The sequence below is a fragment of the Anopheles merus genome, chromosome 2R (genome assembly GCF_017562075.2).
Source record: "Anopheles merus strain MAF chromosome 2R, AmerM5.1, whole genome shotgun sequence".
NCBI classification, from domain to species: Eukaryota; Metazoa; Arthropoda; class Insecta; order Diptera; family Culicidae; genus Anopheles; species Anopheles merus.
The window spans coordinates 44,173,586-44,317,764 of NC_054082.1; the positions used below are offsets into that span (position 1 = coordinate 44,173,586).

Sequence of the window (144,179 nt, forward strand, 5' to 3'; positions counted from 1 at the left end):
GATTCAATTGCCTTGCTTTCTTCAAAAAAAATTGTATACAAATATCATATCTTTAAAAATATATCATGTAAAACTTCCACGCATCCCAGTGACACTGGTTTAAGCTTATTTTCGAAGTGGCCAAAATTACATCAATATGCTACTATATCTTATTTTGTATTCTTCTTGGTTATTTGTGTTGTAAGGGTTATGAAACTAACATGGTATTCGTAGAACACTCTAATGAATACATTTTGAGCATTGGAAATTATCTTTGTAGTGAAATAATGCTTAAATAGAAGGTGCCCATTTTGCCCCACATGCCCATTTTGCCCCGCTTTCCTATATTAGTAATTTAAGGATAGAAGGTAACGTGAGCGATAACTTGGCATGGTTGTGAGACCTCTGAGTTCTAAAAATAAGCATTTTAAATCAAGTCTTGTAAACTTCGGTTGTATTGCCTCTATTGTGTTAACCATCGTAGTGCAATTAGGGAACCAAAGTACTGAGCAGTACTTCACCCACGATCGCAAAAGACAAGTTAACAACGACATAAGACTTAAGACATGATTAAATAATCGGTATTGTCCAAAGATAAAACCTAGCATCTTGTATGCCTTGTTAACAGTGTTGTCAACGTGTAAACGGAAATTTAAACTAGAGTCCAGTGTAACCCCTAGATCACAAACTTCTTTATGACGATGTAACACACTGACTAACAACGAATTACGAATTATACTTTATCGTTTTTTCAAGTCTATGAAACGATATAATAAAAAAACCAATGGCTAGCTCGATATCATTTTTAGACACCAAGTATCCAAGTACACCAAGTACCAAACACCAAGTATGTGTCTCTTCGTCCATGGGGCCCCTATTGGGCATAGAAGTTCTCGATGAGACTACTGTACACATTGTTGTACATGCTGGAATTACCATCCACGGGGCCCCTCGCGGCCGCTCAGTCCGCGTACCGTTAAATCCGCCACTGGCTATGGTAATAAATAAATAACTGAAAGCCGTGCCCACTTTACTAGTGGATACAGGCAGGCCTTGACCGACAACGGTTGTTGTGCCAAAGAAAAAGTAGAAGAAGAAGAAGATATGTCTTTTTTACCAGCACATTTTTAATCATTCAACAATTGTTTTACTTTTTATATAAATTATATGGAAAGTGCCTCCCGAATAACGCGTTTTTCGCATAACGATTGAGAATATGCCTTGTTGGAAATACTTTTTCTTCTTTTTGCTACAACAACCGCTGTTGGTCAGGTTGTCTGCCTATACCACTAGTGGGCTTTGCTGTCAGTGACTTATTAATTATTCATAGCAGAATAGTTAGTACCATATATGGGGGCACGGTCCATTCGGGGCATGAACCCATGATGGTTAAGTCGAACGAGTTGACGATTGTACCACGAGACCGGCCGCTTCCTAAATGTAAAATTTTAAGGCGTTCATAAGACCTGTTTGGCTGAATCAGTAGCACATTTTAAAAGTTAAGGAAGTCTAAATAGCAAGTGTTTATTACAATTAAATAATGTCCTTATATTCTATTTGATATGTTGCATGAACTCGATTTTCTGGGATTTTCCCTATCATTCCTGCATCGCTTGTCTCTTTTTTTACGCAATGACCGATATGTAAACAGTCCACCTGGCTTGTCCTTCGCAATAAATCTTTTTTGCGTGATCCTTTGAGTTCGCTTGAGTTTGAGCGCTTATCCAACCATTTCGAACTATCATTTCCAACTATGATTCTATCTTGTTTCTGCTCGCTAGAGATTGATTCATCTCCGAAATGGTTTAATTCTCCTATGCTAAAGTGTATTATAAAATAAATTCTGATTAATATTTGAACAGCTGCATGAATGGTCTGAATTTGTGTAAGTTAGAGTTTATTCTAACTTGTAATTGTTTTATCCTTACCAGCTGCGCTATTATTTTTCTTGACTAAATCCTAATTGCTACGGTTGTACGATTAAAAAAGTTTCAAGATTTTGGCGGATTGTTCGATAAAGAAAATCGGTTTGAATTTAATTTTGATTTTTAATCTCGCCGTTGACGTTTCAAGATTTCAAAAATGTTTGTCAAAATACATCAATTAAAGTAAAATCGTCACAATTTACATCAAACTAATCCATTTACAATTTACAACAACGTTTACAAAAAAATTATTAAAGTACTTTGTAACTTTATTGAAACAAAAAAAAAAACAAATATCAACTGAGTGGATAAAAACCATGAATGGTGGCATCCCAAATAGCCGAAATTGCTTAAGTAGCCAATTTTGTGGATAAACATCCGCAAGGTTGTAAAGAGTACCGAGTGCTTGTTAAAAAACTTTATGGTTCCACCAAGTACCGTTTCATCTCTTAATCACCCACAAAGTACGACATCGGAAAGACTTCAAACGACTTTCAGAAAAACGTTAAACAGTCCCAAATCAGTTATGAAGTTCGAGCTGGCTATTTGTGTTAATACATTCACATTCCAGTATAACTGAACGAGCACGTGATTGTTGTTTGTCTATTTGAATTTGACAGTTAATAGAGGGGTAGGACAGTATAGTTTGGTGTACCGTAGGGTTCAAAATGAACCAGCTAAAAAACATTTGTATTTATATTTTCCATCAGTTTAATTTGTAACTAATTTTTTAAATGCTCAGTCATAGCGTGAATAGAGTTTGTTTTAAAATGTAAAAATCAACAAATGTGTAAATTATGCGTGTATTTTGTCCACCTGGGGGCTTGTAATTGAACGAATAACATTGGACAGCAAACGTCAAAACCATATTTCAACGAAACAAATGTCAAACCCCTTTCGCTCGCTTTGACGAAACAATTGTTAAAACGTCCATAATGCATAAAATAGTTCGTAATGCTGCTAATGTTAGTCATCTCTAATAATTTGTGGCACCGCGCGTAAAACAGCATACTTTCCGCTTCCTAGGCGAGAGTGTTCGTGTGCACCCACAGCCACAGTAATCATCGCGTTCGTGTCGCGTTCGTTCCGCGAGTGCTGGTGCCAAACAAGAAGAAAGTAGATCAGCTCACCAACTCCAGCGAGCGCGTTACAGCACACATACAGCGCCGTCCCGAATTGCATTCTCCTCCAGCGACGGAAATTCTTCGCTTGGCTGGGGGCCACAGCACGATCCGTGATCCACGTGAAAAGCAACACTACTACGCCCCCTCCTCTTCCCCTCAGCCCTCCGCACTCCGCCACTGTGATCCGGGAGTGGCGGAATTGTCGGAAATGGTCGGTTCGGTGCAGTAAGGGAAACTGTGTCGGTGGCAAACGCATCAAGTGTGTGTGCATCATGACGGTGGGTGCCTCCGAAGAAAGTGGCAATTGAAGGAAAGTGGATTGAGCGTTTGGTGCGGAAGCGTTTGCCAGGAGGTGTTACTGGTGTTGCACGCCATTGAGCCGTGCCAGAAGCGAAGAAAAGTGAGGAAAACGAGTCGCGTGCGCTCACATACCCGCGCGCCTGTGCATCCGTGTGCGGTAGTGAGTGTGTGTGTTTAGAATAGCAGTGAAAATAATAATAAGTGCAGGTGTGCGAAGAAGAAGAAGAGTTTGTTTTTAATGTAACAACGAAGTGCCACTACTGCCAGAGGCCAAATTAGAAGGGAAGAGATAGAGTGGAGTCCGTACGCTGCGTTGTGGGTCCGCGGTGGCTCGCTTGTGTGTTTTGCTTGCTCTCCTTGCGACTGAACCAGCACCAGGGCTGCTCAACGAATGCGGATGGTCCTCGCTTCGCCATCCTCAAGCGCATCCGGTCGTTTGCCTCAGCACGGCACTACACTGCCACGGGCCAGCGACGACGAACGGTGGCACCCGAGGAGCAGCAGCATGAAATGAATCGACAGCAATGGGCTCGCAAACGTTAAAAATCCTGCGGCAGGGTGTGCTGGCCAGCTTGACCGGCGGCTGGTACTATGACGTGCATCAGAATGTCTTCTGCAATGCCGTCCATCTGTATATTTGGCTGTTTTTGTTGTTTCTTCCGTTCATCATTTATATGGTAAGTGTGGCAGTGGTAACGGGGGGTGGGAGAGCTATCCATTAGTTGTATGATTCATTGACACCGACGTTTTCCTGAGTCAGCTATTCGCAGCGGAAAACAAAACAAACTCAGCAGAATCAGTATCTTTCATGGACGATTCGGTTGATAAACAATACAACAACAGAAGCATGTCAGCAACAACCCATAGTGAACAATCATGACCAGAGCAGAAGCAGAATTATTTCACAACACGCATAAATGTCTGCTCCCGAAAGGAATATCAATTTCAACAGACGGCGACAGACGGTCCCGGTTATTGGTTGCACCGTTGACCTAATTAATCCACATGGCCAAGCGTGAAGCGATGTTTCCGTGTGTAGCCGAGAACGGATTACAGAACACTTTCTCGATACGCATCCGATACACACACCCAGTGTCGCGTCAGTGAGGAAAGGGCACGCTAGAAGTAGGTGCACTGTTTTCGCAACATGCATCAACAACGACAGCAACGACACTGCGCCACCCTCTATAATGCTCACGTAATCCTAACCTCCCCCTCGGATCGGATGGTGGTGGGACGGTAGGTTGTACCGTACGCGGTACGCGAGCAATGCAGGGAGGCATAAGACAAAGCCCTCAGCCGTTGTTTTGCTGTCGATTGATTCAAGTAGATCTCTCTGTCTTACCGTGCACGCAGCGGCGCGGTGTGCGGCTGCTTGTTTTTTTTTTTGTCTGCTCAGCCCCAAGCGGCCTTTATCCGGGCCCGTGCTGTGCGATGGCAAACGCTATTACACTCTTGACCATGGCCTTGTTTCATAATAATGTTTTAGAGACGCGCGCGCGAATCGCACGAATCATCATCCCGTGAGTGAGGTGATAAGCAAGGGTCGACGCGGGCACGTGTCTAGCGGGAGGGCAGCTCTTTGCATACTTTCTTCTCGCGTGTAGCAGGTTAGTGAGAGCGCTAGCGAAGATCATTCAAAGGTAAAGGCCATTGGGAAAAGTTTGCGGCATGGCGGTTGATGAAGTTACGGGTCAATCAAACTTTAAAGTATATTATTTTACGAACCACCGAGCGCTTGCCGGCCTTGCCCAGAATGGAGAGAATATCTGTAGCTGAAATCGTCTTGCACTAGTTTCACTTGCCCGACGCGTTTGTTGCTAAATCCATTGCCCTAACGTGCGCCAACAGCGGCGGGCCCTTGGCAGTCGTGTGACTTTCCCACTGGCTCGGGCTTTGCGTTGCTTGCTGCGCCGGCTGCCTAATGCCGTTACGCGGGCGCACGAATTTACCGCACCGAATAACAGCAGTTTCTAACAGTTTTTAATTCGCCTCTCGAGCATTTCGTTTAATTTTTGTCTTTCCCAATTTCCTCCGCCGAAGCTTGAGCGCGTGTGTCACTGACTCCGGCATGGCAATGGGGGAAAAACTAGTCCTAATTTATTAGCGAGTCGCCACAAAGATACAAACACACACGCGCACTCTGAAAGGCCGGTGTAACCTGTCTAACATCTATCTTCTGTGGCTACGACCAGTTTTCCGGTAGTTGGAGGTTGGTGGGCGAGCCTTTCATTTGCCGTGCCCCGGTGCATTTCATTGGAGGAGGAGAAGGAGGAGGGACCAAGAAGGTGAAGGATGCCCACAACGAACGACTACGGCCGACAGAGCCGTTCGGACCTGTTCGCACTTTCATTTCTTGTGCGAATAGTGGTGTTGGTGAAGGCATGGTCTCTAGCATGCGAGGGGGAGAGAGACTGCACGTTGGAGACATTTATTGTGCGGTGTAATGCAAGTGGCCGAAGTATGGCGCTTACATCCTTGTTATTTGTTGGATGTGTGTGGCACCGTTACGGACGAACTTTTTTTTGTTTGGTGGAGTGAAAAAGAGATGCAATACTACCACCAGCTTTTAGTGTTTAGTAGCTTACAATCCATTGTTTGGCTGGTCATGTACTGGTACGGATAATGTATTGTTCCTTTACAATGCAACAAAAAGCCTGTTTTAGAAGGCGAAAAGAAAAGCACAATAATAAGTTCTACATCCAAAACCTTCCAAAACATTATTCATTGCGTCAGCAAAGTGTCGTAGAATGCTGGAGAACTAGCTGTCAAACCTAGGATACACATGTTTGTCACCCATTTTGGCAATGGTGTGTTTATGTGACCTTTTGCCTGTCACTGCATGAGTCATACTTTCCTTAGATTGTCTGTGTAGATCCGTGGCGGCCGATGATGGGCGAAGAAAGCAACGCGAAGAAAGAGAGATAAGCATTGACGCCGGTGCCCAATGTGCTGTGTGTTGACCGTGCAATGGTTCGGTCCCGGGCTGGACTTGATCCAACAAGCATCAACGGCTGGACGAATATTTAATTGGCATTCTGATGAGCGCACCATTGTTGTAAGCGTTGATAATAATCCCACACATACACACATGGACATGGACACGTACACACCCACACACATCGTCTTTCATCACGTGCAGCTAAACGGTTGGGGTTCTATTTTGGGCAGGGGTTTTTAAGGCTTTTGTTTTATAGGAAAAAAACATTCAATAATCATCCCCATGCCAATTCGCTAACGTTTGTTTGTTTTCGTTTGCTTCACGCCTATTCCAGTACTTCCCGACCACCGTAGCGGTGTGGAGCGTTTACTGCGTGCTGATCGCGATCATCATCACGTTCTTCAAGATGGTGAACGTGGCGCTGCACCGCATGTACGACCGGGCACGTACACTGTCCGAGACGAACCTGAAGAAGCCCGGAAGCGCGAGCTCGAAAGTGCCGCGCGAAGCGGGCGCCGGCATCGGTATCGGCGGCTCGGGCGACGACGAGCCCGGCATCGAGATGCAAATCCTCGGCACGGGGGAGGTGGCCGGCAGCACGCCGCCGGCGAACGTGTCGTCGCGCACGTCGGTGGAGCATCACAGCGACGAGAACAGCTACGCCAACAGTGCGATCTCGATCGACTACCAGGAGCAGGTGACGAGTACGATCGATCTGAAGGTGGATGTGCATCGGAAGAACAGCTCCGAGTCGAGCGACAGCGGTCTGAGCGGCGGCGGCGGTGCGGCTGGCAGTGGGCCCACTGGTGCCGGCACCGGTGGCGTGGCCGGCGGCGCAACCGGTGGCGGTCTGGTCGGAGCGGTCGTGCCGTCGGCCGCCTGCAGCGATGCCTGCTTTCGCAGCGACCGCATTGCGGAGGCGAACAACGAGACGCCGTTCGGTGCGCCGGTCGTCCGGTACGGCGGGCCGGTGAAAACGCACACGGCGGAAGTGTGCAGCACGGGCACGCACAAGCGTTCGCTTTCCACGCCCAGCCAGGACCGGTTTTCCGAGCTGGTGCTCGAGACGGTGATGCGCGAGATGACGCGCGAGTTTGGCGATTTGCCGCTGGCCGCCAACGGTGCGACCGGCGCTGGCGGTGGTGGCAGCGAGAAGAGCGGTGAGGCTGTGACGGGCTCGCGGCTGCTGGGCGCGCAGTCGAACGCCTCCCTGCGGCGGCATCAGTACAAGTCGAAGCGGAAACAGCGCTTCATGAACAGTCAGCTGCAGCGCCAAATATCGCTCGATTCGGAAAAGCTGAACGGTAGCAACGTGTTTGCGGACGAGCTGGCCGGATGCGATCAGGGAAAGTTGGGTGCCGAGATGCCCGACGGTGGGGCGCGTAATCGGCGACGGGCGACGGGCGGCGCCGGCGGCGGCAGTACGGATGCGGGCGGGGTCCGCCCCGAGGGAGGGTTGCAGCTGCAGCGGCACCTTAGCTCGGACGATCAGAACAACAAATCGGTCGGTTCGTTGTTCCACCATCAGCTGCACCATCACCACCACCACCATCACCATCACATGCTGGCGCTGCAGAATCTCGACCCCGATCTGTACATGGATCACAACTACACGAAATCGGCGGTCCAGCTGGCGATAGCGGACACGAGCAGCGGGAACGATGCGTCCGGCAAGATCACGTACCTGCTGCACCAGACCACCCCGATCCGGCGGGACTCGAGCAGCACCATGTCGGCGCTGCAGCTGCCGACGATCGCGAGCAGCAGCAGCGGTCCGGTCGGCGCATCCAGCGTTGGGGGAGGCGTGTCGGGGGACGGTGTCAGTACGGCGGGCCTGGGGGCGGGCGGTGATCGGGCTGTTAGCAGGGGCGGCAACAATGCGTCCGGCAAGCGGCGCAGACACTCGAACACGGCCGCCAACACGGTCGGCGGTAATGGCGCGGGCAGACCGCTGCCCCGGTCGCTGACGTCGGTCCGGCGGATTAAGAGTGCCGCGCTGGAAACGTGCAGCCCCGCCTCGATACCCAACCTGACGCCGACGCACCCGAACAGCGTGGAGGTGATCGGTGGGCAGACGCTGCGCAACCCGCGCCACACGGTGCTGCCGCCGCCCAGCAAGTGCTTATCGCGCAATCCGTACCTGAACTTGTTTACGAAATCGAACGAAGGAAGCAGTGGAACCGGGCTGGTGGACGTGTGCGGCGGCGGTGGCGTTGCGGGAGGGTCGTCCAGCTTCGCGGGCGCTGGTTGTGATAGTGCTGCTGCCTTCGAATCGGTGCTACCCGGTGCGACCAATGCCGGCAGCGACCCGGTCTACCCGATCGCGGAACAGTCGGACGAAAGTACGCCGGTAAAGAGTGCGGCCGGGACGGGCAGGGTGATGGCGCGGGACGAAAGTACGCCTCCAGTGCAACGGTTCGATCTGCACTCCGACTCCGAGGATGGGCTGGAGGATGACGACGAGGACGAGGAGGACGAAGGGGACGGCGAGGAAGAGGAGGACGACGACGATGATGATGTTGATGAGGAGGAGGGGAACATCGAGCAGGAGGCGCCGGGTCGGGAAGAGCGATCGCGGCAGGAAGGAGAGGCGCTGCGGAGGGAGAGCTATTATGCCGCGGAAGAACTGAAGAAACCCGACAGGATAGGTGATAGTGAAGAGGATCTCACACTGCACGACCAGCTACGACGATTGCACCACCAACAGCAGCAGCAGCAGCAACATCAACCAAGGATGTCCGAGGGGGTGGATGATTCGCTGGAGGACGCGGCTGGCGTTGAATCGGACATGGAGCAGCCGGACAGTGGGCCACAGTCGACCGATTCCGACACGGAAACGAATGCCGGATCGCGCTCGCCGCTGCTAGAGCCGCGAACGCATCGAACCAACTCCGAGCAGCAGGTCGGGGCGGCCACCATTGTGGAGGCGAAAAATGCGGCCTGCTGCGCCATAGTGCCTCCGAAGCTGATTGGCAGCGAGGTGAAGAAGACGTCCTCGAGTCCAACGATCAGCTGCAGCGACAGTAGCGCACTGCACCTGCACCATCACCACATGCTGCGTTCGCCAATGAAGGCGTTCGAGGAGACGGGCTGTCTGTCGTCGAGCGACTGGGAGCAGGCAAGCGCAAGCTCCAAAGATCTGCTCATCGCGAAGGACGGTGCGGTGGCGATGGAGGGACACGGTGCGAGTGGAGCACTGAAGAAGGCTGTGGCGACTAGTGAATCTGACCCACAAATTCCTGGCTCGAGTGGTGCAGCTAGCAAGACGAAAACGAACGACGAAGCGACCGCTGGCTGCTCGGCTGTAACGGACACAGCAAACGGCTCCACCCTGTCGGTCGCCCAACTGCAGCAGCAGCAGCAGCAGCCGCGCAACTTGGGTGCGATACCGAAAACATCTCCACCCGGCCGCAGTGCCAGCGTGCGGCGGTTGAGCGTGGAGGAAAACTATCCCAGCACGAGTAGCAAGATCTACAACCGGTCCCTTTCCCAGCGACTGCTCGCCGAGCGCATACCGGAAAACTCCACTGCCGCGCCGCTAATAACGTTTCTCAACTACCGGTCCGATGTGCCAATCCCGCCGATCTATCTGCCCGGGAACAGTGCTCTGTCGGAGCAGCAGACGGCTAGCTTTACCTTTCGTCGACCTGCACCACTGCCAGCGCGTCCCTACCGCCAGCTGAACTGCCGCTTGCGCATGCTTAAATCGGATGGTGGCAGTGAGGGCGGGGCCGGCTCGTCGTCGCTCGCTCAGCCGGGTGTATCGTCGACCGCTGGAGCGGCAGCATCGGGCACGGTCGCCGCCGTTGGAGAGTATTGGCGGGACGATGATAATAACAACTGCAACTACTGCCTGGACGCACTGGAAAGTCCGCAGACGCGGTTACAATCCCTGGCCACGGCCGGTACTGCTGCCGGTGGAGCTGGCTTTGCTGGCTATCCTGCCGGGGCACGCAGCATCTGTCACGATGCGCTGATGCCGGGAACCGTCGGAGAGGTGCCTTTGAATTTCTACGTCACGGATGATTCCGATCGGTGGCTGCGCTGCGCAGCCAACGTGCTAAAGGAACGGTTCGGTGCGTTCAACAATCATCTGCACTCGCACCACCATCTGCACCACCACCATCATCACCATCGGACGATCAGCATTAGCGGTCCGTCGACGAGCGGCACATCGGGCGTGATCGGCGGGCTGGGCAGTGGCGGTGTTGGCGGCAGCAGCGGGTTGGCATCGGGCGGCCCAACGGGCGGCACGATCTCGTCCGCGGGCGATGACTTCAACACGGCGTCCATCAATTCGGGCAGCGGCATCGCGGACAAAACGATCGTTGCCTCGACCGATTGCAGTCTGTCGCGGGCGCAAAGCACGATCGACGTGGTGCCCCACTCGATGTTTGGCGAATCGGGACCGAAGGTGCGCCCGAAGCGGTACTACAAGCTGTCGCTGCGGTTTCTGTGCTTCCGGGAGCACCTGAACATATCGATGAACCGGCTGCAGCTGCTGGCGCTGTTCGATCGCGACACGAGCTGGGTGCAGGTGGTGCTGGCGATCGCGCTCTGCACGCTGGTCTCGCTGCTCGGCTCGCTGGTGCTGTTTCTGAAGTTTTACGAAGATCTGTACGCGTTCATCTTTTGCTTCGTGATTGCGGGGAGCCAGTACTCGCTGCTCAAGAGCGTGCAGCCGGATGCGGCGTCGCCGATTCATGGCTTCAACAAAACCGTCACCTACTCGCGGCCGATCTACTTCTGCCTGTGCTGTGGGCTGCTGCTGGGCATTCACCAGCTGCTGCGCGAGTATCAGCACGACATGGGACGCGACACGGTGTCGATCGTGCTGTTCGGCTCGCCGATCTCGATCGTAGCGTTTCTGCAGTCGGCTCAAACCGTACTGAAGTATGTGATACTGTTCTTTCCGTTGCTGTTCTGTCTGGGCCTGTTTCCGCAGATCAACACCTTCACCATGTACTTCCTGGAGCAGGTCGACATGCATCTGTTCGGGAGCAATGCGTCCTGCAGCCTGCTGGCGTCCTTTCTGTCGGTGGTGCGATCGATCGTCGCTTGCACGCTGCTGTTTGGGCTCGTGTACGGCGCACTGTCCGAAACGGGAACGCAGCACGTGCTGTTCTCCATGTACTGCGCGTTTCTGGTGACGGTGTCGTACCATCTGTCGCGCTGCGCCAGCGACTACACCTACATCTGGGCAGTGATCAAGTCGAGCCTGCTGACGCACTCCGACTACGATGACGCGTCGAGCAAGGAGGATTCGAAAATATCATCCGACTCGGGTGACGATGGCAAGGAGGATGGGCAGCGCCATTCGAGCGGTGACGGTGGGGCCGGCGGCTCGGCCCGCTCCACCGACGAGATGAACCGAGACTTCGACGAGGAGGCGGGACGGGACGCAGTCGCCAAGGAGCTGGACGATCCGCTGCCCCGCAAGCTGCAGGATACGGTGACGGCTCGCCTCAAGAACGATGCGGTCGTGTGCGTGGTGCTATCGGTGGCCATGTTCAGCCTGCACTGCAGCACCGTGTTTACCGTGCTGCAACCCGAAATCAATCACGTGCTGCACTCTGGTGCCTGCATTCTTGGCTTCCTGATGCATTACATCGTGCCACAGCTGCGCAAACATCTGCCCTGGCTGTGCATTGCGAAGCCGATCCTGAAGCCGGAAGAGTTTGGCCTGTTCGAGGTGCACAAGCTGTCGAAGATAATGTGGTTCGAGACGATGTACGTGGTGCTGTGCTTCTTCGAGCGTAACATCCTTTACCCGCTGATCTTCATCAGCGCACTGACCGCCGACTGCGGACAGATTGCGGACAAGTTTGGTCTCACGTTCGGTTCGATCCTGATCGTAATGTGCAGCTTGAAATGTAAGTTTATGAAGACACTCACGAGGAGGAGTTATTCAAAAATGTATTTATTTTATTACAGGCGTTCGAAATGCGTACTCCGACACTGGCAGCCAGTACGTTATACTCATCTTTACGGTGCTCTTCTTTCGATCGGACTACAAAATGTCGAGCGAAACGTTTCTTTTGGACTATTTCCTCATTTCGATCCTCTATCGTAAGATTACAGAATTCTTGCTAAAGGTAAAGATTATCACTAACATCCCTCTCAAATGGCTCAATTTTTAATTGATGTTGTGTGTACGTTGTTCTCGGGTGGTTTCAGCTTCAATTTGTGGTCACATACATCGCACCGTGGCAAATAACGTGGGGCTCCGCGTTCCACGCCTTTGCCCAACCGTTCAGCGTACCGCACTCGGCGATGCTGTTTCTGCAGACGGCGATCAGTGCAATCCTGTCAACTCCTCTCAATCCATTCCTTGGTAAGAAGCGGATCATCTAGCCCTTTTTTCCCATCTGCCCTAACATTTGTTTCCCCTTCTCTTTTCTTATAGGAAGTGCCATATTTCTCACCTCGTACGTACGCCCGATTAAGTTCTGGGAGCGTGACTACAACACACGGCGCATCGATCACTCGAACACCCGGCTGAGTTCGCAGCTCGAGCGCGACCTCGGTGCGGATGATAATAATCTGAACAGCATATTCTACGAGCACCTGACGCGATCGTTACAGCATTCCCTGTGCGGCGATCTGCTGATGGGCCGCTGGGGAAACGTCAGCCAGGGAGATTGCTTCGGTAAGAGACGAGCTGCAGGAGAATGCCATTGCCTGCGCAGTGTTTGCTGATTGTGCTTTTCTCTTTCCCTAGTGCTTGCCTCTGATTATTTAAACTGCCTTGTACACATCATCGAACTCGGCAACGGGCTGTGTACGTTTCAAATGCGTGGTCTCGAATTTCGAGGCACCTACTGTCAGCAGCGCGAAGTCGAAGCAATCTCCGAAGAGGTGGAAGATAATATCGGTAGGTAGACGGTTTGGCGCTAGCGCTAGCGCTTTCTTTTCAAAGGCGGAATCTAAAACACTGCGTTTCACCATTTAACAGGATGCTGTTGCTGTACGATCGGTCATTTGCCGCGTATGTTAAGTGCCAATGCAATGTTCACGACGCGCTGGTTAGCCTGGCAAGTGATGGCCTCCAAGTACGTGCTGGAGGGCTACTCCATCTCAGATAACTCGGCCACTGCCACCATGCAGGTATTTGAGTTCCGCAAGGTACTCATATCGTATTACGTAAAGGTAAGTCGGGGGCAATACGATTACGACAGGCTGTTCGCGCAGTGTCTCACTTGTTCGTTGTCCTATCCAGAGCATCATCTACTACACGCTCCGATCGCCGAAGCTGATGAGCTGGCTGCAGTCGCAAGCGATAGAGGAAGCGCTCGAACACACCACCGACCGGCAGTTTGTGGATTTGGACCCAGTGTTCAACATCAACCTGGACGACGACTACGACTCACGGGCTGCCGGCATTACGCGCAGCAGCTTCTGGTGCGTTTACGGCGACTGGATACAGTTTTGCAGCGACAAAAAGCGCCAGCAGCTTCAGGCGGCCCTGAACGAGCGAACGCCAAGGAAAACTACCGGAGCGGCAACGGCTACTGCTACGACTGCTGCTCCATCCACCGCCACTCCTGGCGATAGTGGTGCTGGCAACTGTTTCCTTTCGTCCTCATCGAATGCAAATGTTATGAAAGCAGATAGTGCCGGCGGTGCGACAAAGGACGGGAAAGGATCGACGGGTGGTGCTGTCGGCACGAACACCGGATCGACGGTACTAGATGGCTGGATGGAAGCAGGATCGGCAGACAGCAAGGCAGAATGTGGCGAATCTAGTGGAACCAATGGTAATACTGTACCAGCGGCCATGTCCTCGACCAGAGCATCGGCCGGATCGCAAGCGAATGGTGCGGCATCAACGAACAATGCATCGAATGGGTCTGCCAATGGGACATCGTTTTTCAAATCGGTATGTAAGGCATCTGATAAAACCGGAACAAATACTGAAATGGTAGGGCTTTTAAATTAACACATATAGTTTATTCTCTTTTACAGAACCGTGACTCCCTGGTGACCTCGTTGTGTATGTCCTTGGCACTGTTGGCGCGGCGCACACTTGCCACCGCCAGCCACAGTTCCTCGTGCGGCGTAGAGTTCTTTCTGCACGGGTTGCACGCGCTGTTCAAAGGCGACTTTCGTATCACCTGCCCGAGGGATGAGTGGGTGTTTGCGGACATGGAGCTGCTGCACGGTGTGGTTGCGCCGGCAGTGCGAATGTCGCTGAAGCTTCACCAGGACCACTTTCTCTGCCCGGACGAGTACGACGATTACAGCAACCTGTACAATGCGATCGACTTCCACACGAAGGAGCTGGTGATTTCGCACGAAGCCGATCCGCTGTGGCGCAATGCGGTGTTGCGCGGGACGCCCAACTTGCTCGCCTTGCGTCACGTCATGGACGATGGGTCGGACGAATATCGCGTGATCCGGCTGACGAAGCGATTTCTTACCTTCCGGGTGATCAAGCTGAATCGCGAGTGTGTGCGTGGCCTGTGGGCTGGGCAGCAGCAGGAGCTGATCTATCTGCGTAATCGCAATCCCGAGCGGGGCAGCATACAGAACGCAAAGCAGGCGCTACGGAACATCATCAACTCGTCGTGCGATCAGCCCATCGGCTATCCGATCTACGTGTCGCCGCTCACGACCTCCTATGCCGAAACAAACGCACAGCTCTGCCGAATAATCGGTGGCGAGATAACGCTGGAGAAAATTCAGTCCATGCTGATCCGCACCTGGAAGCGCATACGCCAGCGATGCCGGGAAGGGTGCAGCAGCGGTAGTGCCATCATCGAGGGCGAAATGACGGAAATGCAGGGCGTGTACTGCAACACACCGACGCCGAACAACACGCTGTCGGGCACAGCGGGCACGCTCTCGTACGGCAGCCAGAACATGTCCATCTCGGGCGCAGCGGCGACCCGCGGCAGTATGGCGAGCATTAACAAACCGACCAGCTCCACGCTGCTGGCAGGATTTTTGATACGCGAGAGGGACGCCGAGCGGGAGGCAATGGCGATGGGGACGACGGGTGTGCGCGAACGGAGCACTATTGCCAAGCGGAACGTGGGCAGCACGAGCAAGGACCGCATCGATTGGGCCGCACTGCAGATAAACAAGCGCGACTCGTTCCGCGAGGTGCTGGCGGAAGCGGTCGCTGCAGCGGCCGGCGGTGCTAGTGGCAGCGGAAACGACAGCTCTGTCGGAGCCGACGATGAAAGCCAGAGCACTGCTGGCGGCAGTCCTAACTCGACGTTGAAGCAGCAGGGAAGCGTTGAATCCACGTCCGGTCTGGCTAGTGGGTACGTCCACAAAGCGAACGTTCCTTCGTCGATGCTTTCGGGTGGTGGATCGGGGTTTAGCGCAGCCCTAGCGAGCGGAGGTAATGGGGTCGCTGCCGGTAGTCGCATTCCCGGGGTGCCGGGAACGTTGACCTTTACCCTCTCACCACCGGACGATGCTCCGTACTCGCTGTTTGTGATGGCGGAGGCGCAGTCGGACGAACCAAAGACCAGTGTGCAGTGGATCCATTCGCCGCCAACAATCGGACTGAACAAGAAGGTGATCATTGTGGATGCATCCCAGGTAGGTAGTAGGATCTAATCGGAAGACCTCGGTCAGCTCCTTTAAGCTAGTGAATACATAGATTAAAATTTTCAATTGGTTTTTATTTTAAGATATATGACTGCCTCGATCTGGGGCGTCGTATCGACGTGACTTGGCCGAATGAACAGTTTCGGTCAAGTGGAGGACGCTCGTCGTGGAAAGAATGGATCCCACAGGAGGGTATGGTGGGAAACGTTGTACACTACTGGCAGCCGAACCATCCCGACCATCACTACCGATCAAACGTAAATCGTACCATCCTGCTAGTTAAGATCGGCGAACGGCATGTGCCGATCGGTGAAAAGGGTATAAAAGAGTACAACACGATCGGCTTGGTTGCAGCGGAAACTCTCCAAACTACCGTGCAGGGTGAGGAATCTAGCAGGAGTGGCGTTGCGCCGGGACGACAGCATTCCCTAGAGGCGGTGAGTGAGGATACAACATCTGCCATTCCCGTAGACTCATCGACGATAGTGTCCAGCGATCGTGCGTCAACCGAAGCGAATGACATGCAGTCCTCCCCACAGAGTGAAACACAGATAACTTCCACGACCGGCAATCTAGCGAGCCAGGGTGGCACTGAATCCGAACCAAAGGGTGTACCAGATAGCATGGAGGAGCCTGCCGAGTCGTCGGTGGACGCAGCGCAAACGAAATAGTACCCGACTGGGGGCAGCACACGAAAAGCATCTGCTGCATCTCGAAGCACTCGAAAGACATCACATACGTTAAATGTGTTGCTTTAATTACCTATGGAGGTTTTTGTGTGAAGGTTGGTAAGTTGCAGAATGAACTGCACTACGACTGTAAATAGCTATTTTCATCATCGCCTTATTCATGTTATAGTTTAATTGTAGCGAAGCGTGGTTTGTTGTACGTGTTCGTTTTTTGTAGTTTTCGTTGGCATCTCTAGCATCAACTAGGGCATCAACTTTTTCACTTGATCGCACTAAGCTGCTAGATATGCGTAACGTAAACTTCACGAAATGAAACACGGTATGCGTTCAGGTACCAAACAGAGGGGCGTAAAAGAGAGTGATAAGGTGCAAGCATGAAGAATTTGGTAAGCGTAATGATAGAGAGGGGTTAGGTATTAGGGACAACGTTTCCTACCTACAAAGTAACACGTAACATATGCAAAAAACCGATATCGAGTGAGTCAAAATTGTATCAAACAATGTTCCACTGTTGTAGAACAGTTTACAGTATTCGTACGATTTAGCTTCAATTTGCTCCGTTGTGTTGATTATTCTCTTCTTCTTTAATCTCAAAGATTCACAAGACAAGTCACTTGTTTTTAATGCAATATCAATGTTTTTTTTTTATGTTTCTCTACATAACTGTTTCGTGTATTATGTTATCTGTTTTGCTTTTAACACTCAGCAATAGTTTAAAACGAGATTGTGCTTCATCTGTTTTCATGTTATTGTACGCATCCCACATATTCCATGCGTCCCGATAGTTGTTTTCACAAGTCCTTTAGGCTTCAGAACGTAATATTTTCCGCACTTTCTATTACACAAGCTCTACTTGCGTACAAAATTTTAAAACTGTTTTACTAGCTAGAAAAAATAAAACAAACGCCGGAGAGCGCAGGGAGCGTATATCGTTGAGCTAGGCCACCTCCTCTTCCCCATCATCATCACTTTTAGTATGAAACCGATTGATCTGTTGTGTATGCGTGAGTCATGTAGCGAGAGCGTAAGCGAAATGCTCGCAAAAAATTGCAAAAAAAAAATGGAATCGAAGGAAACAAACGCGATGAAATGTGATAATTAACGTTTAAGTGAAAACAAAAAAAATCATATATAGATATGGTGTAAAGTAGATAACAGATTGAAAGGCTTGCCTCTAATGTTTGCTTTAGGAATGGTTTTAAGGATTGTAATGAAAAAAAAACATAGATAGGACCAGAAATAGTTGAAGAAAAAAGTCATACGAAGAATTAAAATAGAGAAATCATGGAACTAACCAACAATGCTATATTCGGCACTCGTTTACTCGTTATATCGAAAGTTCGTTAAATTATTATGTAGAGATCAAGAAATGACGTTTGCAACCAAACAAAGCAGTAAGACAACACGATACGATTTCGCATTCCGCGGACGATACGAGTGGAAAAGGGACACAGAAAGGGAGGGGGGAGGGGGTGAGAGAGAGAGAGAGAGAGAGAGAGAGAGAGAGAGAGAGAGAGAGAGTAGAAAAACACGATCCTTGAAGGAGGAATTAAGACTTGAGCCGGAGGAAAGAAGCGGGAGGAAAACCTGTACATTCTCCAGTCGGACTACACTGAAGAATGCTTATACCTTACTTTACGATATCCGCGTTCGTTCGATGAATTGATGAAGATTATTTTTTAGAGTAGTTAGCCTAGTTAGTTAATTACTTTACACCGATCATCAGAGATACGAAGAAGGTGGAGGTGGGTACGAAGGTCACGGTAGTTTGTTATCAAGTATCACAGGAGAACGGAGTACTGGAGTTCCCAGTCCCCCAGAAGCGCCGTGGTTATAGAATTGAACGCTTAGAGAGGAGAGTTACTGCTGTTTTTACTACTGTCTACTAGAACATGTTGATTTGTTCCATACTATCTCGCTTGTGTAACGTTTGTATGTATATATCGGTTAAACTAGAAACGAAACGAAAGGAGGCGGTAAACGACAAATGGCGAGCGGAAGGTGCGCGAAGACGCTAGATAATCGAGCAAGAGCATAGTTGCGCAAAGACACGTGAGCATGCCCTTGCATCATTACACAGCTAACTATCAAGCAACTATGAATAGGGATCCAAACCAAACAAACAAAACAATTGAACGAATAATGGTGACGAACCGTGAGGAGCCTGAATCTTTGGCGAGAGGTGGCTAGTATTTTTTTTCTGTTATCATATAATCAAACTCGCTCATGGACATCTTTGAACGGATTCACAAGTTATGCCTTTTTTAACAAAACAAGAATAAAAACCAGAAACTTTTCAAACGTACCGAATTAAAATGAGATACTTGTCCGCGCGACTCACGGCCACTGTAAAACTGATCCGAAAAGTGTCATAATTCGAAGGTTTCTTTCTTTCGTACTCTGTTTACAATACATCAACTAGGTACACGGTACTCAAGTGTTATCTACTTGAGCGAACGAAATTTATTGCGCACCAAGCTTACACTCCGGCATTCGATTAGTTTTACCTTACTGGCTATCGATCGTTCGTTTAAGTAACTTTTCCTCAAAACATGTTCGGCATGATTTGAACACTGTCGTTTTATAGAATAAAATTATGCATCGCTACGGTTCTACTTTACAAAAATATTCATCCTTCGCGTTTTTTGGATGGGGTTGATTTAGCAGCTTTCCTGTTTGAACGCACGAAACCTGTTGAGTTTAATAAAAACGAGTTGTTTGCAACTCTAGCAGCAGTTTGCTGTGTTTTGAGGAAACGCGCACAATATCCCGATTTGTAAAGTGTTGTCCGTCGCTTTTCTCTTCTCTCGCACGGCGGACATTTGCATTCTTGGTTGCTAAAGATTCATAGTATCATATAGTAGTGTTAAGCTGTATCGCCTACAAAAACCATACGTGTTTCATTAACCATATCTGTAATGTGATTCTATCTGCACTTTTGGTCGCATAAGTATAGGACATTAAAAGATTAACACTAATTTCACCTGCACAGACAACCTTGTCCTGAGCGTTGTTTGAGTGGGAGGAAATTGGAGCATGCTGAGTTCACCTACGTCACCGTTCGGGCATAGATCATAAAATTTTGTAGGCACATTCGATGTCAGCCAGGAATGTTTAACCCATCCCTTTGCGAATAATCCTCATGCCACAGTCGAGGAATCACATCGGAACACGATAAGTGTGTGTGTGTGTCTATGATTGTCGTTGGATCTAGTAAAAATGCTTCAATCTTGTTCAACGAAGGTGTTGTAAGTGGTATAAAATGTCCCATTGCTCCTGTTTTACGCTACCTATCGCACACCCACGGGCTGGAAAATCGAACGTTTTTCGCGGTGCACCACTGTTGTTAGCCGAGCAGTTGATGAATATCACAATGTTATCAGCTGAGGCGTTTAAAACCAGAAAACAGACGTTAAAATGAATACAAGTAAAGTGAGGCAAAACCACCCCAAGTCGTGTGCAGTGGCGCGGTACCCCGGTGTGAGTGTGTGCTGATAGGACGCTTTTGTATGCCTAATTGGAAAGTTGTTGCTAATTTTTGTTTTCTCAATCAACTACATCGACGCTTACGCTAACTTTTTACAATTAGAATCCCCATTTTGGTTGGGATTCGGGCTTAAGGGTGTGTATATTTTTCCCTAAGGTTTCGGTACCCCAATATCCTCTTTTGCGGGTTTTTGCCCAAGACAGAAGGAAGGACGGCAAATGGAGAATTAATCCTAACCCTTCTTTGTCTGGCGAAAATGATAATCGCTTTTGGACGGCAATGAACAATGTTTTTAGTTTATGAAAGGAACGGGAAGGAACGGGAAGACACAGGGGGACATGAATGGAACAAAATGGGACTACACATAATAAAAGGGACTACAATAACAGAGAACTAACCACCGAGCACCACTACCCTATATCAGTCGCTCCTCCGGCGGTGGCTTAAGCACGTTGTCCATCTCCAGTCTTGGGTTGCAGTACTCCTGGGCGCTCGGGCTGTAGGTGCCGCGTGTCGCGCGCTTATTGCGCGCCATCACCAGGAACGTACCGATCAGCGCACCGGCTATCGTTAGGATGCCGATCACGACCGGCACGACGATGAGTGCGATGTCCGCACCGGATGCTTCTTCGGCCTCTAGTGTCGCCTGTAGGGTGGAAGATGCATTTGGACACACAGTGAAACATTATTGAAATTGTTGTACCATTTGTTTACGGGTTTTTTTCACTACATCATGCTTCTCTCTATGTGACAGGCAGTTTGATGCAGCATGCGATGTAAATGAGATCAATTTAAAATGATACACTGTTAAAGAGTGTGCAAAGCAGGAGATACATAGAAAAAGTACGTGCCCGTAAATGGCATCAAGGAGGGTTAGTAATCACTTATTACATTGGACGTTGAACCATTAAACGCGATCTACAGAGAATTAATGCGATCTTTGTAAGTAACCAAAATAAATGCCAAATTATACATAAAACTATCACAAATATTGTGGTTAGTTGTGTGAGAAAGTACATTCTACCCAAAAGATAAACGTTGGACGTTAGTTAGTGTTAGTGTAAAAGTAGTTGAACATATAAACCGTAATGAAACAGAAAGATAAAACAAAACCATGTACAGAGAAAGGCTCAGTATCTCGGCCATGGTGCGAAAAGAGTTGATTAGAGTAAGAATAGAACACTCCCCACAAAGTTATGAACATAGTAGTAGACCGTATCCAGATAGCTGATCTCATTGAGACTGTTATCGGCCTAAGGGCGACGATGTACCAGAAACGAGAAAGGTGAGAAAGAAGAGAGAGATGAGAATGCGTGAGAAAAGCGATGATGTGATGTATGGGTCCGATCGAGCGAGCGATCGAAGCGATCCGATGCCCCTATCTATGCACGAAGAACCGGCTGTTTGATGAAGCAATGTATGTGTGTTAGTGTTGTCGTCGACGCACAGACCGAGTGCGGGATGGTGTTGATGGTGGCACATACGCTGACATACCTGTTCAGAACAGTTGACACCCGTGTAACCTCCGGTACAGTTACAGTAGTACCTTCGCTCTCTATCACAATCCTCCACGCAGATGCCTCCGTTCAGGCAGACGTTCGGGTTCACCTGGCACGGATCGGACTGGGCACAGTCCTTCCCGCACATACCTTCCTCACAGTGGCATCTGCGAAAAATGGACAGTTGATTAGCACAATCAGAGTGACATCCACATCGCGAAACTGCGGCATACCAACCTGAAGGAACCTTCCGTGTTGATGCAGTGTCCTCGGCCACCGCAACTGATCCGTTCCTGCAGACACTCGTTGATGTCGTGCTCGCAGTTTTTGCCATCGAACCCGGTACCGGTACAGTTGCATCGGTACTCGTTGATGAAGTCGATACATTGACCACCGTTCAGGCAGGGCGCCGACTCACACTCGTTCAGCTCCGTTTCGCAGAACATGCCCACGTATCCGGGCAAACAGTTACAGACGGGAATCTACGGAAGAAGCAACATTGTAAGAGGCGTTTTCTTTTCCCGTGGTTTTGTAACTTACCATTGCTTCCGTGTCACACATTCCACCATTTTGGCACGGTTCCAATCGGCAGAACGGTACGTCGCACAGCGGACCCGCATATCCGGCACTGCACGTGCAGGTGAAGTTGTTGCCGGTGGTCATATCTGTTGGAGAAGACACGCAGTTAGGACGAAATTCAAAGCAACGGGTGAGTATAACTCCCCAACACGCAGGAAGCCCTCTACTCACTGTATCCATCCACGCAACGGGAACCATTGCGACACGGCAGATTCTCGCACGTCACCAGCCGGAAGACATCGCACTGCGGTCCCGCATACTCCTCCGTGCACGTGCACGTGAACCCAGCGAGCAGATCCTGGCACACGCCCCCATTGTGGCACGGGTTGGAGTCACACTCGTTGATTTCGATCTCGCACAGCTGACCCTCGTAGCCCTCCACGCACTGGCAGGCGAAGCTGGCGACGCCGTCGACGCAGGTCGCCCCGTTCGCGCAGTTCGCCGCCAGACACTCGTCGATGTTTTGCGAACAATCGTCACTCTCGTACCCGGCCGGACACTCGCACGCGTACTGCTCGGACGGGTTGCTGCAGACGCCCCCGTTCTTGCACGACTGCTGGAAGCACAGGATGCAGCCCTGCTCCGGCTGGCTCGAGTTGAGCGTAAAGTGCCCCTCGGTCAGATTGAACGTGTCCGGATAGATGAGCTCGTGCGGGAAGTACGGCAGCAGGAACCCGCCGACCCGCGTCTCCCCCAAGCAGCCCTTGAACGACGAGCCCTTGTCGATGCCGCCGCTCACCACGGAGTTGTTCTCGATGTGGGCCATCTCGGGCATGCCGCCCAGGTAGATCTGCTGCCGGCCGGAGAACAGATGCCGGAACGCGAAGTAGTCAATGTCGGCGGTAAGGCTCGGCTGCGGATCGATGGCCGTCTCCCAGCCCTTCCAGCCCGCCTCCAGCTTGCCGCCCTGGCTCACCTTCACCAGCAGCGTGTGCCAGTCGTAGCTATCGTCCTCGCCGGCCAGCTCCCGCTCGAACCGGTGCGTCTCGGGCAGATCGCCCGACAGCAGCCACGAGATCGTTACCAGCTGGCGAATGGTCGAGATCTCGAAGTACATATCGCCATCGTGCACGTACAGCAGCGTGCCGCCGAACTTGGTGCGGTAGGAAATTTCGATCGTGTCCATGCTGATGTCCTTCCGGTCTTTGTCGTTGAACGAGAAGACCAGCGGCTCCTTGTCGTCGTGGAACGTCATGTTGGAGATGCACTCGTAGCCGGCGTCCAGGTTTTGGCAGGTCGCATTCATCGGACACTTTTGCAGCTCGCAGAATTGAATGTCCTGGCAGTATTTGCCTTTGTAGCCTCGCGGACAGGTACAGCTAGAAAAAGGAAACGTAAATGGTGAGTACGGTAAGATTGAGTGATGTCTGTGGTACTGCTGACTACTACTTTCTACAGTTCTCTGTACAGATCTGAACATGAAGTTAATGGAAACCACTAGCGAGTAAGATCGATCGGGAAGTGTCCCAAGGGGGTCGTCGATTTACCTAGCCACGGATAGCTTGTTCCAGAACTTTTTCATTTCCGCTAACGTGTCCACAAAGCTTAACCACTTGCACAGACTGTTCTGGCAGTCGAGCGAAAAGGAAGCGTGTACCGTAAGCATGTTAATGTAAGGTCATGTAGAAAGAAATTATAGTTCCTGATTAATACGTGTGCATTGGGCGATCGTGTATGACACTGATTTGTTTATACCTTCGATTAATTAAACTAGCAAAAATGCATTCTAAATACTCCATAGTTCATACGAGTCATTTCAACCGAATGTCAGCTACCCTACACGTGAATCAAATGAAGCCATTCACTTACATGAAATCATTCCACGTGTTTTCGCAGTACGCATCGTGATAGCACGGTTGGCTGCGGCACAGATCGTCCGACACGATACCCTCCAGCACGGAGGAGCGATCGATCGTGACCTGTCCGAAGGGAGCGGGCAGCTCCAGCCCCTCCGTTTCGTTGCCGAGCGGGTACAGCTCGACGATCATGGCGTGTGACCCGTTCGACACCTGCACGTCCTGTATGATGCCCTTGAAGTACTGCTTCTCCGAGTCGTCCTTGTACAGGCTGTTGATCGTGTCGGCGTTCGGGGGCGGCCCACCCAAATACAGGACCTGCGCGTTCAGCTGCCCGGACGTGGACAGCGTCTTGCGGAAGTACTCCGTGCCGTTCAGCTTCACCTGGATCAGGGTCGAGTTGCGGATCACCTCGATCAGGTGCAGATACCCATTGTCCAGCTTGTTGCCACCGACCGTGTAGCCTTCCGGCGTGTCGTTGAAGATCATGCGCACCAGCAGCTCGCCCTTGGACAGGAAGGCGGCGACGTACGAATCGTCGCTCGGCGACTGGTTGGCGTTGGCGTTCTGATTGTCCGGATCGGACCCAAGGTAGAACACCTGGCCGGAGGGTTTGCGCGTCCGGATAAACATGGAAATGTCCAGCACGGAGCGGATCGCTCGGCGGGCCACATCGCTCACCGTCACCTTCACCGCGGAGTTGGTCGTGTTTTCGTGCCCGAACGTCGCCGCGGTAATGTTGTACTTGCATGTGTGTCCCAGATGCGGGCGCTGGCAGCTGCACGAGAACGTGTGCCACAGATCGGTACAGTGGCCGTTCGAGTGGCACGGGTTCGGCTCGCACTGCGGCGTCCGGGGGCAGCCCGTGTCGATGTTGTGCAGGGTGGTGAACTCCTGCTCCTGGCCCGGCAGCACCCACTGCCCGTTGATGACGACGTCCTCCATGCAGCCGACGAAGCTCGACACGGCGCGGGCAATGTGTTTGAGGTAGGGCTGCGCTAGCGACGGGATCGTGCCGCCGAGGTACGTGATCGGGAAGGACGTGTTGCTACCGTTCGTGCCTTCGTACGAGTTGATCGGGTAGATCGTTTGCTCGTCGTTCGCGGACAGCACGAGATGGGAGGAGTTGATCGCCACGAACACCTTCTGCCATTTGCTGTTGTTCAGCTCCGATCCGATGAACACCCCGTCCCAACGGTTGAGCAGCGCGGAGTGCAGATTCAGCCGGCCATTGTTCAGCACCAGAATGTACGAGGTAGCGCCATTGCCGAACGCGAGTATACCGTTCGGCAGGGTGGTCTTAAACCGCAGCTGTATGTCGTAGCCCTCGTCCCGGGTCGTGTTGACCACGAGCAGGCTGCTCGCCACCAGCGACATGGTCGTTACCGTGTCGCACGTCTTGCCCTGGAAGCCCTGGTGGCAGGAGCAGTTGAACTTGTGCTGCGTTTCGTTCTCCAGGTAGGGTACGCAGGTGCCACCGTTCAGGCACGGCTCGTTAACGCACCCCGTCAGCTGCACCGAGCAGTTCTTGCCGCCCCACAGCCCGTCGCAGTCGCAGATGTAGTTGTTGCGGCCATCCATGCACGTGCCGTGCACGCACGGCCGGTACTTGAGACACTCGTCTATGTCCGTCTCGCAGTGGGATCCTTCGAAGCCCGGGTCGCACTCGCACGTATAGTTGCCGACCCCGTCCACGCACGCACCGTTCTTGCACGGATTGCTCTCGCACTCGTTGATGTTCGTCTCGCAGTTCGTGCCCATCGTGCCGGGCACGCAGATACACTCGTAGCCGGCCGCGATCGCGTACGAAAACGGCTGCGCAAAGTGCACCGGCAGTCCCTTGGCACCGGCAAGCGCCGGCGGCTGGTACAGGCTGTAGTTGGAGCGCTGCAGGCATGTGCCACCGTACAGACATGGGACGCTTTCGCACTCATCGATGTCCTCCTCGCAGTTCTTGCCGGTGTATCCCGGGAAGCAGTTGCACTGGTAGTCGTTGATCTTGTCCACACATTCGGCCCCGTTCGTGCACGGGTTCGATTCACACTCGTTGATGTTCGTCTGGCAGTAGATGCCCGAGTAGCCGGTCGCGTTACAGTCGCACTGGAAGCCACCCAGCTGGTCGATACACCGTCCTCCATTTTGACATGGTTGACTCTGTAAAGGAGACACGAGGTTTCGATTAGAATGAACGCTTTATTTGCATTGTTTAATAACCCCACTTTGCTTACCTCACAGTCGTCAATATCGATCTCACACAGCCGACCGGTCATGCCCGGCACGCACATGCACGTAAAGTTCGCCACCTGGTCGACACAGCTCGAACCCTTCGAGCACGGGTTGCTCTCACACTCATCAATGTCCACGCTGCAATCCTTGCCCGTGTAGCCCGCCGGACAGATGCACTCGTAATCGTTCTGCTTGTTCTGACACTCGGCGTTGTTCTTGCACGGATGGCTCAGGCACTCGTCCACGTCCAGATCGCAGTTGAGACCGGTATAGCCGGGCGTACAGAAGCACCGGAACGAACCGGGCGTATTCTGGCAGATGCCATTGCCGCAGATACCGTCCTTCTTGCACTCGTCGATGTCGTTCTCGCACCGCTTGCCCTCAAACCCGGACGTACATTTGCAGGCGTATCCCTGGCCCTGCAGATAGCACGACCCGTTGTGCAGGCAGGGCGACGAAGCGCACGGATTGTCACAGTTCATGTTGTCCGGGCACTGGCACTTGCCGCCGATGCACCGGTACGGTTCGGCACAGTTGGACGGACTGCAAAGCCCGTTGCCGACGGGCTGCTCACAGCGCGCCCCATCGTACCCGGGTGGGCAAAGGCAGGCCGAACCGTTCGGTGTGCAGCTCCCCCCGTTCAGACAGTTGCATTCGTCGGAGTACGGGAGTGCGATCGGAGATTCGCAGCGCGTTCCTGGCGTTGAAGGAAGAGTGTGTATTAGCACAGTAGGTTGCTGTACGTGAAAGTAATTCTTCAATATTGCTACCTAGTATCCTCTGGTAGCAAAATTGTCGATTGCTTCCACAGTTACTATCTAAGAGGTGCAAACAGAGCGTGCCGCTGTGCACTAGACACTAAGCTACTAACTAATACTAATTTTTGTGGTAATTTGCGTAACATAAGCCAACCTGTGTATCCGCTAGCACAAAGACAGGTAAAATTTTGAGCGAAGCCGGCGGGTCCCGGGGCCGGGACGCAGCTGGCACCGTTGTAGCAATAGCTAGCGCATGCATTAGTGAGGGCCTGAGATTTCTGTGCACTTGTGCCGGCGGCATTGACGTTGGTCGCGATCGTGGCGGTAGCGGCGGCAGTGACCTGCTCTACGCAAAGCCCTACCATGCCTACAGCGAAGTGGAGCCGAATGGTCGAAAAAGGGGAAAGTAAAACGGAGTAGCCAATATGGGTGGAATACAGAGAGAGGGAGAAACAGAGAGAAAGGGTGTGTTTTGTAGATAAATTTTGAATTTTGAAGTGCTTATCAAGCTACTACGGTTGATGTACTAGTTGAGGCTACTGCCCGGTGTTCGGTGATCAATGATTGTGCGAATAAGATCGATTTGACGCCCTACCTGTAGTTCCCGGTTTGCAGACGCACCGTCCCGCGATACACTCCGAGTCCGGTGGACACTGGCCACAGCCTGGTTCCAGCTCGCAGAGCGCTCCATTGTAGCCAGGGATGCAGCGACATTCGAATCCTTCCCGCGTGTCGATGCACGTGCCTCCATTCTGGCACGGTTGCGATTTGCACTCGTTCACGCTCATCTGACACTTGGGCCCGGTAAAGCCGGACGGACAGTCGCACAGGAACGACCCGTACGTGTCGAAGCAGGTGCCACCGTTCTGGCACGGGTTCGCTAGACACTCGTCGATGTTGTTCTGGCACAGGGTGCCACCATAGCCCGTCCCCTTGCAGTCACAGGTGAACGCATCCACGCCGTCGATGCAGCGGCCCCCGTTAAGGCACACGTTTGGCTTGCAGTCGTCCCAGTTGATCTCGCACCGCATCCCGATGAATCCCTTCAGACACTCACACTCGACAGTGTTCGTACCGGGCGCGACACGGCACGTCCCATTGTTGGCGCACGGGTTCTTCTCGCACAGCGGATGTACGCTCAGCTCCGTGTCGCACACCGCTCCCGTGTAGCCCGGCGCACACGTGCAACGATATTCGCCCTTGCTGTCCTCCAGACAGGTCCCTCCGTGCTGGCACGGGTACGACAAGCAGGGCGGCCCCATGTCGATCTCACAGTTTTTGCCCTTAAACCGCGCAGTGCAGTTACACTCGTACGAGTCCGAACGTGAGATGCACGTCCCATGCTGCATGCACGGATCGTGCGAACAGTAGTCGACCGGGACGCCCTCCAGCACGTCGTGGTCCGAGCAGGGGCCGGCAGCGAGCGGACACGGTCCAAACACGACCGCTTCCGCGTTCATCGCGCTCGAGTTGAACACCAGGCCGGGACCGTGCAGCAGGCAGCCCGAGTACTGCTTGCCGAGAATCAGGACGGCCGCCTCGTTCTTGATCTCCTGGTCGTGTATTAGCTGCGCGTTGTAGCTCTGGTTCGCGATCGGGGTCGACTGCTTGTCGATCACGCAGTACAGCGTGCCGGCCTGGTAGATGAGCTCGAGCGTGTGCCACCGGTTGTCCAGCAGGCGGCCGGTCACGCGGGCCTCGATCGGTTGCTGGGCCGGCGTCGACAGCACGATCGATACCCAGTCGGGCAGGACGGACACCAGTAGGGCGTGACCTGAATAGCGCTGGGAGAGAATTTCTCCACCTGCAGGAAGGAAACGAACAGAAGCGGAGAGTTTATTGAAGGTGGGTGAATGTGGTACGAGTCTCTAGGAGGTCTCTGATAGGTTAGAAAAAGGAGATGCACATCGCGGAGGAGGAAGCAAGGTACGAGCTGGGGCTGGCGTGGGCGATGGCATTGTATGGAAATTGGGTAGAGAGAAAAAGAAACCGCTCTTCAATGCCTGGGTTGACCCAGTAAGGAACGGTTATAGCTTTGAAGGAAGAATAGATTAGACCCTTTGGCAAACAATCCCAAAAGTCCGATCGTTACGGCACGGTAGCTTTCGCCATAGAGCACATTGTTTTGGCAGATGAAATAGTCATAGACACACCGTGTTTGAACAGTAGGCTACGGGTTAGAGCGCCATCCGCATGAAACTGGATCACGCGATGAGAATCGTTGCCGGTTGTGTGCTGCTCCAGTGAACGTTGTCCTCGTTGCATTTGCGCGAACGGCAAAGTTTGCTACGACTTCGGATCTCAGCAGTGGAGATCGTGAAAGTAACGCACTCGGAACCCCTGATTGATCAGAAATGTAGTTAACCTCGGAGGCAGCGTCATTTATAGCACGTTGTGATAAACATCTGACGCGAGTGATGCGATTTGCATAGGAAAGCAGTAAAACATGGTATACATTTTTATGGCTTATGAATACAGCCCAAGATCCTTACCTAAATGGCAATTTAAGTAAGACAACAAACACGAGTTCAGTCATGCGTTGTTTGGGGGAAGGTTCAAGATCGTTATTTGCGCTTTTAGTTGTTATTGGGTCCCAATCGGACCAAAAATGCCAGGAATGTGGCTAGCTACAAGACAATGGCCCCATTTTGTTTGCATCATAAACTGGAGAGTTAAGTGCAGATCCGTTTTGAATCTTTGCGGATTGCGGATCTTTGAGGTTGGTTATGCTCTACTCATTAGCTGAACGGCTGTACTTGTGGTGTTATTACACAAATGATCATTTCAACCCCAATGTTGGTCCACTCGCTCAAATTTCGTGAGTTTGAAGCTCATTTGTGAATGATTTGACCAGGAAGCAATTAGTTCATCCCGTGTGGTTTGTGACCCAGTTTGGCGCGACACACCTAATTTGTCACCCACGATGAATGGCTGCCGTCCGGAAAAAAGGAACTACGCTACACTGGGGGCAGAGCATGTGTGTACATTGAATGAAGCTGAACGAAAAATGCACCCAACACGAAGCATGAACATGAGAAAAAACCCCTACAAAACCAAAACTCATTTTCCCCAAGTACAGCAAAACATGTGCGAGCGGCTGCGCATGGTCAGCGTTTGTCGGTGTCCGGCCGTTGTCACTCGCGCGTTATTTGTCCGTGGCTTCAATGAACCGTTTTAAGCACCACTCGGTCACATACACGGTGAACGGGAACCATGGTTAGCGGGGAAGAGGGAGAGGATTGGAAAAAAACAAACGACTAGAGCAGCCCCCCGTCTAACGGAAGGGAAGCCGCAAAACGCACCGAAATGCGCTACGTCACGGCTTTCTTAGCGCTCGCTCTCTAAACTGTCACATCGTTCAGAATTGCACCACGGGGTCGGTGTTTATAGCACGCAACACAGGAAGGAGTTGTTTCCTTTCCACTAACGGATCTTCGAAAAAACAAAACAAGTGTCGGTGTGTGTTGAAGTGGTCACACATTTCTCCCTGACGCCACGTTAGGAGGGCAATATCTTGAACTGGAACTGCTGGCGTTGGTTTGCTATTGGAGCAATAAAGAATATCTACACACACACGTCGGGATCGCAAACACGGAAACAGGGTTAATGGGCGATGTGACCGGAACGGGAAACTCTGTTAGCAGTGTGTGCGCTTGCGAGAAGGGACAAGATCAGCTTCAAGCAGCTCCAGTTCACACCATTGCAGCCCGAAAGGGAATGTCTCGAAATTTGCTTTGCGCGTGACACTCGACAAGCGCCTACTTCCTATTTTGCCTTTCCGTGTGGCCTATTTTGGGGCCTAACCGGCAAGAAGGGTATGCCAACTACAGCGGAAAGGTGCTGACGCAAAAAAAACGCCGGAGACCAAAAATCCGGTTTTCGTTCCGCAAGCAAATGCAACCGAAATATGCGTTCAAAATACCGTGGCCGATCGTGTAGGTTTGCCGCATAACGATAGTGAGTCAACAAATGAGTCGGGCAACGCAGCTGCGCATGTCTGGGCTAGCATGCGAGCTAACTTCTGCATGGATTGTTTGAGCTTGCAAGAATTAAATACAACCCCAAAAACATGGGCACAATGCAGTTGGTTTGCTTTGTATGTGCATACTTCGCACATGCGCTATTGAAGGTGGCACTAATTTCGTACATTTGCAACATTGGCACAACAGAACATTCATGTATGCGAGTATGGCGCAACGTAAACCACCACCGTTTGGATGCAGTTGGTGCAGCTTTGGTGGTTGCATGCAGACTCGACGAACCGTTAGTGTGGCCGTGTGCCATAAACGACGATGACGATGCATGACTCAACTTGATGTGTAATTTAGTTTGGGATGTGCTGTGAATCGTTTTCAGTATGGGAAAATGAAGTTTTGCGAGGTATTATTAGTACGAGCGGGAATGGGAATTAATACTGCTTTAATAGTGTGCGTTAAACATGTCGGTCGTTTGTGGAATAAATTTAGATATCTTTGTTTAAGGGTTTTTACCGAGATTTACTCTCGATCAATATTCATGATCACCCCAAATGTAGTTCAAAGATCAAATTATCAATTTTCCTGAAGTCATAAAAAGATAAATCCTGCACGGTGGGTTTAGATTGGTTTTCGTTTGATTATCTCAATGCATTATAATAACGTATAAATATAGTGCATAATGAGGAAATGATGGTTTGCTTACCTCAAAATTATGAAGATTTTAACGGACAGCAGTAGAGACTCATTTTATGCCACTCTGTTTATTGATCAGGTAATACTATTACATCAAAATTGCTTAGATGTTTTGCTTCAGTTTTTTATTGCTTGTGCACGTAAACACTTACCATCAATACAACAGTATTAATTACCATCGCATCTTAAGGTACACAGATTGCAACTAATTAATATCCACAAACATGCACTTGTAAGCAAAAGTATACAAATGCAAGAGAACACACAGTTCAATACACAGCATCTCTCCCGTCACACTAGGGTAAATTTGAATTAGCCTTATCGTTTCCATGTTAGGATGTTACTTTCTTACATGGTTGTAGGGTGTGACTTTACACAAGGTGCAGCAAGTGTGTGATTAATGGCTTCACCGATCGACGATGAAAGAGAAATTTTTGATCTCAAATTCATCGCTCGCACATACCAGTCTTACCAACAAAAACGGAACTGTTGCTTTCCGATTCACGTACAAAACGCAACCACACCCTTATCCTTTCTCGATGTATTTTTTGGGAAGCGTTAGACCGCTCAAAACACCTTGCGCTACAAACGCACGAACATTGAAGTCGATACGAAACGACGCCTTTTTTCCGGTCTATTAAATTTTCTTACAGCTCCCCTCCAATGCAATCATTACATTGTACATCGGAAAAGTGTCTGAGAGATGGTGTGATTGTTTTTTGTTTGTTATTGAAGCATTTTGCATCCCAAAAAACAGATCCGTTCCCTTTCGTGCGGATGACTGTGTTCGATTTCACGCGGTGAGAGTACGCAGTGGACAGTGAAAGTGTCCGTTAGAAGAGAATGTTCCAATTATTTGGATCGGAATGTGTTTCGCGTCATTATTCATTTTCGGTTGTTTCTCATGGATGGGATTTTCTGTCGGATTGTTTTTGAAGGGCGGTATTCAAATATCACAAGCACACCCATACCTGTTTCCATCGAAAGGTACAAACATGCCGGCTGAGCGTGAGCGCGGTGTGACGATCGTACGAACAATGGTGGCACTGTTTTTCATCACAGCGAAAGCTTCAAATGTTCCCTGAGACCATTACCATTGTTGTGGAATTTATGGTTCGATAGGATGAACTGCTTATGAGAAAACATATAAAATAAACAACATAAAATAACAGATAGCTCATATCGCACTCTTTTCATTAATGCACGTTGATAGCAAGAATAGGCTCGGAAAAGTGTTTTCCTCTTTTTTTTGGAGATGATTTTTTACGTTTTGTTTTAGACTTCGAGCGCAGCTGAGATTAAATTCGTTTTGTCTCATTCTCTCGCAAGCAGCGACTTAATAAGCTATCATAATAAAAGCCAACCGCTTCATTCTCATTGAATAGCAAACATGAGCCCATTATTATTCCTACTCTCCGCTTTTCCATTCTGGCAAAACGGACTGTTGATCACTCTTCTGCGCAAGCACAGTGATTTGTTCCCCCCCCCCTTTTTCAACCCTCTAGAGTGGGCTTTATTTACCAACCTATCGCAAAATTAAACCGCTTCTTTTTTCGGTTTCGCTTTGCACCGTGCTTTGTGTTTATGTGCTTCGATTACGCTACCGTTACATACACTCTACCAAACCGCAAGGCTAGCTATAGCAAAACGAAACGCGCTCCACGTGCTCATGGTATTGAAATTGCATCATTCTAGCCCGTGGAACGTTCAGGCGGGAGGTTGTCTTACTCGGTGAACTACTCCCTTCCAAACACTGCACGAACGGGGGAGAGCATTGGCGCATCACAACTAGCGATTGTCCGCAGCGACGATCGAGCCCCGGTCATCTTTTTTGGTTCAATTTTATTATGGTTTTTCATTACGGAAACCGCCCATCCCCCCGGAGGGGCTGCACCGAACCGTGGATTTAGCCATTCGATGTTGCGGTCAGCTGGGTGGAAGGAGGCACGGGAAGGGGTCAGTTTATTAGAGGTACGGTTTGTCGATGCCTGCAGGCGAAGCGTAACGAAAGCGTCAACTGACCGTGGACTGTTTGGAGCTGCCGTTGTTCTAGACGTTGCGGAAAAACATTCCTTCCCTCTATAGATAGTGGAGAGCGAGAGTGATAGAAAGAGAGGTCCCAACGATGCCCCCAACCAGATTGCAGTGCAGAATTTTCCACCCATGCCCACCCAACTGCGCGTATAACAAAAAAAAAAACAAGACCCTTTCCCATGAACTTGAAAGTGGCCGTTGGCGTGCTACCGTTGCACAAACAGAACCACCACGTCCGTGATTGGCACACTGGGTGGCAGGCCAGTGAGAAGGAGATCTCTCTTGTGGAAACAGGAAGTGGAAGAAGAATAGCAAAAAAGCCTCAACGCGGCGCGGACTTACCTCGGCACGACTTGAAACTAATCGCCGAATAGCTCCATAGGGTCATTGGCGTCTTTAACCTCAGGTAGGCAGATCCATTGAAGTAGGCTTCCTTTTCCGTCTGTATCGCCGTCACGGTCTGTACCGAGCACTGAAGCATCACTGCAAAAGGAGAGCGAAACAAACAGAACAAAAAATATGAAACATTAAATTAAAGCGATCTATTTGGCGATGCAATTTATTACGAATTCGGTAGCAATAAATTAACGGAACGGTGTTCTTCATCCCCGGGTTGTTTTTATGGGTGTATTATTGTTAGTGTCTGATTCTTGGATTGAAAATGGTCTTAAGGTTAGCTTACTAATGCGAATACCAAAGCCGAGTAAATGCCAAAACATTTCGGAGTTGGTTGCTTTTATGTGCTGAAATGATTTTTTAGTAGTAGAAGAAGATGTCTAGAACGAAGGCGTCGAGTTTTAGGCATTTTGCGTGGTCTGTATGACTTGAGTTGTTTGAAAGATTAACTCGAATATAGAGCAACTCTTACTTGGCTTTTATGGTTTGGACTCAGTATATGTATTTGCTGGAGAATGATCTTGATAATCTTGATCTTGATGGTTTACCAGATATGTAACCAGTAGAAATTTTGTGAAACTGCATACAACAATTTATTTCGGGTGACGATGCTAAAAGTATTTGATTGCTTTGAGATAATCGGCTTAATGTACAACAGTTGTTATTAGAAGTAAACAATTATAATGTAACACGGCAATTACGCGTACCCGTTTGTATGAACAGATCGATGATCGAGGACGGTTCCGGATAGGGAGCAATTTAAATACACTTGTATCCATGGGCGGATACATCGGGAACTACGCAAAATAAGCAGACGCGTGGGGTCCCAAAAAAAGAAACCCATCCTCCGCTCACAAGTAAATTTGATTCTGAATTCTTCTCTAGTTCAGAATTCCTCATACAACTTCTTGCTCGACACTTCAGAAAGGCGTGTGACCGCGTAGGGCCTCTGGTCGTGTCAATCCGCAACTGCTTGTATCTTTATCGCATTTATGATTTAACATACTTCTACCAATGAGTCAAACCGTTTGGTCATTTGGAAGACCCAGACATACCGTTATGTAGATAGAAGTCATGACATTGCAGAAACAGTTGATTGCTTTAAGAATCTCTGGGTCTTGGAACCGGAGAGTAACAAAAAGGTGTCGATCTTTTATTTAAAATCCCTTGTCATGGCGACGTTTTCAGCGTTCAGCACTGGGAGGTTGACAACCGAACAAACCTACGAACGGAGACGCAAAACGGCGTTCCAAAACACGTTCGGTTGTTAGACACATCAATTTATTTTTCACCCACTTTTACCAGACCACACTCACCACAAAATCACACACACACAACGTAATCGTCACGTCGATAGATTAATCCATTCAGTGGATCTCATCAAGCCCCGCTAGAAATTCGCATAATTTTCTATCCATCTGTCCCGCCTTACGCCAAGCAAGAGTAGCTGTGTTAGCGGGCGATGGAAGATATTGTTCGTTTTTTTGTCACAACCTTGTCGTCATATGCTGATCGCGTGATCTTTCTCCATCATAACGGTGACATGACGCTCCGTCACCACATGCCGCCACTCTGTCACAACATCTATCGTCCCGGCCATCGCCGAGTCTTATGCAAACGCATTGTTTCGTACTTTCTCAGCCATGCTGAGTGCTACCCGTGCTGGTGTTCCCGCTTTTCCCAGGCACCACACGCCATGCGGTTCGAGACCACCGGTCGTGGAACAGTTTCAAGTTATTTCCCACCTGCGCGATGCTGCGTAGCAAAACTGAAGCAGGTGAAGATAATTTCATTAACATGCTGCCCATGAATGTTAATAGCTCGGTAGAGGCGCGTTTTGGGTTGGTGCACCTCAGCTCGGCAGCTGACGGTGGCAGCGTGCAGGGCCTCGTAATACGGAATGTAATTTTCATCACAAATTTACTGCGTGCATGGATTAAAGACAATTTCACCGCCCGGTGGTTGCTATTGCGATCGAAGAAAGTTGTCATGTACGTGAAAGTGAAAACAGGCGTTATATCGACCGGTCATAATGCGGCGAATTTTTCCGCCACGGTAAGGCGGCGGAATCTGAGGCGAAAAATAATAAGGGGCAAACAAATGACGCCCCGGATAGGGGATCGTGAGAAAAATAGGCGACCAGATATGCGGTCCAGTGGTTTGGTGGCAGGAGAATGAGAGATGGGTGGGATTAGAGTTTAATTAGCGATCACTTGAGGGATTTCCTTTGGTTCGTTAAGTGAATCAATGTAATGAGCTGAGCTGTCGGTAAGAAGGTGTGATATTCAAATTGAAGGTAGTTTTTTTCGCTGAATTCATAAATAATGGTTTAGAAATGAATGTTGACTATATATAAAGACTAAGAAAGTTCATATTCACATAATGATCGTGTATTTTAAACAATTTAAGATCATGTTTATAATGATTTATAAAAGAACGATACTTAAGAACATTTAGAAAATGCGTTACTCATTTCCGATCGTTTCAAAACAGTTTCGGAGCGCGTGCGCCCCAGATTAAGAAATACCAAACGTCACGTTGCTATGTTTCGAATTAATGTCAATGTTTGTGAATCGGATAGAAATGAACCATCGCCTGGTCAGTCGCCTGCACAAACTGGTCGCAAATACATTCCATCTACACAGTTTCTACGCTGATTCATTGCTGCATTGACGGTACTATGCAGCAAAAGCTGTGCCGACCGAGCAGTGAGTAGGTGGGTGCATGTGATGCCGATCACGCCGAAACCATTTATCTATGCTATGTGGTCTAAGATTAACCGTCGCCCGGCACTGCTAGGGAATGAACTTTACAATGGTGTTGAAGTGAGTAGAACCGTACATTTTGGGGTCAGTGCCGTCACGGTGGTCACGGTTCGGTAAGCTTGGCAGCCAGTCTCGGCAGCGATACGCATTGGTCAACGCGATCGTAGATCTTGAGCTGAAAACGGAATTGTATGAACCAAACTCAAAAACAGCAGACCGTAACCGGTCAGCAAACCTTAAAGAAGATGGTAAAATCTTCTTAGAAGGATCAAGGATCACCCTTCGAAGCATTAATAAAAGCGCGTTTGTAATGCATTTAGGAAAAAAAGATGCGTTTTGCATTCGTAAGTGACTAATAGTTTAATGAAACTGTTTGCAATTGTATCGCCGGTTCCGATTGGTAGAACAATAGTTGCGCTACCGTTTCCGTTCCTCCGTTGTTTGTCTTCTGTTTGGAGGCATCTTGTGTTTGCAAAGTGGCAAACAAACCAGTCGTACTACTCTTTAAGGTGAAGGCTTTTGTGTTTTAATATATGCCGGCGCAGTTTGGTTGGAGTGGACTATATGGAGGGATTGCAAATCTTTTACCGAACCGCAAAGACGGCAAGAAGGTATTGCTCTGCTGCAGGGTAAACAAACAAAGTGCTTCCGGTAATGAACATTAATTATGCAGTCGCATTGTCTTCAAAGAGTGTGTACCGAGCCGTGATTCATCTGGCTGATCATTAATCTTGCCATGGTTAGAAGAGTTGAACATATTTGCTTAATGCGTCATATAAAGATGTTGAAGCAATCAATTAGACAATCAAAAGAAACTTTGCATTTAAAGGGTTTGTATTAGGCCTGGTTTCTGGGGAATTTTACTTAATTTTATACTACTCGTAGGTAAACTGTAGATGCTCCGATAAAGATAATAGTTGATTAATGGGTACACGAATTAGATCATGCACCATGCAAAGAGAGATAATCTCTAAGCACATACTTAAGCCTTTCGTGCAATATGCTATGCTTACGCTACAACACGTGACACTGTGCAAATGGTGCACATATTCTAGGGTGACGCATTAGCTATGCCCTGTTAAGCATTGCACAAGTCTCTCACATAAAACAGAATGACATCGTTTTAGGGCTGCTGCTGTTGATCTCGGCTACCAGTGCTGCTTCCAAATGCTCGGTTAAGCTAGTTTGTGCGTGCCAATCGTGTGCGATCGATCGACATTGACCGTGTCGAAGTTCGTATGCTGGTGGATGCAACACGTGCATACTGCAGCCAAGGATGCTTGAACGCCTCCACCGTTTAGTTTACACGAGCCTTGGCTGTAAAACTTTCCAGTAGTACACTAAATAGCCAAAACACGGTGAAACAGAAAGCGAACGATTAAATTCCAAGGTCAGGAAAGTAATACGAGACTTCATTTCGTAGAAGGTCGCGGAATTGATCTTTCGTGATTTTAAACAATAAAGGAAAACAAATGTATCGCAATGAATTGCAAGTGATATGCACATCACAAAGCCAGCAACCAATCAGCCGACTATTACATTCCAATTAATTCAGTGCAATCGTTCATCTCTTTGCATATGCATGTTAACACTGCTGATGGATGTAGTTAATTGGGTGAAAGGTGTAAAAAGCAAACTGAATTAATCCAAAAGGCTCTCCTGCAATGATTGTTCTCGTTTGTTGTTGTTTTCTCCCTGCTCTTGCCATTCGCTAATTTTCGCCACACGGTTTAACGCGAAGGTGAAAGAGGAAATCGGCGAATCTGTTCGGTAAAAATAAGATAATTTGCGCACCCCAACACCGCGTGAGTTCGTTGGGTTAATGACCGTGTTTTATTTGTATTCGGCTCTCTCTCTCTCTCTCTCTCTCTCTCTCTCTCTCTCTCTCTCTCTCTCTCTCTGTTTTTCTCTCTCACACACACTGTTTGTAGCGCTACCTGTTGAGATAAAGTCGGAAAATGGATCTACTTCTTTCAAGGTGTTTTGCAAGTAGAAAAAAAAACAAAACAAAAAAGAGATCGTTTTTCTATCACCGCCGCCAATTGCGGAGGCGGAGCGATAATGGAAAGCCAAATGGAGATACATCACATTGCAAGAGGTTACGTGAAGGTTTGTTGTTTGGCTGGACAACAACGAAAGTGAAACCATGGTGGGTGAAAATGCTGTGGGGTGAAAAGCTGCATGGTCGAGGTTGCAGCACAGTGTGACCTTGCGCAAAATGAGTGTTAATCAGATTTTCCTTTCCGATCGCCAAAAGCATTAAACGATCCACATTTTAACGAATCAAAACGAATCAATCAAATATTCAAATGGTTTAACTTAAGAGGAGTTGTTGATATATATTCTAAAATAAAAAGGGCTTTTCTCTCAAGGTCAGTTTAGCTATCGTGTCGTGGTTCATTTTATGCTGTTACACTTTGAAGAAGAGAAAAGATATCTTATCTGTTTTGCCGCGTGCAAGGTAGGTTATTTTAGTCACAATACGAAGTTGACAGGAACATCGATATGTATCTTTATATTTTTCCACCTACGCCACTGATAACGTTCATGTAGAGCGAGTTGATGTTTTTTTTGTCATTCCACACCTACCGACTGCTAATCTGAGTTTGCGAGCGTGTTTGATTATTGCAATCGAGGGGCAAACGACAAACGGACAGCAAATAAAAGAGAGGTTGTAAAACAACCCTGGAGCGGTACGTGCCGTTTCTGGGTCGCTTATCAGACAGGAGATAATCGATGCCAGTAATTGCTTGTTGCGATTGATTTTGTCCTTTGATTGATTTTTATTGCCTTTTGTTTGTGTAAGTATTTCGTTACATTAGATCTGGTTTGTTCGAGGGCGCGGCTGTTTTCCAAACCACCAAAGGTGAAATAACTAACCCACGACTTAAACTGCTAGTTTATTTCCGCTTGACAGTCACAATGAAGCGTACGACGACTTAGTTGGCGTTGCAAATCCACTCCCAAAAAAAGAAAAAGCGTTAAATCTTTTGGGCAAAACACAACCCCAACAACCGGATGGGTTGGAGCAGTGCGGCCCGTTGCAGCATAATTACGTGCCCCGTGAACCAAAACAAATGTCGCGCAAAATTCGCCTCCTCGTGTGCGCTGCGCCACTATTGCATGATGCGGGAGTGGTGCGTATGAAAGCGAAGGCGAAGGAAAATAAAACGAATCCGAACTGAAGTAAACCACTGAAACCACTTGACAGAAAATCTCGCGATGCGTAACTTTTACATCACCGCTTCCCATCGGGCCGGCGTGGCTCGGGGTGTAAATAATCTGTGGACAAATGGTTCCTCCCTGGCGTGAACACCGATGTACGAAGGTGATGTGCGGGCTTTCCCCGTGACTTCCAAGGTTCAATGTTCGCAGGTTCATTACAGTGGGTGCTTGTAGTTCTAAGATTCTAATTACGATCGCGTCTAATTACGAAACATGTGCCGGCAAACAGCACAATTCAATTTCAACCCATTTCTCCTACAGACTAATGGTGGTGATTACAATTAAGATTCACTGTATGCACATTCGATCAAACACCCGTTCCCACAAAAAAGCGTCATGGCACTGTACAGGTACGTTTGGAGCCGATTCCGGTAGTTTCGATCGTGAGCAAGCGCAAGATCGTGCACCAAAACTGTAAACCAAATCTAATCTCACGACCAATCGGTGTACGGCAGACGTGATTTGTTGGTCGATTCATGCACGCAATGTCGATGGTGGGGAAATAAATTACCACCTTTTTGCCCTGCATGAACTTATTGAAAGCTTTCGATTCGTGCAGAAAATAAACTTAACGCGCACGGTAGAGTAGGCTATAGAATTCTAGACTCGAAACGACGAATTCAAATGATGAAGAAGCCACATTCTTCGGAGCGCTAAAGCGCATTCAACAATGTTGCATTTGATTTCCTCAGCTTCGCTCGTCCATCGATCACGTTTTGTTCACATATCCATCGTCGACGCTGTCGTCGTCGTCGTCGTAGTGCTGCTGGTCGAGGAAGTATCATTAAAAGACGCTAATGGAGTGGCTGCACTTTGTCGGTTGTTCCTAATGATGGCGCAGTTAAGGCTTCGCGGTATAATGATGCAGGAAGAAGCATAAACAGACGCTGGAATGTATGTGGAATGGCGTGTACTGGTAAGTATGTTGCATCTTGGAGTAACTGGGAGCAGTTTGGGGCAGTTTGGTAAACAAATGATCGTTTCCTTTCTTTTTCAGAGCCGTGCGGTGTGTTTTATGTATTGTTTTTTCGGCATTAAAACAGTCACTTAGAGAGAAGTGTTGTTTTGCATTGTCGGATGTATGTTTTGGAAGGAATGAAAAATAAATAAGCAGGATAAATCATGAAAGGCATTGCTCAGATGAAGTTATACAGTGTTTCGATCGAGATTGAATCATTATTGTGTAAGGTATTTTAATTTGGAAGTTGAATATAAATTTACGTCAGAAAGCGTTCTTGTGCTATCTGTTCTATGGGCCTCCACAATTTGCTTATTGAATTATTGGTTATGGATAAAAATACAAAAAATAAGTGACAAAACCAAATACAACTTCTTCAAACAATATTAATAACAGTTTTGAAAGCCTTGTATATTGTATATATTGAAAAATATTCGGAATTCGGAAAACTGTAAAATGTAGTTTTACAACAAGATTTTGGATAGATTTATTTTACAATGGTGTTCAATTAACTATTACTTAACACTGCATGCAGTGCTCAACAAGCCATCAAAAATATAAATAATTCTCAATTTTTGGGAACTAAATTAGGAAAACCTTTTTGCAGATGTAGCGAAAGGAAAACCCCGATCATATGCACCAAACGTACGGTGCAAAAGAGACCGAAACTCGAACGAAATAGAGTCTCGAGTAAATCACAAAACCGAAGCGATACCGAGCCCCCCAGCCCCGCTAACAGATCAATCACGTGTATTATTATGGTTGAGGGCTCCCCAAACGCCGTCTGGCCGAACGCAATACCTACCATACAGATCGTTCATACACAAAATGCAGCCGGTCGTAATAGTTATGTAAGTATTGAAAAAAGAAGTAAAAAAAAGAAGCGAACCATGCACTGAACGGCCATATTTTAACGTGCTTTAGGTGGAATGCTTCCGCGGCATTTTTCACTAAAATTCACCATCCCTCTCCGATTTTTCAGTGGCTCTAGTAAAGCTGTCACGGTGTGTCACTCAGCTGCACGCGGAGCAGATGAATGGCGGTCGATCAGATTACGAATGGGTTTTGTGGGTGTGTTGACGAGTTTTTTTTTATGTCTTTAGACCGCTTCAAATTTTAATTTCGTGCACGTGCAAGCATCGCTTGATAGGGAAAATAATTATTATTTCAAAGAAATTGCTCAGTAAAACTGATACATTATCAATCATATCGTTCCATTCATCGCACGGTGCATGCCGCAATCAAAACTCACTTTAGCTCACTCACCTGCAAGATCATTAAGTATTAAACGAAGTGGTTTTGCTACGATTCCCCGTCCATTGCGCCACTCTGTGTGTGATTGGGTCATTTGGTCTTATCGAAGAAATCGCGGCTTGTGTCGTGGAGTGTTTGGAGTGTGCCGCGTATTAGTGGCAAAATGCCGACATTAGGCAACTCCTGCTAGCCACAGCATACGCAGCAAACAAATCACCATTCTCACCATTCAGCAACATCATTAGCATACGGTGCGGTTGGTGCGGCGGTTAACGAAATTCGATCTAAATACTCTGGTAGCTCTGGTACTGTTATTATTTCGTTTGCATGTCGCATGGGGGCGCGAGAGATAAAGGTTGGCGACAAATCTTGGGGCGCACACTTTGCGCTCCTTTTGGGCTCTGCTTGGGTGCAAATGAGTTCTTTTTTACTTTCATAACCATCCCCCGGTAAGTAGCGTAAGACGGTAATTAGCACACGGCCTTTGGAGAAGGTGCTAAAAACAGAATAAAAGGATATAGGTAGAAAACATTGAGGACAAATATGAGGTCATAAGGCGAAAGGTGGTCACGTGACTCAGTCGACCAGCGTCGGCTGAAGGCAAAAAGAAGCACTAGGCAGATTATGCGTGGTGCCCAACAAACAACCGCATTTGATGTACTTTATTACATCCATTTTGTGGTAGTACGTAGTATGTAGGGTGTTTTTTCACTTCCCGGTCCAACTCCACAACACACCGATTGCAGCTTGAACTTCAAACACATCCACCCTAGGTGATATTCGACTCGGCAGGGTCGAAGTGCGATAAAATCGATACTACTTTAAGTGCTTTAAGTGGTCAGTTTCTTCGCAAAAGGACGTGCCTGTACGCTTGGGAAAAATATGAGTAAAACACGATGTTCCGTACCACATTATCCACTTAAAGTAGTAGCAGTAGCTCGATGCACATTGTCACACACACACACCGTGCCCAACCGATGTGTGTGGGTGTTAAAAATGCAGCGCTCAGGTGAGGACACCCGCTCGTTGACAATGTTGGGTTTGGTTCGATGCCACTGGTGCGTAGCAATTGGTGCCACTTCCCATCAACCGTTTTCAAATGTCGGTGGAAAAAAGAGCCCCCTTTTTCCATTCAAGCGAACCACCTGATGAGATAAGGCAAAGAAAGGTTGTATATAGAAGCGGTATGGAAAAAAATCTGGGTTTGGCAGGGTAAAAAGGTGCATTGCCGAGTACAAAAGGTTGGGTGAGTGAGCGAGTGAATAGTGCAATAATCGTTGCATTGTTGGCACATGGGCTGGAACAGGTTTGATTTACAACCTGATTTACAGCATGTATGTAAGACGGCCTCATATTCATATAGACAACTTTATGATAGGGTGTTTTTAATGCCACATTTTTGGAGAATAAAATGATAGTTGTGAAACCATTACCAATATTTTAGACATTATTTTAAAACAAGCGGTCTTACAATTAAAAAACTACATGTAAAAACCTCTATAAGTTATTAACATGTCCGTACAAAGAAGTGTATAAAAATAACTTTTTATATTCACTTCAGTATAGAATAGCATAGAACAGCTACAAGGTGAACTCTTATATAAAGCATTCAGTACATTGAGCAGTTTGTTTACTTATATTTTAAAACATTCATTTAAACACGTTGCTTGTTTTGGCTACCTCGTTTTCAGCCAAGTAAAACCTTGCATAAAACCACCCTTTCGATTACCTTACCCTTCCCCGTTCCCTTAGCGACAGTACTGCAGCTCGTCGTAAAACATAAACAAATAATTGTATAAACCCCAACAACGGGACCGGCTGCAAACCTTACCGCCCAGTAATATGAAGAAAAACAGTTGCAGGCAACGCTATAAGTTTGTGTCACTACTGTTACCTCGCATAGGGCGAAAGTCATTCATCGGTGTATGTGCAATTAGTCTGTTTATTTGAATTTGGTTGCCAGTGCAGCGAGCAGTGCGTACACGGTTGGTGGAATGGTGAATTGGTTTGAGCGACATCAAACACACGAATCTATGAAAGTGGCGGCAACCATGGCAACGCATACAGGCAGTCAACACAACCATCAACTTGCGGTTGCTGCACCCGCAACAGTAACTAGATGAATCATTACCATATTTGTTTCCCAAAAAGTGCGCTATTCTACCAGCTTGAACGTTCCGTAAAACGACAGTCATTTGGGCATATGAGGAGTTCGAGGTCGGCATGTCGATTAACCCGATTCGGCATGCAAATGAACGGTACATGCGATTCGCGTGAAGGTGTGAAAAATTGAAACCGTGTGTACAAAAATGGCTTAATTAGTGGGTGGTTTCGGTAGCTTGCTGGTGTTGTTTTTCTTCCACCGCATGGAGCTTATCGCGTGTGGGTGTGGGAGATTGTAAAACAATGGTTGACCCATTCGGTGTACGGTGTTGCGAGTTTAGCTACGTGGAGAAGCTCGTAGTCGAATTCATGCATGAAGATATTTGTTTTTCAATTAATTATGTTGCTTATAAACACTGGTTCCTGTAAACGATTTAGTGATTTTTTTTCATTCATTGACATTTTTTACAGGGAGAGTATAGTGGAGCAATCAAAAAATAAAACTGTTTGCTTGTAAAAATTAACTAAATCTCCAAGTAATGACCAAACGAAGACCCATTAAACCGCAACATCCTTTCGTTAATCGAAACCGGCTCTTTTCACCGGCCATGTCTTAGATGCTATTCATGACGTAAAACATCTCCCACACACATGATCCTCCGTGCGGTTCCGTCTTAAATGCCTTCAGCTTAAATGAAAAGCAGAGCAAAATGGGGGGAAAAAAGGTCACGCCTGCCAGACGATCTCTGATCGATTTTCGATGCGCAAGAATGTGCCTTCACTTGCTCGCTTGTATACACCACCGATTCCGTCCCTTGCGCCCTATTCCACGGGACACCCCCATGAAACGTGAAACCCCGAAATAGCCCCGTCAAAAAACCAGCACCAGAAACAGGTTTGGTTTTGCTTGGTGCTATCGGTTTAAGGGACGCCACCGGCCTGTTCTGGACGCTCTACACACAGCCGAGGTGAGCTTGCCCCAGATCAAGATGTTCGATGCCCCTTTTCGAGTGGAACCACGGAATTGACGTCGCGTCATTGCGGTCACCGGCACAGCCGCCACAAGGAAGGAAGGAGTCGACGCTGGCTGTGTACACTTTCAAACCATCCGGTTTACGAGGGAGCGGCTGTGAAGGCTTCGCTTTCAGGCCGTAAGTTCTTCCGCTGGGCCCGCCGTAAGTGGTGGTCTTTTGGCGGTGGCCTCATTTCTCTGCGCCGTCCGGCATCGGGTGACCGAAGCTGAGTGCTTTCAACCTTGGGGCCAACGGGTTGCGATGGCTTTTAGTTCTTCTGCGTCTTTCGGTGGACCGCACTGAGCTGGCATTCGAATGACGACCGAACGAACGATCGAGCGTGCTGTTACGCTGAGGTGTGAAAGAAAGCATATATGCGCGAGAGATTACGCCATGTTGCGAAAGTTTGTCAGGTTCGGGGAGCAGCGCAATGCTGCTTGCAAAGAAGTTTTGAAAGAAGCTCAATAGAGAAACGGTTTCCATGGTGGAAGGATGGAGTGGACCTGGGTTGTGGTTTATTTTTACTTCTCGAACATTAATCTCTCCAAAGAATGTGAGGCCAAAACATTTCACGCGGCAGGATAGCAACAGCGCAAGCGTTTTATGTCAGATTTTTGTCTCTCAAAAAGTAAGGCAGTAAGCATTCAAAGGTGGAATGTTTTGTTGAGGGAATAAATAACAAATCCCATGAAATGTTGCACATTCCTTTGGGGAATTTATGCCTCAAGCAAACGGCAAGACAAAGCGAATCGTTTGCATTGTGCTAATTGCATTATGCTAAATGGCATCGGTTTCCGTGCCGGAACGTGTATCGATCGCAAATGGGCGGCACTCATGGAGGAAGGGACGGTAATTTATCGATCTGTCAAAGTGACCTCCTCAGTGACGTATGCTCCCTCCGTGTAACGTGAGTCTCATCGCTCAAGTACGCGCGTGTTTTTCTTACGTGCACGGAGAAGTTGTTGTTTTACTAGCCTCTAACCCCGTTGCTCGTGAGGTTAGTACTTTCAACTATCAAGGACGCGATTGTATCACGCAAAAAGGGTAAAAATAGAAAGGCTTTAATGCACCATGTCTAATCGATTGGATTAAGAACGAGGTGTAAATTGTGCAAAAATAAGCATCAGCTAAAGAATGAAGCGAAAATGCACACTTAATAACATTTTAATAGCTTAATCTACAGAAATAATTGAGAGCATTTTTGAAACGGATGATCGTTAAAATGTCGTTTCAGTACGGGAAATGATTTTTTTCCCCACTGGAATACTACCCACTGGCCGATAACAAGCAGTAATTTCCTAGTCAAACCATCAACACATTAACAGTGAGGCGAAAGAAAGGTTCCCACAGAACCTTCCTTCCCAAGCAAACGCACCGAACAGGAAGAGGCAAAGATTCTGAATGTCAGCAGAATGTCTATTTGTTTGGTACCTGCCTCACCAACAGCACGGGATGTCTTGTTGTTTGAAATTAGAATTTTACGACACCATGCTGGTTGTGATCTGCTCGCAATAGCTTCATTGTTTCCCGGATTTGCTATCCATCCCGTCCAAATTTGAAGGGAACCGAGCACTGCTAGCCCAAGTGTACACCATCGCTTCCCAAACCACGATCCACCATAAAACCGTGTGCAATTAGCTACGAGGCGAAAGGGAAGGACAGTCAGAGTTTTCCCTTAAAATTGCTACGATCACGCCGAACCGATCCGAGAAACCCAAAATTTACGCTGCTCCGCAGGGTCAGTGAAAGGTAGGGCCGCCAAACGAAAGACTTCAACCGTACGAAAAAGACGAACCCCTGCATGTATGTTTGTGTGCAAGTGTGTGTGTGCGCGTGTGGTGTCTTTTCACGGCGATCTTTCCCTCTGCTCGCTTTTGTTTGGTTCGTTCTTTCCCTTATCGTTTGTGTAGTACGCTTGCTACGATTGAGGTCTGGGGTCGCTTCTTCGCTTCACGTCGAAGACGATGCGATCATTTGTACGCCGTGTTTCGCCGAGTGGTTCTTGCGCTGGTTGATGATGATTTCTGGTTTTTGCTGATTCCCGCTGTGTTCTTTAACCGTCATCATCACCATCACGAAACCCACCCCTATACAGTGACTTGAGCGAGAGCGGGAACGGAAATGTGTATACCCATTGCAAACAGTGTGTGTGTTCAAAGTCACACGCACACACACACACACACGGCCAGACACTTGGAAACACAAATACAGGTTGGCACTTTCTTAAGAAGCGATTCTCCGAGGGTCCCCGTTCTTACATGCTGCCAAGGGGTCGATCGCTGGGAATTGGAATGTGTTTGTACCGATCTTCTCATCCGCACGGAGCGATGCTTTTATGCTTGTCTGGCGTTGTGTGCGAACAGGTAGCACACAGAGGTAGCGTGAGTGTATGCGTTAGAGGTCTAGGCGGCGGTTTAGGCACCTGGCTCCGGGCTGTTCGTCCCATCAAACGGGCGTCTTTCGTGCTTTGAATTTGTAACCGAAAGGCGCTGATCGTTAGTGGGAGATAAAATGTTTGTAAAATGAAATATTCCTCCGTTTGACGTACAAGAAAAGGCTTTAAATGTAATCATTCCATGGTGTACATAGGTACGCAGGCGGGAACGCATTCTAACCAGCTCCAATTAAAGATGGAAGCATATACTTAATTATAAAATCAAACTTAAAAATGCAAAACTCAACGATACGTAACATCATGGAAGAGATAGCAAAGATTGTAACGATGAACGTGGAGCGTCGTGACTGTCGCTGCGGAGGTGAGTACCGATGGCATTAAAACCACCTCATCAGCGGCTGTCGCTGTGGTAGTAATGGAGCTGACGGTGTTAAAATTCCAACGCATGACTCATGCACAGGGCACGGTACCTATAGCACACGCGGGCTAGACAACGGTGACGCTTGCATTGCAACACACACCTCCCACTACCCACCCGCGCAAACCAGCTCGAAGGTGGCGCGGTGTTTGTGTTTTTTTGCCCGCGCTATCCCTAAGTGGTGCTCGCATCTACGATGTTTTTTTTTGTTGAATTGAGAGTAGAACTGAAACTGGTTGTAGAGAAATGCAAATAGGCCTTGCACCCTGGTGTTCGAATGGAGGTGTGATTTATTATCATGTTGGAGCTTTCCAACAACAAACTATCTTTACACGAAGCTGCTGCCAAATGGGTAAGAAAAGCTAGTCAGCAACAGAAAAACTCAAACACTTACCAATAACAAACACCCCAAGGGTGGTGACCGGAGCCAGCACCAAACTGCGGATCCTCATCTTGCGCTGGGGGGTTCGTAGCTTGCGTCTAGATTTCTTTCCTTCCCTTTTCGAACGGCGTATGCACCGCCAATGCACTTTCTCGACTCGTGCGCCGACTATCTCGTGAACACACACACACAACTGCCTGTTAGATTTTCTCCCAATATATATATTTTTTTGCTTCACATCCGCCGCACCACACTATCACTATCTCTTGCAGGCTCTTCTTCGTATTCACATTCACAATTTTCCACCGGCACAATACAAGTGCAAAGCAAAACAACGCAGGGTGGAGGAGATAACGCAAAAAAAAACTGCGGACACACACACACACACAAACACACATACACGCACAGAGCACCGTTTCACTACCGTTTGATGACGCGATTGGGGCGTTTGAAGCTACCCTCGCCGTTGATGCTGCTCGTTGTCGCTTTTCTTCCCGCCAGAGCACGATCGCATGCTCGATGTTTCCTTTCTACTCTCTCGTCGCAATCCCGGGAAAAGGGGCGGGAAGCGGGGGAAGTAAAATTTCACCCGTGTTGCTAAATATCGCCAAAAACCCGCCTAACAGAAAGGAAGGGGATAGGCAGCTTCGATTAATGATTTCCTTGTTTAAATGCAAAATCTGTCATCTTCTCTCGTAGAACACTTTTCTGCCCTTCTAAACACATATCCACTTACACGCACACATAGCCACGGACGTACGTAACACACAAACGCAAAGAACTGGGAAGACAAGCGAGTCTCCCTGTGCGGATCTATAGCGCTAGCATTTTCGTTTTATCTCAACGCGCATAAAGATGGGGGGCGTAAACACTGATCACGCATTTTACCGCACGCTCTTATGCTCCCAGGGACAGACACAACAATTACACATTAAACGCAGCAAGATTCGATTTCAAAACATTAAACGTCCCTCTAGAGGTAAGCGCCACATTTCACAAACTGGCCAATTTGCACACGTGTTCGCGTTGTGTGCAGCTGTGATGGTAAAACGAATGTGGGGAAGAGTTGGGCTGCCACCGATTTTCCCGAGCCACGCTGACCGGTCGCTTTATATTTAAAAAAAAGGGCCACTGGTCCGGACCGCCGTCAGTGTGGGACCCGTCCGTACGCGACCAAACTTCGAACTCAACTGGCGGCCGTCGTTCGCGTACGCATCGCGGTTTGCGGAAAGCCCGTGCCTACACAACGACACGAGACACGCTTTGGCGTTTGAACACCATGACAACCGGACGGCGAGACATACGGGAGAAACGACGCACGGCGTGACGGCACACGGCTAATGGATCCCGCCGGTGTGTTGGTGTGTTAGCTGGTTGGCTCTCACGCACCCTTGTGGGATTGTGCTGTTTGCGCCGCTGCTACGAAACCTCACACGCAGGTTGAATTCTACCCTTTCTGGGGGATCGGTGGTTGACGAATGGGAAGATTTAGCACAAATCACAACGCACAACGAATGATACAGAATGAAACACACAATGACACGACGGGCAGCCCCGTTACACGCACAGTGAACGGCGCAACACACTGCAAGGGACTACACGGGGCCAAACAAATGAGCCCTTGCTAATGCAGCCACCGTGTGCTGCTAGAAACTGCAGGTATGTGTAGGCGCAGCATGATAGTGTTGGTGTGGACAGGTGAAAATCAACAGTAGAGGCTGCCGTTTGGAATCGGTTAATAATTTTCTATGAGCAAATACTTAAATTTTATAATACTGCAAGTTGCTGCTCTTAAGAACTTTAAAATAAGATAAACTTAGTAGTTGCTGTTTACAAAAAATAAATAAAGTAGAAGTATTACGATACATCGGGTCCCATTTTATCAATATAAATTTTTGAGCTAAGCTTTTACAGTGCCGCACACACTAAAGGCGCTGGGAAACTAGTCACTGGCATAAAATTAAAGTTTTTTTTAATGTTTCTTTTGCTTTTGAGTACAGTGCAGTATTGACTTAGCAAAAATGTAACGATTGAGTAAGACAAATAGTAAAGAATAAGGGTTAAGTTACAATTGGTCAGCGTTAGTTTTTCTCTCCGAATCGGTGAATGTTCTTGTAATTAAATTCACTATGCGCCTTTTCTCTCTAACGGTTAATAACACATGTTTTGAAGTTGACTGAAAAAAAAACTGGAGCAAAATTTGTCATCAACAAACTACAAAAGATTTATAAACATCAAATGTTATCATTGGTCTAAACAGCTTTATTTTCAAATTGTAGATATAAAATAAATCATAATATTTGGTGGTGTTTTATCCTATTGTACATAAAGTTCAAAGATTTCAGCAAAGGTTGACGGTTGTACATTTATCTTTTATGTTATATGCGTGTTTTTAGTAGCGTCAATGCGCTGAGATGAGGATCGCCGACCAACAATCTGCGTCCTGAGGATGCAGCATTTATTAAATAAAACATTAAATATGTTTGTTTGTTTGTGTTTTTTTACCTTTCACCAATATCATTATCCAAGTTTGTACGATATCACACAGGGATTATAAAATTGTTGTTTTTGTTTTGTTTTCGGTTCTTCTCTACAATAGTATTATCTTTCTCGCATGGTTGGTTACCTTCCCAATATAGCTGGTTGCTTAAAGTCGCTCGAGGACGTGTCAATGTCCAACCGCATATACATTCTCTGTTTCTAAGCACATGTCGCAAGACGACAGATTGACCTACCTTACGTACATTTTATCCTATCGATAAATAATGTATTGCTCTTCAAAGATTATTGTTCGACTTTAAGGGACTCTCTACTAGAATCCACTATTATTCGCTAAATTTCGACACACCGGTGGCTTCAATTGCTCCTTTCCACGATAGTGTTTGTGGGACCTTGCTTTAAATATTATGTTGAAAAGGATGGGTGATTTTGAGCACGCATTGGTTTGCAAAGTTCTCACAAATTGGTTTTTGATCGCAAGCTACGAATAAACTGTTTAATGATCTTCCCTTTGCTCTACACAAAGTATTAGCTCACGAACGATTCAACTGTACTCATACAATACCGCGTAGAGCTGGCTACTGATCATGGAAGGAGAAATGGAGTGCGTACTAGCTTGAGCTGCGAATAATACAAAGCAACAAGTACAAACAAGGAAAAATTTAAATAATTATAATCCGAGGATCTGTTCCACAATTAAAAGGTTTGTCAGTTACGTACAATTTTCTAGGACTTTAGTGATGAACATGAACATGGTTGGAGCGTGTTTATTTGAATTTCGATTTTGAAACAGGTCTGCTTTAGATGTGAAACATAAAGGAATTGAAACGGTCCACCAGAGACAAAACATTTGAAGTATTTTCATTACATTCAAAGACACGCACAGCCAGGCAACTTGGGTTGCTGTGTTACTTTTTTACTATTTTAATATGTTTGAATCTGTTTCAATTTTGGTGTCAGCATGTCATTAGGTACCTTTTCCACGCTATTAACTAGTAAAACAGTACAGTGATGTGGTACATATAACAATAAATTAAAAACTATCAACGATGGCACTTTGAAGAGCTAACTAACGCTGACTAACAGTAATAAAACAATACAACCAACCAAATAGAATTGAAGATTGATTTGTGCTTGCACAGGTGGTAACAACACAGTGAGTTTGAGAAAGAAGCTTTCAATTGTCAACATAAATATATATACCTATATTTCACTCATAGTTCGACACATAAAGTCTAGTCAAGAACGTTCACTAGAAGTTCTATTTGTGTGTGCTATAACCGATTAATCATATAATGTGAGTAATAGAACAGGGATTGTGTTCATGCTGCTGTATCCAAATCGTATAGGGTTACATAATAAAAAAAAACCCAAACATGTCTTGTCCACAACATTATTTCAAAAAGAGGGCCTTCAAAAGTCTACTCTGTTTTGTTTTTTCTTATATCTGTAGCGTCTGTTTAAGGTCCTATGACTCGTAGAAATGGTTTTTATTGCATATTTGGATGTTAGCTTCAGTTTTCATCTATACTATGTATATGGGTTCTAGTGGAACACGAAGTAACGTACTAGAAATATCAGACACGGTATAAAGAGAGGAAACGAAACAGAGTTAATAATGTACAAAATACAAAAGAATACAATTGAAAATGCAATTTAGACCATAAAAGACAACAAAAGATAACATCATGTTACAACATTCTAGAAAAAACAACAAACTATAATAATCAAGCATTTAACCTAATATTAGTGGGACAAAATGGCTACTAAAGATAAAAACAGACACAAAATAAACACCAAATATGGAGAAAGCCTATGAATGGCAAATGCACATGGGCGTACAGTGAAATTAGTGGTTATTTCGTGCTGATTTGCTGAATTAAAGGTACCAATCTACACGACTAACCATTCTTACATGTTTATGTTATGCATTCCTAATGTACGCTGCATTATTGCTTATGTTGAAGCACTATCTGAATGGTAACAGTATGCTTCTTTTTTTTGTAAGGAAGTGTGGTTTGTCGGGCTTATTCATAAATTCAGATATATTGACTAAAAGCTATATGGTACGCTTTATTTGTAGGTCACTGTCAACACAACCTTGCTACCTGCAAGCGATGAAACAAGCTTTTAGAAGATAAAATTACGATCTGCAACTACATATTGCATGGATTAGCTTGCTACACTAGCTATCGAGACGATTTAAGATTTGCATTGCGCATACAAACAACCAATATTGAACATTGCATTTTGAGGAAATTCCTTAGCGACTTAAAATAAGGTTAATGGGAGATTGAATATTTTTTGGGTTAGTGTGTATTTAAGAAGTAAAGGGTTTGAATAACAAAAAATGCTCGAGGAGCATTTATGTTTTTTTGAAATAAATGATATGCATTAGTTTGCTTGTGTGCAATAGGTTTAATTAAAAAAATGGGTTAGCGAAAAAACGCTACGTAGAAACTACTTTTGACAAATAACGCTTGTGTATGATCAGTTTAGTGTAACGCCAATCGGTGTTTCTTCTTTTAACGCAATCTGATCGTCAGAAGCGATTTGTGTGCTCTTTATGCATTTGTAACGCAACGAGGTGTGAACTAGAGTTAGACACTATTGGTAGTCAGAATACGGTCAGCTATTACAATGCTTATTACTACACGTTTTTTGTGAAAAATAAATTGTTTTGATTTTGTGTTCGCGTGTGTATGTGTTTTTTTGGTATAGGACTACGACACACGAATGTCATATAGGTGAAAGGACATATATGTCACAGGCAGGTATGCTTTCATGGTTTGATTTGGTTTAAAATTTTGGGATAAGGGCTAGCAAGAAGAGTGTTTCCCGAACGGTCAACGGTCGGCAAACCGGCACTGTTACTTCTCAGTGTGGCCGATAGTGCGGATCGGTATCGTTAAAGGATGGCTTACCTCTACCATTAGCTAGATTCAGGGCACTGGTACCGCATGTGGCCAGATGCGGGCTATGATCGCTGCGGGTGCGATTGTTCAGAAACTCGCGAATGTGTTGCACGATCAGATCAATTGCCACTGGAATGAGGAGAACAAATAGAAGAATTTGTTAGTGCAATTAAATGAACAAGTATTGGTTTGGGATACAATTTGTACATGGAATCGAGTTTTTTAATTCAAATTGTGAAAGAATTGGCTTTTATAAGCAAAGATTACACAAAATTTACGGCAATACAAGTCACCGAACTGATAGTGCATCATCCGTCGAAAAAAAACGAAATCTGAAGAGTACGGGTCAGTGGACGTAATTCGAACCAGCGATGGGGCTTGTAGGGCGGAACCACATAACCGAGCGTATACCCAACAAAATGATACACAGTATGATAAACACGAAAACAAAATGAAATAAGTCGTACCGATGTATGCGTGTTCGAAAAATGTCCTCTTTATTGTGCCATACACAAATCATGCCTTATCGGATTATTCGTTATTGGTCTTAACGGTTGTATAATCACCATTCGCTTCGATTATCTGTTATACTTGTTCGTTTTCCTGTTTTGTTTTTGTTTTTCTTAAACGCTAGCCATTTACACACTTTCCGTGTTCAACGATGACGTTTGGGACCGGAGTGTTTTGCTGTCATAACGATAGTCCAGTCTAGTGAGACCTTCAATTGAGGCTACCTTTACCAACTTGGTTACTTATTATGCTACTTGACAACAACTCACTGATTAGTAGGATAAGATAAAGTTTTAGCTCGTTATTCAAGAATAGATTTGAACAGACCGGCAGTGGCGCAAACTGATAACTGCAAAAAAGGAATGTCTTTGGCGGGGGATATTTCCAAATCCAAAAGAATAATGAATTTAAGAATGGAAGGAATGGCTAATACAAACGGCATTCAACAGGATCTACATATTGAAATGCATAAATGCAAGCATAGGAATTTGTGGCACACGGGGCGGATGGCCTTATAAAGGCCAATGTTTTAACAGGTGCAGTATGGTAGAACAATACAACATGATTGATTGCACAGCTGCAAATCAAAGATAAAATGTGTATACTGCTACTACTTTTAAAGAATGACGATTCGTTACTATGGTTGTTAAATTAGTTTATGAGTTGGCTTTCGAAAACGTTAATTTTGTAACAAAGTAATACAAAAGGAAAAAAATGCAAAAACAAATAAACCAGAAGCTTATTCATTTGTTTTGATCAGTCTATGCAATGGTTTACCGTAAAGTTTTTGGGATGTTCTTTAGTAAGTAATTGTTATGGTCTATTACTATGATTATGGTTAAGGTATCAAATTCCCAGTGAAAAACGGTATAAAAATAGCTGTCATGCAGTATGTTAGCTTGGAACATTAAATTTGGCATGCGTTTTTGCTGAGGTGTTTTGCCGTTACGCCTATATATCTTCTCTAATAAGTAGGACCGAGTGTGCAACTTCGGCAGAAATAACATTGGATGTGTGAGGTGAGGCGCACTGTTTTGTTTGTTTGTTTGTTTTTTTTCAATTGTGTGCTTGTTTGTATGATCATTTGCTCTTATTCTCTGACAACGTTTTATACGTGACACCAATGACACATAAGTCCTACTGTGGTTGTATGATGATCGCTGCAGAGCTTATTTCTATTGCAGAGGACCAATATGACCAACACACGACCCCACGCGATTTAATGCCCGTTCTGGTTGAGTCCGCCACTCGGATGCAAGATCTCATTTATGTGATGCACTATCAGATCGATCGCAACTGTAAAATGTTAGAAAAAGATGAGCAAGAAAAATAAGAGAAACGTCCAGTAGAAACCATTCGCTACCCCGATGTGTTATTTGGCGAAAACTATTTAATTGATCGCACTGAACGAAAGACCGGCCACGGCGCATGAACTTCAGGATTCGAAATGAAAGTCAAGAATATGAGATTTATTTTACACAATACAAGTTATTCAACTGAGCCCTAAGGAATAACAATAACACAAAAATTCAATATGGTACATCGCTTGACAAAAAGAGTTTTTAATTTAATAGTCGAATGGGAAATTTAAACAATATCATAAAGTTCACGTGTCAAGATGGCGAATAATACGAGTAAAGTGAAAACAATTGTTTTTTCTTTATTGCGAAGTTATCGCATGAAACTGAGCAACTAAGTAAAAAAATAATAAAAACAGTAATAATTTTCAAAGAATAGTTTTACTGATGTTTTGCAATCAATGGAATTATGTATTCTTGAATGATACAAAGATAAATTTGTCGATTGATTTAGTATTAAAAAATTGAAACATTGCGATAGAATGATATATAAAAATGCACCTAGTTTGATCATAGTGATAAACAATAATTTGTTATAGATCCGGATATTTTGAAAATCAATTTACCTGTATTGTCAGCTCCTCGTGGTATGACAACGTCAGCAAACTTTTTAGTCTGAAATGGACGAATCAGTAGTGATGTATTAAACAGTAATGTAGTGTATTAAAATAATGATTGTTAATTGATGATCATACCGGTGAGCAAAACTCTTCAAATGCTGGCTTTACGAAATTCATATACGCATTCAGCACCTGATCCAAGTCTCGTCCTCGTTCGTTAATGTCACGTGGAACTGCAACACAAACATAGTTTAGAAGCAATATCACATGACGCAGCACACCAAATAAACGGGGCTGTACGGGTCATCATTACCTCTTCGGGCCAGCCGGGTGTCCGAATCGGTATCGACAAATAGCTTCATGTGAAAGAGATCTCGAATGGCGGGAAAGTAGAACACCAGTATGCCCTCGAACAGTACCACGTCGGCCGGGTAGATGGTGATTTTCTTTTCCGGACAGACGGCATTCCGGCGGTAGTCATACTCGCTAATCTCCACCTTTTTGCCGTGCAGAATGTCCTGCAGCGTTTGCAGCATCAAATCCTCGTTGAACGCGCTCGGATGGTCAAAGTTAAAAAGACCCCGTTCGGCGCGCGCCTTTTCCAAATCCGACAGCTCGCGATAGAAACTATCCTGGCTGATAGTGACGACCTGTGCACCGATTGGAATGAAAACAAATGCATGTTGGGGTGCTGTGTAAGTGATCGCTGATTACGTAAATGAGTGGGACGCTTTGTTTGCTCACTTGGCGCTGGGTATGGTCCATATCAGCTTGGCCTAGTTGTTCCATGATGCGTTTGCATACGGTCGACTGCGGGAACAGGGTAAAACGGAGCAGATTGCGTGTTGGACGGTCAGTGTATGTTTTATCAATTGATGGTGCATGCAGATGACGAACGGCTATATTTGGCACTGTTTTCAAGGCCGGGGCCATACTTTTGATTCGCACTGCAGACTGCGCAGCAATCCCACGGGCGATACCCTACGCTCACACGTTACACCTACCTTGCCGCTGGCCGTTCCACCAGCAACGCCAATTAGAAAGGGTGTTTTCACGCCATCCGCAGCACCGCCATTCAATCGTGCACCATTTAAACACTCTCCGTCACCCATTGCTAAGGACTGGGGTAAGTTTTCTTCACTTTGCACCACGGGAAACGGGGAAAAATAAATCCGCACGATGGCAGTGCGCAAAACGAAATTATTTTCACTGTAATGACATATGGTGTGTGAGGGAACGGCAGGCAGTGTATTTATGTTTTCATTAATCTTGACAGCCAGTGTGGCCAGAATTTTTTACGGCTTTCGGTAGGAGCATCAATATTTTATCTGTAGTATTTGGTAGGAGTTTTAATTTGTATCGGTAGTTTTCGATATGTTTTGAAGTGTTAAGTGGAGGGGGGAGGGGGGTACTTATCTGCACGAGAAAAAACATCCTTTTTTATTAAACCGTAGAGTTGGCAACCAGATTTACACACGTAAGTTGGCAACCGGCATACCCAGGTATTCCACACGTTTTGATGTAAAAAATTAACGATTTTCATAGGTAAACAATGCTTTCTATATTTTAATGCTGTATGCAAGTAATGCCGACCATATATTCTCTTCTATTTCATTTATTCATTAAGTTTTTTTCATTTTATTATAAAAATAACGGTCAAATTGAAATTTGGAATCGCTTGAATTTGACTCGAAATAAGCACAATACGAAAAGAGGAAGAAGAGAAACGTCATTCTCCATACAAAATGTATGGAATACCCGGGTATGCTGGTTGCCAACTTACGTGGTAAAGTTAAAAAAAATCAAAATAAAATACTTACAGGCTGTTTAAAATTACAACTTATGCACCAAAAAATCATAAATTAAAAGTTGGGAGGCTACGGAAAATTTCAGGTCAATAAAAGCAATGAATCAAAAGTTATTGCAGTTCGAAGTTGAAAATAATACCCGGGTATCCGGTTGCCAACATAAAGCCCAAGTGCCACAAATCCACTAAACGACCACTAAACGGCTTCTAAACGACTCAAGTTCTCTACCTAAACGGAATATAGAAAGACTTCGTTTAGCAGACGCCAAACGACTCATGCATTCTAAAAATAGCAAAAAGCTGGTGGCGCTATCTGTTGGTGGGATACCCCAACCAGTTGAGCTTCATCGCTTGGAGGAGAGCTTTCTCATTTCCTCTGTACTGTTGTATGGTTTCGCATTGAAGTTATGCATCGCTAGAACTAGAACGGCGATACGATTGTTTAAATACTAAACTCCAACGGAAACCACCAGCACTGAAGCAAGTGAGATTTGAGCAATGGTCATTGGTGTTGATACCCACGTATCTAACCACACGATCATTTATATAGATTTTTGCTCAGAAAGTTAGAAGGCTATATAGGTCATAATAAAATGCAACTTGTCGAAACACATTGCAAGAAAAGGATAGCAATATAATGATGAGTTGTAATACGCCATCTATTGATCAAACCAATGAAGCTGTGGAGCTTTCATTTTTTTCCTATGGATATTCAATTTTCCAGTCGTTTAAGCTTAATCTGTGGCGCTTGGGAGGTTAAAGGAGGATAAGTTGTAACGCCAGGACTCCACACAGCATAACACGGAGCGCAACATAACAACTGACAGCTGCCAAACGCTTCAGAAAACGCTTTATTGGTGGTAACATATTGTGAATATCCTTAGTAGGCAGCTCATTGCTCGTACAAAAGCTACCAACCTACTGCGAAGACCGACAGTTAATGAAACGCTTTACCTCCTTTCCCAAGCGTTATGGGAAGCGTTCGGCAGCTGTCAGTTGTTATGTTGCGCTCCGTGTTATGCTCTGTGGAGTCCTGGCGTAATACGCCAACTATTGAACAAACCAATGAAGCTATGGAGCTTTAGTTTTTTTCTATGGATATTTGATTTTCCAGTCGTTAAAGCTTCATCTGTAGCGCTTGGGGCCTTTCTGAAGTGTCGATCTGAAAATTGTACTAGGAATTCTAAGCCAACGAAGGAATGAGATGCACATTTTCTTTTGAACGGTGGCGATTTTCTTTTCTCGGGGTTGCAGGGTGCCGCTTAAGATCAGCCGCAGTGGTAGTTCTTCTTATTCTAGTTCTGGTCGCTTGTGACTTCCAAATTACATATGGAGTTTGTAGGGAATAAGATAGGGTGGAAAATATAATAAAAAGACGACGAGACAAATGATTACCGAATAAACAACTAATCAAGATGTATATTAAAATAAGGTGAAAATGTCAGAATTGTCAAACAGATGTCAGACGAAAATAGCGAATCAGGAAAAAACAGAACGTGGGATAACGTGGATTCTGTCTTGTGGTAGAACTCACAACGGATAAAACAAAACAAAAATTGGTACAAAAAACGACAATATAATGGAAAATTCATTCGACGATCACGACAGAGTTCACTGCATGAATTCATTTGGTGGTTTTATGACTTTTCGGTCAGCATTTTACGGACGTCACATACGGACGTCACTCGAGGCGTAAACTCAAAAAGTTTACGCTTGATTTGTATGGGAGAGCGTACCTGTTTTAGTTAGTGAATTTCTCAACTGGTAGAGAGAGGAACGTCTGTACTGATTGAACGCTTGCGCTAGACTCCTTCTTTATTCCTTGTTTCCTTCATTCGTCCCCTCAATACAATTCCCAAGCAGCAAATTCAAGTGACAGAAGGTCATATGTTTATACCGTACAAATTCATTACTCAACATAGCCGCCCCCCGTTGAAAGGTAGCTTTCAACCCTTATTACGAAACCTCTCTTTCTTCCTTCTGTCCGGGCAGTATGCAGATCTTGGTGATGGCTCTTCTGTAAATTCCATCCTTCGTTTTCACATCAACCACTCGAACCAAGCCGTCATCACCAGGATAAATCTTCAGCACTCGGCCGAAGCGCCATTTGAGAGGGGGAAGGTTGTCCTCCTTCAGCAGGACCATAGTGCCCTCCCGAACGTTGTCTCGCCTTGAAGTCCACCGGGTACGCGGATGCAAACCAGACAAGTAGTCTCGATTCCATCGCTTCCAAATCCGCCGAACATACTCCTGCAATTGTTGATAGCGGTCCAGGCGGTTGCCTGGAATCTCAGCATAAGATGGCTCAGGGACCGATGTAAGCGCCCGTTGAATCAAAAAATGACCCGGTGTCAGAATTTCCAGGTCCTCTGGATCGTTGGAAAGTGCAGTTAACGGTCGCGAGTTCAAACAAGCCTCCACTTGAACTAAGATAGTTTCCAGGTCGTCTCGCCGCAAGATACTGGATCCTATCGTCGCCTTGAGATGCCGTTTAAGCGACTTCACTGCGGCCTCCCAGATCCCACCGAAATGGGGTGACCGCGGAGGGATGAAGTTGAAGGTGATCCCTTCCGTTCCGCAGTAAGTTGTAACAGCATCCTGATGTTGTTGTTTCTGGAACAGCTCATACATCTCCTTGAGCGCTCGATCAGCTCCCCGGAAATTTTTGGCGTTGTCGCACTGGATTACGGATGGTTTACCGCGACGAGCTATGAAACGCTTCAATGTAGAAATGAAGGCTGGAGTAGACAAATCGGCAATAAGCTCCACATGTACTGCTTTGATCACAAGACAGACGAAAACAGCAACATAGCATTTGATTGGAGCAGCCTTCTTGTTGGTTTGTCTATAGAATAATGGACCACACAGATCCACACCAGTGTTGTAGAATGGGAGAACTGGGTTTACGCGTTCGCTGGGCAAATCTCCCATGATTTGCTCTGCCGTTGTTGGTTTGGATCGGAAACAACTTACACACTCATATACGACCTTTCGTGCCAGGTTGCGTACGCGAAGGGGCCAGAATCTCTCACGCAGGCTAGATATGAGCTCTTGTTGTCCCGCATGCAGATATTGTCGATGATAAGAACGCGCAATCAGTAGGGTCAATGGGTGAGAAAACGCTAAAATTATCGGATGTTTGCGTTCATACGAAACAGGCGCGTTTCGCAAACGAACACCCACACGTAGGATACCCTCTTTCAGAATAGGTGTTAGCGTTTTCAGTTTTGAGTTCGGCTTGACCGCTCCAGTTTGACGAACATCCCGAAGCTCCTCAGCAAAGGTTTCTTGTTGGGCCAGACGAACGAGCGTTAGAGACGCTGACACTAATTCATCTATTTTTAGAAACCCCTTTCGTAGATTTCCGCGGTGTGTCGGTTGACAATTGTACATGAATCGCAGCAGATATGCCGTAAGTCGCACCAATTTTTCGTAAGATGAAGAAAGATCGAATAGAAAATTTGGCGGTACCTGTTGAGATGTGGCTACAATCGATCGCTCTTCCAAATCTTCCGAGGAAATTTCAGTATTGGGTTTGTTCGTAGGCCAAGCTTGACTTGGAAGATGCAACCATGAGGGCCCTTGCCACCAAAGTTGGGAATCCATGAGCTGCAAAGGCATCATTCCCCTGGAAATAATGTCAGCTGGATTGTGCTCGCTGGCCACATAACTCCAAGGCATCTTGTAGGTTTGGTGCTGGATTTCCGCAACTCGGTTCGCAACGAACTGTTTCCAACGGGAAGGACTGCTTGAAAGCCAATGAAGAACTATCGTTGAATCAACCCAGAAGTTGATTTTAAGCTCCAATTTCACCCCTTGCTTCACCTTCTGCCATAAGTGTGATAGTAACAACGCTCCCGACAACTCGAGCCGTGGAAGGGACACGTTTTTCTTCCGTTTGGTATTAGGTATCGGTGCCACCTTTGACTTAGCACATAACAACCGTACTGAGACTTGGCCATCGGACGATTCTGCTCGTATGTAGATACAGGCGCCATAAGCCCGTAGGGAAGCATCACTAAATCCGTGAGCTTCAATTCGCACTGTTCCACCAATTGCTCGTCGTGGAATTGTCAAGCTAGTCAGATCAGCGAGTTGTTCTCTGAAGCGCAACCAGAATTGTTGCCGTTCAGACTCCAAAGGTTCATCCCAGGTATTTTCGTTCTTCCAGAGCTCCTGCATGAAACACTTTGCTACTACAATGACTGGTCCTAACAGTCCAAGAGGATCGAACAACTTAGCTGAGTCTGATAACGCAATGCGTTTGGTGATGATTTCTGATTCCTTCCAACCAGGCACACTAAACCCTAGCTGGTCCGATGATGGCATCCATCTTAAACCCAAAGCCTTGATGGATGTGCTGCGATCGATGTTCAAAACATCTCCCTCGATTTGTAGTTCAGCTGGTATTTGCTCCAGTAACTCAGACGAGTTTGAAGCCCATTTGCGCAGGTGAAATCCTGCCGATTGTAGAAGCTGATTTATTTCGCTGCAAATAATCCGGCCATCTTCAACAGATTCCACACCGGTGATCATGTCATCCATGTAAAAATCTTGCTCGAGGACCTTGGATGCCCTGGGATATCTTGTTTCTCCTTCCTTAGCCAACGCTTGCAGACAACGGGTGGCCAAGTAAGGTGCGCAGGCTGTGCCGTACGTAACGGTTTTCAGCTGATAGATGCGAATTCTATCATCAGCAGATTCTTTCCACAGGATGCGTTGAAGTGGACGATCGGACTCCTTCACCCAAATTTGGCGATACATTTTTTCAATGTCAGCCAAAATCGCAAATCTGGGTACTCTAAATCGGAGTAACAACGACAAAAGATCATCTTGCACTGAAGGTCCCACCATCAGTGCATCGTTGAGGGATACCCCTGTATCAGTAGAACTGGATGCATCAAATACGACTCTTAGCTTAGTCGTGAGGCTGTCGGGTCGTACTACACAATGATGCGGCATGTAATATGTCTTTCCAATGTCATGGCGGTCAGATGGAATTTCTTCCATGTGTCCTAGATCGAGATACTCCTGTAGGAATTTAGAATATTCCTGCTTCAATTTCGAGTCGATATTTAATCGCCTACAGAGCGATTGTAGCCGCCGTGATGCAGCTTCATAAGAGTCACCTAGTTGATTAAGCCTTTCAGTACGCGTTGGTAAGGCTACCACGAAACGGCCTTCGTGGTCTCGTGAAGTTGTTTGTACAAATGCTGCCTCACACTCAGCTTCCTCGACGGATAACATCGCAGGGGAGTAGCAGCCTTCCAGTTCCCAAAACCGGCTTAGTTGGTCATTCAGCGTCATGACGTTGAGCACTAAGGAAGAGTGTGTTAGACCTTGGCTTACCTGACCTGAGACAATCCAACCCAGCTCCGTGTTTTGCAGTAGTAGTTTTGGGCTATTCAACCGAAGAATGTTACCCAAAAGTAGATCGTTGTAACCTTCTCGCCCAATAAGTAGATCAATTGGCCCTGGCTCATAGAAATGAGGATCCGCCAACGTCACTCCCTTCGGTAGGTTCAATCCTTCCGGATTGACTGCATGTGCTGGCTGGTCCCACGTCACTTCTCGCAGCACATGGAACTTCCAGCTTGCCTTGAAGGTAGAGCAGTGAGAGTGGATAGCAAGGCTCACAGAATGATGAGACGAATGCTGTGCCTTCCCTATTCCACCAAGCAGATGATGCTCGTTCCTCTTCTGGACTCTCAACAGCTGTACCAATCGTTCCGTAACAATGTTGATCTGTGAACCTCCATCCAGTAAAGCTCGAGCCCAGATACGTGTTCCGTCAACATTCACTACTTGTACCATTGCTGTTGGTAACAGGATTATTTTTTCGAAATTGTTGCGCGCACAATGTTGAACAATAGAAGCCGGTGTAGCTGCTTCTGCATTTGATGTAGACGGCAGTGATGACGCTGATGCTAATGACGACTGATCAATTGGAGAATTCGGTTTGTGAAGCATCGTATGATGATTTCGCTGACATACACGGCAAGATCCGGACGAACAATCCTTTCGCTGATGACCCGCCGACAAACAGTTAAAACACAACTGTCCGTTCCTCACTAGCTCGTGTCGCTTTTCCACAGATGCATTTCGAAACACTTCGCACAGGTACGCAGCATGTGAAGCCCTTTTGCAGAATGAACAAACCTTTGTGGCCGGCTTAACCACGCTGTACACTTCGTTGCGGGTTTTCATTCTGCCTCCAGCTGTTGTTGCTTCACTTGTTCGATTCCTGCCTGGAGCCATGGCTTGCAAAACAGTTGCTTGGCTGCGAAGGAATTTCATGATCTCGTCATACGTGGGAACATTGGTTGAGCTATGATGTATTTCCCATTGTTTAAGTGTGGCCAGGTCTAATTTAGAGCAGACCATGTGAGCTAAGAGCACGCTCCATCCTTCCGTGGCCACTCCCATTCTAGTCGTCATTTTAACACCACGCTCAAAACTGTCAATTAAAGAAATCAGTGATTCGTATGATTCCTTTTTCATGTGTGGTATCGCAAATAATCCATCAAGATATCGTTTCACCACTAGCTTTTTGTTTTCGAATCGCGATTTCAATACTTCCCAGGCAACAGAATAATTTGCGTCGGTGATTTCGATGTCTCCTACTACGTTAAGAGCATCCTTTTGAAGAGAGCCTTTTAAGTATCGTAGCTTGTCTACGTCGGCTAAATTCTTATTGCGATCAATAAGACTGAGAAAGGCATCTCGAAACGGTAACCAATCTTCCATCTTTCCATCAAAAGTTGGCAAGCGCATTTCGGGAAGTTTTGTGTGTGGCATGGTATCGCGTGTTGGTGTGGAAACTACACTTGATGACAAGTTTCTTTCAATTGCCAATGAAAGCTCAAAATGGCGGTTCTCGAAAGAGGCGTACTCTTCTTCTTCTTGTTCGAACTGTGCATTGGAAGAAGAAACCAAATTGTTGGTGTGCCATGTTTCATATTCCGTGGATAGCATCGACAAGCGTGACGCACATCCTTTCAGAAAAGCGGCATCCGCTCTTGTTGCATGCTGTAGTGCTTGATCAATGCGGTCCAGCCTTTGGTCGAAATGCTGACGCATTCGCTTTCTTTTCTCCGCCAGCATTGCTGCTGTTGGAAAAGTAGGACTTGAATTTACTGATTCAAAACCTGCAAACTCACTCTCCGAAGCTTCTCTTGCCACGGCTGCCCTCAGTATTGGATTGGCTTGGACATTATCGCTGTCTGATGCAGCTTGCACATGTGATACACGATGCGATGCGTCTTGTTCCTCAAACGCCGCCGACGTCGTTGGAACTGGTGAACCAGGCATTTTCACTTGTAACAAAAAACACTTTTCACAACACTGAATGTTCGTAAAATAGTTCAGTTTGTCCCGTACTCTACCCGTAGAATTAGTTCAAACCACGCGGTTTTATTGTTCGCACACTCACGCACACACCCGGATTAACACACGCGGAACTTTGCTTTACCCGAGAAGAGAGAATTGTTCACTCGCGCACACGCTCACTCCGTTTGAATAACGCGCGCGAACCTTTATCTTAACCCGAAAAGAGAATTGTTCACTCGCGCACACGCTCACTCCGTTTGAATAACGCGCGCGAACCTTATTGTTCACAATACGTTTGTTAGCACCGACCACGTTTTCCACGAATTAAAACGTTCGATATGCCTTAAGCAGGGAACTTGCCTCCTTGCACTGAAAACACTTCTTGCGTATTCGAACGACTGATGATCGATCACAAGCAAAAAGATACCGTACCGACCGCGTTTCCACAGATTGAAAACGTTCGATGTACGTGTATAGGGAACTTGCTCACCTACACTTGAAACATACAACTTTGAATTCAATGTTCACTAACACTTGAACAATGTATTGTTCAACAAGCGTCCAAAAGACTGAGGCTTGACCGTCAGAAACAATAACTGGCACCGACCACGTTTCCACGTATTGAAAACGTTCGATATGCTTTGTACAGGAACTTGCAAACCTGCACTGGTAATTTCTTGTGAATTCGAACGGCAGCGGTTCGACGACACACAATAATGTATCGCACCGACCACGTTTCCACAGATTGAAAACGCTCGATGTGCGTGTGTAGGTAACTTGCGCACCTACACTGGAACAAACGATACCACCAACGACGTTCCACGAATTGGAAGTCAGGTACTCGGTTTGTGGGGACACTTGCACTCCCGCACTGAAGCTACACAACACTTCTCACCGAAAACGTTCTACACTTTGAACGCTCGATGCACCAAATGTTGCGTATCTGGACTTCACAATTAAGCCACTTGTGAAGTGCACGATCTAACGCATGCGTATGCTCAAGTATGAGCCTGTCCGAACGCGCACAGCTATTTTACACGCACACTGAATGTCCTAGTGTCCAACTCACACTGTGACACTCGCGCGAACAATACACTGCCGTTATGCACACTTCCTCAATCTCTCTACGAGTATCGAAACAGCAAACGCACAATACACTGCCACTAATGCACCCGTGTGCAACGAATTGTCGTTATCTCGATAGCCAATTCTATCCGGTTCTACGAAGGACCATAATGTTTTAGTTAGTGAATTTCTCAACTGGTAGAGAGAGGAACGTCTGTACTGATTGAACGCTTGCGCTAGACTCCTTCTTTATTCCTTGTTTCCTTCATTCGTCCCCTCAATACAATTCCCAAGCAGCAAATTCAAGTGACAGAAGGTCATATGTTTATACCGTACAAATTCATTACTCAACAGTACCCAAATAGCCAGAATTGCTTAAGCAGCTCATTTTGGCACGCTAAAGATCGCTGCTCTAATTCGCCTTTTGCAGTAGATAAACAGCATCAAAGTTCTATGTGGGTCTTTCAAACAGCGCTGTTCTTTCCCGCGATCTTTAGCAAACTTGCCCCTACGTTGTGATATTATTTTTGATTCATTTGCCGTAAAAGGAAAGAATTGATCGTACAGTTCACGTGTGTTTTTATTGAGTATTGAATTGCGACTGATCGCTGAGCGCCGCGCGCCCAGCATCAAGCAGCGCGTGCAAACATACGCACACACTCACGCCAAAAATTCCCATTCCTCCACACTTCTCCTCACCAGCACATCACACCGTATGCGGTACCAAACATACCGGCCCCCTTGAACAACTAAGTTTTCAAAATTCTCGTGAACACTCTAACAAACATATCTTAGACGACGGTCTCTTCATTACCCCAGAGGCAGTTTTTAAGGTAACAACACGCACAATCCCATCCTGCCCAGGGTGTACTTCCACGATCCGAGCCAAGGGCCAACGAGCGGATGGGAGATGTTCATCCTTGATAATGACGATGTCTCCGATAGATACTTGTTGTTCTGGTGGATTACGTCGCTGTTGCTGAGCAAGCTCATGAAGATACTCTGTACGCCAGCGCTGCCAGAAATGTTGAGCGTACTTCTGCAACCGCTGATACTGGTCGAGTCGATTGGTCGGGACATCCCGTATGTCAGTTTCTGGAGGTGGACGCATCATTCCCTTGATGAGAAAATGACTCGGTGTTAAAGCTGACAAATCGTTAGGGTCATTCGAAAGCGGCGTCAATGGACGAGAATTCATGCAGCCTTCGATTTTGATCAGCACTGTTGCCAGATCCTCATAAGATAGTAGCGAGACACCTAACTGCCTGACCAAAAGCTTCTTGGCCACCTTCACGGCGGCTTCCCAAAGCCCACCGAAGTTTGGTGCACGAGGTGGAATAAGGTGCCATTCAATTCCTTCTTCTGCTAGGTAGTTATTGATTTGACGGTTTTGAGCTTCGTCATGCAGCATCTGGTAGACTTGGTGAAGTGCGTTCTTTGCGCCGACGAAATTTGTACCATTATCCGAATAGATATGGTTCGGCTTGTTTCGTCGGAAGATGAAACGGTCTAAAGCCTTCAGGAACCCTGATGTACTTAGGTCACTCACAAGCTCTAAATGCACTGCTTTGGTGCTCATGCATACAAAAATGCATAGGTACGCCTTTTGAGGAGCTGCTTTGCGATGAATAGGCTTCAGCATTATCGGCCCACAGTAATCCACACCTGTACAGACAAATGCTTCGTTTGCAGTGACTCGAGAAAGCGGTAGCTGTCCCATCGGTTGCTGAATTGGAACAGGATTGGCTCGGTTGCAGCGATAACATGCTCGGATGGTAGATCGAACCGCTCTCCTGCCATTCAATGGCCAAAACTCCTCGCGAATGGCTGAAAGTGTTGATGTGATGCCACCATGCATCACTTTCTCATGTTGCTGCCTCAACAGCAATTGGGTAAATGGATGATACCCAGGAATGACGATCGGATGCTTCACACAGAATGGCACATCGGCATGTCCAAGTCTGCCACCAACACGTATGACACCATCCTTGTCAATGAATGGATGGAGTAGCTTGAGTGGGGATCTACCAGCAAGCTTTTGTTTCTTACGCAGTTGTCGTAGTTCATCGGGAAATACTTGTCGCTGTACCATCTTTACTAAAACGATTTTAGCATTTTGAATCTCATCCACAGAGAGATTGATCGTTTCGCGTTGTTCTTTACCACGCGCAATGTGGCAAAATCGCATGCAATATGCAGTTACATGAACCAACGTTCTGAATGAGGAGTATCGTAGGAGCAGTGGGTCGGGCTCGACTACTTGGGCAGTTAACACAACGTTACCCTTTCTTTCCAGCTCATCATCAGTGAAGTGCTGTTGTCCATACGATTTGCTGGGCCAGCACGAGCTATCGTTCATCAGCCAATCTGGTCCATGCATCCACATGTTGCTTTCCAAAAGCAATTCCGCAGAAACACCTCTGGATAGCATGTCGGCAGGGTTCTCGATCCCTGGCACATGATGCCAAATGCATCCATTGGTAGCAGCTTGTATCTCTCCTACTCGGTTTGCGATGAAAGTTTTCCACGTTCTAGGTGGTGCTGCAAGCCATTGCAGCGTGATGGTTGAATCGGACCACATATGTGTTTCGTTTACTGCCATGTCAATGGCTGATATTAGTTTCTGCTGTAATCTGGCAGCTAGCAAGGCTGCGCATAGTTCCAGTCTAGGGATGGTAAGCGGTTTGAGAGGAGCCACTCTCGATTTAGAAGCTAGCAGCGTTACTTGGGTTGTGCCGTCGATGCTTTGCGATCTCAGGTAGGCACACGCACCATAAGCTGCTTCTGATGCGTCTGCAAAACAATGCAGCTCTACATAGTTATAGTTGGGTGTCAAAGCAAATCTCGGGATCTTGAAATGAGCTAGCATGGGGAGCTGTTCGCAAAACTCTTCCCATTTGTCACACAATTGCCGCGGCAATTCGTCATCCCAACCGAGTTTGTTTGCCCAAAGTTCCTGTAAGAGGATTTTTGCTTGCACGATGATAGGCGATAGCAAGCCAAGCGGATCGTACAGCTGGGCAATCGTAGATAGCACTGTACGTTTCGTGCAGGGTCGTACATCAGGGATAGCAATCGTGAAACGGAATACATCGTTTGGTGGTTCCCAACATATGCCAAGCGTCTTGACATTTGCGGCTGCTTCGAATTCATGGGATGCTGTTGTTCCAAGCAGATCAGGTGTCAACCCATCAAGCACACTCAACTCGTTTGAGCACCATTTTCGGAACCTGAAACCTCCCTTACTCATGAGACTGGTCAGTTCGTCACGAAGTTGAATTGCTTGCTCAATGCTTTCTGCGCCGGAGATCAGATCGTCCACGTACAAGTTCTTCTTTACGGCTTCAGTTGCCAAAGGATAAGGAGCGCCTTCATCCTCAGCTAGTTGAAGTAGCGTACGTGTTGCTAGGAATGACGATGGAGCCAGACCATACGTCACCGTTGCCAACTCAAAAGTTTGCACAACTTCTGTTTCCTGAAAGCGCCAAAAAATACGTTGTAAACGTCGGTCATCGGGATGCATACTCACCTGGCGATACATTTTCTCGATGTCGGCGATCACCGCCACCTTATACTTGCGGAATCGCACGACGAGAGACAGCAGCTCATCTTGCACGACTGGTCCTACATGCAAGACATCGTTTAGAGAATGCCCCGTGACGCTCTTCGCCGAGCCGTCGAAAACCACACGCACCTTGGTCGTCGTGCTGGACTCTTTCACCACCGGATGATGCGGCAAGTAGTGAACTGCAGCCATGCTGTCCTCTTCAACCGGCACAGGAAACATGTGACCCAGCGTCACGTATTCTCGCATGAAGTCATCGTACTGCTGCTTCAGATGCTTGTCTTTAGCCAGCCTCTGTTCCAACAACCGAAAGCGCTTCTGGGCTGCAGCCTTCGAATCGCCAAGCATCTGAGCGTAGTCGTGGTGTTTCGGCATGCGAACGACGTATCTGCCGGTGTCATCTCGATTCGTCGTCTGCTTGAAGTACTGCTCGCAATGTTGTTCAACAGGAGACAATGATGTTATAGCAAGCTCTTCGACCTTCCAAAATCGCTCCAGCTGTTCTTGTAGTTTGTCGGTTGCCTCCATCATGTGACAACTAATTGTTGTTTGCGATTGCGATTCATGAAAGGTCGGTGTATCTCCTGCTACGAGCCAGCCAAACACCGTGTCGATGAGAACGTTTCGCTGGTTTGGCAAATGCACTTGTCCACCACGCAGCAACGAATAGAAATATGCTGCACCGATGATCATATCCACGCGCCGCGCGGTCCCGAAATCTGGATCGGCCAGAACGTAGTTCGAAGGAACGCCGACGGCAGCAGTAGAAAACGACGTTGACGGAATGTTCTGCGTTACTTTCTTCAACACAAGGAAATTCATTGCTTGTCGGTAGTGGTAGATCCGAGATCGCACTTCTGTACATACTATGTGCTTTGCATTGGTGGTAGTGCTGTCCACACCAGCAATTGAAACGCTAGCGGGCTTTCGTGGTAGTCGTAAAAGCTGACAAAGATGTTCACTGATCGCGTTCGGCTGCGATCCGTTGTCCAGCAATGCTCGCGCTAAGTGTTCTTTTCCGTATGCATCGACAACAACCAATACCACTGTAGAGAGTATAGCGTTAACGGCGGATTTCTTCGACGATGCCAACGCCATTGTTGAAGAGCTAGAAGTTTCACCCACTAATACACTGCTGTTTTCTTCGTGAGCATGAAGTAGTGTGTGGTGACGCTGAGAGCACTGCTGGCAATTGTATTTGGACGCACACGCATGGGCCAAATGTCCTGCTTTCAAGCAATTTCTGCACAGCCTTTTCTCACTCACCACTCTCATGCGTTCTTGTGTATTAGTGCCTTTGAACACATTGCACGACGCTATACTGTGCCCGTTCTTTTTGCACATCACACACACTGGTACGTTGTTGGTATGAGTTGTAGCTGCATGCAACGATACTTTTGTCTTTATTGGTTTTTTGGGAACTGCACTACACTTCTCTATTGCCAGTGTTTCCAACACTCTTACACGTTTTTCCAAAAACGCCATCATGTCCGTAAATGTAGGATCTTCATCGGCATGGGCTTCTTCCCACACACGGAGTGTTTCATCATCCAGCTTATCTGCCATCAACTCGATGAGAATTGAACTGAACGATTTCACGGGTTCTTTCAATTGTTCTAGGATTTTGACATGCCGTCGAAAATCGGCAACCAAACGGTCGAATATGCTTCTTACGCAAAATGATTGGGTTGGAATAACGTTTGACGATCGTACTCCATGCCAAATCATAATTCTCACTTGTAACCGAAATGGATTGTATTAAATTCGCAGCTTCTTCTTTGAGTGAAGCTCGAAGGTAGTGGAATTTTTCGATTGCCGTTATGTCCGTCGATGAGTGTATGAGTGAGACGTATGTGTCGTGGAACGTTAACCACGCATCGAAATTTCCTGCGAACTCTGGCAGTGCGATCAATGGGAGCTTCACTCTTGAAGAAGAAGATGAAGCAGCATTTGCAGCAACAGACACAATTTCAGCGACTGCCGGAATGGGCAACATACTACGCAATTGCGCCTTTGCGTACAAATACGTTTCCTCCATTTCTGCTCTAATACGCGCATTAGTTGCAACGCCTTCCTCGGAGATTTCCAAATCTTCGATGTCTTTTTGCACTGTTTCAAAAGATTCCCAAATCTTTTCCAAACGATCGAGTCGCGTCGACACTTGATTTTGTTGTTCACTTGTGAACGTTTTTACGAACTCTTTCACACGATTGATGGAGTCCATGTATTGGTGCCGCTTGAGCTCCTTGTACCGCAACTTGTCCTGCTTCGACATTTTGCAAAAGGCTCACACACACAAACACTAACACAGATCGAGTGCCGCAGCACTGCTTTATGAACAAACGCTTCTGTACGCCGGTTTTCACAAAAACCGAAGGATTTATCAAAATCCTGGTCACGGCACCAAAATGTTCTTTCCCGCGATCTTTAGCAAACTTGCCCCTACGTTGTGATATTATTTTTGATTCATTTGCCGTAAAAGGAAAGAATTGATCGTACAGTTCACGTGTGTTTTTATTGAGTATTGAATTGCGACTGATCGCTGAGCGCCGCGCGCCCAGCATCAAGCAGCGCGTGCAAACATACGCACACACTCACGCCAAAAATTCCCATTCCTCCACACTTCTCCTCACCAGCACATCACACCGTATGCGGTACCAAACATACCGGCCCCCTTGAACAACTAAGTTTTCAAAATTCTCGTGAACACTCTAACAAACATATCTTAGACGACGGTCTCTTCATTACCCCAGAGGCAGTTTTTAAGGTAACAACACGCACAATCCCATCCTGCCCAGGGTGTACTTCCACGATCCGAGCCAAGGGCCAACGAGCGGATGGGAGATGTTCATCCTTGATAATGACGATGTCTCCGATAGATACTTGTTGTTCTGGTGGATTACGTCGCTGTTGCTGAGCAAGCTCATGAAGATACTCTGTACGCCAGCGCTGCCAGAAATGTTGAGCGTACTTCTGCAACCGCTGATACTGGTCGAGTCGATTGGTCGGGACATCCCGTATGTCAGTTTCTGGAGGTGGACGCATCATTCCCTTGATGAGAAAATGACTCGGTGTTAAAGCTGACAAATCGTTAGGGTCATTCGAAAGCGGCGTCAATGGACGAGAATTCATGCAGCCTTCGATTTTGATCAGCACTGTTGCCAGATCCTCATAAGATAGTAGCGAGACACCTAACTGCCTGACCAAAAGCTTCTTGGCCACCTTCACGGCGGCTTCCCAAAGCCCACCGAAGTTTGGTGCACGAGGTGGAATAAGGTGCCATTCAATTCCTTCTTCTGCTAGGTAGTTATTGATTTGACGGTTTTGAGCTTCGTCATGCAGCATCTGGTAGACTTGGTGAAGTGCGTTCTTTGCGCCGACGAAATTTGTACCATTATCCGAATAGATATGGTTCGGCTTGTTTCGTCGGAAGATGAAACGGTCTAAAGCCTTCAGGAACCCTGATGTACTTAGGTCACTCACAAGCTCTAAATGCACTGCTTTGGTGCTCATGCATACAAAAATGCATAGGTACGCCTTTTGAGGAGCTGCTTTGCGATGAATAGGCTTCAGCATTATCGGCCCACAGTAATCCACACCTGTACAGACAAATGCTTCGTTTGCAGTGACTCGAGAAAGCGGTAGCTGTCCCATCGGTTGCTGAATTGGAACAGGATTGGCTCGGTTGCAGCGATAACATGCTCGGATGGTAGATCGAACCGCTCTCCTGCCATTCAATGGCCAAAACTCCTCGCGAATGGCTGAAAGTGTTGATGTGATGCCACCATGCATCACTTTCTCATGTTGCTGCCTCAACAGCAATTGGGTAAATGGATGATACCCAGGAATGACGATCGGATGCTTCACACAGAATGGCACATCGGCATGTCCAAGTCTGCCACCAACACGTATGACACCATCCTTGTCAATGAATGGATGGAGTAGCTTGAGTGGGGATCCACCAGCAAGCTTTTGTTTCTTACGCAGTTGTCGTAGTTCATCGGGAAATACTTGTCGCTGTACCATCTTTACTAAAACGATTTTAGCATTTTGAATCTCATCCACAGAGAGATTGATCGTTTCGCGTTGTTCTTTACCACGCGCAATGTGGCAAAATCGCATGCAATATGCAGTTACATGAACCAACGTTCTGAATGAGGAGTATCGTAGGAGCAGTGGGTCGGGCTCGACTACTTGGGCAGTTAACACAACGTTACCCTTTCTTTCCAGCTCATCATCAGTGAAGTGCTGTTGTCCATACGATTTGCTGGGCCAGCACGAGCTATCGTTCATCAGCCAATCTGGTCCATGCATCCACATGTTGCTTTCCAAAAGCAATTCCGCAGAAACACCTCTGGATAGCATGTCGGCAGGGTTCTCGATCCCTGGCACATGATGCCAAATGCATCCATTGGTAGCAGCTTGTATCTCTCCTACTCGGTTTGCGATGAAAGTTTTCCACGTTCTAGGTGGTGCTGCAAGCCATTGCAGCGTGATGGTTGAATCGGACCACATATGTGTTTCGTTTACTGCCATGTCAATGGCTGATATTAGTTTCTGCTGTAATCTGGCAGCTAGCAAGGCTGCGCATAGTTCCAGTCTAGGGATGGTAAGCGGTTTGAGAGGAGCCACTCTCGATTTAGAAGCTAGCAGCGTTACTTGGGTTGTGCCGTCGATGCTTTGCGATCTCAGGTAGGCACACGCACCATAAGCTGCTTCTGATGCGTCTGCAAAACAATGCAGCTCTACATAGTTATAGTTGGGTGTCAAAGCAAATCTCGGGATCTTGAAATGAGCTAGCATGGGGAGCTGTTCGCAAAACTCTTCCCATTTGTCACACAATTGCCGCGGCAATTCGTCATCCCAACCGAGTTTGTTTGCCCAAAGTTCCTGTAAGAGGATTTTTGCTTGCACGATGATAGGCGATAGCAAGCCAAGCGGATCGTACAGCTGGGCAATCGTAGATAGCACTGTACGTTTCGTGCAGGGTCGTACATCAGGGATAGCAATCGTGAAACGGAATACATCGTTTGGTGGTTCCCAACATATGCCAAGCGTCTTGACATTTGCGGCTGCTTCGAATTCATGGGATGCTGTTGTTCCAAGCAGATCAGGTGTCAACCCATCAAGCACACTCAACTCGTTTGAGCACCATTTTCGGAACCTGAAACCTCCCTTACTCATGAGACTGGTCAGTTCGTCACGAAGTTGAATTGCTTGCTCAATGCTTTCTGCGCCGGAGATCAGATCGTCCACGTACAAGTTCTTCTTTACGGCTTCAGTTGCCAAAGGATAAGGAGCGCCTTCATCCTCAGCTAGTTGAAGTAGCGTACGTGTTGCTAGGAATGACGATGGAGCCAGACCATACGTCACCGTTGCCAACTCAAAAGTTTGCACAACTTCTGTTTCCTGAAAGCGCCAAAAAATACGTTGTAAACGTCGGTCATCGGGATGCATACTCACCTGGCGATACATTTTCTCGATGTCGGCGATCACCGCCACCTTATACTTGCGGAATCGCACGACGAGAGACAGCAGCTCATCTTGCACGACTGGTCCTACATGCAAGACATCGTTTAGAGAATGCCCCGTGACGCTCTTCGCCGAGCCGTCGAAAACCACACGCACCTTGGTCGTCGTGCTGGACTCTTTCACCACCGGATGATGCGGCAAGTAGTGAACTGCAGCCATGCTGTCCTCTTCAACCGGCACAGGAAACATGTGACCCAGCGTCACGTATTCTCGCATGAAGTCATCGTACTGCTGCTTCAGATGCTTGTCTTTAGCCAGCCTCTGTTCCAACAACCGAAAGCGCTTCTGGGCTGCAGCCTTCGAATCGCCAAGCATCTGAGCGTAGTCGTGGTGTTTCGGCATGCGAACGACGTATCTGCCGGTGTCATCTCGATTCGTCGTCTGCTTGAAGTACTGCTCGCAATGTTGTTCAACAGGAGACAATGATGTTATAGCAAGCTCTTCGACCTTCCAAAATCGCTCCAGCTGTTCTTGTAGTTTGTCGGTTGCCTCCATCATGTGACAACTAATTGTTGTTTGCGATTGCGATTCATGAAAGGTCGGTGTATCTCCTGCTACGAGCCAGCCAAACACCGTGTCGATGAGAACGTTTCGCTGGTTTGGCAAATGCACTTGTCCACCACGCAGCAACGAATAGAAATATGCTGCACCGATGATCATATCCACGCGCCGCGCGGTCCCGAAATCTGGATCGGCCAGAACGTAGTTCGAAGGAACGCCGACGGCAGCAGTAGAAAACGACGTTGACGGAATGTTCTGCGTTACTTTCTTCAACACAAGGAAATTCATTGCTTGTCGGTAGTGGTAGATCCGAGATCGCACTTCTGTACATACTATGTGCTTTGCATTGGTGGTAGTGCTGTCCACACCAGCAATTGAAACGCTAGCGGGCTTTCGTGGTAGTCGTAAAAGCTGACAAAGATGTTCACTGATCGCGTTCGGCTGCGATCCGTTGTCCAGCAATGCTCGCGCTAAGTGTTCTTTTCCGTATGCATCGACAACAACCAATACCACTGTAGAGAGTATAGCGTTAACGGCGGATTTCTTCGACGATGCCAACGCCATTGTTGAAGAGCTAGAAGTTTCACCCACTAATACACTGCTGTTTTCTTCGTGAGCATGAAGTAGTGTGTGGTGACGCTGAGAGCACTGCTGGCAATTGTATTTGGACGCACACGCATGGGCCAAATGTCCTGCTTTCAAGCAATTTCTGCACAGCCTTTTCTCACTCACCACTCTCATGCGTTCTTGTGTATTAGTGCCTTTGAACACATTGCACGACGCTATACTGTGCCCGTTCTTTTTGCACATCACACACACTGGTACGTTGTTGGTATGAGTTGTAGCTGCATGCAACGATACTTTTGTCTTTATTGGTTTTTTGGGAACTGCACTACACTTCTCTATTGCCAGTGTTTCCAACACTCTTACACGTTTTTCCAAAAACGCCATCATGTCCGTAAATGTAGGATCTTCATCGGCATGGGCTTCTTCCCACACACGGAGTGTTTCATCATCCAGCTTATCTGCCATCAACTCGATGAGAATTGAACTGAACGATTTCACGGGTTCTTTCAATTGTTCTAGGATTTTGACATGCCGTCGAAAATCGGCAACCAAACGGTTGAGCGCCACTGCTCCCGTTTCTTTCATCTTAGGAAGCGATATGAGCGATCGAATATGCTTCTTACGCAAAATGATTGGGTTGGAATAACGTTTGACGATCGTACTCCATGCCAAATCATAATTCTCACTTGTAACCGAAATGGATTGTATTAAATTCGCAGCTTCTTCTTTGAGTGAAGCTCGAAGGTAGTGGAATTTTTCGATTGCCGTTATGTCCGTCGATGAGTGTATGAGTGAGACGTATGTGTCGTGGAACGTTAACCACGCATCGAAATTTCCTGCGAACTCTGGCAGTGCGATCAATGGGAGCTTCACTCTTGAAGAAGAAGATGAAGCAGCATTTGCAGCAACAGACACAATTTCAGCGACTGCCGGAATGGGCAACATACTACGCAATTGCGCCTTTGCGTACAAATACGTTTCCTCCATTTCTGCTCTAATACGCGCATTAGTTGCAACGCCTTCCTCGGAGATTTCCAAATCTTCGATGTCTTTTTGCACTGTTTCAAAAGATTCCCAAATCTTTTCCAAACGATCGAGTCGCGTCGACACTTGATTTTGTTGTTCACTTGTGAACGTTTTTACGAACTCTTTCACACGATTGATGGAGTCCATGTATTGGTGCCGCTTGAGCTCCTTGTACCGCAACTTGTCCTGCTTCGACATTTTGCAAAAGGCTCACACACACAAACACTAACACAGATCGAGTGCCGCAGCACTGCTTTATGAACAAACGCTTCTGTACGCCGGTTTTCACAAAAACCGAAGGATTTATCAAAATCCTGGTCACGGCACCAAAATGTTCTTTCCCGCGATCTTTAGCAAACTTGCCCCTACGTTGTGATATTATTTTTGATTCATTTGCCGTAAAAGGAAAGAATTGATCGTACAGTTCACGTGTGTTTTTATTGAGTATTGAATTGCGACTGATCGCTGAGCGCCGCGCGCCCAGCATCAAGCAGCGCGTGCAAACATACGCACACACTCACGCCAAAAATTCCCATTCCTCCACACTTCTCCTCACCAGCACATCACACCGTATGCGGTACCAAACAAGCGCCTAAGCAGCTTCCTTATGCCACGATGCCAGGGATTATTTTTCTTTGTGTTTTATTTTCAAGCAAGCGTCATCGATGAAATAAACAACAAGATTTTTTTCGTTTAAACACATATGTATATTTTTAAATCTTTTGTATTGATTAATTACAGAAAATTTTACACAATTTACTGATAATTCACTATCACTTCACTCAATATTCATTCTTCAATTAACGAATCTAACTTGTGCAGCAGCAATGAGATTATTGTCGGCGTCCGTCTTTGAAACTTTGACAAGAGCCATCTCGTACCGATGTCATGCATTAAAAAGCTATAAAGTTCCACCAAGTTCGGTACGCTTTCTTAAAAAGCCTTCAAGTTCCACCATGAACCCTACACATAGTGCTAATCAGCCGCAAAGTTCCAAAGAGTACCATGTGCCTGTTAAAAAGCTCCATAGTTCCGCAAAGTACCGTCTATCTCTTAATCAGCCACAAAGTATGACATCGGACCGATTTTTCGTTAAACAGCCCTAAATCAGCTAGTAAGTACGAGCTGGCTATTTGGGTAAACTTCCTGTCAAAAGATTATAGGGTTTTATGGCTGAAATTCAGTTTACGCCAAAGTTTACGCTTTGTGTAACGTTTGTATGATGAGAAAATCTATGATTTTCGGTAGGAAAAATGAAAAATCGGTAGGTTTAGGGTGGTCAGTTGTGAATCGGTAGGTTTACATACAAAAAATCGGTAGGAATATAGATAAATTGATATTTCTGGTCACTCTGCTGAGAGCAACCTCTCTCAGTTTATAGAAGTACTTAAACAACTTACACATTTCATTCGCCAGAAGAAACTGAGAAAAGATAACTATTGGAGCCTTACAACAGCAAAATATGATGATTCCAACGACCTGTCGGTATTGGCGTTAGGCAGCGGTAATCGCTGATGCGGGCTTGCGTGCGTTTTCTGAAAATGTATCCGCAGGACTGTGACAGTTTGCATCCAGTCAGTATGCGTCAGAATAAAACAATTTTGATTTTTCCACACGCACGCCCTCACGCCCGCAGTAGCGATTGCCACTACCTTAGGAATCAGTGAGAGAGTAAAAGAGATGGGAATAAGAAAGAATAGTTGTAAGAAAATAGGATAAAAAGACTCGCAAGATAAGCCTGAGAGTTTATATCAAACGAACGAACGAAACGAACGTATAGATTTTGTACTGGCCAACCTAGTGGTACAACCCTGTCCATTCATGAGCGACGAATGTTCTACGAACGAGCTCCCCGATATGGCCCCGACGGTATATTGGCGATGGGTAAAGTAGCCAAAAATTCTGTAGTTGACTCCGATCCGACTCCGATAGTTTCGGTAATAACTCCGGAAGGTAGGTCCGCCCAGCATTATCCAGAGAGGTTCGTGTAGGAGTTGAGAGGCGTAGAGCAGGAATTAAATATCCAAGCGTCGCGGAAAGGTCAGAAAATAGGAGACGGGAGGAAACAGTATTACCTAACGGGCAGCGCATAGAAATTTGAAATAAGGCGAAAGACGGAGAGAGAGAGAGAGAGAGACCAAACAAAAGGAAAGAGTCCGAGAGAGAAGCGAGCGAAAACAAAAAAGCGCGGAATCTGACAGGAGGAGTTCAGGCAGTCTTGTGATTAATTGCGTAGAGGAAAGATCGGCAAGTGCAAACGAAAAAAATAAAATTGTAAAAATGAGCGAAAATCACGACAGTTCGGAATCGTCCCAAATGGCCCGGAGTCATCCGAAGTCTTTAAGAGTCGTCAGGAGTTGTTCGAAGTCGTCCGGAGTCGTTCGGAGTCGTCGGAGTTGTCGGTGTCGTTCGGAGTCGTTCAGAGTCTTCCGGAATTTGATGGAGTTTAAGTCATCCGGAGTAGGCCTTCGACACAAAGGTCTGTATACGGGGTGCGCAAAGTCAAAAAAACACAACGAAATGAAATGCTTGATCACAAGCACCATTGCACCGGACTGTTCCTGTTGACTCCGATCGATTCTAGACGACTTCGAATGACTTCGACTTCAAACAACTCTGGACGACTACGAACGACTAAGAAAGATTTCGGACGACTTCGGATGACTCCGGTTGACTCCGACTCCACGCGGAACTAGTGGTTCGGAATTTGCTGGCGTTGGAATCGAACTAAGAAAAGCCTTTGTCGGATTGGAGTCGTGGGTGCGCTCCAAAGAGCACATCACTACGGTATACCATTTATAGGAAGCATACATCATAAAAAATATTAATACGCCTAAATGTAGGTAATGCTCTGTCAAAAGGTGAGCATTGCAGTACAATAGGCTGTTGTACATTTCGTGATCCACGTATTGGCTGGTATCATAGAACCCGTTCGTAGCGGGAACGTAGGGCGCTCACAAGAAATTCTAGGGATGGCAACACATTTCTTGAGCCCGGTCCTACAACACCGCGGTGAATAACAGTTGCAACCATCTAGTACGTTAGGTAAATGAGTGTCGAGACGTACGCCGCCGCTAAGAACGGATTAAATAATCAGCCGAACCGGCGAACTCGTTCGTTCCTGGGAACGTTCGTCCCGACGCTCATTTTCGCTCATTTCATAGCCCTCTAGATCAAAAATTAGAAAACCGTATAGATTTTGTACTGGCCAACCTAGTGGTACAACTCTGTCCACTCATGAGCGACGAATGTTTCTCGTCAAACGAGTTCGCCGATACGGCTGATTATTAGCCATTGGCTGGTATTATGGAATCCGTTCATAGCGGGAACGTACGGCGCTCACATGAAATTCTAGGGATGGCGACACATTTCTTGAGCCCGGCCCTACAACGCCGTGGTGAATAACTGTAGCAACCATCTAGTACTTTAGGAAAATGAGTGTCGGGACGTACGCCACCGCTACGAACGGATTCAATAATACCAGCCATTATAATTATGCAAAATCAACAATGTAGACCAAATATTTTAAAAGTAGTAATATAAAGTATTCTCTAACATTTTTATAACCAACCTAAGTGCACCAATTATTACCACACCAATCTAAGTGCGATTTATTTTTGCTCAACGATCTGTTGATACCTCTTTTAACTTTGCCTAAAATAAAATAGTCAAAAATACGATGAAATCCCGTCCCATTTGGCCGGAACCCACATTATCGGCACGCATTTCGCCGATTGGCCAGGAAAGCGTCGGTATGAACACATTATTATTGTCTGATGGGTGATATTCTTCGTTTTTAGGGACACGGAATAGCTTTCATTTTACCCCGGTTCTGCTTTCCGGGATCATCATGATACACGTGATCTGTTTCCACAAAAAGGGACGGTTCAAAATTGTTCATTAAAATCACCGGTTAGTATTTAACAATATTTTTCGAGGTATTTTTTTTGAGGTATGTGAAAACAATCGCTAATTAAAAACTGTAAATGTCAAATTTACCCTGAACAAACTGTCAACTTTAAGAGGCCTTTTTTACCTTGACTTTCAGACTAGCTTGAGCGACATCCATGCAAGTGGTATGCATCGTTGCATTCTTCTGAAAACAGCAGACAATTGTGGGCGAGCTGATATTCCGGTTTTTTGGAGGCGTAAGATGAGCGGCTCCCAAGTAATATGAAGAGGAAGGGGAAGCATTCGAAATTAGATTAACGCACTGTCAATACGATATGGTGAAATATGTTTAAATCTTATCCTTGTTTTGAGGTTCATTCTTCAACCCAATCCGCGGCATGGTAGTATGAAGAGCGTCCGATAATCCCGTACCTAATCCGACCTAATGAACCAACCGATCAGTCAAATCGACACAGTCCAATTTCACACTGACCACTGTTAAGTCTTCTGGTGCTGGTTGAAACAATGGAATGTTAGCACGTGACCAGTCTGAGGCCATACTGGTGAGTGCGTCCGGTTGGTGTGGCTAATTTTTCGTAATGCCAAAATCGTGGCCAATGGCAGGCGATCTAGACTGGCACGACGCCAAATATTTGCGCAGTCGTGTCATGGTCGAGCTCGTCGTGGCTAAAAGCATGTCCCATAAATCAAGCTACCCGCAAAGAGAGAAATAAATGGGAAAACTGATGATTATGAGGTGCAGGACAATGCAGTAGACGAAAGATTGGGATGTGGAAGAGGTGTAAATGTTTAAAGATCATCCAGCATATTGCTGACTCAGTGTTTGGTGAATAAATTTGAACGACAAACGCTATCAAACCTACCGGAGTAAATTTAGGCTCCCTTATACACGTCTTAGTTCGAACGATGAGATAAAGATCGACCGTATTATGTTCAAATAAATGTGGTTAAAAAAACACACACAAGCCAATTTTTGAGATGGTAAATATTTGTGCAAAAACAAACGGTTAAGGCTCGTGCCTAAAACAGAGCTTGCACAACGTAGAAGGTGCTTGTGATTGGATGTGTACCGAGCCGGACACATAAAAGGCTTTAGAAAAGGTTTGAACGGATGGATATGCGGCTAGACAGCCCCTGTGTCAAGACATCAGTTCCGTGATGATTAAATTTTTCTGCGCAATCCTGTAATATGCTCATGCCAGACTTTGTTTCTCGTCAGGATGATAGCTGACGTATCAGCCGTTTGTGTGTCTATCATGTTGTTCACTTTCCCATGTCCCAAACGTGACGACGCCTAGTGAGCCTTCGACAAGCTCGACGTGAAATTGAGGATGAGCAAATATTGAGGTCATAAGCTAAGTTTGGCAAGCTTACTATTAATACGATCAGAGCGCCAACGATATTTTGTGGGCATGTTTGCATTGATTGTGTTGGCAAATAAAGGAGAACAATGTTTTGCAGCAAAGTGTAGCTGGCTCGTCACAAAAATGAACTTAATTTGATGCTGGTATTAAGTGTATCGAGATCAATTCTAACCCACTTTCAACTTTGATGAGAATATATTTTTCCATTCGTCTAAGCTAAATGCTGTTAAATCCGCTTATCGTGGCCTGCTCATTCGCTAATATCGTCTTGCAACACTTTATCGGTAGGCTTCCGTGGCCGAGTGTAGCTCGTAGCTAATAAGCTTTGATTTATTCTTACACCGGTAGAATGATTTATCATATTTGCTGAAGGTTTCTTTACGTGTATTTGCTGCTTCCCGTGGCGGAGAAGTTCACACACGAGTGTTGAAAGCTTAGAATCGTGGTTCTAACTGATGTCAAGCTGGCCACCCATCGAGGTTAGGCTTGCTGGTGGTTGATTTATTACATCTAGCCACTAACGAGATGTGATTTAAAAGCATTTTTTCGGTAATAGCCTGCTCACTGCTAGCGTGGTTTTAATCTTCACATTTAGAAATAACCGAATTTCATACAATTTTCCTTTACATACAAAAAAATAACAATAATAAAAAAAATGCACGGATTATAAATAAATCCTTGCATTTTATTCAGCACAGTAGAATAAGCGTGGCATTGCCTAAGAACGTTAAACCGAAAACCTTGTTTATCGATGCATCCCGTCCAGGTGCAGGCGTTCGTTGCCATGTTGACGTCTTACAAGTGTTGATCATTTGTAAACCAAAAATCTCTCTTCCAGCCACTGCTCGCGAATCCCTGCTTGGTCCTATCAATCTTCCGACACCAGATCCGTTTCAATGGGTAAAATGGAAACAAGCTGAAGGATTTGCTGCTGCTGCCGCCGATGCCGCAACCTTATGCAGTTTATTTATTTTGCCTGTTGATGCATTTCGACAAGATAGAGAAATGTCGAACAATGGCTTTGAAGCTGTTCCGTTGCCGATTCCGGACGTCGTAACATTCGACCGCGAATACAATGCCGGGACCGGGTGCGAGCAAGCATGCCAGCCAACCTGTTGCAGGTTCATTTGTGACTGGGTGAGGTGACGATGAGCTTCAGCGCTTCGGTGCGTTTCGCACAGCCGGTTAGTTTTGTTGCGGAGTGGTGCACTTTTGCTGGGGCTTTGTGTGGTGTCAAAAGCGCACACCAGTTCGAGTTTGTGTTTCTCTTATCGGATGCATTTCATCGTCAATTAGCAGGCAATTCAAAGGCGTTAGCGTATCTTTGCCGCGCGCAAAAGATACCAGGCTGAGTAATGATAATGCGAACGTGGCGGTAATGGAAAGAAATAAAGTAAAATATAAAAAAAGTAAAGTTATAATCGAATTTGGGTAGCTGAATTCCTCGTGACTTTTTGCATCAGGGCGATAGGCTCCAATCGGTAGGTGTACAATTTGCAGACGGCTGTAAATTTTAACGATAACACGATTGTTCATCACCACTGTGGTTGAACAATGGGAATTTGGTATGGTATGGTGAACTAAAACTTTTCACATGAAAAAAATGAAAAATGTAAAAAAAATCTTCTTTGCAGTAAATGTCTTTGGAAAGTGTTAAATACAGCTTTCTATAGTGTTTGGAGTCTTAAAGCAGTTTTGAAAAAGACATGTTGAAGCCGTCGCCCCGTCCATGCCTTGCTACGGGTGTGCAATAAAGCATTGACGAAAAGGTTTAACAACAGAAAATTGCCGCATCCATACGCGGTGGTTATATTTTATTTGATTCGGTACCGAATCGAAAACTGTCGTCATTTTGGCCAATTTCCCGCCAGAACCACTTCTGAACCGCTTCCGTTCCGGGGATGATCACAGCCACGCGGTCGGGATCGTATTTTCGTGTGGCTGGAATAAATGTTTTTTGATTTGCAATAATTCACGGCTTTAGCTGGACTCCGTATTGGGCATCGGGTGAATACAATTTTGGCAAACGGCGACGGTGATGATGCTTTCCACCAAACTGCTTCAGGCTATTGGTTACCTCCATACGCTAGCCCATTGAATGGAGAGATGGACCGTGCAATCGGCCTGAAGCGATTCACCGTTGGAGCGTAGGATCTTTTTTATTCGACAAACGACAATCGATTCTTAGTGACTTTTGCTGGTTGAAAACAAGCTTTCGGGAGGTGTCATCATCATTTCTTGCTTTTTCTTATCCTTCGCCTCACGTAAACGGACATTTTCACACTTTATTCTGAACGGTTTTGGAGTGTGTTTTTTGTTGTTGTCGTACACAAAGTTTATAAGCCTTGATGCAATTGCAGTTGAGACAAGCATTTGGAAGATCCAGCTTCAGTTTGGGGTTTGGCTATGGTGTTTTCACCATTATTGAAGGAAAGATCAGATTAGTAAAATTTATGCATGATTGTTTGTGTCTGGTACGAACCAATTCGGCCAAAACAAGTGTTGCTTTGGATTGAAAGCGAGAAGGACGGGGTTCTGTCGACAAGATGCAATTCCAGACCAACGATGATGGGCGTTACATGTTCTGTAGCGTCGTGTTTGGGTTTTACTTTAGCGCATTGTCAGATCAAAAGCCATGGATTTTAATGGAGTTACCACGGATTATAACATTAATTGATGTATTATGATACTTATTTCACTAAAAATACAACGAACATTACTTTAACATTTGGCTAAATTTATTTTCAAAATCTGTAATAACGGTCTTCCTATACGTTGTTACAGAACATCACTAGCGACAACTTAAACCGTAACGTAGCCCGCGTAGTTGCTGATGCCACATAGATTTTTGCCACGTGCCAGCCTCATATAGCCATCCTCTCCCCAGCTGCCCCACCAGTTTTTCAGTATCCAATAGTCTTTGGTGTATCCGAGCAGGAGCATCGCGTGGTTCACTTTGGAGTTATCACACGAAGCTTCATCGTCGTAAATACCATTGCTGTTTTAGGAATGGGGGGAAGGAAATTAAATCAATGATCTCAGTATCAGACACCAACTCTATACTTACCTATACAACTGGAATGATTTGGGTGCCGCATTTATACTGACCGGAATGGGACCCACCTTCCACAGGGCAAATGCAAGTGCGTCTTCGTTTTTGGGCATAATGGACCACTCGCTAATGTTGGCAATTGCATAGTCTCTATTGAAGGTACACTGTCCTTGCTGTGGTAATGGAAACAAATAGATATTAATTTATAGATGGTATAAATTATGAACGATTTAAAGGGACATAATTTGAAATCAGAAAACAAATAAATAATAATCAAAAATAAAACAAATGAAATGCTCGACACGCAGTAGCTCTGAAATTAGAAGCAAAGTATTAATTTCAATTAAATTGTTTTTTTTTTACATGGATTTAACACAATTTTGTCTTATCATTACTCATATCTTTGCCTGCAATAACAGTTCACTATATAACCAAACTTTCACCGTGGAGGTGTCGCGGCATCTCCTGTCTGCTCCATCACTGCCATTCGGGCATCCATCAGCTTGCGTTGATTGGAACTTGGCCCGTAACTTTATCCGGTTGTCATCGGAAGGTAGATCCTGCGGTGTACTTTTTTTTACGTACATGTCTGCAAACGATTACGTTGCATACGTTACACAGCTTAACACCTTTCGAAATACCGATCGCTGCAGATCGCACGATAGGATTGCACGGGAATGAATGCATCGCCGCTTTATTGTAAATCCCGCCACTTGGCACATAGAGGCGGATCAAACAGACCGGCCCGAGGGTAGACGAAAACGCACACTTCCTCTGCAGACCATCGGCGTTCGGTGAACAAACTGGGGTGCACTGAAACATTGCATTGTTTACATTTTTGCAACCACATGGAAGTTGGTCGCAGATGTTTTTCTTTTCCGGTGTTGGGCGTTGCCGGTGGCGAAGTTATTGATTTGACATGCCCTCTGAACTGGTGGCCGAAACGGGAGATGGTTTACTATTAATCGCGCACCATTGAAATCACTTTGCACTGTCATTTGCTCTCACCGAGCATGATGGACATATCTTTAGCACAACGTGTCGTAAATTGAGGTCATGTTCAAAACGTTGAGGTTATCAATGTGATAAAACTTTTGATCAAGCAAAGACTTTCTCTATCTACAGCTGCTAGTCGTGTAAGAACTGTAATGCTTTGCTAGCGAAGTTACTTCACACCAACTGGAAGAATCGCTACGGAATGAGTTGTTTCAGCGGTAGGCACGCATGATTAAAGCGTGTTTTTGTTGTGAAACAAATGTGTGCTTGTTTATTTACGATTCAATTAGATTGATGATCGTGCAAAAATAGGAAACGAGCTTTGAAACAAAATTGGTATGCGGTAGTCCGGTACCGTTGAAATTGAGACATACATATCATGCTAAAAATGGCAAGGTTTTACTTTATATATGTGAGTAAAATTTTAGCAGTGTGCTTAAAACTAAGGTCTAAAAATCTATGAATGGATGGTTTCACGATGCTAGCCAACTTTTCCATAAGTAGTTTATCATTTGGCGGCTGAAATCATGTCAAAACTCCATACAATACAGCAAATCTAGCCATAGAATTTAAGTCTGATAAAATAAAGAATGAATTTTTTTTAAGAAGCATGACTGTGTTAGTAAGAAATGTTAATAATTGTTTTGATGGATATTATAACATTTATTAAAAGTATTAGTATGACTCATTTCAAATAGAAAAACAAAAAATAACAATAGTGCAATCCAATTTGGCGGAACGTAATTGTAAAATGTATGCAACCCGGATGATGTATATTGTTCCACTGACAGGCTGAAATTTCAGTTTGTTGGCTGGAAATAGAAAACGAGTGAATATTAGTAAAATCTGCACAACTTCTTTAAAACAACATTTTACCTGCATAGCATCGTTACTACAGCCCTTTAAAGCAAGAAAATGGATCATGTTCGAAAAGCTCTATAATTCTGGTGCATAAATTAACGAGCCCGGGCACCTGTTACCATCCCGGTTAATAATTTACCAAACAGTTCATTTAAATGGAGCGTGTTGGGAAGGGTCTGGTGTGCAATAAATTAAAAGCATCCTGTTTATCCACCATTAGGTACTTCATTAGACGAACACTCGGTCAAACCGGGAGCTACATAAATTCCACGCGCACAAACCATTCGCACTGCCCTGCAGGACGGATGATTTACAGATCGTAGTGACCGTGGCCTTAAAGATCATTTCTGCAACTGATTTATTTTAATGACAGTGCCACCGATTGACTGCGATACGTTTCGTGCTACGGTCGAAGAATTCTTTGCTTAAATGCTTTTCCATCTTCGCCGGCGGTGTCTTGTGTCATGAACACACTTACACACACACAAAATGTGCTAAATGGTGCATATTTTATCACCTTACCATAAAGCCTGGGGATATCTACGTGAAAAAAAAACGAAAACTCTTGCTGTTCCAGTTGATCGTAAATCGAAGTGTGGAACGGGATCGAGCTCTTAGTGGCATCCAAGCGCAGGGCAATTGAAGATGGCACTAGTGCATGATTTAATTACAGCGTCCATTAAGGTGAAAAATTTGCTACACTTTTCATCCGAACCTGACAGCGGCATGTCGCGAGCCGCTTTCGCTATCCACGGTAGCGCTTGCCGGTCGGCAGGTCTTGCGCTAGGTCTTGTGGATGAGTGCCCTATTATTAGTGCCATTGGAAGTTATCGAGTTGGCCAGACGTCCTGGATTGATTCTGTACCGACCAGAAGGATTGTTGAAACGGACAGCAGCCCCAGATGGAATTGGTTGAAAGAACTCTTGTGCGCTTGAAGTTGGAATACGTCCTTACAAGAAAGTCCTGCTACGGATCCAGTATCCATCGGTACAGTGAGCTCATCGCGAGAATTGCCCGCACTTAAACTTCCTGCACATTTGCATTTCTGCTATACCCCGTCCGAAACTGCCGCCCAACACCAGACGTGTCGGGTGACTGAGATTAAAGCACATCGATAAGCAGATTATATGCGTACCATTGCACACTGGCACTCATTCGCAGGGTCTCGAGCACTTACTCGAGCGCTATAGCTTGCCCCGGTAGAGGAAGTGGAACTTGTTCCACACAGTATACCGTATGCCGTGTTCCATAAACACGTGAGGACGGGATGGGTGGCAGAATCGGGAGCAGTTTTTCACTGGAAATAAATTATTATCACTGTCCGGTGGTGGTGGTGGTGATAAACCTCTACCGAACAACTAAGGGTGTCCAATGGTCCTGTAGCTTTTTTTCCTCTCGTCCGGTTTTTTAGCAGCGAGGCAGCTTTGATCATTTTTAATACAGTCTGGAACGAAGCAGCATCCTGCGGTGCGAAGAGGCTCAGGCTCAGCCAGACTAGTTTGTGGGGCATTACGGGGTCGAACTGCAGAAGCCTTGTCCCCTTCAACTCGTCTCTCACTCACACACACACACACACACACACACACACACACACACACACACACACACACACACACACACACACACACACACACACACACACACACACACACACACACACACACACACACACACACACAGAGAGGGAGAGAGAGAGAGAGAGAGAGAGAGAGAGAGAGAGAGAGAGAGAGAGAGAGAGAGAGAGAGAGAGACAGAGAGACACAACACACACACACACACACACACACACACACACACACACACACACACACACACACACACACACACACACTCACACACACTCACACACACACATACACACACACACACACACACACACAAATGCTTTTCCCATGTCGCTGGTTATCTAACATTAATTAACATATAAATATTGATCTTTGTATCGTCGGGCTCGGTTCAGCATCTTATCGGGCGATCTGATGTTAGTAGTCACTAGTGTTGGGCTTCGCTTGCAGAATGAGTTTGCAACCTGTTCGGGCTGCTAGTCTGCGTAGTCTCTGGCGTAGAACCAATCGTACGTCTCCAGGGGGCAAGCTAATCATCTTTAGACCATCATTCGACGTACAAAGTGTTTGGAACACCGTGTGTCTCTGGTGTGTGGTGTGGAGAGATTGCACCCGATAACACCGTTTGACATGAGCAGTGCAGAGCTTTCGATCATTGATCCCGTGAGCTTAATGGCGTGTGAGGATACGCGTATGCTGGTGCTAGAGTGATGACGATGTCTTGTACTTGCTACCGATGCTCCCTCGGGGAGGTTCACGTAGGGTTATCCGCGCAGGTTGTCGCAGTTAGGCTTGATGTGTGTAGTTGGAAATTAGTTGCGGTAACAGGTTGAACGAAGCAATGGTGCACGTTGCGATAGGTAACGTCCGGCGTCTCATGGAGCAGGAGCAATTAATCGATGAATATCGATAAGCAAAATTAGTGTCAGGTCTGATTAGAAATGTGTACCAACCTCTGGGTGTGCTAATGGAATCTTAACGAGCTCGTAAAATTAAATAAATAACACGCAACAACGAGCCGACAGGGAAGGTGTGACGACGGAGAGCTTCATTTCGATGAGGAAGCTAGCAAGAAAACTTAAAATGTCTCGAAAATTAATGTTTTTACATAATTCTACAATTCTTTAGAAATTGGTTTTATTTCTTGCAGTTTCGACACTGGAGTACAATTGCTGAACTACAAACTAATATTTCATGTCTCGTTTCGACAGCAGAACATGACGTACCATCATGTAACGAATGGAACGCCTTTAAAGTGAACAAAACAAACAAAATAGTAACCAGAATAAAGATTCCATTTCTGTGAATCAAGATTGGACAAGTATCGTTGATTTACGCACTCGGCGCGAATTGTGTGTAGTGATCACCACTGCTCACAGCAGGTTAGAATCATCGCATACGATCGACATGCAAGTGCAGTTTTGAATTTTACCACAATCATGTTGTAGCGCTCTTACACAAAGGCTGCATCAATTCGACAGCATGCAATACATTCCTGATTCTTTTTCGATCGTTTCTAGTCCATCGAGCAAAAGAAGATCCAGTTTGAATCGAATGAAAAGTGAACAGGATAAATTGAAAAATGTGTATATTTTGAATAAAAAACGAAAACGAAAACAAACGTTGCTCGATGGTTTAAAAACAAGAACATCAAGGTTCTCGATGGTGTGTGAGATTTCTTGGAAGATATCGACATTCGCTCTATCGATGTATTTTGCATTTTGCTCGCGGTTGGTACTCAAGGTGCCATTGAGATTTGAAAATCGAGAAAACAGAAATAAATGATACCAATCTACATGTGTGATACAATTTATTTAAATTTTGTGATTCAACTTCTTTCACCTTCTTTTGTTGTCTTTCTGAACTCCAATACAAAGGCAAGTTATTGAAAGCATGTTGTGAATTTACTATGTACATATAATTGTATCACTGTAATGTTATGAACTGTACTATGAAGACACTTTTGTTGATAATTTAACCCATTTAACACAAGCAACACAACTAAAAACGAAGCTCATAAAAAATAATGACCCAAACGAGGCGAGTTTGGGGCGTAGACAGGCTCAGTTGTGTTTCGTGGTCATCAGGACACCTTTCAGCTGCACGCCCCAAATTAATGTGCATCTTACGTAGGTTCCACACCCACCGACCGAGGACAAGCGTGAAATTTTCAACCGAATATTTATGTTCTTGCGAAGGTCTGTGATATCGCTTCGTAGCAACGTTTGCGCCCCGAGGGCAACGCCGATCGCGTTCGATCACGGGACAAGCAGGCGTTAGCAATTAACACTCGCGAGTAAACCGCGACCACGCCAGACGCTTTTGCAACCAGACGCTCTGGCCCTGACCCTCGGGGGGAATTAGGTGCATATCATGGGGTCGTTGGTTTGGTGAGCCAACCGGCAACGCAAAAATGCTCCAAATTAATTCTTTTTTATGTGTCTGTGTGAGTGGGGGTCTGCTTGCTGCCCCATACGATCAGCCGCTTTCCGGTAGATCACACGAGAAGCGATGCATTTTGTTTGTTTGCTTTTCAATTTGGTCGATTGCATTCCCACCCGAGCTGGTGTGGGATGTGGTAGGAATTAAAAAGTATGGCTTAACGACTTCTTAATTATGGTCATTCCTGGTAGAGACACCCTGGTCTCGGAAGTGGCTCAGAATTGATTGGATGGGTAGAACGGTTTTTTGGTTCGATTTTTCTTACACAAATCTTGCCATACTATTTGCTGGCTGACGAGGGCGTCATCTGTCGGCCTACGCGGTTGAATATTTGGTTGCGATTTATTTACGATTCCCTCGCGGATGGTAAATAATTAGTTCAGCGACCGTTGGCCGGAGGAGTGTCTAATTAGTGGCCTTTATGTGGTATGACAAGTTTTTTTTGTGCATGCTAATTATGACAAACGTTAAGGGAGGAAAGCATAGAGAGCGCATATTTTAAAAGCGAAATATTCTGTTTATGGTGTAATGAGAAATATTGGGCGCCTTCAAACCGCGCGCTAGCATTGAGATGCTTTTGGCTGAAGGTCGTTACAACACCCGCGCCAGCGCGTAATGAGCGCTTACCGTTCGCATCTGTGGCCGAACGTGTCAAATCACTTGATTATGCGGTTCATGGATGTGGCAAAAAGGTAGCTGGAGCCAAATTTGGCCAAATGAGGCGCAAGCTTGCAACCTGAAGTGCGCTGCTGGTCCGGAATTGTGCGCTAGTGCATTAGCTTAGCCGTACCGGACCGAACCGCTGACACGGAATGGGCCACAGTGCTATGGCGATTGCGACTGCTCAGCGGGTGATCCGGTTGTAACATTATTTGGCGCAATTTTATGCTTTCTCACGGTTTCGTCCATTTGTCCAACGGCGGAGGATGGGAATGGAGTTGTTTTTTAGTCGAGGGAAAAGCAACTGATGATGGGTTCTCGTGGAAGTGGAATCCTATAGCAAGTTGACCATATTCGTATTGGGGTGCCTTCAACGCGCCGTCGCATGCTTACGCATGTTTCATTTGCGTCAGAGACCTTTGACAGGTTGCTGATCGTATTGAGGTACCCGGCCTGGTGAGCTCTTATGGATATTTGATTAAGAAATTCAATTCCTGTACAACTGTCAAGCAGATACACTTTCAATATGCATGCAAATCTTTCACCAGGACGGTGTGTGTTTTTTTTATTAGGCTTCCATTTGTACATTCAACTTTGAACGTGTTGTGTTTTAATTTTGGTACATAAACATGCAAAATGTATGCTGATTGGAACTATAAAATCATGTCGTACGCAACGGTGTCCACAGCTACTGCGGGGCAAAAATGGAAAATTAATTAAAACTCAAACATTGTGTATTCTTAAGCACTGCAGCTACACTTACACACCGGCAACCTACAGCTTTTCCCATCACCATCATAAGGTAAGTGTTTTTTTTCTGCAGTCCGCGACAACACTGTCCGTGTTGCTTTTCAATTATTTATGAATGAAGTAGCAAACTGGTTGCATCGACCACCGACGGTTTCCAATGTGCAATGCGTCCAGCGTTAAAGATCGAATGCGGCAGCGCCGCAAGTGACGGTCGCACACAGCACAGTCTCCGCAGCAAATATAAAACTAATTGCATTTTCCCACATTGCATTGCATTACCGATCATGATCGTGCGGTGGTACGATTCTTTTCCCGTTCCCAACAAGATGCATCTCGGGTGCAGGTCGACGTTCCCGCCAGCTGTCGATCTCGTCTCGTCCGTTGGTGCGTTGCTGCCTATTGAGTTATTTATGATGGAGCTATTAATTTTCCAAACTCCCTTCGGTGGGTTCTTGGGCACTTTTCTCCGCCTCCCCCCTGCTCCCCTCATTCATCGGACCAGCATCGCAACCACTGTCATCGCGGGAATGGTTAGCTTTGTGAGCAGTTTTCATTCAACACAACCGCTTCCCGACACGGCAACCCCTCGTGGTGCGATGGGGTCGTCGATTGAATGCGTGCGTTAGAGGATCGTTTTGAAAGGGGTGCGAGCTGTAAAAGTTTGATGAGAAACTGTCAGCCGATAATTGCAATCGATTTGATGGCTTTATTAAGTTATTACGGCAGTTTATGGTTCCCTGCCCGGGTCCGATCCGGCATGACGCGCGACTGCTGCACTTGCACCGCAGTGATCGGTGGCTGCTGTTTGGGCGATAATCGACCGCTTCCCTCCACCCGGTAGGCGCAGTGTTTGGCAATAAATAACGCCTGCATTTGGTGTGAAGCATTGGTGTTAATTGATGATGCGCTGGCGAGTTGGCAGGTTTGGCGGGCTACAGAAAAAAGGGAAGTTGTCATATAATGCGAATGTGTCATGCAATCACACCTTCGACCTTGTTGCTAATGTTGCAAATTGATTTCATTGTCAGGAATACATCACGTAGCTCTGTTCAGTGACATATGGTATTAATCGTTTGGTGTGTAGAGTTCAGGACGTTTAGCATGGCTTGAGCTTTACTTCGGTTATTTTATTGTTATTTTATAGTCGCTGTTGTGGCACAGCGCTCATCTGGGAACTAGTTTTGTGTTTATGATTTTCACAAGTAATATGCTCCGTAGTGCAATAAAGTCTTGCATAAACCAATGCATAGTTTAGAAGCACATGATAATTTTGCTTGGTAGCATGGATCTTTCTTATGCATTGAATGAGAAACAAATAAGTAAAAAACAAAAATAATGAATTACTCAGTAATGTTATGCAATGTTGCAAATCAACATTAAAATTTCGCTCCAATTCCCATCGATGAAAGTGCAAATGCTCTTCCTGTTAGAAGAATTTTAAATACGTAAAAGCTGGATTTAAAAAATGAGAGGCGTTAAAATTGAGTAATTTTAACAACATTAAAAAAAGGCATAATTTTGCACACGAATGTAGCGTTTAGCTCTAACATATGTTATGGTTTTATCCGGCACCTTCTGCACAATTTGCATTCGAAATTGAAATAAAAATAAATTATTGCTCCTTTCCCGGCCGCGTAGGAGTGTCAAGATTTACAGCTGCAAATATAAAAGCGCTAGAAAAACAAACAGGAACACAATGAGGCTGCGCAGAAGACATCCTCCACTAATGTCGGCTCGCTTGCGTGTCACAGACATGCGTGTGCCGAACAATGCTGCCCCCAAAGGCTAGCGCCCGGCTGGCGGGGCACGAAGGTAATCCAATAATTTTTAATCTCTGTTTGCTTTCGCCCATTGTGCAGCAGTCAAAATAATTTCCAATGGGCGAACCGGGCCAGGAGGAGGAATGTAAATTTCCTCCACCGCATCCAGCATCCGACTCATTTACGACAACCGGGTCCGGGCGTCGATCGTAAAAAGTCGACGGGCCATCCGAATCGACAAATCAAAATTTAATAATTCTACCAACACCTTTCCACCCCCCGGGTACCTTTTGCTGACCGGACTGTGCTGGCTGGAGCGCTTGAAACTCGTTTTCATATATTTCAATGCCTCCCCCGGGGTCCATCATCGCCTCGACGCCTTGGCGTTTGGAAGTGGTAGCGGCGGATTCCGGTTGAGAACGGGGGGTGGAAGGAAACTGCCCGTCGTACCGACCGAGTCGAATCCGAACTCAGCGGGGCTACTGGGGTTTCGGCTCTTTTTTCCAAATGTCGATCGACGAGATCGATCGCTAGATGGAGAAAAATGGGGTTTTTGACTGGTATTAGCTGCTGCCTCGGCTCGGCTGCGAATAAAATCCCCGTGCCCCGGGCTCATTGTACCCGGCTCAGCCAAGACAATGATGGGCGAATATTGTTCCATAACATATAAATTAATTTAACAGCGTGACCGCTCCCATTGCCCCTTCCACACACTCATTCCATCACGGTTCGGTTGTTGCAGGATCGCTCGGGTAGAGTCGCCTGTTCGCCACCTGTCGAGCACCGATCGGGCGGACTATTTGTCGTAAAATATTTGGCTCGTAAAACAGCTAAATCAAAACCGCGCGAGGGAGTCTCGCAAAGTCGCGGTCGTGTGCCGTGTGTCGAACAAGGGATGAGGAGGAACACTGATTAGAAGGAGCACGGTGGGACGTCCTAGTGTCGCCCGGGTTGTCGTCGAGCTTCAGGACCGGGGCCTTCGGCGGGCCCGAAACTCAATCATGGCCTTCTGGCGGTTTGCCAGCACCCGAAGCGTACACCGTTGGGCCACATTGGGTTGATTTGTTTCAAGCACCACGGTACGAAATCGCATTTTTATGAGGCTTTTATAGACTCGCAGGTCACATTAGATCGAACCGGGCGGGAAGATGACCGGTACACGGGCGTCACGCTGCGCTTATACCAGCGGCTGGCTGAGTTAATATATTGGCTCGTATCGGTTCATGGTAGCAAAATACCAGAATTACCGTTTGAAGGTGATAAAAATCGGCGATTACGCGGTGGCGGGCTGTTTTCATTTGCTACGGTCCGTACGGGCCGGTATCGGTTTGTAAACGAGCACTGGAGCGAAGAGCCAAATCTGGCTGAGCTTGCACTAAATATTGATTTATTTATCAATCAAGCCGGTGGAGAGGGTTGTAATAGCTGATTTATCGATCGATTCAGGCTTTATTGAATCAATACTATTTATCAGAATATTCACAGTACAATGAATATAATTAAATTGCAAAATATTGAATTCTGAACTGAAATGATGTTTTGAGTAAGGGATTGTTTCATCGTAAAAAATCATCTATTTGTTAAAAAAAGGCTTTGCTTTAAGCAATGCGCCTTGGAACCATCAATCTTCATCTTCCTAAAAGGGCTCGAGGGTTCGATTGATAGTAATCGCAAAAAGTAAAACCAACCATGTGCAAACGCATTCGTACTCGCATGCAAGCAATATTTCCTAAAGTCCACCATCCGAATCCCTTTTTGGGGCATTTCGATTGCGATCGCACCGAAAGGCAGACGAAAGACAGTATCCACGGGAAGAGTGATGATACGCCATTGCCTATATCCCTTACGCGCGCGCTTGTCTTCACTTTCAACCGATGCCCGGTCAGCGCGCTCACATTGCATATCTTGTCTTAATTGGTAATTTCAATTTGCGCATACCTGCGTCGCGTAATGCGCTTCCATATATCACTGCCACCGGTGTAAAAAGCGCACCGGTTCCAATGGGCAGGCCAAGTGGCAGCAGCAGCGCACATTTTACACGCTCGAACACGCCAACCTATTTGGATCGGTCGTGCATTCCATGCCAATGTCCGTCAAATGGTGGAGGCGACACGCATGGGGGGGCCCGCTCACACTGGAAGATGCGGATTGTTGCATTTTGACACTTGATCAATGCAGCGCACCGACCAAGAGAGGAGAGTGAGGGTTTGTTTTTGCTCTGCAGGTGTTTTGTGTGAACCATGCACTCATATGCATGGCACGGCAAAATCATGGCATCATTTCATGTGTCTAACAATGCCACTGCACGCGTTGTCTAATGCGTACTGTTGTAGAACAGGAAGGAGGGCTAGTTTCATTCGCTGTTGCACGTGCATTGCAGTAATGGTCGTTTGGGCTTACCTACGGCAGTCTGATCGGAGCAGAGCTATACAGCTGCAACGAACTATGTGCTCTATGTCATTCGTGGTGAATTGCAACACGCTTCACCACACGCGGTATGAAACCGATTGGCCGTAACGGTATGGAAGCGAAACACAATTTATTGATGGAGATTGGTATCAAAATAAATGGCCATTATTATTGTCTTAAATATGTAAATATATTTCTTTGGCAATTTTATTCCTCACTTCTATCCTAGTAATAGGTCATTTGAAGCAGTGTAAGAGACCGATATGTGATGTGGTGCTTAGTGACGCTTTATATTGGGTACTTTTTGTGTGGCTGTATTCAAATTTGACTAGTGGATTATTTTTATATGGAAAATACTTTGAAATTGAAATGAAGGTGTTTGTTCATTTCAACAATTAAAATATTTTAAATTTCTCCTTTCATTTAAACATTGGTTTTGATTCCTTTTCTCATTTCATTTCGTTCGTCTCACCCGATGGAGCACGTGCCCAACAACGAAGTAAAGATATAATGATTTAAAAAATAAATGCAATCCAAATCACACTTATTGGAAAATAAATAACCTTTTTATCGAGTGTGAGTTTTAGTGCGCGCTTTGGTGTTTAGTGTAGTTGAAACGTTAAGGTTAGCGACGATAGGCGTTGTGCCCCTTGCGCGTAAGTACAAGCAGTTGATCGATGGTTTACCATTCGATCTAAGTCCTTTATGGTGGCTTATGGTCCAGTGGGTTGGCAAAGGCGTCGCCATAAATACGGCGTTGCGTTTAGGCTTCGATGTTGGTCGGATTGCGATCGCGACTGCAATCGCGATGGGAAGTGGATTGCCATTCTTTCTTCCCGCACCTTAGGTTGGAATTTAAATGTTTGCTTCGATCGCTTGTGCCGCGGCAAATCCATGAAAGCTTGTGCGGAGGTGCGCACGAGAGCCCATAAATCAGAGCTCTCATGCGATTTTCGTTGCAGCGTTGGTGCGAAACATGTGTATAAGGTGCTGTACTTAGGTTGGTCCATTTTTTGCCACCCATTTTTTTGCTTAGAGGAAAACTGTCTTGTACGTTCAAGAGGGAGGCAAACGGATTGGTACGTTGGATGCTATTATGGAATTTAGTCGTCTTTGGATGGTCGGCTTTGGCCATTTAGCTGCGATCGATGAGACCATGATTAATCGAATCAGGACGAGTGGTAACAAATGGTCTTGGTGGAGACGTTGCTGTGTTGCAACAATCTTTCATGCTAATAATGGTACGAATAAGGATTGATCGTTCACTTGCATTAGGGTAGTTGATGTCACTAATTGTTAGCAGATGCTTAGTGCAAAACTATGGCTGATACAACTCGTAGAACCAAGGTAATACATAAACGGGCTACATATTGATCAACAGAGTCGATAAACGAAGGAGTGCTAACATATTTAAAAAAATAACTCAATAGTCAAAAGTATAGTATAAATATTCATGAGTTTGGATTTTCTAAAAATTTGCTACTAATAGTGCCCATAAATGAATCTGACATGAATCATTTATAAGAAATTTAACGTAAATAGAATAAGAATTAAGGAGTGTAAGATATGAGATATTATAACATCAAGTCTAATGAAAGTTTGAAAATAATGTATATTTTTATAAACATTATGTTCCGTTTAGGTGTAGTGTAATTACAAATATCAAATACTACGGGTGGTATCTGTGCTCCATCGAATGTGATTTTATCGGACGTGCTTGATTAATTCCATTAATGATAAACCACTTGTTATGATATTTTTTTTAGTTTTTAATAATTTCTTTTCGTCGATTTTAGGCATTGCAAGCAAATACCTCCACAATCCACATTACGAATAGCACATATATTTTATATCCCTCTCAAGTCTAGCACTACAACAACCTCGCGCAACGGCCAAATACTCTCTTACGCTCGCTGGCATCTGATATGGATTAAGCACTTTCCGAACACGTTAGGTTAGCTGCAAACCATGGCAGCATGGCGCTTCACCATCATCGATTCGCGTTCGAAGCAATTGAAATCAAATCAGTATCGATCGATCAGTAAAAGTAAATCTACGCTTGGCAGTGTGCCGGAGCTTCGGCGATCTTGCAGCAAGTGTCTGTGCGAGGCTCCAAGTGGTGTTTCTGTCGGTACAGCCCGCTCGACACATGGCATGACAAGTCGCTGTACGTTTGGCAATGTGGTCCCTTCTAGCTACCCTTGCTACCAGAAGATTGCATCTTGGAAATGCGACCACTTGAGGGCTAGCTGACCACCAAGCGCACCGTTAGACCGGAGCGTAATCCCGGTAAGCATTATGGTCATGTCTGGTGCCTCCGGTCTTAACAGGATTGTGGAACCGAACTGTGCTCAATCACATCTGCATACTCCCGGTCTGCGGGCGGAGGTTATTAATATTTATTATCCTCCCGAAGCGTGTACGAACCGCTGCATTGGTGGATATTTTCCACAAAGCAATACAGGAAAAATCACATTGGCGATCAGCGAAGAAGCCAAGTCCGTTTCGCTCGAGCGACTATTTCGTTGCCGTAGACACCTTTCTTTTCAGCTTCTTAACAGGTTGTACAAAGTGTGGAGTCGATTCGAGCTGGTCGAAAAACGAAGGCTGTCCAACTTCAACTCCAACTTCGTGGCGAGTGCAAAAGTGTGAAGCGTTAGGATTGCTAGCTCCGATAATGGTAGATGATTGTTTGTTTTCCACAATGCTATCTAAAAAGCTGGACGATGTTCGGCGTTTCTTTTCTCCAAGCATTCATAATAGAGCGTACTTAGAGTCGTTTGTATTGGATTTGTAGAGTTATCTGCACGACACGCAACAAGGTCCATTCAAGACTTGTCCGTCCTGGGCAAACTCAGCTGTTCGCCTGCGTGGACCTTTCCCGACCGTAGATCACAATCGTTGCCGAAAGGGATCAACCTCACCATTCGTCTCGAAACGATGTGGCGAGTGGTTCTCATGCAATGCATGGCGTGGCGTTTTTTAGCCTCGACTCGAAGCAGTCAGCTCAGGCCCTGCCCTCTTCCACAAAACCGTTCCGATAATTATAGTTTGTGGTTTCGCTTTCGCTATTTATTGCTGTGTCCCGAGCGGATAATCTTCGCACATCTGCGCCGGTTTGCAGGTCCCACCATAATTCAGGTGGTTTAGCGCATCGCCAAAGGTGAGAAAAACGATGACAAATGTCCCCCTAAAATGTGTTATCCATACGGCGATCGCCACGCACTGCCAAGTTCGCACGGTTCGTTCACGAGGAAGAAGCTCTCCAGGGGGATAATCGTTAAGCCATAAGCGGCGGCCTATTATGAGGTCACCAGGGACATCAAATTGGCCGCAATGAATAGAGTAGTCAGCATACATGTAGTCCGTCAAATAGAAAACGGAATCTGATGAGGGTTCGTTGTTCTTTCCCCGACCGGTATGAACTTTCTCACGAAACGCAATGCTAAAGATAGTGGAAAAAATCATCCCATTCCTTCTACGACGTTCTTAACCAATAATGCCTCAGCCTGAAATCTTTCTCCCACTTCTTTACCCTTGAAATTACCTAATGCAAACATGTGGCTGGAACAGTTTTTATCGATATCGAGCTATCTTTGCGCAGGCCTCTTTCTCTCGGTTGGAGGTTTTTATCGAAATTGGCTTGTGATATATGGATATGTACGGTATGGGCAGCGTGCAACGGCGGGTTCAAAACAAAGGAAAACGCAGGAAAAGCTGCCCCTGATTGGAGGGTTATCGGGTTTGCCCAGGAAAGAGGACGGTTCGATCATTAATTATGCGGCTAACGCGCAAACGCACAAACCAAAAATCGTCAGTCTCCCAGTCAGTTTACCCAGTCCCGGGAGCAAATGTGTAAAAAAAATATTAAAGACAATAATTTGTTATCGAATCGCCGTCGCTGGGATCTGTGTGTTTTATTAAAGGTGTCCGGGTTCATTAGGTGCATCCGTTACAAAGTTGTCGCTTTGTGCGCTTGAGGATCCCATCTGCCTAGCTAGACGCTATTCGAACGATCATTAGTTTTACAAACATAGCAAACCATAAACCGTCGGTCGTTGATGAGGATGCTTGAGATAATTTTGGGCCGTACATCGTTGAAACGTGTTGAGTTGTGGAAATTTGCTTGATGAGTTGTAATACAAGCATTTTGATTCGTGATTATACTTAATTTGTGTCAATCATATTCATATGCATCGGACAACGATTTCAAAAGTAACATTTAAAATTGGATATTGAAACGAAGGCACCGTGAGGAAAGATGTATGATATACGTGCACCATTTTTATTAAAATTGTACTTAAAGTGGTTAATCAGATACCTTAATTAGACAAGAAAATGTGTTCGCATAATTGTTTGATTGGATGCTGTTGTCTAGACTGGTCATTGGTTGTGTGGTATTCTTTACGATCTACCAAGACGCTTTGGTATACGACATGGGTAAGGTAAAAAACATCTTAATACGCATTGGAATAATAATTGTAGAATGCTAATGAACAAGAAACGTTTAATTGTTGCAGTTAATTACAGCAAACAGCAGAGAGTGAGCACAGTGAACATATAGAGATCAATGTGTGTCGCACGAATCCTGTAGCGTCTCACCAACAATTACTGCTTGTAGTTAATGCATTCTTATATCTTATTGCCATATTCATTTCCGAGATTCCAGCAAGTACAGGGCTTCCCCGATCAAATAAAGCCGACATTCTCGGCTCGACTTCATAGAGCGCCGATGATGGCGAAAAAGATCCATGATCGTTATTTGCTAAAAACGTCCTCGAATAGCTGAGCTTGGCAACTGCACACATTGCATTGGGTCCGCCATCGTGTGCACCTACACAAATCCACAAACACTACGTTCACGCCCTTGGTACGGCAATGTCCGCCCGCACTGCCGGAAGGTCACTAACCGGGGTGGAGAGGGGTAGAAAGGCCGCGTTGGTAGGCTTTAAAGATTAATCGACGAATGCCATAATCCACCGTGAAGAGAGTTGACCGGCTTTCGCTAATGAACGCCGACACGAAAATTAAGACGTAACGACACGAAAGGAACGCACCTTTGGTACACACAAGTTACACACTCACACAAGCATACAAAGCCGGAACGTCGCACGTGGAATGCGCGTCCCGAGCGCAATCAAATCGATTAATCTTTCGAATTTCAATTATTTTTAATGAACTTCAAAAAGAGTTGCCATCCACGTAAAGGTTTGGCAGTGCAGTGCAAGAAAACCGGCCCGGTATGTATCGCATTTCACGCGGCATACCAGCAGGGTTGCCAAGGTGTCCAAGGTGTTTTGGGGTGTTATCAGCAGTGCTAGGGCATGCGGAGAAAAAAAAAGAGAGAAAAGAAAGAGAGAGAGAGAGAGGGCGAGAGAGAGAGAGCGAGAGAGAAGGCAGGTTTAATCATTGCTAATTTATTACCCATGCTTAATTCGAAATAGTTGTCCAAATATTGATTACAAATAGCCGGCCGGCGTTGGTGCATAAAGGCATCCCCAAATGAAGATTCATGTGGCGGGACTGTTCAAGTACTGTATCCTTGATCTTGAGTATCAGCATAAAGCACTTTATCCAAGTCTGTGAAAATAAACGGGCGGCAAGATTTTGCAATTAATAAAGGTAAGAGGCACTTATAAATGCTAAACCGCTTGTGCTATTGCTTCGAGATCGAGATGTTCGCTTGGGGTCGGTCGCTATCGGCCGATGAATGGGTACATCGATCGGCGACTGGATCGACATAATCAAAGAACTATCAAACAGAATTAACATAACATAAAACATGCTCCCGAAGGTTCACTCGAGTGCTGGGTCGTCGTCCGTCGTATCCAGCGTCACGTAAGGCAGATACGGTGCAACCATGTGTCCATGTGGCCGTGTGTACGTTGTGGTTAACGTTAACGAAACAGAAGTGCTTGTTCGCACGCTACACGTCTGCCTGTTTGGCGGTCACTGAAGCGCAGGAGGTCTGAATATTTGGCCTGAGGTCCGTTGGTCGACGATCGCAAACAGCGGTAGTGAGTTCTACCCGTGCGACTAGATGAAATAGTGCACGGGTGCTACCGCTGAAGCCACCTGCGATCGGCGATAGATGTATGCCTCCGATGTTCGATTCTGGTGGTAGCTCCGGGATGCTGATATGCGTGGAACTGGACGGGCACAAGATATCGTTTGATCCGGTTCTGGATAGGCAGGCCGTTGCCGGCCTTGTTAGCAGGTTTTGTGGCGAGTGCCCACCCGTTCGCAGCAATATCCGTTGTCTGCAGTCCTGTTTGCTGAAAACAGGGAGCACTTTCAGATGTTTCCAAGAGCGTGAAAGAAATGTGGGAAGGTTAAGTGAAGCTGGACAAAATTAGTAGCCATTCCGATTTGAAAAATATATTTTGTGTGTTTAGCTTAATATCTGCCTAAAATATGCTGCCATATTGACCTAAAGGACATTTTTTTAAATATGCGAGACGTTTTACATGAAACTTGGAAAGTAAAGTGTCGCTGTTTTTCTGCTAACCAATAGCAACAATTTTAGTTTTGAGTCACAAAAATATGTAAATAATGAATCTGTTTTTAGTACAGTTTTGTAAACGTTTTTCATAGACTGATCATTTGCTGCTCTTCGCTGTTTAACCGAATCGTACGACTGTGTGACAGGTCAATGTTTCAGTTTGCAACATCGTTCTATTTCACCTCACCTGATGTCTGTAGGAATGCTATGCGTTACACATTAATAGTCTCAACCTGCCCGATGGCGTTGCCATTTCTCGTTTCCTAACCTTGCTATCCACCCCTCCACTCCCCCTCGGGTATGTATTTTTACCACCCCCATGCTTTCGGCGTTTCGGGCCGGAAGACTAAGAAGCTTGGAATAAATCAAACAACGCTCGGGGAAACATGCGAGCCGGCACCGGTAACGAAAGGATTTATTGCGTTGCCCGAAGCTTTGCTTGTACGCGCTGACAGGATCGACAGTGGTGGAATGCAAGGAACCGCGCTGCAATACTCGGTGTCGTTCGAGCCGCCGGACGGGTAGCGCAGAATGTGGCAAGTTTTTGCAGAAAACAAGGCGCACGGCGCGTTTGCATGTCAACTGTCTTTGGCTTTGCGGTCGAATGCAGATTCCAGAAGTACGGTAAGGCTCTGTAGCAGCCGATGTGTTTTGTCAGGGAAGTCAGTGTTGTGTTTGGTTCTATTTTATTGCCTAAAGATTGGTAAACTTTTATGCAGTCTTAGCTTCACTACATTTTTCCGTCATCAGTTAGCGATGGCATCCTTATGTTTCAATTCTTGATAGTAGAAGTAATAGAAGTATAAGAAGAAACTTTGTATTGATCTGTTTATCTGAGATGTCCATAAATATAAAAAATGTCTTTAAAAATAAATGAGAGGCTCCCTGGAAATCGAATGTGCCATGTCGCCCTGTGATTTTGCTATAAATGTGATTACTTTTAAGCTGTCACAAATACTTTCTGCAGCCGTAACAAATATCGATAAAAGGCATAAAGCTAAAACCAAAACCTGTTCTTTTTCGGGTTTGTACAACCTTGGCAAGGGAGATTTCAGACCAGTAGATCCATATCTCTCGCAACAACTTTTTCTGATCCACATTGCAAGACGTCTACAGATCCGATATCAATCAATCAGTTTACATGGTGTACTGAAAGTATAAACCCACCCAAATCTACCACACACGTTTACCCTGCACTGGTTTCGCGTTCGATCGATTTATTGTCTAGTGTTAACCGAAAGCTTTTGAATGCTTTTTTAGCTCAATTGCATGCTTTTTTGCTTGATCAATGAGCTTAATTGTTCGTTAAGTAGCCGTAACAGTCTGCTGATCCAATGTTGACAACGGTGTAGCCTAACAATGAACACAGCTTTTGGATTTCCGCTGACACGCGTCAAAAGATGGCGAAGAACTCCCCGAGGAAGGACAATAAACGGCCCGCCAGTTGGAACGGCAATTGGGGCCCCAAATAAAAAAAAAACTGATCCATACAGTTGATACAGAGTGAGATAAATCTGATCCGTTTCAAGGTACACACGGTAAGGCGATAAGGGGTGTAGAAAAAAGCGGCCTGTCCATCAGCCTATATACTGCGGACTGTGTAGTAGAATCCGGGTGGCAGAAAGAATGGTGGCCAATCGATAAAAAGTCACCTAGTCACACAGTTTTGTCACGGACAAATTCGTGACGCTGCCCGTTCGTAGACAGTGAGCTGACGCGGGAGCAAAGCTGTCGATCTGTTTCACTTTTTTTCTTGCACTATTCAAGTGACCAATCATTTGGCCACCGTGACATCGAGAACCGTCCAAAGCGTCTGTAACGAAATCGGAGATTGCGTATAAAAAGTAAATAAAAACGTTTCGAGAAAATTTCATAATCGATTTAAAAAAAAAGCGAGCAGTGATACCGTACAGGGATCCCGAGCGAGGAAGAGTGGAACAAACAACTAAGAAGAGCGAAGAAGAGAAGAAAAAAACGACTTGTTAAAATGTTTGTTTGTTGTTAATTTTTATTAATCTCAACCGAAAGTACACTCTGCTCTCGAACCGGGCACATGCCGGGGTTGCCACCCGGCACGCTGCTTTGAACTCGCGTAGAGGTTTTCGCGCTGTCGAACGGCTGGTTGGCGGTTCGGGGTCGTTCAGTTTCGGCGCTCGCGTAACAGACGCCGATCGTCAAAGGCGCCGATCGTTGATCACGGTCCGGTCGATCGGTTGCGATAAGATAAATAAAAGGCCAGAATGTTGCTTCCCGGGGTCGTCGTATCTTTATTGAGATCACAAAGGTTGATTAATTTTGGTAAGCGCTGATAAATAGGCGATACCACCGGTATGCTGTTGCGAAGAAAAGGGTTTGTTGATAGGGTTTCACTGCTAAGCACAGGATTATGGTTGTTTGCGTGAAGTGTAAAGGATGTGGATCAACGGATTCAACGGTCTCAGCATATTATTTCATACATTTGTATGGATAATTAGGAATTGAGTAAAACTGCAGTCATATCCTATAAACCTGTGCAGAAAGAAAAAAATTGATTAATTGAATATTATAATTGCATTTATTGACAAACTTGCTTGATCTGTAGAATCAATAAAAAAAAGTTATATTGCTAAAGCAATTTGACACTGCACAAAACAAATTACCCTTCACAGATGCGCTTGAGTGAGCAATTGTCAGCTGAATGATGACACTGAAAGGGCGTGTCAGGAAGTGATTTGCTTTGCGTCACCCTTTGCCCTCGATATCGGTTGATTTTTTCACCTTTGGCAAGCGAGTTATGGGGGGTCTGCTCTTGTGATGCGCAAAAAGAGTGTGCGTGCCGTTGATTGATCAAGACACGCAAATTGTTTCTCTCTGTGTTTTTCGGGGAAGCTGCAAACTTCGGTTTAGGGGCGACGGGTGCAAAAAAGGAATGAAATGAAAGCCCAGCCCACATTTACTTAAATTTAATTACGGAAATTTTGTCATTACGATGGACGGGCCCCGATGGCAATGAAGGACGTAGTTGAACGCTTGAAGTGACTTTCAAGGTGGTGCTCATGCTGTCTCCAGCATCATGTGGAGGGCTCTTCATGATGGAAAGGTATTGAAGATAGTATGTACGATTTCTGATCGATTATGAAAAAATAAAAATAATGAGAAATTATGCATTATTTTGTTGCTTGTCCTGCGATTTTTATACGTTTTGAATAAACTTGTGAAGGAAAAACCTACAATTAGTAAATAATAACTAGACTTACTCTGCCAAGAAAATTGGAAAAAATACTAATCATGAATAAATAAAACGACAATCTTCATAAAATTCTAAGGAAGAGCAATTCGATTGAGGATAGATTTGGAAGAAAAATCTACTGAGAGTTTAAACTACCCTGTTACTTGTTAACATAGGGTTTATTTATGAAATGAGTAATATCTTATAGAAAGAACCAATGTTGTCGTTAACATGCATTAAAAACGTTGTAACATGTAACACAGTAAAGATAGATGGTATGATTATTTAGAAAGCATTTAAAATTATTGGAAACGTGCATTAAATGATTTTCATTATCATTATTGCGTATGTTTCTTAACTCCGTCTAATAATGATGCAAATATACGTCAACCATATTGCTAGCACCTTCTGTGTCATAAAAGCTGTTGAACAATTTTTGTTTCTTTTTTCCTTCGCTCGACAAACAAAAACTGCAGCAAACCCATAACAGTGCAACAAACCCATAGCATGTGTGTGCAGCTTTTTGTGGTTCGCGCATGCCAAAGGAGATGGCGACAATGTTTTAGCGATTGATTTTTAATGCTTGTCCCATGGGATGTGTTTATGGTAATGCATTTCAAATTGATTAAAATCGATGGTGTCGTGAATCATGCATGCCCGCTCGGTTGCATGCATTCACCAGGGCACGTGGTACAAGCAGAGCAGAGAGCCGAGTGGACTCCCTTTGGAAGTTACTGTGTGCTAGCGAGCCGTCGTCGCTTCCTCTTCGACCGATGGAATGTGCAGCCAATGCATGCTGGACGCATCGGTCGATCTCATCTGCCGAACACCTACTGTTTTATGAGCGAATGTAAATGTCTTAAATTTTGTTATCGAAAAACTGTGCAAAAAAAAAGATAAATACGATAAGCGGCGGTTTGTTTGCGAAGCGAAGTTTTCTTTTTGGAGCCGAGGCGCAATTAAAGTAAGCTTATTACCTAGTGTACATGATTAAGCGACTGACAAGGGAAAAGATGCGTTGGAATGTTTGGTCGGACGAGTCCGCGCAAGCTGGTTGAGTCCCTGTTGTTTATTAACTTATAAATTTTATCAATCTTGTAAATTAGCATTCATGTGGATTTTTTTTGGAAGAGGAATATCTTTAGCGGGAGATTTGGCGAGGAATGGATGTATAATCATTGCAGGCAACGATGCTATAAAACCGACTTTTAAAATATGTCGTGAAAATATGCCATAAATCATTACAATGTACCATTAAAACTGGTCAAACGAGCATGGATAGCAAAACAATGACTTTAGAATGCAATGGCCATCATTGGGTAACATTTAGGCTCACTGTTTTCTTTTTTCAATAGGAATGCAACTTGTGCAAACAAATGTTCCGGGTCTGATCGTACTGTTTACCGATTTCTTTAAAACGTGTATAATTTTGTATCACCTTCCAATTTCGTGAATGTCACGTAAAGCATCCAAACTACTGTTTCGACAAACTTAACCAGTTAGCCATCGAAAACAGGCATCAATATATGGATAATCCCTGGAACAAAATGAAATGCAAAACAGAAGGTCCTGCCAGTGTGCTGTAGGTAACCTCAAATTAAGTGACACGTAAAACCTTACGCAGTACGAACCTTTTTTTCTTCTTCAACCTGGAATCGGGTTTGTGCAAAACTTTCGGTTTTGTTTCCCAGCTCCCGTAATCTTGCTGGCTGAGATCAGGAGAGTACGGTTTATTTTTGCTTGTTTAGCACAACGCCAGTTAGGCAACAAAAAATCACCTTCAGTTAACCAATGTATGCGTACTTGGTGGTGGACCCACGGCACCGATAAGGATCGAAGCGGTCGGTAAAGTATCGGTGAACAAATAAACGAAATTAAGATAATACCCATTTTCATGAGACTGTCAGGGACGCTTCGCCGCGGCAAAAGCGGTTCCCATTGTTTTCCGATCGGGAGGACGTGCCAGCGAGCAAGCAAAAGAGTGCAAAAAGTAAGTGCTGCTTAAAGCCAACAGTTGGTCCCAGGTTGGGATCTTCCAAAATTGCTAGAGCATAAGCGGGTGCGTGTGTGTGGACGATGAGGTCGTTCGTGATTGTGGCGGTAGTAACATCGGCGCATGTAGGCTGCGTGCTATGGCCCAAAAATTGCTGTGCCATGCAATGTCAATAGGTTAATCAACGGCACACGGAGTAAGTGACAGGAGTGATGTAACCGGTCAGCGTTAATTTAATGAGTTTATCCGAACGATTTTGTTCTTGATTTAAATTTATATCTGCTTCGTCACTGGCATTTAGGTAGGCACAAAGTATTATTATTTGGTTCCAAATTACTCATGACTCCTTAAGAACTTAACTACACATAATACAATTGAATGAAGTTGAAATATTTCTCGCATTAAAAAAAAAGGATCTATCGACTTGCCGTTTATCCTTCAACTATTGATTTGTTACACAAGCTTAGGTGTATTGTAAAATAAATTTACTGGATTACTCATATATTCTTGTGCAAAGCACTCCGCAAACTGTTCCAGCCGTTTAATTCCACCAAAATAATTGTTTGTGGGGTTACCATAAACTCAGCTCAACGTGGGTAAGTTAATATAGCTCGGTGGCCATTGGTCACGTGTAGCCAGACGGGTGTGACGATCGTTCGAGCGACCAGGGGGAGAAAAAACGGTAATGAATGGTTATGTGCTCCCGACCAAGCTGGAATGGCCTCCGGTGACGAAATTTAACACAAAATTTGTGAACACATCGGAAAACAAACCCGATATCGTAGTTTCAATGGGTGGTTCAAGGGAAGTATTCAAAGACGAGAAAAAAAAACAAACCACACTGCAAGCGCATTAAAAATCGTTAATCCAACAACCGATTAAAAGGAATTACACTTCACCAATTTAGGGCGCTTCGCTTTCTGCTCCTCTGCTACGGCCGATGCGACTGTGTGTTCCTGTCTGTGGCAAGATAGTGCCGGCTACCGCCGGGAGCCATATTTTTTGACAGTATCTGTGAGCGAGTTTATTTTTTAAATCGGAGCAATTTATTTAGTACGTTGGAATTTTTCCCAACACTACCGGCCAGAGGGCAGCTTTGGGAATGGGACAGGCTGTCGCGGTAGTGCCCGATCTCCAGCTAAGGGGTTGTAGGAGGTAGTCGGGCAGTTGGTCGGCTGCGGTCTCCCAGTACTCTGCGTAAGTGTTCTCGTATTTCACAGTATAATTGTGGTGTTATTTGCATTGTAATATCTTCGTTTCGATTTGCAATCCGATGGCTCGCATTGCTGCCCAAGATCATCGGTATGTGGATGTGTTGAAGACAATACAAAAAGGGCGGACGAAATGGGAGCTGCTTCGAGCATTTGTGCAATGGGGAAACATGAATCGAGTTGCTGAGTAATATAATGGTCGGTTAATTACAATAGGCCATTGTTCCAAGCTTTTCTTGGTTAAATGAAATGATTTGTATATACTATTTGTTCACATAAATTTAATGTTTGTTTAGAAACAATACAAACTAAAATATTATCTTATTTACTAATCTATCAGTGCAATGTTGAGAGCTATAAAAACAGTTAAAAATAGCTTTAAATATCCATAATGTAAATCATAAAATTTCAATCAATCTTTATATTGTCTCTCAATTTCGCAAAAAAAAATATGTGAATGCCTTGCGTAATCATTCCAGGAAGAAATGGGCAGGCATATTGCATGGTGCCTATAATTGTGAGAAACAATTCATTATCGATTTTAAATTGACTAACGCAAAACGACTACCCTCGGCAGCGTGATGGGCCACCAAAGCCGTAGCATACGAAGCAACGGAAAAGATATAAGAGTGCTTTAAATAAATAGTCCAAAATTACCTAGTACTTTAAATGTTGTTTACGCTACCGGTTAAGCTTTAATTTTTCGTGCCCCACTGTCCTCGGCGTTCGCGCGAGGTGGTGGCCCATTGCAGCCCCTTATGCATCTCGCCATTGATGGCGCTCCTATCTTCCCTTCGTCCATCCTGCCGCGTCCCTCCGGTGTGCCACACCATACCCTTGTGCCACAGTTAAAATGTCAAAACCAGATGCTCCCGAGAGCGACGCTGTTCGCCTTAATCGAGTGGAACATTTTAAACGGCCCCTGGAACAATAAATTTCAATTATCAATACATGATAATTCAATTTTCTTTTTATTATTACCATTTTGTTTTATCTTTTCCGTTCACCGAGGCACGGATTGTCTGTGTGCGTTCGCAAAACACAATGTTTATCTTGCACCATGGCGACCACGATCGGGTGACGCCAATGCTGAGCAAACCATTTGCTCGACCGAAGACGAGAGGACGCACTGCGCACCGATTGCACTCGATTTTGAACGATTTTCGAACAGTTTTGGATGCCCGCGGTTCGTTACGCTTCTGGACATGTACATCGGCCAGTGTGTGTGCTTCCCGTTGCATCCCGGGTTGGTTTTGCTTGGCCCGTTTTTTATCGCGAAGTTTAGGGCGCGAGAGTTCGTGCACCCTCGCACGGAGATTTTACGAACAGCTCCGGACGAAGTGATGGAAGATATTAATTTTAAATTGCAGCCATTTCCTCTGGGGCGCCCGGTTGAGCCCGGGTTGGCTAGGTAACGGTAAGGTCACGATGCGTGCGATATTCGGAGATTCGCTGCGTATCGGTCAGTGAATATAGGCGGCAATCACGCTACGGAGTGCTCCGGAACAAGGGAAACGGTGTGGTTATTTGGTGAGCGACGATCAAGAGGAAAGACTGATGAGCCTTCATTTTTTTAAAGGTTAAAGGGCCAAATGTGGAAGGTAGATGGAGAAAGTCAGATACTAATGAGGCGCAAGATTTCGGTCGACTAGCAGGCGACACCATAAGCGTAAAGTTAACATATCGATCGATACGTAAATTTGTATCACCCTTGAGGGTCTTTTTTAAAATATTTCAAGGCGAGAACTTTTTTTTCCTTATAGATTTCGGACATATGTAAAGGATGAGAGATAAAAAGACGAAAAATAATTTACCATAAATAAGCTAGTTTTGAGAATCTCGTTTCATAAATTTTGCGTTCGGTGACTTTGCATTGAATGAATACTACATAAAAAGTAAGTAAAATAATGTTTTGATGGATAAATCTCAAAACACATTCTTAATGCATAAAAGAAAAAAAAATAACATAATGGTGTTTTGACAGCTGAAGGTCTTATCGTAATAACATTAAATTTTATGTTTCATCATTGATATATCTGAAGTATAATGTTTCCTCTATGTTTATGTTCAATGAAAGAGAAATAATTGATTATGGTACGTTGGTTGTTTACCTATTTGCTCCTTTAAGCTTTCGTTTTTTGTAACGTCGACATGTACTCCTTAAACATTAACATTGCTTAGCCAAGCATGCTGCCTAATTGAATCTCCATATGTGCTGACCACGATCACGGTGCGATTGAGTGAAACATTATCCCACTCACGCTCTGCACGATCGTTTGCGATCTTCATCTCCTTCTGGCGTACCGCTACTGCCAGATTCGTTGAGGGAAGACGGATGCGTGCATCATGGTTGAAAGACGTGCAGCTTGTGTTTCGTTTGACGCAACGAGTACATTTCACCCGTCAGCTTGCAGATGCGATCGAGCTGTATATTGATGGGTCCTGGGGTGTTGACTAGTTTGCTTTAATGCGCGGTTTGTCGCGCCCTCTAGCCATCGCATCCACAACTCATAAACTATTGTAATGAATAAACACATCATCCTTACGCCTGCTGGTAAAAGGGAAACCTTTCCAGTGGAACAATAGTTTATGATGTGTGATTCGGGGAAGGGTTTGCTTGCAAACAAAATGTTTAAACAAAAATGTCAGTGTGTGTGATTTTATTATTTCCAATAATTTGATAATGCAATGAATAGTTAGGGCATAAGGGCGGTAACAATGAGCACCCGCGAAAAATGAATAAATAAAATTTGAACAAAACTTGTTTGATACCTTTATCTCTCGATAGCTCAACGGCATCATTAATTCCCTCTGTACCATTTTTGGTAAATTTATTTGGCCACTTGCCATCATTAAGAAACTCACGATTTAACCGACTCGTAAACCCGATAGGTAATCAAATCCGTGTACCAAGGTGTGAAGTCAGCCCTGAGGGTTTCTACTTGTTTAATTTTAATATTTTGAAAATAACGATCCATCATCGTTCGCCGGTCGAGCTGCAGTGGCAAATGGCGCGGAAACAATGCAAACTTTTTGTTACCGTGCAACAATTCCTGCGAAATATTTTTCGCCACCACGTTAATGAGCAATTTGTGGTTTTGGTTATTTGGCGAAATGAGAAGAGTTGAGTTGGGAGTCATTGTGCACTTGCTTCGTTTCGTTTCGTTTTACGACCATTCCTTCGTCTTAACGATGCAGCTGAAATCATATATCGTTGACCGATTTACGCTTTTCGCGTGAAACCTTGTTATGAAGAGCACGTAACTTCTGCGAAGTACAAATTGAGTGCAATGTTAATGCTGCTATGTGCAGCGGGGCCGATTTAGTGGCTGTGTAGCGGTTACAGGAGGAAAAATGCGATTCACATGTCTGCCGTTGGGCGGAGGGATCAACCATAAAATTCGTCCTTCGATCTGTAACGATCGCACGGATATTGCATAAAATTATTATGATTACTGTGCGGCAGCATTGTCCGATTCGGCATTTTCTGTGCCCATTGCAATAGGTCGCAATGCAATAAATAAAATTAAAACTCAAATACGTCAACACAAAACTGGCTGGCTGGAAGGCTGGCCGGTAGCGAACGCAACTTAACGCTTTCCTGAGCCAGAAGCTACTGGTTTCACCGACGTAACCAAATAGGCCGGAACGTACATCAAACAGTACGAGTGCGAGCAGCAATCTTTTGACCTCCCTTTTGGTAGCGCTCGGTAGCGAATTGCTACACGTGTTACTGGAAATTGCAAACATGAAATATGGCATTCGTTCCGCCACTGTTCAAATTTCGCACACCCCGGAGACCGGCCACTCGTAGATCATTTGAACCGTTCTTGCAAAGCGTGAGGTTTCCCAGTGGTAGCCGCAGAGGCAGGAAGGTTACCCGAACATCAGAAAACAATTATCGGCTCGTTTTTGGAGTGGAATGTAGTGGCGCAGAATCAAAGAAACTGAATCTCGGTTGAGATAGATAGTGAAAGAACATACATTCTGCTCATTGTAGCTCACACACTCTGTAGTTGAGGTAATGGATACATGGAAGGGTCAGCTGGGATAGGAGCTATTGGTTCATTTAATTAATTTAAAACATTACCACTACCATGTGGCTACTTCTCTTCTCCGCGCACATTTAGTAGCAGCGTGCGAAAGGAGAATGGAGCGTGTAAATGTATTTTGTGCATTCGTATAATACTTGTTGTGCACAGAGGATGTTGATGGTGTTCTTGTGCCGGAAAAATACTACTGTGTTTCTTAAATTCTTCTTCTAAGAAAAAAATACTGCAAAACATGCACAGTTAAGACAAAACACACAAAACTGTCTAGGAATATTGGTTTTAACTATTCGTTATAAAAAATGCCACTAGCTCCTTGGTCTTTGTCTTGAAGTGACTGCGATCCCTGGAAGGTTTTGTCAATAAACTGCCACAAAAAAGCGCCAGCACATTGAATGAGTCTAGCAGTGAACAGGCTGGCAAATATTGTCATAAATATTTATTTGCTGCAATAAACGTTGAATAAACAATGGTGACATCCCTAGCACTGGACAGTAACAGAATTGATTGCATAAGCAAGGGAAAGATAATACTAAGAAAAGTACTGTGTTCGTGATTTGTTATTTTTATTTTTTTAAGCGTCTGCTGCAGTTGATTAAATTTTGCAGAAAATTAAATTCAAATAAATTAATTGAAACATATTTTCCATTTCACTCTCATAAACCCCTTGCAAGCCCTCGGTGGATAGAAATGGAAATGAATCGCTTAATCGGTCTCTTCTGCGCAAAATGTAAACGAGGTACGCATGTAGTTGTATGGAACGGAATGGCTCCCTCAAGCTAAGGCGGAAAATAACATTCCTATTTCGATGGCAGATTTCCTCATTTTTCAATTGAAGAACCCACGACACTCCGTCATGTACGAGGTTCGAATGGGACAGTGACATAGGCCGCACTAACGATTAAACGATCCGTTTGCATTTGTCGGATGAGTTGAAGTTCAAGCGCCATTTCCCTTGATACTTGTTTTCTTTTTTTCGTTCCATCTTCTCTAGGTGGTCACGGCAGCATGGTTAATGTATTAAAATTTAAGCAGACAAGAATAAAATGCTTTCTATAAGAAAAATGCCGATCCTGCTTGCTAGCTCATTGGTTTGCAGTGGAAAAGAAATAGGGACAGTGCTGGATTGGTTATGTTGCAGTGTGAAAACAGAAGGTACCTCATGTCTGTGTGACGAATCCAGCTAGTTGGTTGGCTCACCAGTATTTGCTAAACAGAGTAATAAATCATACCCACTGACCTTGTCAATCGTGCGCGGTACCTTGTTTTAGTTGGTACTGTAGTTTTTATGTTGATCGGTGGAGGCACAGAAGGAGAAATGAATTTAATGATGAAGATGGAAAAAAAATCTTATTTGCTATTCTTCCGGAGTCTCACTTATTGTTTTCCGCCGTTATGTATTCCGGGGTCTGTTTTCATAAAAAAACCTCGTTTCATCGTTAAACAAATTATTTTTACACCTTGTACTAATATTTCGTTCGCTTAACAACATATTCTTTCACTCAACAATAAGTCATGAATAGTTTACAGCCGATACGTCGTTGAACAATAATTTATGGTGACGTGGCTTTATAACAAGATTCATTTGAAAACCAAGCAAACACGCTTTTGTAGCCGTGCCACAGGAAATGCGTTATAAGCCGCCCGTTAGCCGTAATCACAATCTTGCATTCGAAGTACTGGAGGTCCATCGATGATGTGCGATCAACGAATTACTGAATCGACCGAATGGCACCGGAAGAACCGAGTATGCTTCGTTTTTCGATCGAATCCTGATTGCCGCTGGGCATGCGCATTACAAGCGGCTAACTACGCAACCAATCCGTTAGTGCCCGCCGGTCAATTTGCGTCTCGTTGTGACAAATTTATGTTCGTTTAATTTATGCTGCTTTCAAGTGTCAATGCATACATTTATTAAATCGTTCAACTCTGCTCGCAATCCCGATCACACCGAGCGAAAGGGTAGGCCAGCACGAACGATTAACATAATACGGCTCTAGACGGTGCGACCACGTGTCAGGTAAGCGAAAGGAAATGCATCTTCGGAGCTACTCTTGCTAGCGTTTGCATTGCCGCCAACGATGTCCAAGTGTCTAGAGAAGCTCGGATGAACGATTAGCTAGGCGATTATGCTTCGCTCATAATTTTTCATTTATCCTTAAGCTTGAGCTAGCAGCGACCAAGCAAACGCGACGCGTGCGAAGTGTCTATGTGATTGCTGGGAAGGCCGTGTTGCGGAGTTTCCGTCGGTACGATCGTTATGATCCCCACGCTGAACGATAGTTGTTAATGAATGTCCCTGCAGAGAGGACAAAACCATCCGATCACATTTCTATGAAGAGTTAATGTTAGCTTTCATCGAGTATGCTGTGGATAAAATATGATCTTTATATATTACAATCGATGATATCTGAATCTTGTTTTACCAAAAGCTTAGCTACGTTCTCGAAGCAACACTTACCCTGTTAGAAGTATACGGATAATTTACGAAATCTGGGTAGATGTGCTGTAGCTTGTGTAAATGGTTGATGTCTGAAAAGCCTGTACGTGTAATTATTGTATCGATCAATTACATTCAGTATAATTGATCGCTACTTTTATGTGTTGGATTTGTTTGAACATATTTTTTCTCATGAAAATAGTTCGACAAGTATTACAAACATGTTTTGCTGAATTCTTATAAAACAATAACTTAAGTTTATTTATAGAATTTAAGTATATATTCGAAACAATGCAAGAATAAATTTGTATTGAAATTAACGATGATTGCCATGATGAAATGAAAAATAAATTATAATATTGTCCAAATGGAATACAAAAGTTCTTTTACTTTTAATATGATATTACTTAACTGTCAAACAGAGAGCAAGAGGGGTTAAAAAGGATCACGACAAATGAATTCATCCTCGAGCGGACTCCCTCCTGTGGTGATCGATCGTCACATCCACTCACGGGGCCTTTCATCGGGCGCCCAGGGTCGCATCAGTCCCAGAATCACCGCCTGGCGAAGCGGGCTGTTGTTTTTTGTTCAACAGGCCACCTTCATGTAAACTACCTTACTCTCTACTGTTCGGAATTTGTTGAAGCATTCAAAAGCGTTCCTCCATGATCTTGACGGTTTTCCGCTGGCCAACTCGCTGAAATGCATTAATAATTAGGTTGTTAAGCAAAACAGCTGGGGGTTCATTTTGATAGTTTCGTAGAATGGGTGGTAGTGGCGGTTATCTTGCAAATATTCAACCGATCATACTGTTCCGATGTGGTAAGTTTGCCTTTTGACCTTTGAGAAGATCAACGGGTGACCGTAGCTGGGATAGATATTGGACGTACTTTTATGCCACTTTCCCCCGCTTCTATTAATTAAATGTCAAATGTGCTAAATTCTCTTCTACAACCAATTCAGCACGCTTGCGTTGGAAATGTGATTTGGCTGCGCAAGACGCGTGTGAGGGTAAAAAATCGATAAATTGTCAATGCGTTCCATCTCTACATCGCAAGTTCGACGTGTAGCTCAACGTTTTGACAGCATCATGTGATCATAAGTCGGTCGTTTCTAACAGGATTCATTTCAGGAGGAAAGGAGAATGGAGAGGACGGTGAAGCAGTCGAACATGTTCACGCCGCATCGGAACAGAGCGCGCGTGCCGGCAAATCTAATCGTTTCATGCAGACCCCTTCCGTGCAATCGGACGAGAGAATCTGAAGGAATGTGTATTGAGAGTTTAAATGTTTTGACAGCCGGAGAGGGTAATTTATGATTCGTATCGAAATGAGACAGCTGGGCAGGAAAGCGAGAGGTTGGAATCAATTAAGATATGTACTATAAGATGCACACACACACACACACACACACACACACACACACACACACACACATACATTGCAGGCATACCGAGACTGAATAGCACGTGGCAAAGAAAAGGAGAGTATTCACCGTAGTACAATAAGATTGAAGCGTGTGGCAGGTCTTTTTTGCCTATTTGCTAGAGTTTCTGCACATCCAAAAAACACAAAATAGCAATCTGTGTTCAATGTTATAACTTATTTGAAAATAAATATTCTTCGAAGCAAAATGTTGCGAAAGGCTATTCTGTGCGTTGACTGACGATGTGAAATTTGTTCGTTTATTGTGGTTGTGTCCAGACCTGTTTCTACCAAAAAGCTTTTAAATAAGAAAAAGCGAGACACGCTCCTACAATACATTAGCTTCTTTTCTGAACCTGAGTTTTTCAACAGCCGTACGCATGGTAGCACGGTGCGGCCGAATGTGTTTGCCCAATTTGCGTACCCGTTTTGAAGGCGAAGGTAAACGGCGAAGGACAGTGAAGCTCGCCATTTAATTGATCCCCACAAGCGAATCAACCCATTCTTCTCCGTGCAGCTGGGTGTGCCTTAATCTTCAAATTGCTTTTAATTAATTAGCACTGTGCTCGGTCCAGGGTCGGCGAAACTAGGAAAACATCAAGAAGCTTTGATTGAGAAGTGTGTCGGTACACTGCAGATTGGAGGGAGTCCAAAAATGCCGATAACTGGTCTTGTTTGCTGACAAATTAAATTTCACCCATTTTTAGCATATACGTTTTAAGCGTTGTTTAAGACTTGTGTAGAAAATAACCAGTTTTTATGTAGTTTTGTTAAACTCTCATACAATGAATGTGTGTTAGGTTGTTTTATTAATTTTTCTCAGTGATAAATTATTTCAAATGTTGCTGAACGTAAGATGTATCACGTTAATATGCTTTTTTTTTTAATTTTTAATTAGCAAAACATAAATTATGCCATAATCACCCTTCGCTTTGTTCCTTTCTTCGCTCAATCAAAAATGGCTCGTGCCACATAGTCCATGCCATTCAGCTGACGATGCGTGTTTCGAGTTTTTTTGTTGTGAATTTTAGCGTCGGTGTCGGTTCGGTCTGCGGTCGCGGTGAAACGATATGGATCGTGTTGCGATCGATTTCGATCGTTTTATCGTCGCTGAAAGTGGAACGTTGGCCGGCGGCAAATCGGCTCTTTGATTTGTGTTTACTTTTTATTTCGATTTTATTTTAATTCTAGCTGGCCGATTGAACCGGCGCTTTATTTTAATTTGTGGTATTTTTATGGCTTCCCCGTATAGTAAATATTGTGCCGATTGTGCGGCTTTCATTGTTGTGGCTGGAGTCAAATTGGAAGACTAAAAAGGAAGTAGGAAAAGTGTAACAAGAAGTATCAAGATAGTTTGACAAAGTAGACGTTAGTTTTACCTGTCTTCATTTAGAATAAACGTTCTCTGATAGCTATTATAAACAATCAAAGCAGTAATACGGTCGGGCGGTACTCAGTTAAAAAAAAGATAAACGCATAACAAAATGAAATTCTTTTATTTCCCGAACATTATATGAACTACAATATTGATCAGCTTGTGAAATCATGTACCGGATTCCGTTTTTATCAACACCACCAACCATTTTTATCAACATCAAAAGCATGTCTTAAAAACAAAACCAAATCGTTCGATCGATCGATAGTTTTTGTGTCTTTTATTTACACGAATGCGCACTCAGCAGAATCGGTCGATAGCTCTGCCACCAAGGATTATGTGACCACAATCGACGTCCTTGCCAGGTGATCGGGTGATGGTGGACGCCAGCAGTATGAAGGGAACCGCCCGCTGAGAGAAAGTGAACACCGATGCTCTGGAATTCCGCTTCGCCAAGGAATGGCTCGAGACTACAAATTATTGGCATTTTATTGGTCCCGTACCTGTTTCGATTCGGGCACATGTCCTTCGAAGGATGGCCTCGACGCGCCCAGTCCCCGGTACGATACCGGTATGATAATCGGTCACGTACTGCCGGGCTACAACAACCGAACAGCAAGAAGGTGATAATTTTTCTCATTTTCAACCCAACACAGTGCAGCAAGGTGGCGCCATCGATTGCACCTTCAGTCCCAAAAGCAAACAAACAAACTCTAGTGTGCCCCGCAGACAGAGGGCTATCTTAGCGGGCGCGCGCGCGTTTGTGTGTGTGTGTGTGTGTGTGTGTGTGTGTGTGTGTGTGTGTGTGTGTGTGTGTGTGTGTGTGTGTGTGTGTGTGTGTGTGTGTGTGTGTGTGTGTGTGTGTGTGTGTGTGTGTGTATCTTTTTACCGTCTCGCCATACAGCCTCCAATGCTCCAAGAGCTTTAGCTGTGTGTATTTTATTGCATCGCGTCACAGTGCAGGCGCCACATTACTAGTGGATGCAATTGTATAAAGACTAACAGGAGGAAGAAACAACTGGGACTTTTGTTGGAGGGTTTGGTTTCGCTTCAACCAACACAACAAAAGTCAAATTCGCCGGACGAGAAGGACAGTGCACGCGGAGCAACGAACAAAACATAAATAAACAACATCGATCGAGGGTGGTGTTGAGACCTATGCTGTGTCCCGTGTTCGCCAAACCAACATGCAACGGGACTGCATGCCGTGCTTTAAATTTATTTCCGAGCTAATGGATCCAGTTACAAGCATTTAATTGCTTTGGCAAACTGCACTCGATCAGTAAAAAAAAAGGAACACCATCGCACCGATACCGCTATCACGGTTGCAGATGTAGAGCACCGTGGTGCGAAGGGCACTGTGTGATTGCATCGCGAAGGACCTGCCGCATTTACGCACCCCACTAAGCGCAGCAGCAAATGTAGCAGTGCACGAGACGAAATGTACACACGGCGCTATCGCTTCCAGAGGTCACCGATAGAGGGAACGAACGTCGAAGCATCTCCGGCGAAGTTGGTAGGGAGGTCATCGTTGCTAACTCCGCGATCGGAACTCGTTTTTCAACACACTAATTGGCTCAATCAATTTGGCCAGGCGGCAAGTTGCCGCTATAAAGCCACTTTCTTGCCAATGTGCCCACGCCCTGAGGCCAGCACACGCCAACGTGTATGCAAATTTTCGGTACAGTTCGGTATCTTCTCTATCGCGCGGGGGTACCGAACCAGAAGGATGCCGATGCCGATCGGACGATTGCCGCTTCTGGTGACTGGGTTCCTCAGTTTTGGTCCAATTACGGTCAGCCTACGTTCAGATGCCGCCTGAACAGAAAGTTTGGTACGAGAGTGCGCAGCCGCGGCAGAGTGCGTATTCGGTAGGACTCCGGTCCGAAACGTCCGGTAGCATCGACGGTAGCTCTTGATGGGCTGGGAACGGGCTCCCGGCGATCATCGCGCGTATAAACCGTACGGTTCGGGCCACATGAATCATTTGTGCTAGTGTGCTACTAATTGGTGATAACGATCGATCGATCCATCGAACCCTCGTCAGCTTCTGCCGCGCGAAACGATCGATACGATCCATACCCGAGCGGGTTTGATCGACGTTTCACTGTGCCCTGTCGGGGGATGTTTTTATTTTCTTGTAATTCAGCTGATTCTCTCTATCTATTGCCGGTAGGTGAGCTGATGGATCATCGTCGCAGGATAGATCGTTTGGTTTGAGGAGAGAAAAAAGCCACCAAGATAAGGTAGATAAACGCTCGCGGCACAACCTCTTGATGCTCATCGAATGGTTGGGCTTTGTGAACGTCCAAAGGCAAACTATGCTGCGACTCTTCCTGGAGCGTAATATTGGCTGATAAGTTTTGTAGATAGATCCGTTTTTCACTGGAATTGTGAGAAAAATGTAACGCCGTGCGTACTGCCGTTGACGCAGAAAGGTTGAACTGCCCGCAGGGTTAATGGATCGTTGTCTGTGGATGGCAGCAGAGTGATGGAGTATCGATAGGACGATATCTCCCGGGGTGTAAAAGTCGATGCCTGCTGGTGTGATTGATGACATCTGTGCGATCAGGGCGATCAACTAGCTAAATCAACAAGCAGTTTCAGCATGTTCAGTTTTGCACAGAGTCTTAAAGTTGGGAAATTACGGAATATTGTAGAAAAATAGAAGTGAGAATAGAAGCAATTTTTCGTAAATCTAAAACATTTTATTCATTTTATATATGTTTAATCATTATGCATTTAGCACTGATCTGCACAGTGTTGTTTATTATTAAATTTCATCACTCAGCGGAGCAAGCCATATGGTCTAATTGTTGTAATAAAACAATCAATATCCATTAGTCGACCCATTCAGAGCGGCTGTGCGGTTTGTGCGGGAGTTAAGGATATGGTGGTGCTGTACCTGGGACGGGTTGAATTAAATCATAACCTTACCTACGTGCATGAATCATCGTCCATAGGCGGCCACACGGTTACACAGTGTGCAAGGTCCGGCACACCGCCATCACGTCACCGATTAGACAGCATCGGAGCATCGAGGCAGGGCACCCGATGTGTATGTGTCGTTATTCAAATTGACGGACACATGGCGGCGGGATTTATGGGCCAAACTGTGCCAGGCTTTGCCGAACCGCGCAGCCACAGTGGAAAATCATCCCATAAAAGGTGATTTAGCGAACGTTTGCCAGCGGGCAATGGAACCAGTACGCGGGGACGGATCGGTTGGCCCCAATGGTCGTGGTATGGCTCGACGGGGGAATAATTCGCCTGCTGGTGGATGAACGGTAACGGCCTCTTTCTTCAGGATGCTGCCCTACGTTGTTGTAATATGCCCATAATGCACCTACCAAGCTGCATCGACGGAATTGACGGTCTTCTTGGAGCGGCGAACAGTGCGGGGGTCGTCGTTTTGGCGCCCGTTTAAATCTCAACCGGTATGTCGTATAACAGCTCCTCTTTAGGATGGACGTATTTTACGGCTGGGAACTTTTCTGCGGAACGGTACGGCACCAGTTTTGGGCGGCTTCGCGAAGGACTTTTATGGTCAATTGGGGGCGAGTGTGCGCGTGGCCACCAGAACGCGCCATGCCTGACTGCTGGTGGGTGAATATTCATTACCGTTTCGAGAGCAGGTTTTTGGCGGGCGCGTTGCCGTGGTTTTGTACTAACGATAGGAAGGGGATGTTTGAAGCACACGAAGGAAACAGAAACTGGAAGATGTAAGTACTCGACCGCCTGACCGTTTAAGTGCAGTAACGGTTGGTCAATAAATTATAATAAAAGTTTTCCTCACTCCGTAAATTGGCGCCTCCGTTGGGCTGAACACTGTTTTGGATTAGTAGCCCACGTATGCGAGAGTATGCGTACGCGTGGCGCTCAAATCGCCAAGACCAGCGCAACCGCATCATAAAACAAAGGCCGTGTGGTATGGGCCGGAGGAGGGTGCGCTCGGGCTGACGCGGCAAATGGCACCAGTGCGCAACATGAAATTATGGAAATTGACTTTTTATTGCTTCATTCAAATGGGAAAAACTTGTTGAATATATAAATTATTTAACATAGTACGTTGGTGGTTAGGGGTGCAGTTTTGTGCAAAACGGGGAGTTCCAATTCCAATTCTCTGAGATGCTTTAACCGCCGGAAGAGATCGCGATGGGACGGGAACGGAGAAACGCACTCTTTATCCTTTCCGGGCAGCCCCGGTTGAACTGATTTGGTTGTGGCCGACGCCTTATTTGGGTACGTATTTAGGAGTTAATTTGTCGATAATCATGCTCGCCCGCTCGCACAGCTCTTTCGCAATACGGGTTCAGGTAGAAGTCAAAGATCGCACCGGTTGGCCGGTTGATTGGATTGGCGCTCGTACCGAGAGCACGATTAATGCGTCTGAGTGCACTTTGGGTGTGATCGCGAAGTTATGGCATAATAACTAGCCGCGTGGTCTGTGCGACTCTCATTAGCCTTATTTATCGGTCTCATTTCCATTATTTGTAAGCAGCTCATGCAACAGGCTGCAAGCGAATGGATAAAGAGAACACATGTGTGGTAGAGAGTTTCTCTCAATTCGTCAAAATAATAATTTTTAAAATTATTCTTTAATTTTTGTAAAATTGTCTTCATTTGAACTAATATTGCACATCCTGATTTGATGTTGATATTTCAATAAAATGTTGTGTATATCGTGACTGTGATGAATTTTAATTATTTACCTTGTACTTACCAACTTGGTCTAGTTTCCCTTAATTTGTTATTCACACCAATCACCATGCAAATTATAACCAATTGACTTATTTCTGTAACAACCAACCAGCGAAAAAAAATAAAGCTATAAAAATGGTTTCACAATTGTAATTGAGTTATAGCTCCGGTCGTTCAGAGCTGGCTCTCTAATGCAACGAGCAATATAATCACATACAAATAGAAATGGCTTTCCATATGGGTCTCGGTACAAATTGCATTGGCGTCTCGATTACCACGGTCTACGATTTGCATTCACGCTCTAAAAGGATTTAGCGCTCGCAGCCAGTCACTTGTGGCATAGCACAGCTCTGTACCGGTTCGGGGAAGATTCTGTTGAGGCGCAAGAGTGCAGTAAGACTTTTACAGCTGGTGGAATTGTATGTTGTGAATAATTAAAACATTCTACTTCACCTAAGCCGTGGGGATTGGGCCAGAGTTGGGTAATGGGTGAAGCTTTTATCCGTCGCCAGAGGAAGCTGAACCGACCGCTTATCCGTAATACTGGCCAACAGATTGACTGTACCACCCGGGCACATTCAGAAGCAGCTCACTTGCCAGCCGAGTGTCAGATTGCACCAATAAAATGTATGATTAGTGTATACGCGGCCTAATGGATCCAGACGCATTTTGTGGCATCTTAACTGCGGTTTGAGAGGGGCAGTGGGGGACGGACCGTATCCTGGTGGAGAGGAAAAATGTCAGTTAGCCCGAATTAATGCCGATGCCATAGCACCGACCGCGAGAGCTATCGTGAAAGTGAACGTTTTTCCCTCCGTTAAACTGGAGAACTGTTGCCGATAACACGTGTTAACGCTTGCCAGATGAATCGTTCGGTATAGCTGTAGTGTTGCGTTTTATCACATTGCTTTCTGTCGCACTCTGGTGAGGTGAGAAATTCTTTGTAAGATTATCACAAGAAACTAGCAACCATTTGAACTGCTTGAGATAGTTGGGAGAGCTGTCGTGAGTTGGGGAAACGATTTTGTACGATTGTTGAGCTGCCTTAGTTTCACGCAACATAAATTTCCCCGTTAAACGGATCATAATTCTGCACGGGAAACCTCGAGAGTGGAGTGTGTAAATTAGGTGATAAAATTGTCGTAAGCCACAATAAAACGTCAATGGTGTCAGCACCTTCTCACTTGGTGGTTGTGCGCTCTGTTGTGTATGTATTAAGTGTTTATTTTTATTTCACAACACGCCAGTTTGTTATAGCAATGAAAGTTGATATTAAAGCTACAAATTTACTGTAGCATGATCGAGTTTCATGATAACCGAAGTCACAAAGATTATGAGAAAATAGTAACAATGTTATATTTTAACTCTTTAATTCCGATTATATGAGTTGCTCTAAGAAGATGGTGTGATATCGAAGCAATGCCAACCATGTACCACTACGAAGAACTCTATTAATGCTTTTCAAAATACACTTTGAATTGTGCCTGTTACAAGAGGTTTTCCGTCTTTATGAATTCAATTTGGGCCGGTCTGGTGGTACAGTCATCCACTCTTACAACATGCCCATCATGGGTTCAAGCACCGAATAGACCGTGCCTCCATACGTAGGACTGACTATCCTGTTATGGTAACAATAAGTCATCGAAAGCCAGGCTCACTTCACTAGTGGGTACAGGCAGGCCTTGATCGACAGCGGTTGTTGTGCCAAAGAAGAAAAATAATTCAATTTGAAATTCTATAAAATGTTAAATATTCAGTCCATTGAATGCTAAACATTAAGAAAAAAGTGTTTTATTAGATGAACTTTTAAATCATGAATTCGCACTTGTTACACCACTAACATCTTTTTTTTTTTTATTCTTGTCTAACATTTGCAACTAGCACGATAGCTTGTGTATCAAGTTCTGTAGGTGGCGCCTTCATTTGGACACTCCCCGACAACACCTTTAGTGTGTCCTTTTCGTGTGCGTCGAAATTTGCGACACGAGTTGCACTTCGAGATTCCCAGGGGTCAATCGTGCTTGTGCGAAGGCTCACGAATTTCTTGTCCAGCTGCCCATCATAACGACGCTATAACTGCGACAATGGTGCGGTATAAACGTTTTTGGGATGTTGAACGCCGAGTGCCTTACCATATCCCTTGGAGGTGTCTTCACTTCGTGCTAGACGTTCGTCTGCACCACCTACGTCGCTTGGGCACCATTAAACGGCTTTGGCACCAAGCGCGCTAACTGTCTGGCGGCTCCCGCTTCGACACGTCCACATATGGTAAATGGCCAATTCGGTTGGTAAAGCTAAAAACAAAATAAAACCAACCGACCAGTCACACCAACACAAAAAAGCATAGTACTGGTCGCGGCTCTGGTTTATCTTTGGTCGCTCTCGGTTTCGTTCGTAGGAATTAATCATAGGCCGGGCGGTGTTGGTAATCGTTCTTTTATTTCACGTGAGTTCGCAGGCGGCACACAAAGGGGACACATAAAGTCGAGTAAGCTGTAGCTATGCACTTTGTCAAAGCCGCAAAGGGTGCTTCGAACGGCTCACGATCTCGCCGGCAAGCAAAAAAGTGGGACCAAAAAGGAGCACACAAGTCTCAAAAAAGAGCAACCGCCCGCTGACCATTACTGGCAATCGTAATCGGTTTAATTTTAATATGAAATTCTATGCAAATATTCTTCGGCGACAGCTTTTTTGTACCGCTAGGGTCTGGTGTATTTTCGCTTTACTGCAAGGATACGATTTGTTGTATTTTTCTCTCTACAAAATAAAGACGGAACCATGTGGATAAGTTTGAATCGTTTTCTTTTTCTCATGTCTTTTGTGATTGGGTGCACGAATTCGATTGATTATTCAATGCGAACAGCCTGGTGGGAGAATCGCCTAGCCCGGATCGCTTGCCAAGTACAAGGTGCAAACGAAAAATCTCGATCCATTTCCTTCCCTGGAGACATCGCGGTTAAAGTAAAATGCTCTTGCGGAATAGACAAATCGTGTTCAAACGATGGCGTTCTTACCTTTGCACCATGCCGAAGGTGTTTAATTCCCCTGGAACGACAATCGTACCGACACTTGGTCAGCTGGCTAGTTTCGATGGCTTATTAATTGAGTTGTTTTAGGTTTTGTCCGGGTGACATTTGAGTCCGAGGCCAAGCTGTGGCAGATTGGCTACTGGCTCGTGAGAAGCGGTTCAAGTCGGGCGGGTGTCATGTGTCATTCGTTTGGCCGTATGTGGAGTTTGAAAACATTAATGCCTACCGCAATTCTGTTCGGTCAGTGAGTAAAGCTGGTAGCTACCGATGAACTGTGAAATCTGGTATCCCGATCTTTGACGAGTGGGAGTTACTTAACACACGGTAATTAATTGATATTTGGCACCTTATTTCATAAGCGCGCAGTTAAATAGTTTTTTTACATAAACATATTTCGTGATTGTTCCGCAGCATGATGCACGAACGTCGAAAATCCTTTCGTAATGTAATAAGAAACTCATTTCTTTCATCATAATAGGCAATTTGTTGATCAGGAGTGATTTTTGGATGATTTTTATGTTTGTTCGTTTGTCTTGTGTGTTCTCATTTCTATGGTAGATCATCCGCGAGTAGTAAAAAATCTCAATGTTATTATTTTTACTCTTTAAAATGTGTTTTTATCAATTTGCCAATTCGACTGCCACGACAATTCAACTCATTCATTAGTAGCATAATCCAGCGTCTGGTGAAAGATAAAATACATGAAATGGGAAAGCTTATTGCATTCCTAAAAGGTTTTGGTGCAGCAGCTGTTCACTTTACTTCGAACATGGCCAGGATTAGGTAAACTGATCGACACATGTTTCTGAGACTATACTGTAGAAAGAAAATGAACCATTCATGTTTATTATAAAGGAATATGTTACACAGTGTTTCTTGTAATTACGGCAACTATTACTGTGTTACTGTTAATTAGGAAAAAGTAATACAGAAAAACAATTGATGCAATGTGAAAGGCGTGTTTGAACTCAAACAATACTTTTGAACGAAATGAATGGTCTCAAAAATAAAGATAAATTTTAACAATTGTCTCAACAGGGCAATGTTCTTCATTTGCCAAACCAGAAAACGAAGCGTAAGCAAAACCAAGATTACGATCGTTTTGTAACCACGGAAGCGTTTTCTCTCTTTACGCATCCGTTATTACATGCGTACCACATCGAAAACACAAGAAAAGAAGCAGTGAACCATCTTAAGAGAAGCTACATAAATTGTTGCATTGTGTTCAACCATGTGAAACATCGCCAATGTTGATTGATCCTGAATCGTTTGATCGGTCGGCTTCGTCACTCTGGTAACCGCACGGAATCGGAGCTATTCTTCAGGGCACTCCCTTAATGTTGGGGCGCACAGGGCGCTCCATAATGCCGGTGCCCCAAACCATGATCGGGCTCGGCGGGCGGTGAACCGCATCCACAAGGGTGCGACCGGTGTGGCGAATTCTTGCCTCGACAATGGCACCGTCGTCATGATCGGCCAGCAGTAAGGTACGATTGGCTCTGCGTGCGGTTATTGAATTATTTATAACATTATGGGGAACGATGAACGCACTGGAATGGGTCGGAATTGGGTGAATCTCGACAATCGAGTGGCGGGGCAATGCGAGTGGTACGAGACGGGGAAACTGAATTATGCGCTGGGAAAATGCAACTTGAACGATCGAACAATAGGATAAGAAGCGATTCCATTCTAGCGTAAAGATATTTACCCAGAAGCAAGTAAACTATGCAGCCAGAGCTGAACGAATTGTTGTTATCGAGGGTTTGTAAATCTTGAGAACATTTTCATTATCTTTCTTTCTGTAATGCATTTCAATATTGAGTAAAGTTAAGAAAATAAAGTAAGTCCTTTGCAAAATCGCTACTATTGAAGGGTTGATCTTACAATTGAATAAAAAAACATTCTTCAAATATGTCACATGACATACTTTGCAGGCCGGGAATAGTTCACACACGGCGATGGATCGGTGCCTTATTGGACAAAAATTCCAGCCTTTACCCATAGCAAGCACCGGGATCGGGTCGCCCGTTGAATGCCTTGGATTGGAATCGTTTCCTTCATCATCGCAGCAGCAGCCGACTCCAATTAGGGAAACCATGAAACAACATCGCACACCAAACATTCGCACGGTCAAATAGGCTGGGAAACGTTCCACGCGGAAAGGTGGACCAGGAGTGTTACGCACGGGAACGAGTTTTCCTGCGCAGAAACCTCATCAATATTCTGAGTGAGTCCGCCGTCGTTCGCTTACGGTTCACGCATATCTAGCTGCACCGGTTTGGGGATGGCTCGTGTGGTGATCGTTGATCGTTTTGAAGTATGTCCAAACAAAACAAACAAGCACGGGTGTGCTGCCGAGAGGTAGAGATTGAACCAACGTACGCGTGGAATGAGTATGTTTTCCCAACGACTGCTACCGGGTACCATCAAGCATTTGCCAGAATTCCAGTTTTTCCGCTCATGGGATGGTGTGAAGCTTTCTGTCGCATCAACAGAATTGTCTCGATCGTGTTCGTCTCGTGCAGAAATACGGCGGGAAGGCAAAGAGCCAATAGCAGGATGCTATTATCGATGACGACTCAAACAAGTTGCTGGGCTGCATTTGAACTGCATTGCCTAAAATATCATCAAGTTTTACCTTTGCTGCAATGCGTTGCGTTTGCTGTAGACAAGAAGCGTGAGAATCTTCTCATCGGGAAGAGAGTCTGAAATTTTTAAAACACCTAACAATACTTACGTGTTTCAGTTGTTGCTTTTTTGTCAGTGTTTTCTTTCTATGGATCAGAACATGATTCAGTGTAAATGTTTTGTATAAAATTTGTGTCGTTTTTACTACTTTCAACATTTGTTTATGAGCTAGGTGTTGCGGTACGACATACATATACTTAATTATACAAACTAATTTTAGCTCATATGCCACTCAATTTGAAATGTATCATTTGAAATCTGCATGAAATTGCTTTCTCGGCTTAGAGGCCAAAGCCGCTACAATAAGGATGCATGCTGGCCTTCCTGTATTTTACTTACAAGCTAGTAAAACTAGACCTTTACACGCTCATTGTTATTATAAATACATATCATCTCACCGAAACAGATACAAAAGTGAGCGAAGGTAAGCGAGAAAATAGAGAGGCTATTATTGAACCTATAGAATAATGGATCATGCATATTTTTAAGCACTAGCTTACATATTATAATATTTTTACAATTTTTTTTTTTATATTTTTTGCCCTTTGTGGAATGTATCTGTACGGATATTTGTTAGATTACAAACAGTGGCGCTTATATTTGCTACTTACTGTTTAACATTACCATAATATTTTCAATAGGGAATATAGATTTAGAGGGGTTTTAAATAGGAAATTATGTAAACATAATTCAAAAGTGATTCCAGTAATTGATGAACCGAAAATTGGACGTTTATTAATTTTTGTAGTACTGAAAGATTTTATAATCATTTTATTTTTCAAACTGAATGCTTCTGAACTGTGTTTGTTCCTAGTGCCTTTAGTAAAGCACGAAGTTTAATACCCCGACACATAAGTAGGAAGGACAGGAAGACATAATATCTCCATTTTTAAAGTAGAGATGCAGAGTGACCAGATAGTAAAAGCTTCCGCGACCACTTTCATTATTGCACAAAAAAGGGTCCCTTCTACAGTAATCGCTAGAATTTGAAATGCATGAGCAGACAATGTATGGCCCCACCGACAACGTCGATGACGGTAAAATGAAGAAGAAAAAAAAGAACCTCGAATGAGACGGTTGGGTTGCGAAACGGATACCCCATGCTTATGAGGGAAGTCTGCTTGCGAAAGATGACCAAATCCGTGCAATCTTGGTGAAAGGTTGAAAATGGCAAATTTTGAGATTGGCTTTATGATAATGCAATTTTGCCGCCCGGTCGGCGCTACTTTGGCTACCGCGTTTGCCGCCTGGTGGATTGCGGATCGCGCGTTGGTTTGCCGCTGAAGTAGCTGACAAACTGCTAACCGTTCGCGGTAACAGGGTGCCCTCGTACTGGTGGAAAACAAATTCCACGGATCGGTTTGATTAAATGGATCACGATTGCTGTTTCATTGAATAAAAGGTACTCATATACACACACGCGCTGATACACATAAACAATTATAATGGTAAAAGAGATCAAAATCTCGCAAAAAAAATGCTCTGGCGTGGCAGGAGCTTGGTTTGTGCACAATGGCGGCTCTAATCGACACATCAAAGCAGAGCAATGTGAAGGGTGGTGAGTTGCCCACTAGCACCATTTTATGCACCCCAAACCAGCCAGCGCCAAGCAAACAGGTGCGCGTTTGGTCAGTGTTCCCCCGTTCCAGTTCGTTACGCTTCGGTAGAGACAGTTAGTAACGCCTACCCACGTGCTGTTACTATACCCGCAACGCAAACACACGCGTTGCAGCCCCGCGTGTTGATTTGGCATGTATTTTATGGCTTCTGTTATTAATCATCACAAAGCACTCGCACCGGATGATTGTGTTCACTAACAAAGGCAACACCTACCGCCGCGCAAACTACAATTGGCACGTTGCAGCTCCACATTCATTCGGCGATTCTGGGTGGGAGGCAGAAGTACACCCGGTCGGCTGTGCTTAGAATTGTGGGGGTGGCTATCCCTCCCCCAGCTAGGGGAGCTGGAAGCGCTTGTGCAGGTGGGTACTGAACGAAAGGGCTCACTGTGACTTCGTGCCTGGTCGATGCAGCATGTACCGTTGACGGCAAAACGCATGCGTCGTTTCACGTGTTAGGGATGCATTATGCAACAATACCTCGACAGCAATCGTCTAGGTGGATCATGAGCAGTTGATAGAGGGCTGCCGTGATCGGTTTAGGAGCTTTGCATAAACTTTAACGAAACAAATTGAAATGCTAGCTAGATCCAAAAATGGGGCGCTTTAACGGGCTGGAAATGGAGTCATCGCGATAAACCATGACGTATCGTGTGTAACGTGTGGGAATGTGTGTAGATGTGTGTGATTCATGGGTTGTTGTTCTAGCTACGGTCTTGGTGCAGTTGAACAATAATAGAGCAGCTAAGGCATTGTGTGTGTGTGAAATTGTGATCCAATTACAATTGAAGTTTTGCAGTTACATTACCCAAAAAGGTCAATAGTTTGGGGGGAACAATGTAATCCACATTTCTTTTCAAGGGATATTTTTAGTTTTATAAGAAATTGGCTCAGCTTAGTAATTATGTATATGTAGCCTACCAACCAGTCAACAAACAAATTTGTCTGTAGGTCTGTAAGTATTACGACTGATTTGACTATTGAATTTGTAAATAAATATCCGCATAATTAAGCATCTTGAAGGAGGAGAGGAAGAGGGTTGAATAAACGTTCTACAGGAAACGAAGAAGCCCCCTGCAGGGTCGTGCTAGTTTAAAAGCAGCTAAATAATACAAATGTCCCCTAAAGTGTTTAGGACGGTCTCTGGCACAAACGAAACGGGAGATATTCAGGGAAAACAAATAATGGCAAAACTGTTTTTTTTTCTTTTGTTTTAACGGAAGTCACGGCAAACCTGCTCCGGTTGTGACGGAAACGATTCGACTGGCGGCTAGTTATGATCGGTCTGTTCTCTTCGAAGCCGCCGATTGTGTTTAATCGTGCCGTTGTCACTCGTTGGTTCCGGGCGTCAGGCGGCTTTGCTTTGCTTAACTAATATGACACGGTGAGAATAAATTACTGGGACTTTCATTGACACTGGGCTGGCCTTAAATCTATTGCTCGCACGGTGCGAATAATCATATACACTAACGGAAACATTGTCAAGGGTTTGCGGACCGTCTGACCTTTCAGCTCGGGTTATAGGTACAGCTCGAGGGCTGTCTGCTCGTTGAAGCCCGTGTGAAGTAGATCGTTGAAAGGGTTCAACGAGTCCAGATGACTTAGCGGGCTCAGGCAGGGTTCTGACAGCTGCAACGAGTCAGCGTCCGACTCTAGGAACAATCCAAACTCTAGCCCATCGTTCGGTACCACCGATTGGCTGTTGGTGCAGGCAAAGTTGTGCGATTTCAGTCCACCCGGTCCGGTAGCCGTGGTCAGCGGGCTAAGGCACGGCTCGGACAGGATGAGTGAGTCGTTGTCCGACTCCAGCACCGAGCACAGGTCAACATCCATACCGAGTGGGTCGGGTCGGGACGAGTCCGATAGTAAGCTGGGCGCCGTAAGTTGAATGTTGTCATCGATCTTTTCAAGCGCCGATGAGTTTGTGATAGTTTTCCGCCCATTAGTGCCTGCTGCTGCCCGTGACCTAGTGTTGTTGGAGGTGGAGGTGGTTTTCTTGGAGCGACTATTGCTGGACGTTGTCTTTTTGGCTGACGTCCGCTTCCGCGGGCTGCTAGTAGACGAGGAAGAAGAGGTACCGGATTGTTGCGAGTGATTTTTGGAAGAAGCTGACGAAGGCTTTGCATCCACGGCCGGTCGCGCTGGCGATACGGCAGGAGACGACGACACGTAACCCGGTCCGCCCATCTGGTAGCCTCCTTCCAACAACAGCAAACCCTTCTGCATCACTTCCCGTTCGATCTCGTTGTGGTTCACCATATCCAGTTCGTTGTTGTTTTCGAGCGTACCTGGAGTACCGTGGATCATGTCACTCAATATCCGGATGTACTTCATCGCCAGCCGTAGCGTGGTGATCTTGGTAAGCTTTTCACTAGATGCCGCACTGCCACTGCACTGGGGAGAACTGACGGGGGAACTGGTACCGCTTGTACCGGCCACGGCTACCGGCACGGCACGCCTGAGGTTTTCGAACGCGCTGTTGATTTCGCGCATACGACTACGTTCCCGTGCGTTCGCTGTTTTCCGGCGGTATTTGCTGAGGGGAGCTGCTTTGGGTTTCGGTTTTTCCTTTGGCGCTGCCTTCTCCTTGGTGGTGGTGGTGGTTTTCGTCGTCGTTTTGCTAATGGTTGCCGTCTCGAGCGTGGTACGACGTGACTGTCGTTGACGGAGCGAATACTTTTCATCTTTCTTAATTTCGGACACGAGCGAACCGGTCCCGTCCCCCATCAGATGATGTCCGACGTAGCCGCTCTCGTTGTGGTTGTTGTTTGCATCGGCCATCGGCGCTTCCATCGATGGTTGCTGGTTGAAGGTGATCGCACTGATCGACTCTATATTGTTGTGGCGCATCGTGACCCATATGTTAGGTATCCTTTCCACAATCTTGAACTAAAGTCTGCAAAAGAAAAAAAAAAAAGAACGTCGGGTAAATAAACTGAAAAATATATTAAAGGATCAACAATCATTAATGTTATCGTTCACAATAGACAATACCTTAGTGACGTTCTTAGAATATTCTCTGATTGCTAAAGCCAGCCAAAAGCATTGAGTCTATAGCACTTTACGTTATCTTCTGTCTCAGAGACATAGTAAATAAAGATCAAAACAACCTTCAGGGTAGCAGCAGGAATGTCAAAACCTCCTTTTTCATTCCAGCAATCCATATGAAAAGAACCATGAAAAGGGCTCCATTGTGCGATGTATTCAAATTCTTTCTATTCCCCAATGACGCCAATGCCTATGAGCCCTTGCGTGACAAATGGGTTTCTCCCGTTCGAAACGGCAAAAATGTTCGATTCGAGCAACTTGTAAATCATCAGTAACAATTGGCCGTCTCTTAATCCGGCAGCCATTGGAAGCTGTTTTTTTGCTGCTGCCTTTTCTCTAGGCTTCAGACACTTTCCCATGATGAATTATGAAGCCACGGAACAGGGAGGGAACGGAATGGTCCCAGCTGCTGTATTCGAATGCTTTCTGCCAGCAGACGGCATAATCGGTCCTTCATGGACTGGTTGTTTCGGACTTAAACCCCTCGCCGCTGACACTTGACACTCGCCATATTGATATGATCGACCACCTGAAAAATGCTTGCGGCAGGAACGGAAGATCCCGATGGTTCGCAAACAAAGTTCACCGGGGCCACAAAGATTAATGACTATTGACATCGGGAGGTCATCTACTATACATGGCTCCGTGACGGTGGGAAGACTTGTACAGTATCAGCTTTATCGTTTTGCATTCTGAAACTCAGTGCTGGTGGTGGTTGTTTGGAGGGAAGATTGAGCAATGACTTATAATTACTCGATGAGATGAGATGTAATGTGAGCCGAATTGAGCATTATGTTTCCAAGGAGCAAGTAGCAAAGAGTCACCCATTAACCTTCGAAATTTTTGGCACGCCATTGGCACGCCGAAAGATCCATTTTAGTACTTCGCCCTCATCAGACACTGTTACCAAAGATGTCTCAGGAGCTAAATGTGATATGCTGGAGATGTGTTACTCGCTTGAGAAAAGCATTTGAGAGCACAAATCATGTATTCAACAATAGAAAGTTAGAAAGACTTTTGTTCCAGTTGCATCTCGATGCTCCTACCGTATCTAACCGCAAGAGTTTTATTTTAGAAGCACACAATCCAGCACTTCACAAATAAACAATTTTTAGCTCTCATAATCTCAGTACAGTGTGGTTTGTGTGGTTACTTTTGCTTTGTTTCTTTGAAACAAAAAAATCCATAAAGTGGCCCAACTGAGGACGGCGATGTCGGGGCACGTGATGACGCGTCAAATTAAGATCCGCTATCGTCGGCAGCCACAAGAGCAGTCGAGACCCATCCAACCGATTGTGGGTTGTTGCAGAGAGAAAAAAAACGCTCAACTAATAACTGGCCGGCCCATTTCTATGCATAAAGTAGGGACAGCAAAAGCGGGCAAAAAACTGAAGCTAAACACTAGCACTCTCTGTTGTGGTTTTGACGTGTCTGTTGGGCAGTACTTTGACGCCCTCTACATGCGGATCACATTATTCGGCAAAAGGGTGGTCGATCCAAGCTGAAGTGGCAGTTGATAGGGTAAGGAGAGGACGCTAGCATGTTACATGAAGTTGTGACGCGTGTGGTAATATATGAATGAAGTATCCGGAGAGAGGTTTCTGTTTGCATGGTGCGAAGGTGAACAATACAATGCATCTTATCCTTGGGTCGGAATCCGTAGTATGAAAGCAGGATTTGTTTTAAAGTGATTGCTTGAAGTGTTTCGCGACATTTTGCAAGCGTGAATCGCACCCACAGTGGGTTGATTTGTTTTAGTGTTGATGTTACTTGATGTTACCAATATACTGTTTGCGAGGAAGAATATTGAAGTTTATCTTTTCTTCTGTTTTACGATTATCTTCGTTCATCTTTTATATCCTAAGCATGTACGAAAAATTTCCACTTCAAAAGAAAATAAATGTGCGTATAAATTTATGTGCGTATAAATTTATGTGCTTAATCGATCTTGGTTTAGTAAAGACATATTGACAAATTTATCCTAACAGCCTATTTCACACCAACCATACACATACGCCGTTCAATTGGTGTACAGAGTCAACATCGACTTTGAAAAGACCATCAACCAATAGCTTCAAAACAAGTTGTCAACTTGCTGATCTTTGTTGTGCCTGTTGAAGGACTACTTTGAGCTGGAAGCCTAAGCAATTGATCAAACGAGTACATTGGAAGGTTTACTACAAGCGCCAGAGCACTCTGATGCTCCGATATCGCAGCACATGTGTCAGTTGCCAAACAGCAGTTTCCAACACTAATCGCATCAAGATCGCAACGTTCACGGTAAAGCTTCTCACGACTAAGCGTTTGCCATGTGACGACTTGACATGTCCGTGCCTACTTTACCATCGATCAATCGCCGAAGATGAACAATCTACGGGCTACGTGATGTTTGACCGTAGGAGCCGAAGGCACTGTTCTAATCGCGAACCGTAATAAAAATGTAACTCCACTGCACAAAAATGGGAAGGTAAGTGCGATCATTGTGGTTGCTGTTCGTACGATCTGCGGTTTGCCGAGGATGCTGAAAGGTACTGAGGTTGCAATCGATGAACGATGGCTAACGTTTGCAATGATTTCTGATGTCTTGTGGTTACACTGGTTGCACCATTAAATTCATTGCGGCGGTTGTTGCTGTTTGTGGCTAGCTAATCGTAGTACGATGCTGCTACCGTTTTGGACAGTTTACACAACTTGCTGAATACATACACACACGCATGGTACATGGTCATACGAAAATGTCGTTCCTCCCGGAATGGTCAACCAGGTTCGACACCGGAATTTCTTCACTCATACATGCCGTACCGTGTGACCTTAGCTGGAAGTAGCAGGTTTCCTGCTGGGTTGGTTGTTCCAACGGTGGCACAAACTTATCTCTTTGGGGCAATGACTCCGTACGGTGCCTTACTCGAGGCCTTCAGAGTGCTGTAAAAGGATGACCGCAACGGGACTTGAACGGATGAAGACTTGCGCTGGAGTGGTAGGCGTTTGCGTTCTTGACTCAACACAACTTGCTTTCCCGCGTGGGTTATATTGAATTGCAATCGTCGATACTCGTGGACTAATCATTTCTCTTCCCGTAGCATTGCAACAGAATCCTGTGTCGATAGCGGCTGCGGCAACAATCGGGCGAATCGCAAACTGGAATCTGGTGTCAATTTTTACTCGTCACCTACGGTGCGTTTGTTTTTACTGGATATTTTTGCAAGTGATCGATCGTTTGCACCGATCAAACGCAATCGATACTGTCATTTGACCGACTCAAACGTATCAATCAAATACACGTTAACCCTGTATCAATCGAGCGAACGTGAACGTGACTACGGTACGCAACGGTTTGTGTGTTGCTATTCTGTGCCATTCTTCAGCACGCGATCGGAATGCCTGGAATGTTTCACAGTTATGGGTAGAGCGTCTGATACACTTTTTCTGCGATATATGCATAGTGTCCTTGGAGATTAGAAAGTATGCTTTTCCTTAGTGTGATTTTGATTTTCATTATCTGAAATTGATTGATGTGTACATGGTAAAGAATACGGTGAAACTTGTAAATGCTAAGAAAGTATATTCGTGGGATCGATTTGAAATTGTGGAATGAAGTGTCTTTACACATGGTTATAATATCATCGATATCATCTAATATTGATAAGAGCAATTCGTTACAACTTTGACCTTTCTTATGAACTCCATACAAAACATATACAACCATACATGAGCATTGTGTGCATATTTCTTAGGAATATTGCACTAGACTTGCTTGGGAATCATTGTTCAATTTTTGTCTAAGACGCCTTTTCGCCTTAAATTCGGGTTTGCCTGTTGTAATATGTTCTTGAGGCTGTCACCTAGCATAAACACTGCGCGTAATATTGGCGGTTGTGGGGCCTCGTGTGGAGATGGACGATTTTGTTTTCTTTCAAAAACTCGCTGCTTAAGTTGAACGTTTATAATGAAACTGCTCGTTACTGTTCGCACTGACACCCCGAACAAGCATCATGCATGTCACACAAGCTCGCAAACTTGACATCAAAGCATTCAGCAAATGTTTGGCGTGTGCCTGTCGAGCATTGCATTTCGGGGAAGGCTATTGTCGGTGCTAACCCACTTCTCAACCAAATGTGCGATTTCCATCTCCCAATGTTGGCAACAGAGGCAATAGTTGCTGCAGTCATAATACCGCAAGACAGTTCTACAGAAATCGATAAAATGTGATGCTGTCTCTAGACGGTTCTGCCAAAGCGATGACGATCGCTCCCGACGGATGTCATCCATGTTAACCGCACCCATGCGCGTCTGTAAACGCATAGCAGCATGCATACAAAGTGCGAAGGGCTGAGTGGGATTTGACGAACCGCGCCTTATTTCGCACCCTGATTGATCGCTGCACTAGCAGCCGGTCACGGGAACGTGCCCACTCGGACTCGAGGCTGGTGCGAAGATTTTATGCTACGGCTGCAATTCCTGGGAAACGCAAACAGAGGACACACTGTGGCCGTGACGATCGAGGATGACCGAGCGGGAGTTCCCGCGTAACCCACATTTCGGCGCTGCGGTTATATTATTATCCAGTGCTTGCATCAATGTCTGGAAGAGATTTAAGCATTTGCGGCACATTTTGAGACACGTTCCTATCCAGCAGGTCAACATTCGCATCGGAGGTTGACCGCACGGCTCACATTGGCGGTGGCTGCGTACAAGGAACATAAGCGCATGAGGTTGAGCAAAGCTTGTAGTCTGCCGGGCCAAGTCACGACCTCCCGCGTAGAAAAATACGTGAAAAGTCGTTGAGTGAATATCAATGAGCAAATAAAATAAATGAGTGGAGTTATTTTTATGCACTTTCTGTCCAATTTAATTAAAAGTAAATATATGTGTTGCGACATGGTACAAACTGATTCATTAGTTATAATTATCTAAGAAGAGTGTGTTTTTTACGTTACTAGAAATTAATGAATTATGTACAACAAATACTCCAATTGAGTATGCTTTTGCTTAACAATTCAAACTATGAAAGTTCAATATCAGTTAAATTCAACTGTTCAAAGTAATTTAGTATTTCGCTTGTAGGATAAATTTCTGTAGCTATGCTTGTCATCGAAATAAAAATGATTTGCTTCAATTAAATTCTATTGAAATATTTGATAATGATATGGAGGTAAAAGAAAGAAAAAATAAATATCATGTTTGGATGATCATTCAAGTAATGAGCCATTAACAACTGTTATGTTTCTCTAAAAACAATTCTAATTGAGATATAAATTCAATATATCCTCATGAAGGTGTGCCTCCATTTTTTCACTTCTAACTACAAGCTTATTAACAAAATGACACATGATTTATTGACATCATTTGGACAAGCAGAAGGGCAATGCGCTTAAAGCCCGCGGGATAAGCGAGAAATCGGCGCAAGATTTTGAATTTACGCATTGGACATGCAGGCGCGGATACTGGAACGACGGCGTTTGCAACGCAGAATGCAAGCCATGATTTAACGGCCATCGGGCATGGTGCAGCAATTGACCACGGTTAAAAGGATTGGTGATCATACCTCCAACATGAGCACGTGCGTTTCGTGTAATTGCAATTTTTGTTGTGTTTCTGATGTACCGGTGGGAGCCGCTTGGGGAGCAGCTCAACTTTCGTCAGATTTTCCCTGTGGTACAGGGTCCGAGAATGCACCTATGCGCTGAGAGATAAGTTTAGCGGGCTGTCGGTTTCGGAGAGCGCATACCGCCTTTGGAAAGAGCTGTCGAAGTGAAGCATTTTCAGCCGACCAAAAGGCACGACGCATTACGCGTCAGTTGATGAACGCTCTGCTCGGAATGCACCCGTGGCCCTTAAACCCTAGCTGTGCGATTTATGGAACCCTCTCACGTACGCCGCGCTGCCATCGACGACAATCGACGACATTTTCAGATCGTGTCAAGCTGATTGGAACGCGATGTATGGTAAAGATCATCTTTACTGCACGCGGTACGCCTTTGAGTGTCGTCGCATCATTCGGAAACGGAACACGCCGAAGAAGAATGTTCGATGGAAGATTATGAACGTGTGTCCGATTATGTTGGTGTACCACTTTGTTTTAGAAATTATTATTTGCAGGTGCTTACAAGATTTTACTAAAACCAAGAGTTGCCTATCGTAAAGCTATTTGTTAGCTATTTGTAAGCGTTTACAACTATGCAGGGTGTTACCAAGCCACACCTTACTTAGTGGCGCGTCTTGCTTATCGACCTAATGAAATCACCAAATTACACGCTCTTAATCAACTTCATGGTGTGTTTGAATTTTATGTGACGCAGCACAATTTTCCGAGATAAAGTGATTAAAGATCACCAAACAGCAGATCAACAGATTAAACACCCATTTGATACGGGCAAGCCGTCTCGAGCGCAACGACAAAGAGCTCGAGCGAAACACTTTCCCGGCCACTCCATTAGGGTGGTTAATGAAGAAATAAAATTTCAGCGTCAACAGTCACGAAAGGAACTTCCTTGCGGTCTAATCTGTGACAAGGGTTACTTTCCCACAGTGACAGCTAAAATCTACAAACCCTCTTAGCAAGGTTACAGCGATCGCAATCCTATTCAGTGCCGGACAGCGACAACTACCGCTGAGATAATTTGGATTACGAGCTGGATTGGAAGATAAAGCTAGGGAAAACGAAGGCAACGATCGGGTGTACATAGCCAGTCGGTGTGCTTTGTGCGTCTGGACGTCTGATGCTTTGTGTGTGATATCATCTACCGACACTGGCACCTGTGTCTAATGCGGTTTGATTGAGATATCAGGGCGATGAGCCCAGGGGAACAGATTTTCAACCACAGACCAATCATGAAGGATGGACAGAGCTGATATAATGTTTGGGTCATCGTGATGCACTGGATGGATAGACGGCAATGAATACTGCGGCTGCTATTGAGATATTTTTGCGCTAAGACGTTAGTGACAGTTGCTCTTACCGATGGCTGATTTTATCAACGAGCCTGTCAGCCATAGGACATAACTGCAAGTAAACAAGGAATGAGAATTGTAATGTACATTTTGTTTTTATGTTTATTAAGTTTTATCTTCAGAAGGAGCTAGGTTCAGAGGGTTTTAGTTTATTTTAAAAGGGTTATCCAATTATCCAAAGTACATAAACGCATAAGCAATCGCTACAGCTTTTTCAAAAATGTTACACACGTAAAATACAAATTGCCTTACTATCAACGCGGACCATCGTAACAAGCAAAATTAAAGATGGGTCTACTCACGACTTACAGCAAACAAACCCGTGCCCTACATCACAATTGGCGAGAGCACCCAAGCTTTCCGTTTGAAATTGACAGAAAAAGTTTCTAATTTATTACTACATATCAGCAGTTAAATTAATTAAACATTTGCAGCCAGAGCGTTGAATGCTAATGTGGTGATTCTAGCCACTCGGTGTTATTAATATTGATGAATCTCCTATTTGGAAGAAATTTTCTTCCCAACTTGTGTGGGTTATGTAGGTTGGAGATGGGATGGATTAAGACCACCAACAAATCAATATGATTTTAATTAACCACAAAGGTCGTTGATTAAAGTGGGAACCTTTCGGTGTCCAATTTGCGAATCACCCCACACTTTCACGGCCCCAGGAGCTGCTTTGAACTGTTTCTTGTACACCTTTAAGTTCCACTCTTGTTCGAGCGATGGTCTACTCATCCCGGGCCGAACCATTAACATCGCCTCTAAAATTGTGTATTTGGACAGTTTCCCCACCATTACTGGCACCTCAAACTGATTGTTGTTTTATCCACCGCACAGACAAGTGCTAAAAAGGATGCCCTCCGGAGAATAAAAACTCTGCAAAGTGAACGGACTTTCTGAAGTGACCGGCCGGTTTTCTTCCTTTACAAAACCACAGTAGCAACTTTGTCCCAGTATCTTGGTACGAATGTATGGTGTGGTATGTGTGTGTGTGTTTGCTGATGTTGGGTCGCTGAAAAGTTGTCGTCGCAGTTGTCATCCTAAATCAAAGCTGCAAATGCGTTTGCGCGAAAACTGTACCTCGCTTCTGGTGCGGCGTTTATCGTGCAAGCAAAGGAGTTGGTTTGTCCAGACGAACAAAAAAGGAGGAGAGAAAGAGTTAAAGTTTCGGTTTACGACTTTTTTTTGCCTTGGTTCCCTTATTAGAGTGCAAGGACCATGCGACAGGTGAATTTTTCGGAAGGAAAGTAACAGCACAACGCACAAGTGGTCCGAACCGATCCATCGATCTTGGTCGCTCGGAGGCCATCTACAGCTCGGCAGCGAGCGGCAATTAAAGGCGAACAACATTTCGTTGATCGTTGTTGCCACTTGCTCGTCGGCTTTAGCTCTACTCACCCAGCCTCTATGTTTGCGGTATGCAGCGTGTTCGCTAGTGTAGCGCGATGGAGCTACTTTTTCTTTGACGTTCATGCCAGGCGGTGGTTGATAAAAAGGCTTTTTTGCTTTTTTTGTTGTTGTACGACAGACGCATGACAGAGCAGTGTAAAACATGTGCTCGTTCATCAGCTTATCGTGGACCACTTGTAAGCATCATCCTCTCCCCCAGGATAGGAAGGTGTCGGCGCTAGGATCAACTCTTTTTGGGACAGTTTTTCTAGCTACAACTAGCCGCGTGTCTACTCGCACTGTGTGCACTGCAGGGAGCAAAAACTGTATCAAATTTCAATGATCTTTTGCGACAGCAACCGTTAGCAATCATAGTAAACATGACAAACGTGATCAGTGACTGTCGAATTACTTTCACATAAATAGGAAATTAAAGCAGACATCAGGGCTGGTGGAACAATTTACACTACCTGGAAAACTGCTGCCGGTCTTATTAACCATGGTCCTAGATTAGCTTTGGGAGCATTGGTCACCTTAACAAGAGCACGATAAAGCAGCAGGAGACGAATATTTGGAACAAAATATATAGGACGCCCGGGGCAACAGTTTCTGTTGATGTCTTGCTTCATTACTGCTTACATCGGGCCAAGCGTTTGATGGTGGTTTTCTATTATCGAGGCCATCCCTCGGCTATGCTCAGTTATGCCTGCGAGCATGCCTGGTCTTGAGTTATAGTTATCTTGGAATCATTTATATCTTAATTATTTGGTATGATTCTTTTTGGCCGTTGCTGCACCATAAAACTTGATTTGCTTTCCATCATTGTTTAATTTTCCTAGGCACATTAAACAAACGGTCGATGAGTACAACCAAGGCCCTTCGAAATGGTTGGAAAAGGGATTGTTTCTTTACGAACCTGCTAAATGGATAATTATACGTCATTTAGCTGCAAGTGGATAGTCGATATCGATGAACCGGTTCCATAGTTTGTGGCATTATACCCAACCATGATACCATTACTATTCTACATGCATTACAACTATGCATTCATTTCTCACCAGTTTCC

At 45.4% G+C, this 144,179-nt stretch overlaps 7 protein-coding genes across 11 annotated transcripts in view; 1 reads left to right on the forward strand and 6 right to left on the reverse strand.

Annotated features, from left to right (window-relative positions):
- The first annotated feature begins 2,810 nt into the window (after nt 1-2,810).
- LOC121590365 (protein pecanex) lies at nt 2,811-18,820 on the forward strand. The gene is made up of 10 exons (XM_041909977.1): nt 2,811-4,005; nt 6,604-12,142; nt 12,204-12,364; nt 12,447-12,603; nt 12,676-12,918; nt 12,991-13,143; nt 13,225-13,418; nt 13,489-14,148; nt 14,235-15,821; nt 15,914-18,820. Exons 1-10 carry the CDS (start codon nt 3,853-3,855, stop codon nt 16,499-16,501), a joined length of 9,435 nt encoding a protein of 3,144 aa, XP_041765911.1. The 5' UTR covers nt 2,811-3,852; the 3' UTR covers nt 16,502-18,820.
- Nucleotides 18,821-18,942: 122 nt separating this feature from the next.
- Nucleotides 18,943-50,119, reverse strand: LOC121590366 (protein crumbs). 2 transcript variants are annotated; one of them, XM_041909979.1, is made up of 11 exons: nt 48,490-50,119; nt 33,911-34,051; nt 27,460-28,668; nt 27,019-27,231; nt 26,109-26,803; nt 23,894-26,034; nt 22,256-23,403; nt 22,046-22,170; nt 21,743-21,987; nt 21,501-21,672; nt 18,943-20,652 (listed from the first exon to the last, which is right to left on the reverse strand). In XM_041909979.1, exons 1-11 carry the CDS (start codon nt 48,545-48,547, stop codon nt 20,422-20,424), a joined length of 6,378 nt encoding a protein of 2,125 aa, XP_041765913.1. In that variant the 5' UTR covers nt 48,548-50,119; the 3' UTR covers nt 18,943-20,421. The 2 variants fall into 2 exon arrangements, with proteins under 2 accessions (XP_041765913.1, XP_041765914.1); XM_041909980.1 differs by lacking the exon at nt 27,019-27,231.
- A 599-nt stretch (nt 50,120-50,718) lies between these two features.
- On the reverse strand, nt 50,719-57,565 carry LOC121603605 (uridine-cytidine kinase-like). 3 transcript variants are annotated; one of them, XM_041932592.1, is made up of 7 exons: nt 57,324-57,565; nt 57,064-57,129; nt 56,633-56,969; nt 56,455-56,552; nt 56,326-56,374; nt 53,901-54,020; nt 50,719-51,597 (listed from the first exon to the last, which is right to left on the reverse strand). In XM_041932592.1, exons 1-7 carry the CDS (start codon nt 57,429-57,431, stop codon nt 51,521-51,523), a joined length of 855 nt encoding a protein of 284 aa, XP_041788526.1. In that variant the 5' UTR covers nt 57,432-57,565; the 3' UTR covers nt 50,719-51,520. The 3 variants fall into 3 exon arrangements, with proteins under 3 accessions (XP_041788526.1, XP_041788527.1, XP_041788529.1); XM_041932593.1 differs by having other exon boundaries at nt 50,719-52,544; XM_041932595.1 differs by lacking the exons at nt 50,719-51,597; nt 53,901-54,020 and adding an exon at nt 54,366-55,697 and having other exon boundaries at nt 57,324-57,564.
- A 2,350-nt stretch (nt 57,566-59,915) lies between these two features.
- LOC121603604 lies at nt 59,916-63,346 on the reverse strand. Its single transcript, XM_041932591.1, has 2 exons — nt 63,256-63,346; nt 59,916-63,157 (listed from the first exon to the last, which is right to left on the reverse strand). The coding sequence occupies exon 2, from the start codon at nt 63,134-63,136 to the stop codon at nt 60,083-60,085; it is 3,054 nt and encodes a 1,017-aa protein (XP_041788525.1). The 5' UTR covers nt 63,137-63,157; nt 63,256-63,346; the 3' UTR covers nt 59,916-60,082.
- A 3,803-nt stretch (nt 63,347-67,149) lies between these two features.
- LOC121590094 lies at nt 67,150-72,609 on the reverse strand. The gene is made up of 2 exons (XM_041909483.1): nt 70,215-72,609; nt 67,150-69,995 (listed from the first exon to the last, which is right to left on the reverse strand). The coding sequence occupies exons 1-2, from the start codon at nt 71,811-71,813 to the stop codon at nt 67,278-67,280; spliced, it is 4,317 nt and encodes a 1,438-aa protein (XP_041765417.1). The 5' UTR covers nt 71,814-72,609; the 3' UTR covers nt 67,150-67,277.
- Nucleotides 72,610-72,648: 39 nt separating this feature from the next.
- LOC121590074 lies at nt 72,649-78,158 on the reverse strand. Its single transcript, XM_041909449.1, has 2 exons — nt 75,714-78,158; nt 72,649-75,494 (listed from the first exon to the last, which is right to left on the reverse strand). The coding sequence occupies exons 1-2, from the start codon at nt 77,907-77,909 to the stop codon at nt 72,777-72,779; spliced, it is 4,914 nt and encodes a 1,637-aa protein (XP_041765383.1). The 5' UTR covers nt 77,910-78,158; the 3' UTR covers nt 72,649-72,776.
- A 52,486-nt stretch (nt 78,159-130,644) lies between these two features.
- Nucleotides 130,645-144,179, reverse strand: part of LOC121589257 (helix-loop-helix protein delilah) — a 26,835-nt gene continuing 13,300 nt past the window's right edge. Inside the window, exons 2-3 of one of the 2 annotated variants that reach the window (XM_041908019.1) lie at nt 141,730-141,773; nt 130,645-134,618 (exon numbers count right to left, since the gene is read on the reverse strand). In XM_041908019.1, coding sequence (XP_041763953.1) covers nt 133,241-134,572 — 1,332 coding nt within the window. In that variant the 5' untranslated portion in view covers nt 134,573-134,618; nt 141,730-141,773 and the 3' untranslated portion in view covers nt 130,645-133,240. The remainder of the gene's footprint in view (nt 134,619-141,729; nt 141,774-144,179) is intronic. The other variant, XM_041908020.1, reaches the window with a different exon arrangement.

Excerpts from the sequence above, each read along its gene's own strand:
- LOC121603605 (XM_041932592.1), bottom strand. The coding sequence starts at position 57,431 with ATGGGTGACGGAGAGTGTTTAAATGGTGCACGATTGAATGGCGGTGCT. Across the intron at positions 56,553-56,632 it reads CACCCGGCTGGCCCGAAGAG|TTCCACGTGACATTAACGAA; the intron begins GTAATGATGACC and ends TTTGTGTTGCAG. Across the intron at positions 54,021-56,325 it reads ACGAGGAGCTGACAATACAG|TGGCAATTGATCTGATCGTG; the intron begins GTAAATTGATTT and ends TCCTCATTCCAG.
- LOC121590365 (XM_041909977.1), top strand. The coding sequence starts at position 3,853 with ATGGGCTCGCAAACGTTAAAAATCCTGCGGCAGGGTGTGCTGGCCAGC. Across the intron at positions 12,604-12,675 it reads TCCTCTCAATCCATTCCTTG|GAAGTGCCATATTTCTCACC; the intron begins GTAAGAAGCGGA and ends CTTTTCTTATAG. Across the intron at positions 12,919-12,990 it reads CAGCCAGGGAGATTGCTTCG|TGCTTGCCTCTGATTATTTA; the intron begins GTAAGAGACGAG and ends CTCTTTCCCTAG.
- LOC121603604 (XM_041932591.1), bottom strand. The coding sequence starts at position 63,136 with ATGGAAGAAATTCCATCTGACCGCCATGACATTGGAAAGACATATTAC.
- LOC121590094 (XM_041909483.1), bottom strand. The coding sequence starts at position 71,813 with ATGATTTGGCATGGAGTACGATCGTCAAACGTTATTCCAACCCAATCA. Across the intron at positions 69,996-70,214 it reads AGTCCAGCACGACGACCAAG|GAAACAGAAGTTGTGCAAAC; the intron begins GTGCGTGTGGTT and ends TGGCGCTTTCAG.
- LOC121590074 (XM_041909449.1), bottom strand. The coding sequence starts at position 77,909 with ATGTCGAAGCAGGACAAGTTGCGGTACAAGGAGCTCAAGCGGCACCAA. Across the intron at positions 75,495-75,713 it reads AGTCCAGCACGACGACCAAG|GAAACAGAAGTTGTGCAAAC; the intron begins GTGCGTGTGGTT and ends TGGCGCTTTCAG.
- LOC121590366 (XM_041909979.1), bottom strand. The coding sequence starts at position 48,547 with ATGAGGATCCGCAGTTTGGTGCTGGCTCCGGTCACCACCCTTGGGGTG. Across the intron at positions 28,669-33,910 it reads TAGTTTCAAGTCGTGCCGAG|GTGGAGAAATTCTCTCCCAG; the intron begins GTAAGTCCGCGC and ends TCCTTCCTGCAG. Across the intron at positions 27,232-27,459 it reads CTGCAAACCGGGAACTACAG|GCATGGTAGGGCTTTGCGTA; the intron begins GTAGGGCGTCAA and ends ACTTCGCTGTAG.